The 126,423-nt window shown below is 46.4% G+C and overlaps 2 protein-coding genes, 1 long non-coding RNA gene and 1 other non-coding gene across 7 annotated transcripts in view; 3 read left to right on the plus strand and 1 right to left on the minus strand.

Moving 5' to 3' along the window:
* Nucleotides 1-3,876: 3,876 nt before the first annotated feature.
* On the minus strand, nt 3,877-64,698 carry LOC144669325 (protein kinase C and casein kinase substrate in neurons protein 3). Of its 4 annotated transcripts, none has more exons than XM_078531685.1 (10): nt 63,926-64,698; nt 39,611-39,729; nt 35,548-35,704; nt 32,490-32,725; nt 29,954-30,109; nt 23,789-23,964; nt 15,300-15,420; nt 10,100-10,185; nt 8,083-8,195; nt 3,877-4,834 (listed from the first exon to the last, which is right to left on the minus strand). In XM_078531685.1, the coding sequence occupies exons 2-10, from the start codon at nt 39,668-39,670 to the stop codon at nt 4,722-4,724; spliced, it is 1,218 nt and encodes a 405-aa protein (XP_078387811.1). In that variant the 5' UTR covers nt 39,671-39,729; nt 63,926-64,698; the 3' UTR covers nt 3,877-4,721. The 4 variants fall into 4 exon arrangements, with proteins under 4 accessions (XP_078387811.1, XP_078387812.1, XP_078387814.1 ...); XM_078531686.1 differs by having other exon boundaries at nt 39,611-39,726; nt 63,926-64,159; XM_078531688.1 differs by having other exon boundaries at nt 39,611-39,722; nt 63,917-63,934.
* Nucleotides 64,699-86,197: 21,499 nt separating this feature from the next.
* On the plus strand, nt 86,198-86,289 carry LOC144669876 (small nucleolar RNA SNORD88). The gene has a single exon (XR_013573777.1). It is a non-coding gene; the product is annotated as a small nucleolar RNA SNORD88 (small nucleolar RNA).
* A 636-nt stretch (nt 86,290-86,925) lies between these two features.
* LOC144669508 (uncharacterized) lies at nt 86,926-88,919 on the plus strand. The gene is made up of 2 exons (XR_013573679.1): nt 86,926-86,973; nt 88,372-88,919. It is a non-coding gene; the product is annotated as an uncharacterized LOC144669508 (long non-coding RNA).
* Nucleotides 88,920-112,375: 23,456 nt separating this feature from the next.
* Nucleotides 112,376-126,423, plus strand: part of LOC144669324 (oxysterols receptor LXR-beta-like) — a 25,836-nt gene continuing 11,788 nt past the window's right edge. Inside the window, exons 1-6 of the mRNA XM_078531684.1 lie at nt 112,376-112,514; nt 114,506-114,595; nt 117,271-117,429; nt 119,138-119,407; nt 121,176-121,384; nt 122,919-123,098. Of these exons, the coding sequence (XP_078387810.1) occupies nt 114,556-114,595; nt 117,271-117,429; nt 119,138-119,407; nt 121,176-121,384; nt 122,919-123,098 (858 nt within the window). The 5' untranslated portion in view covers nt 112,376-112,514; nt 114,506-114,555. The remainder of the gene's footprint in view (nt 112,515-114,505; nt 114,596-117,270; nt 117,430-119,137; nt 119,408-121,175; nt 121,385-122,918; nt 123,099-126,423) is intronic.

Raw genomic sequence — 126,423 nt, forward strand, 5'->3', positions numbered from 1 at the left:
TGTCAAGTGCAGAGAGCCAATGGAAACAGACGAGGACTGGCGCTTCCAGCTTCTCCGCTGCCTCCAGACTTCTCCTTGGGGCACTTCCAAAAACATTCAGGGGCACCTTACTCTTACAGATTGCTGAATAGCAATGCAGTCGGAATCCCAAGCAGAAAATGTTGGAAAAAAACTCAGCTGGTCTAACAGCATCTGTGGAGAGAAAGGCAGAATTAACCTTTCGGGTCCATATGACTCTTCAGAGCTCTTAAGAAGAGTCACATGGACTCAAAACGTTAACTCTGCCTTTCTCTCCCCAGATGCTGTTAGACCTCCTGAGTTTTTCCAACGTTTTCTGTTTCAGATTTCCAGCATCTGCAATATTTTGCTTTTATCTTAATGCAATCGGAGTTCCGGATAACCTTATGTTTATCTCTCCTTTTTCTTCCTCTCCCTTCACCCATAGCATTGAAGTCAGTTGTAGTGCCCTAAAAAAAATGGCCTTTAGATATTAGCAAAGGGATTAGATCTCTACCACCACCGCCTCCCCCCAGCCATTTGAGGAGAGAGGAAAGCAAAACAGCAGCCGAAGACTTCTCATTTTATTTAAATCAAGGTGCTTTATTGCCAGAACTTGTACAGTAAAGTCCCACCGTTCGCAACTTTCCTCTTTTGCGAATTCGCCCATCAATGCACCCATTGCGGACCCAAATGTTCACTTATCCGTGGTTTTAAAAAAAAAATAGAAGCCACCTTTAGAAAATGCCGGAAGAAAAGCCGCCTAAATTAAAGTTTTTTTTTGAAAAAAGGAAGGCATCCATAATATATTCCCTGCGGTAGAAAGTGCGCTCTGTGCAGGTGTCTGCGTGTAGCTGTTGCTTTTTTTTTTGCTGTAATTTAATCCCTGGTCACCTCCTCTCTCATGTAAAGTACTGCAAGTGTGACGAATTTTTATTCTTTTTTTTTGGGTCCTCTTGTTAAACAATTTCTCTAGTCGGTTTTTCTTTAAATTTATTAAAAACAGTTTTTCTTGCCTTTGACCCTTCTGCACGTGTAGAATTTTAGGATGGCCGGGACCATCTAATTGACTCCCATTGTGAAGTACGTTCGTCATTTGCGAGGTTTCGCAGGAACATCGTCCCCCGCAAGCGGCGGGACTTAACTGTATTCAACAGCATTCGCAGTGCTGATAAAGAGAGAATTGGTAATGTAACTTCCTATTTGTTACCGTACTTCATCATAATTGAAATATCCTTCGGATGTTTATGTTGTACAAGGGAGGGGACACAACAGAGAGCTGTAACAATAGTATGGTCTTACTTAGCCAGTCTGATAGCTATGAAGCTGAGCTGGGACAGGAAAATAAACCTTTTATAACTGGTTTGTAACTGGCCTTAGATGAATAATTATAGATACAGTATAAATCTGTCCCTGGAATTCCTGGGCAGTTTGGCTATTTTTTTTTTTGAGGGGTGCCAATGCTCTTTTGAGGTTGGTTCAGATCTCATGCATATAAAGCTCCCTTTAGCAGATTGGCCGTGTGACACTGCACTGGCTCTTTGGAAGGAATCATTTTGTCGAGATCTGTCCCTCAATTTTAAAGTGATTTGCAAACGTGACGTGAGAAAAAAAACTTTTCCTCGCAGCGAGTGGTTCGGGTCTGGAATGCACTTCCTGGAAATGTGGTGGAGGCAGGTTCAATCGAGGCATTCAAGAGGGCATTAGATGGTTATTTGAATAGAAACAATGTGCAGGGGTATGGGGAAAAGGCAGGGTCATGGCACTAGGTCATAATGTTCATTTGGAGAGCTGGTGCAGACACGATGGGCTGAATGGCCTCCTTCAGTGCTGTTAAAATTCTGTGATTCTGTGAATTGTCTCCTTCCCTGACTCTAGTTTGGGCGCACAGTTGCATAGACGACAGCAGCTCTCCGGTATCTCATCTAACTGGGCTGCCTTCAATGTCCATGTCTCAACAGCGAGCATTGGCACACTGTTCACCGTGGAGCGCAGTTAATTGATCCTAGTCCCACCCAGTATCTATATGCTTTCAAAGAGAAGGTACTGGAAGGTGACCAGTTTTTTTTTCTCTATCCCCGACTCAGTAGGTCATCAATCTAAGTGTAGCTCCTCTTAATGGCTGCATCTAACCTGGGGGAGTTGAGCCTGGAAGCTTTCTGGTGGGGCGAGTGGCCCTTTTTGTTTAAGGAAAGAGAGTCAAATAGTGGACATCTGAAATAAAATCTGGGAATGGCTGGAAATACCATTAGCTATTGAAAAGAGATGAGCTGAGTTAATATTTGAGTGTCAGAATTGATGATTTTTGATTTTCTTTCAGAAGTTGACTGGGTTGTGCATTCCCAGCATCTTTGGTGAGATTGAGTTTAGATACATTCCATGAAAGAATAAAGATTTAAAAAGAAAGATGCCCAGGCAACTGTGAAGCAAGAGGAGGCAGACCTTGGACTTAGTCCTTCCAGTTCCTCGGTGTTTTGCTTCTCAACTTATAACATCGCAGTGTTAGTTCTGGTCAGATGTACAAAGTGAAACACGTTGACTAATCTGGACTTCACTAGTCCAACCTGTCACTTCCTACAAAGCACTTAAAACAGTGCTTAAAGCTGATCTTTTAGTTGCCTGAATTTCCCGATTTGCCACATTAATTCTTCTTTCTCCAGAGGGCATCTGAGCCATCTCAGGGATATAACCTTGCTTGCTTGTACATGTGTGGAAGCCTGACTTCAAGTGCAATGGGCTGTGGTAAGTCTTGTGGATACTATGTAGATCACTGCCTTTTGTAGTGACTGGTGTTGGTGTTGACAGATTTTTGTGCTTTATTTTAATGACCTGTAAACCATAAATAACAGCATTCTCCTGGTATATCACCTGATTAAGGTAATGAACAACCCAGTGATTCAGGATAGGAAAAGCTCCAGAGGCTATCCGTGATATGTTGAATCACCTGATTTTAGTTGGGGCGGTGATTACAGCCCTATAAAATGGCCTTGGGGTGGAGAGGGAGGGCAAATTGGCGAGGCTTTCTGATCTCTTTTCAATGAGATGTGGGATATACGGGGTAGCGTTAGTGAGGGATGTGGGATATATCAGTGTGTTATAGTGAGGGAGATATGTGGTTTTTTTTTTTATTCATTCATGGATGTGGGCGTCACTAGCTAGGCCAGGCCAGCATTTATTGTCCATCCCTAATTGCCCTTGAGAAGGCGGTGGTGAGCTGCCCTCTTGAACCGCTGCAGTCCGTGTGGCGTAGCTACACCCACAGTGCTGTTAGGAAGGGAGTTCCAGGATTTTGACCCAATGACAGTGAAGGAGAGGCGATATATTTCCAAATCAAGATGGTGAATGACTTGGAGGGGAACTTCCAGGTGGTGGTGTTCCCATGTGCCTGCTGCCCTTGTCCTTCTAGATGGCAATGGTCGTGGGTTTGGAAGGTGCTGACTAAGGAGCCTTGGTGAGTTCCTGCAGTGCACTTTGTAGATGGTACACACTGCTGCTACTGTGCGTTGGTGGTGGAGGGTGTGAATGTTTGTGGATGTGGTGTCAATCAAGCAGGCTGCTTTGTCCTGGGTGGTGTCAAGCTTCTTGAGTGCTGTGGGAGCTGCACTCATCCAGGCAAGAGGGGAGTATTCCATCACGCTCCTGACTTGTGCCTTGTAGATGGTGGACAAGCTTTTGGGAGTCAGGAGGTAAGTTAGTCGCCACAGGATTGCTAGCCTCTGACCTGCTCTTGTAGCCACAGTATTTATATCGGGGAGTTTTACAGTGAAGGGCATAGGGTATATCGGGGAGTGTTACAGTGCAGAATATGGGTTTATTAATGTTACAGCGATACGTATGGATATATTGGGGAGCATTTTAAAAAATGTAGGGTATACCAGAGAGTGTTACAGCATTATATTTATTATATCAAGTGTTTACAAATTTTTGCAAGCAATTTATTTGTGCTTCTGCCCATCCCACTACATGAATTTTCCCTGCTTTCACCTATTTCTTTATATACAAAGTGTGCTCTTTCTTTGAAAATTGCATACAGTATTCAAAATAGCTTAAAATTCACCTTAAATGTAACTGGTCTTTCGAGAGTTGAGGGAGTTCCAACATCAGGGAGCTTTTATATTTTGTATCAAGTCAGTCACAAGAATTCTCCTATCCATTTTTGTCTCTTGTTTCAAACAGTGACTGGTGATTATTTTGCTGGGAAGCTAGCTATGAGTTATTGCTGATATCCTGTCTATGGAATTGAATTGACATCAGTCAGGGATACATTTGTTTAACCCAGGTTTGTCATTCCCATTGAAATTATTAATACAGGTCCCATTTCCTTGCACTGCCAAACTCAAACTCGGTTAAATCACCAACCTGTATTAATGGCCTGTGCCTTTACCGATGATCCAGTTCCTTTGCAAGATCAAACTCGTTAACTCTCCCTGCATCTCAGTGAGCAATCTACCTGTGTGCCTTGGGCTCAGTAACTTCCCCTGTCCAACACTTGAACACCTAGCTCCCTTGAATTTAGCAGACACTGTCCTCCCAGCTAAAAATGCTGTTGACATTTGCAGGCTGAATTTAAAAAAAAAAGTTAGTCATAGTAATGGAAAACAAATTTTAAACTTTTTTTTAAGCAGTGGCGATGGAGAGACGAGGTCTTTAATATAGGTCCTGGTGGTGATGCCTTCATTTTAAATATCCACTTTCTTTTTTAATTAAGCAGTTTAATCTGCTTTCTACTGTATAACTTCTACATAGTTTGCTGGGTACAGTCCAATCCGGCCTCCATCAAGGTAACCTTTGCACCATCCTTGCTCATCCTCATCCTCCACTTTAGTCAGCTCCTGACCTGAAAATCAAACAAAAAAGCATCCAGTCAAAGTGGCATAAAGGACTGGAAAGGCAATCCATAGCAAAGTTTGAAATGTCCCATGTTATTCTTTACAGGATGAACCAGCACAGGAAGGTGGTTGGCCCATTGTGCCACTGCTAACTCTTTGAAAAAGTTATCCGATTAAGTTCCACTCTTTCCACATGGTGAGGCAAATCTTTCCTTTGCAAATATACATCCAATTCCCATTCAAAGTGCATTCCAGATCATAAGATCTCACTGCGTTAAAAGTTCTCATCTTCCCTCTGATTCTTTTGCCAATTACTTTAGATCTGTGTCCTCTGGCTACTGATCCAGTAGAAACTGTTTCTCCTTATTTGCCCTGTCAAAACCCTTCAGAAGTTTCAAGACCTTTAACTCTCCCTGCCTCTCAGTGAGTAATCTACCTCTGTGTCATGGACTCTCTTAACCCCCTCTCTTCTAAGTAGAACAATCACAGCGTCTCTAGTCTCTCTGCAGAGCTGAAGTCCTTTAACCCTGGAATCATTCTGTTAAATCTCTGCTCCCTCTCCAGGGCCTTGACATCTTTCTTGAAGCGCGGTGCCCCAGATTGGACACACTACCCCAGTTGAGGCCAACCAATGTTTTTAAGAACATGGGGAGATTTGTGGTCGAAATAATTTAGCACTGTTCCGACAATCGAGTGGATAAATGTGCCACTAAACAGCACAGACATGAAGGACCCAGGTTCAGTTCCTGATCTGCACTGTCTGCTGATGGTCTCAGCTGGGAGAACTGTGGTTGGGTGGCTCCCATTGACCTCAGCGCACTTGGCGAAATGGAAGGATGGAATCAAGCCAGGGTTCCAATCCACATCACTATTCACTGACTACCCCCTGCCCTCCCTCCCCCCTGCATTGCAGGAAAGTGCACACGTGTGGGGACTACTGGATCGGTGTGATGTGCACCACTGCTGAATAGCCTACCACCAATCCCAAAGCTCACACATAAGATAGTGGGTGTGGTAGCAGAGGGGTATCACCATCTGTACCCCAACAAGTCTGAAGGAGAAAAAGTTTGGGGGGTGCAGGTGGGGGACAGGGAATATAATTTGATTAAAATTTGGAGATTGATCTATCTGGTAACCTAAATGGGATAGGTGCAGACTGACATCAACCACTAGATGTCAGTCTTGGTTGGTAAATATACCCAAGTACTTTTGTGAAGAGCTGAGTCCTGTTCAAGGGTTGCCATAAAATAATTGTTTTTTCTTAAATGTGCTCCTATTTTATTGTTTTTGTCTCTTCCTCCCGTTCTGTCTTCACGACCACCATCAAACTCCAGCTCTGGCAAAAGCTGACAGGCAACTGGAGAGGCAGCGAACTGAGAGAATCCCCACCCCACCATCCACCCAATCTCCCCCAATTTCTTGTCCATATTGTGAGCCCCATTTACTGTCAGTTGAAGGGGTTCACTGAATATGCATCACTGAATATGCAATGAATAAGGCTGGAGCTGAGCTACCTGTGGCTCCTACCTTGAATGTCACCTGTCTCCTTGTATTAAGCTATTTTGTTTTTGGGTGAGAATTATTAGTGCTTGGGAATGGGATGCCCTCCCTCCTCAGCCTCCCTGGGCCAACATTAAGTGCTCCTAGCCAAGGTGTAGCACAGGGGCAGAGTAAAACTTACTTTCTTTTCCCTAGCAACCTGCTTCAGTCCCAACTTAAGTGTGCCCCTTAGTGTGACACCTTTGCCCAGACACATTTAGCAGTTTTTAGTGGCTCATGCCCACGATATTAATGCAGAAGACTTTCTACAGTGCTCGTCAGAAAAAGCATCCCGCCAACAACAATATGCATTTATATGACGCCTTCAGTAATAAAAGTCCCATGCTGCCTTGCATCAGAGAACAAGGACACTAAGCAGTAGAAGACTTCGGAGAGGTGACTGAAAGTACAGTCAAAAGAAAATAAGATCTTAACAAAAGCTTTCAAACGTGGGAATGAATCAGGAAGGCAGAGAGAATTTAAGGTGTCAGTTCCAGGGGAGTAGGGTTGGGTTGACTGAAGATTCTGCCAATGATGTTGAGTGATGAGGCTAAGACTCAGAGAAGCAAAGAACACAGACTGGGATTTGGGGCTGACGGAGGTTATAGAGATTAATGAGTGAGACTCTCTAAAGGGAAATTAAGGCGCTTAATTTGAATTCGGTGTGCTGAGGGGATCAGCGGAGGTTGGTCAGGGCAGGGGTTGAGGGGTGAGCAGAACTTAATGCAGGACATGAGATGGGCTTTCTGCAGGAGTCGGAGCCTCATTAGGGGAAAGCTTCGGAGAAAAGCTTTGGAGGAATTGAATCTTGAAGCAACAAAAAAATCTCTAGAAAGGAAGTAGAGATCAAACTGGGAAGGAAAGGGACTAAAAATGGAACTGACAGAACTACAGTCAAAGAGAGTTTTGAAAGACTTTGACAGTGGATATAGAATATTGGCTGGACCACATTTGGGAGTACTGTCAATAGTTCTGGGTGGTCTTGTTATAGAAAGGGTAGAGAGGCACTGGAAAAGGTGCAAATGATTTACTAGGATGATACCAGAATTGAGAGGTAATAACTATCAGGAAAGATTGAATAGACTTGGGGCTTTTCCCTTTAGAAAAGAGAAGACAGAAAGAGGGTGGCCTGTTAGAAGTCTTTAAGGTTATGAAGGGGTTCGAAAGGATCGATGCGGAGATGTTTCCCCTTGCGGAGGAGATCAGAACTAGGGTGTCATAAGTATAAGGCAGTCACTAATAAATGCAGTGGGGCATTCAGGAGCAACTTCTTAACCCAGAGAATGTTTAGAATGTGTAATTCGCTACCTCATCGAGTAGTAGAGACAAATAGCTTAGAACCATTTAAGGGGAAGCTGGATAAACACATGGGGGAGAAGGGAATAGAAGGATATGGTGATGAGGTTAGATGCAGAAGGACAGGAGGAGGCTCATGTGGGCACTAGCATAGTGTAGTTGGGCTGAATAGCCTGTTCCTATGCTGTAAATACTACATAAGGAGGAAGCAAGACTGGGAGTTTAGAGAGGTGCATAGCAACTGAAAAATCTGCCCTGACAGTGAAGCAGAAAAATATGGGGAATGAAGACTAATTCAGCCATGGAGGGATGTGCAGCGTTCTGTCCTTCTCCTCCCTGTCCCACTTAAGCTACTCTAGGGGACTCCTTGGAGAAACGTCAAGATGGGACGGTTTGCGAAAGTTTATGATGCAGTGCTTACCCGCTTTGAAACTGAGCTCGTCTGATTCCTGGCTGGTGTAATCGTACAGGGCTCGGATTCTGATGCCAGGGATGTTTGTGCCATCCTCACCAAGGGAATACCCTTTACTTAAACTGTGAAACCAAAAAACACAAGAGTGGAGTGGCTTGAAAAGAAAATTTCAGCTGTGAACCAGTGACGACAAAGGAAGCTGAGGTGGTTATAAATAAATACTTCTCCTGCTCACAGCCCCCTCTTCTGGGTCACTGTTCAGATCTAAGGCACTAGAATTGGACATTCAGCATCAAGACGTCCTAAATTGGGTTCAAGTAGCGGTTTTTATTTGGGTTTGTTTATACCTCCCTGCCTCTTTGGTTGAAGGTTCCTTGTGTGATCGTAAGAAACAGGAGCAGGAGTAGGTGATTCAGCCCCTTGAGCCCTCTCTGCCATTCAGTAAGATCGTGGCTGATCTGATTGTGCCCTTAACTCTTATTTTCCTGCCTCCCCACCCACCCCACCCCACCCCAACATAGACTTTGACTCACCTGTCGATCAAGAATCTGTCTAACTCAGCCTTGAATCTATTCAATGACCCAGCCTCCACTACTCTCTGGGGAGGAGAACTCCAAAGACTAACAACCCTCAGAGAAGAAATTCCTCCTCGTCTCCGTGTTAAATGGGAGACCCCTTCTTTCGAACCGTGCCCCCGTGTTCTATAATTCCCCACGAGGGGAAGCCTATCAGCATCTTTTCTATCAAACCTCCTCAAAGCCTTGTTTGTTTCAATAAGATCACCTCTCATTCTTCTCAATTCCAGTGAGTATAGACCCAACCTGCTCAACCTTTCCTCATCAGATGAACCTCTCATCCCAGGAATAAGCTGAGTGAAACTGCCCTGAACTGCTTCCAATGCAAGTATATCCCTCCTGAAGTAGAAAACTGCATACAGTACTCTAGGTGCTTGTAGTGGCTCCAGTACCTCACCTTAATGATGACTCTTCATCAATGAGTGTCGATTGGAGGGTATCACAGCTGAGCCCAATGCTGTCTTCGTCTGAGATCCAGTTGGGAGTCACTAAATGGAATTTTGGATTGGGAGCTTTGGCTGAGTGTTCCAAGTATAATCTCGACTCTCTCGATACTGCTTTCACTCGTTCACTGTTCTTTTTCTCCAAAAAAAAATCCAGTGTCTGATCTTGTGCTTATGGATTTGAGTTTACTTACACTTTTTTTTTTGGAATAGCTGATTTTCGAAGTGCTCGGAGGTAACATCTCCATTTTTTTGGAGGCCAGGAATGATTTAGATTTTACCTCCTGATCTGACCTGATCTGTGCTGAGCTAGCCGCTTTTAGCTGGCAGCAGTGCATACAGACTTGTGTTTGGTGCCTTTCACAACCTAAGGACATCCCAAAATGCTTTATAGGCAATGAAGCAGTTTTTGGAGTGTAGTCACTGTTGCGATGTTGGAAGCATAGCACCAATTTGTACACAGCAAGATCCGACAGGGTCAGCTGACTGCACTACGAGACCTTACATCTCAAAATACCTTTGGAGAGGGTGATGTGAGGGATAATTATCAAGCACATACTGCGTCCACTGAGGGCTTAGCAAGTGGGTAGCTGAACAACCTCAGAGTAGCTGTTGTCACAAACAGCAGAGGGCCAGGGTGCTACAGATGGTCATTCTACTCTGGGGGCGAATTTAGCCGTGGCTCATGTCCCTGATTACTATCCAGCAGCCCCACCCGGAACTGTGAGCACTAGGTCAGACTTGGCTGGGTACCCTACAGTGGAAGAACCTGCTTACATGCACTGACGCTTGCATATAAATACTGGTCATAAGTGTGGAGGTATTGCAAGGGCACCCAGCTTACGCTGGGATGATCCATCAAGAGCCTTGGGAAGGGAGGGGAGAAGATTGGCAGAGAGAGGGAAAAAATGCACCATGTTTGTACTCTGAGTGAAATTGATCATTGGAAGGTCACCCCTTAGCATCAGGAAGTGACATCTCTAACATGTTACAACTCTAATGCTTCACCTTAAGCTCTGAAGAACCACCTTGTCCTCTTCCTTCTTCCCTTTTGCCTTCTTGTCTGTAATCTTTTCTCTCTCTGGGCTCCATTCCTGTGAGGTCAAAAGTCAGTATTAGATGCTGGTAATAAACTTGGAAGAGCCTTGTCTTTATTGAATTAAAGTCAGCCATTAGTCACATTAATTATCGTATTTTCCTTGACGATCTGGAACTGAGATAGGGAATTCAAAGTTAAAGCCTCTCCTAGTACCGAAATATATTAATGTAAACATCTTAACTAGAATAAGAGTTATAGAGTTGTTACAGCACAGAAGGGATGGTTCAAGAAGGCAGCTCACCTTCTCGAGGGCAATTCAGGATGGGCATTAAATGCTGGCCTAACCGGCAATGCCCACATCCCATGAATGAATATTAGAAAAAAAACTCGGCCAATCTCTCTCCAAGAGTTACTTAGCTAGCCCCAACCCTAGACCTTTCCCTGTAGCCCTGGAGATTTATACCCTCCAGTGGCCTTTTGAAACCATGATTGAATCTGCTTCTACCACATTCTCAGGCAGTGCATTCCAAATCATAACCACTTGCTACTTCAAAAAAAAGGTCTTCCTCATTTGATTTTCTTTATTATAATGTGGGCGTTGCTGGCAAAGCCAGCATTTGTTACCTGTCCCTGATTGCCCTTGAACAGAGGGCAGTTGAGAGCCAACCGCATTGCTATGGGTCTGGAGTCACAAGTAGGCCACGCCAGGGAAGAACAGCTGACTTCCTTCCCTAATGGACATTCGTGAACCAGATGAGTTTTTACAACAATCGTCATGGTCACCGTTACTGAGACTCGTTTTATATTCCAGATTTATTAATTGAATTCAGATTCCACTAGCTGAAGTGGTGGGATTTGAGCCCATGTCCCCAAAGCATTAGCCTGGGCCTCCAGATTATCAATTCAGTGATAATACCACTACGCCACCATCTCCCCACAGCCTCATGTTGGCAATGGCCCTTTTGCCAACCACTTTCTATCTGTGTCCTTTGGTTTTCGACCCTTCCATCGATGGGAACAGTTTCTCTTTATCTTCTCTATCCCTTGTGTCTGAAGATTTTATTTTACCTTATGAATCATGGGCTGTGGCAATACTGACAAGGATAGAAAGAACTTGCATTTGTATAATGTCTTTCACATCCTCAACAAGTCCCAAAGCTTTCCAAGCCATCTAATTACCTAAGAGGTGTAGACACTGTTGTTTTGTGGGCAATGGTGGTAGCCAGCTTGCAGTCGTGTATGGAATGAACATTGGCCAGAAAACTGGGAAATTGCCCCCTTCTATGCCACACCAGGTCCAACTGAACAATTGAAACAGGGCAAAAACAGAATTACCTAGAAAATCTCAGCAGGTCTGGCAGCATCGGCGGAGAAGAAAAGAGTTGACGTTTCGAGTCCTCATGACCCTTCAGCAGAACTGAGTAAAGTTAGGAGAGGGGTGAAATATAAGCTGGTTAAAGGTGGGGGGTGGGGTGGGGGGGGAGAGAAGTTGGGGGGGTGGGTGGTTGTAGGGACAAGCAAGCAGTGATAGGAGCAGATAATCAAAATATGTCACAAAGGAACAAAGACGTGTTAAAGGTGGTGATATTATCTAAGAGAATGTGCTAATTAAGAATGGATGGCAGGACACTCAAGGTACAGCTCTAGTGGGGGTGGGGTGGAAAGACTGACAGGGCATTACAGGTATAGATTTAAAAATAATGGAAATAGGTGGGAAAAGAAAAATCTATATAAATTATTGGAAAAAACAAAAGGGAGGGGGAAGAAATAGAAAGGGGTGGGGATGGGGGAGGGAGTTCAAGTTCTAAAGTTGTTGAATTGAATATTCAGCCCGGAAGGCTGTAAAGTGCCTAGTCGGAAGATGAGGTGCTGTTCCTCCAGTTTGCGTTGGGCTTCACTGGAACAATGCAGCAAGCCAAGGACAGACATGTGGGCAAGAGAACAGGGTGGAGTGTTAAAATGGCAAGCGACAGGGAGGTTTGGGTCTTTCTTGCGGACAGACCGCAGGTGTTCTGCAAAGCGGTTGCCCAGTTTGCGTTTGGTCTCTCCAATGTAGAGGAGACCGCATTGGGAGCAACGAATGCAGTAGACTAAGTTAGGGGAAATGCAAGTGAAATGCTGCTTCACTTGAAAGGAGTGTTTGGGCCCTTGGATGGTGAGGAGAGAGGAAGTGAAGGGGCAGGTGTTGCATCTTCTGCGTGGGCATGGGGAGGTGCCATAGGTGGGGGTTGAGGAGTAGGGGGTGATGGAGGAGTGGCCCAGGGTGTCCCGGAGGGGAACGATCCCTACGGAATGCCGCCGGGGTGGGGGGTGAAGGGAAGATGTGTTTGGTGGTGGCATCATGCTGGAGTTGGCGGAAATGGCGGAGGATGATCCTTTGAATGCGGAGGCTGGTGGGGTGATAAGTGAGGACAAGGGGGACCCTATCATGTTTCTGGGAGGGAGGAGAAGACGTGAGGTTGGATGCGCGGGAGATGGACCGGACAAGGTTGAGGGCCCTGTCAATGACTGTGGGTGGAAAACCTCGGTTAAGGAAGAAGGAGGACATGTCAGAGGAACTGTTTTTGAAGGTAGCATCATCAGAACAGATGCGACGGAGGCGAAGGAACTGAGAGAATGGGATGGAGTCCTTACAGGAAGCGGGGTGTGAGGAGCTGTAGTCGAGGTAGCTGTGGGAGTCGGTAGGCTTGTAATGGATATTGGTGGACAGTCTATCACCAGAAATTGAGACAGAGAGGTCAAGGAAGGGAAGGGACGTGTCAGAGATGGACCATGTGAAAATGATGGAGGGGTGGAGATTGGAAGCAAAATTAATAAATTTTTCCAGGTCCCGACGAGAGCATGAAGCAGCACCGAATCCAATCCAATTGCTTCCAATCTCCACCCCTCCATCATTTTCACATGGTCCATCTCTGACACTTCCCTTCCCTTCCCTTCCTTGACCTCTCTCAATTTCTGGTGATAGACTGTCCACCAATATCCATTACAGGCATACCGACTCCCACAGCTACCTCGACTACAGCTCCTCACACCCCGCTTCCTGTAAGGACTCCATCCCATTCTCTCAGTTCCTTCGCCTCTGTCACATCTGTTCTGATGATGCTACCTTCAAAAACAGTTCCTCTGACATGTCCTCCTTCTTCCTTAACCGAGGTTTTCCACCCACGGTCATTGACAGGGCCCTCAACCTTGTCCGGCCCATCTCCCGCACATCCGCCCTCACGCCTTCTCCCTCCCAGAAACATGATAGGGTCCCCCTTGTCCTCACTTATCACCCCACCGGCCTTCACATTCAAAGGATCATCCTCCGCCATTTCCGCCAACTCCAGCATGATGCCACCACCAAACACATCTTCCCTTCACTCCACCCCCGGCGGCATTCCGTAGGGATCGTTCCCTCCGGGACACCCTGGTCCACTCTTCCATCACCCCCTACTCCTCAACCCCCACCTATGGCACCTCCTCATGCCCACGCAGAAGATGCAACACTTGCCCCTTCACTTCCCCTCTCCTCACCGTCCAAGGGCCCAAACACTCCTTTCAAGTGAAGCAGCATTTCCCCTAACTTAGTCTACTGCATTCGTTGCTCCCAACGCGGTCTCCTCTACATTGGAGAGACCAAACGTAAACTGGGCAACCGCTTTGCAGAACACCTGCGGTCTGTCCGCAAGAAAGACCCAAACCTCCCTGTCCCTTGCCATTTTAACACTCCACTCTGCTCTCTTGCCCACATGTCTGTCCTTGGCTTGCTGCATTGTTCCAGTGAAGCCCAACGCAAACTGGATGCACAGCACCTCATCTTCCGACTAGGCACTTTACAGCCTTCCGGACTGAATATTGAATTCAACAACTTTAGATCTTGAACTCCCTCCCCCATCCCCACCCCCTTTCCATTTCTTCCCCCTCCCTTTTGTTTTTTCCAATAATTTATATAGATTTTTCTTTTCCCACCTATTTCCATTATTTTTAAATCTATACCTGTAATGCCCTGTCAGTCTTTCCACCCCACCCCCACTAGAGCTGTACCTTGAGTGTCCTGCCATCCATTCTTAATTAGCACATTCTCTTAGATAATATCACCACCTTTAACACGTCTTTGTTCCTTTGTCTGTGACATCTTTTGATTATCTGCTCCTATCACTGCTTGCTTGTCCCTACAACCAACCACCCCCCCCCCCCCCCCCACCCCACCACCTTAAACCAGCTTATATTTCACCCCTCTCCTAACTTTACTCAGTTCTGCTGAAGGGTCATGAGGACTCAAAACATCAACTCTTTTCTTCTCCGCCAATGCTGCCAGACCTGCTGAGTTTTTCCAGGTAATTCTGTTTTTGTTTTGGATTTCCAGCATCCGCAGTAGTTTTTTGTTTTTATCTCTGTGTTTAATTGAAACAGGGTCTAAGTTTCATGTTGCGTCTGAAAAACGGCAAAGCTGGTAATTTGGCACTGCCTTACTAATGCAATGGAAGGTCAGCCAGCCTATTGGTTGGAGTGGGGCTTGAACCCACAGCCTTTTGACTTGGAAGTGAGAGAGCCAGGTTGAGCTAAAGTCAAATTTGTGATGCCAGCCACGATCCCACTGCATTCTGAACACAACAGGTAAAATACCGCACATGACATAACCAAGTATGTTGGCTGAAAGATGCAAGCCTCAGGTATATTTTCAAACTGAAAGTGCAGCCACTTCTGTAATGTTGGAAACGTGGAAGTCAGTTTTGCATTGTGCACAAACAGCTCCCACAATCAGCAATGTGACAATGACCGGATGATCTGTTTTTGTGATGTTGGTTGAGGGACAAATATTGTCCAGGGCACTGGGGATAACCCCCCTGCTTATCCTTGAAATAATATCATAGGATCTTTTACATTCACCTGAGAGAGCAGGTTTAACATCTCATCTGAAAGACAGCACCTCGGACAGTACAGCACTCCCTTAGTACTGCACTATCAGTCTAGATTGTTCTCTGGAGTGGTACTTGAACCCACAACCTTTTGATTCAGAGGCAAGAATGCTACTCACTTCAGTCATAGCTGAACACTTACTTAATTACAAATAGAGGATTAAAATTCTGACTTGTGGGAGGTAAAACAATGAAAAAGATTGTATTGATTTGGAGATAAACTGACCCATGACGGGATTGTCCAAATGGACAAAGATTATGCACTCACCTGAAAATGTGGCCAGCTGGTTGGCATCCCTGGACCATGTGTGTTGCGCCACCATTTCAAATCATTCTGCTCATTTACTGATAGCACGTTCTGGTGTAGGTCATTAAATATAGACCGGAAGCTGGAGAGAGAGTTGGTGGGGGGGGAGATTGTAAATTTATTAAGAAATTTATATCCCTATCCTTCCCTTGAAATGAGATGCAGCCTTCCTCTAGGAACACCCATGGGCTGTGTGCTAGCCAATGATGCACATACTGCATATATAAGCAGCCTGGAAGTCTAGATGACTTGAGTGCCCCTCTCGTACACCTGGTATGTTTCCAAGGTGAAACTTGCCCAACTTGGAATGGACCCGGAAGTTAACAATTACTAAAGCTCCACAAAGGGCAATGACCCAACTCAATCGGATCCCTCTTTAAGTAAACGACACCCTTGACCTTCAGCCAGCTAAACCACAGGGGTGTTACCAAATTATCTTGACTCTAAAACAGCCAGTTGTTTCCAACCCATGTTTAGCCAAGTTCAGATCTCTTCTGCAGGTACCTTGTGGCCAAACTGTAGAGTGACTTCACAAAATGTAAGTACAGCATCTTTTATCTGATCAAGAAATTGCTGAACGGAAGAAGAAACGAGTTGGCCTGTTGAAACTTTAATGTTGAGCATTACTGCGCCTTCATTTCAGAATTCTCGTCCTTCTTTCCAATTCCCTCCCTATCTCTTTAACCTCCTCCAGTCCTACAATCCTCCAAGATCTGTGTTTCTCCAGTTGCTAAGGAGGCTAATGTAATGCTATCCTTTATTGCGAGGGGGATTGAACATACAAGTAAGGATGTTATGCTTCAGTTATACAGGGCATTGGTGAGACCACATCTCAAATACTGCGTGCAGCTTTGTTCTCCTTATCTCAGGATGTAAATGCATTGGAGGCGGTTCAAAGGAGGTTTACTAGATTGATACCTGGAATGAGCAGGTTGTCTTATGAGGAAAGGTTGGACAGACTGGGCTTGTTTCCACTGGAGTTTAGAAGAGTGAAGGGTGATTTGATTGAAGTATACAAGATCCTGAATGGTCTTGACAAGGTGTACGTGGAAAGGATGTTTCCTCTTGTGGGTGAGTCCAGAACTAAGGGGCACTGTTTTAAAATTAAAGGTTGCCCTTTTAGGACGGAGGTGGGGAGAAATTTTTTCTCTTAGAGGGTTGCGCGACTTTGGAATTCTCTGCCTCAAGAGGTGGGGTCATTTGAATATTTTTAAGGCCGAGGTAGATAGATTCTTGTTAGGCAAGGGAATCAGAGACTATCGGGGTTAGATGGGAATGTGGAAATCAAAACAGAAGATGATCAGCCATGATCTTATTGAATGGCAGGACAGGCTTGAGGGACCGAATGGTCCACTCCTGTTCCTATTTCTTATGTTCTTATCTCTTATTTTAATTGCTCCAACATGGGCTACCCTGCATTCAGCTGCCTCAGCCCTATGTTCTGGCATTCCCTTTCTAAACCTCTCCACCTCATTCTCCTTCCTGAAGACACTCCTTAACACCTACCTCTTTGACTAGGCTTTTGATCACCTGTCCTATCAGCTCCATGTATGGCTTAGCGTCCTATGAAGCACCTTGGAAGGTTTGGCTATGTGAAAAGCACGATACAAACACAAGTTGCTGTCCTCAACTAAAGTCTTCCTAAGTTGTATTTCTGGTGTACTGTATGACTCTCTAGCTCCATGCAAGTTAGTATTGAGAAGGCATCACTGCCTGCTGGATCTTGCTGTTAGCCGATATCCACGTTAATATGCTGTTAACCTATTGATAGTGATCAGGAACAGGGAATGTGCTTGTTTTTTTTTGCCTTTCCTAACCCAAGATTTTTGGAATATAGATAATTGTATTTATATAGTACCTTTGCCCTAAAGGCAAATTGCTATACAACCAATTAAATACTTTTGAAGTCTACTCATTGTCTTATAACAAGTGTGGCAGTCAATTTTCACACAACCAGCTCCCACAACCAGCAATCAAATAAATGACCATCCGTTTTTGGTAAAGTTGATTGAAGGATAAATACTGACCAGGACACTGTTAATTATATTAAGATACACAGGTGAAGGGCATTGTTTAATTAAGTGCTTAGAGCCCTTATAAAGGGGGACTTGCCCCTTTAAGGGGCTGTTAATTTGTTTAAATTAGTTAATTTGATTAACTGTTTTTTAGGTCATGGGTACTCAAAAGAGACACCACCAATGGGCACCGCGGGGAATGGAGTGCATCATCAGCTGTGGCTTGAGGTGTCAGCTGTGGCTCAGTTCATAGCACCCTCGCCTTTGAACCAGAGGGTTGTGGGTTCATGTCCCACTCCCGGAAACCAAGAACTGTGATTGTACTCAAAGAGTTGCAATCTGTGACTGTTGATAACTCGAAAGAGTATCAGCTGTGGCTTGAGGTGTCAGCTGTGGCTCAGTTCATAGCACCCTCGCCTTTGAATCAGAGGGTTGTGGGTTCATGTCCCACTCCCGGAAAACCAAGAACTGTGATTGTACTCGAAAAGAGTTGCAATCTGTGACTGTTGATAACTCGAAAGAGTATCAGCTGTGGCTCAGTTCATAGCACCCTCGCCTTTGAATCAGAGGGTTGTGGGTACATGTCCCACTCCCGGAAAAACCAAGAACTGTGATTGTACTCAAAAGAGTTGCAATCTGTGACTGTTGATAACTCGAAAGAGTATCAGCTGCGGTGGAGGTGTCAGCTGTGGCTCAGTTCATAGCACCCTCGCCTTTGAATCAGAGGGTTGTGGGTTCATGTCCCACTCCCGGCAAACCAAGAACTGTGATTGTACTCTACAGAGTTGCAATCTGTGACTGTTGATAACTCGAAAGAGTATCAACGCAAGCCTTTCTTTGAGGTGTCAGCTGTGGCTCAGCTCATAGCACCCTCGCCTTTGAATCAGAGGGTTGTGGGTTCATGTCCCACTCCCGGAAACCAAGAACTGTGATTGTACTCGAAAAGAGTTGCAATCTGTGACTGTTGGTAACTCGAAAGAGTATCAGCCTTGGGAACAATATTTTAATTTAGTTAGTTAAGCCTCCTTCAAACATTGTCTTTTGTTACAGTGCCCGTTGAAGGGGCTACCGCTTTATTTAACTTGTTAATTAGTCTACTCTAACTTTCTCTTTATACTCTTCTGAGTACAACAGTGACTGCTGGGACACTGGGCTAATAGGAAGTAGATCGGTAGGTAGAAAGGTTTGTTTTTGAAGGCCGAGGTAGATAGCTTCTTGACTACCGAGGGAGTCTAATGTTATCGGGGGCATGTGGGAATGTGGAGTTGAGGCCACAGCAAGATCAGGCATGAACTTACTGGCTGGTGGAGCAGGCTCGAGGGGTCAAATAGCCCACTCCTCTTAATTCATATGTTCGTACATATTTGTAATGTTCCAGTCTGTGAATAAACCCATCAAGAAAAGTATCACTAGCTTGGGATTGGAGTAACATGCCAGAGAGAACTCCCTTGCTCACCTTTGATAGTGCCCTGGGGTCGTTTTGTGTCCAATCCAGAGGACAGACTGGCCCTCAGTTTAATATCTTATCCGTTAAACAGAAAATAAATAATTTTTTTTTTCATTCATTCATGGGATGTGGGTGTTGCTGACTGGGCCAACATTTATTGCCCATCCCTTAGGTGGTGGTGAGCTGCCTTCTTGAACCGTTCCAGTCCATGTGGCGCGGGTACACCCACAGTGCTGTTAGGGAGGGAGTTCCGGGATTTTGACCCAGTGACAGTGAAGGAACGGCGATATATTTCCAGGTCAGGATGGTGAGCGACTTGGAGGGGAACTTCTGGGTGGTGGTGTTCCCATATATCTGCTGCCCCTGTCCTTCTAGATGGTAGTGGTCGAAGGAGCCTTGGTGAATTCCTGCAGTGCATCTTGTAGATGGTACACACTGCTGCTACTGTGTGTTGGTGGTGGAGGGAGTGAATGTTTGTGGATGTGGTGCCAATCAAGTGGGCTGCTTTGTCCTGGATGGTGTCAAGCTTCTTGAGTGTTGTGGGAGCTGCACTCATCCAGGCAAGTGGGGAGTATTCCATCACACTCCTGACTTGTGCCTTGTAGATGGTGGACAAGCTTTGGGGAGTCAGGAGGTGAGTTATTCGTCACAGGATTGCTAGCCTCTGACCTGCTCTTGTAGCCACAGTATTTATATGGCTGGTCCAGTTCAGTTTCTGGTCAATGGTAACCTCCCAGGCTGTTGATAGTGGGAGATTCAGTGATGGTAATGCCATTGAATGTCAAGGGGCAATGGCTGAATTATCTCTTGTTGGAGATTGTCATTGCCTGACACTTGTGTGGTGTGAATGTTACTTGCCACTTGTCAGCCCAAGCCTGGATATTGTCCAGGTCTTGCTGCATTTGGACAAAGACTGCTTCAGTATCTGAGGAGTCGCGAATGGTGCTGAACATTGTGCAATCATCAGCGAACATCCCCACTTCCAACCTTATGATGGAAGGAAGTTCATTGATGAAGCATCTGAAGATGATTGGGCCGAGGACATTACCCTGAGGAACCCCTGCAGTGATGTCCTGGAGCTGAGATGACTGACCTCCAACAACCACGACCATCTTTCTTTGTGCTAGGTATGACTCCAACCAGTGGAGAGTTTTCCCCCTGATTTCCATTGACTCCAGTTTTGCTAGGGCTCCTTGATGCCACACTCAGTCAAATGCTGCCTTGATGTCAAGGGCAGTCACACTCATCTCTGGAGTCCAGCTCTTTTGTCCATGTTTGAACCAAGGCTGTAATGAGGTCAGGAGCTGAGTGGCCCTGGCGGAACCCAAACTGGGTGTCAGTGATAAAAACAAAAAACTGCGGATGCTGGAAATCCAAAACAAAAACAGAAATACCTGGAAAAACTCAGCAGGTCTGGCAGCATCGGCGGAGAAGAGCAAAGTTGACGTTTCGAGTCCTCATGACACTTCAACAGAACTAAGTAGAAATAGGAAAGGGGTGAAATATAAGCTGGTTTAAGGGAGGGGGGGTTGTTGGGACAAGCAAGCAGTGATAGGAGGAGATAACCAAAAGATGTCACAGACAAAAGAACAAAGAGGTGTTGAAGGTGGTGATATTCAGGACAAGCAAGGTAGCTCTAGTGGGGATGGGGTGAAATAAACGATGGTGGAATACATTTAAAAATAATGGAAATAGGTGGGAAAAGAAAAATCTATATAAATTATTCGAAAAAACAAAAGGGAGGGGGAAGAAACGGAAAGGGGGTGGGGATGGAGGAGAGAGTTCAAGATCTAAAGTTGTCGAACTCAATATTCAGTCCGGAAGGCTGTAAAGTGCCTAGTCGGAAGATGAGGTGCTGTTCCTCCAGTTTGCGTTGAGCTTCACTGGAACAATGCAGCAAGCCAAGGACAGACATGTGGGCAAGAGAGCAGGGAGGAGTGTTAAAATGACAAGCGACAGGGATGTCTGGGTAATGCTTGCAGACAGACCGAAGGTGTTCTGCAAAGCGGTCAATTTGCAGAACACCTTCGGTCAGTCCGCAAGCATTACCCAGACCTCCCTGTTGCTTGCCATTTTTACACTCCATCCTGCTCTCTTGCCCACATGTCTGTCCTTGGCTTGCTGCATTGTTCCAGTGAAGCTCAACGCAAACTGGAGGAACAGCACCTCATCTTCCGACTAGGCACTTTACAGCCTTCCGGACTGAATATTGAGTTCGACAACTTTAGATCTTGAACTCTCTCCTCCATCCCCACCCCCTTTCCGTTTCTTCCCCCTCCCTTTTGTTTTTTCGAATAATTTATATAGATTTTTCTTTTCCCACCTATTTCCATTATTTTTAAATGTATTCCACCATCGTTTATTTCACCCCATCCCCACTAGAGCTACCTTGCTTGTCCTGAATATCACCACCTTCAACACCTCTTTGTTCTTTTGTCTTTGACATCTTTTGGTTATCTCCTCCTATCACTGCTTGCTTGTCCCAACAACGCCGCCCCCCCCACAAAAACCAGCTTATATTTCACCCCTTTCCTATTTCTACTTAGTTCTGTTGAAGGGTCATGAGGACTCGAAACGTCAACTTTGCTCTTCTCCGCCAATGCTGCCAGACCTGCTGAGTTTTTCTGGGTGTCAGTGAGCAGGTTGTTGCTAAGCAAGTGCCACTTGATAGCACTGTTGATGACCCAATTACTGATGATCGAGAGTAGACTGATGGGGTGATAATTGGCTGGGTTGGATTTGTCCTGCTTTTTGTGTACAGGACATACCTGGGCAATTTTCCACATAGTCGAGTAGATGCCAGTGTTGTAGCTGCACTGGAACAGCTTGGCTATGGGCATGGCAAGTTCTAGAGCACATGTCTTCAGTACTATTGCCAGAATATTGTCAGGGCCCATAGCCATTGCAGTATCCAGTGCCTTCAGCCATTTCTTGATATCACGTGGAGTGGTGGTGCTCTGACTTCTCTCCTAGCTGAGATCAGCTAATTGAACAAAGGCAGTGATGGAAGACTGGGACTAGGTCAAAGCCAACCATTGTTCATAAACAGTGAACAGTTCAAACCAAAAATCATAGAATAGAATCACAGAAAACTTACAGCACAGAAGGAGATCATTTGACCCATTGTATCCCTATCATGAAGAGCAACCCAGCCTAATCCCACCTTCCTGCAAGTCACTGCTCTATAGTCGGCATCCAAGTACCTTTTAAATGTGATGGGAGTTTCTGCCCTGACCACCCTTTCAGGCAGTGAGTTCCAGGTCCCTAACTCCCTCTGCATGAGAAAATATTTCCTCAATTCCTCTCTCATCCTTCTACCAATTGCTTTAAATCTATGCCCCTTGATTTTTTTTGATCCCTCTGCTAAGGCGAATAGGTGGTCTCTATCTCAACCCTTCATAATTTTATATACTTCAATTAAGCCTCCTCTGTTCAGTGAAAAACAACTTCAGCCTATCCAATCTTTCCTCATAGCTAAAATTTCTCAGTCCTGGCAATGCCCCCGGAAATTTGCAGAACCTGTTGAAGATTGGAGTGGTGAGAGATGGCTCTTAAGAACTGAAGTAAGCGCGGAATGGGAAAATGCCCTTACACTTCATGCACAGCTGATATCCACACAGCAAACCATTCTGCCATGGTCTCGATCCAACTGTTTCATACACAATTCTATCTGCACTTATAGTCTCCAATTTCATAACTCGTCTAATGTCCATCTGGGCCATTTTTTTTTCAAAGGAACTTAATTGGCTCACTGTGTAGTGTTTGCTGTAGCTGGGAATAACATATACCAGGGGAAAATAACTCTCTTAGTCTACTCAAAGCTTAAATCCCAGAACCTCCGTCCATTCTATTAGGTGTTAACTTAGGCAGCTGCGCAGGAGAATGGGAAGTTGGTTTATAAGTAAGACCTGAATTATGTTTTCTTTTGGGGTGGAAAGATCCTGAAAACAATTTTGTTTAAACTTCTCTAGTTTTCTTCCCTGAAGGATCTGACTCTTGTTGGGGTGCGCAGCCACCAATTGTACTATGGGCACCACAACCGAGTGACCATTCTCCCACATGTGGGCTTGGGCAGTAGTATCACTGTGGCCAGAGTTTTTCCGTCGGCGAGTTGGGGGCAGTGCCCACTCGCCGACGCGGGATGACATCGGGGGGAACGCATGCACGAAAGAGCGCACTTTGACAGTTGGGGAATCCCTCCCCTCCCCACTCACAGGAAGCGCATAGCGCTTCCCGTCGGGTGGCCCGTTGGCCAGGCCTTAATTGGCCCACCCACTCAAAATGGCGGTGGGGCCCGTTTTGGCGGCAGCGATCGGCTACCCACCCATCAAGGGCAAAATTCTGCCCCATGTATTTGACTATAGGGAGGCCTGATCTGGCCCTTACTTGACACCCATACATGTTCTTGCTAGTCAAAGTCACTAAGATCCAATTAGGAGTGGGATCAGAAACCAAACTGTAGCTCCCACGGCCCACTTGAGATAAATTATCTCAGCATACACAAGAATGAAACTTGGTCTCTGATGACTTAGCACCGCATTGGGTGGAGATGTTAACCACTCGCCCTGCAAAATGTTTATCTGCATCTTTAAATCAGTCATCAACTTATTGCTCGTCACACACAATCATTATGGTACAGAAGTCCATTCTGCCCATTGAGTCCATGCCAGCTCTCTGTAGAGCACTCCAGTCAATCCAGTTCTCCCACTCTATCTATAACCCTGCAAATTTATTTCTCTCAAATGGCATCCAATTTCCTCTTGAAATCACTGATTATCTCTGCCTCCACCACCTTGGTAGACAGGAGTTCCAAGTCATTGCCACTCTGTGCCTCAGAAGGTTATTCCTCAGATCCTCCCTGTGTCTCTTGCCTAAAGCCTTAAATCTGGGTCCCTTAGTCTTTGCACCATCAGCCCATGGGAACAGCTTTTCTTATACATAATATGGTAGGGATGATATGGAGGATTGGAATGTACCTTTAACCTCACCTTTCATTGTTGGTGACATCAAGGTGCCGGTGAATGGACAAGAAGATCTGTTTGAGAAAGATTATGCGTTTCTGCTCCAACTGCTGGCTCTGGTCAAAGACCATCTCCATCTCCTCCATGTATTTTGGATTGTACTTGTTTAAGTCTTCTACAGTCTTTGTGTAGCGCTGCTTAACCTTGATGTGGGAGAGAATGGAGAGGACAGGAGATGAGTGGACAAAGCGACACACACCCCGCCCCACCCCACACAACACACCCACCCCACACAACACATCCACCCCACTCCACACAACACACCCACCCCACCCCACACAACACCCACCCCACCCCACACAACACACACTCCACCCCACGCAACACACACACTCCACCCCACGCAACACACACACTCCACCCCACACAACACACACACCCACTCCACACAACACATACACCCACTCCACACAACACATACACCCACTCCACACAACACACACACCCACTCCACACAACACACCCGCCCCACCCCACACAACACACACACCCACTCCACACAACACACCCCACCCCACACAACACACACACCCCACCCCACACAACACACACACCCCACCCCACACAACACACACACCCCACCCCACACAACACACACACCCCACCCCACACAACACACACACCCCACCCCACACAACACACCCACCCCACCCCACACAACACACACACCCACTCCACACAACACACACACCCACCCCACACAACACACACACCCACCCCACACAACACACCCACCCCACTCCACAACACACACACCCCACCCCACACAACACACACACCCCACCCCACACAACACACACCCCACCCCACACAACACACACCCCACCCCACACAACACACCCACTCCACCTCACACAACACACCCACTCCACTCCACACAACACACCCACTCCACCCCACACAACACACACACCCACCCCACCCAACACACCTGCCCCACCCCACACACAACACAACACAACACGCCTCGCCCCACACAACACGCCCCGCCTCGCCCCACACGCCCCGCCCCGCCCCACACGCCCCGCCCCGCCCCACACACGCCCCGCCCCACACAACACGCCTCGCCCCGCCCCACACAACACGCCCCGCCCCACACAACACGCCCCGCCCCACACGCCACGCCCCGCCCGGCCCCACACGCCCCACCTCACCCAACACAACACAACACAAAACAACACGCCCGCCCCGCCCCACACAACACACAACACGCCCCAACACAACACAACACGCCCCAACACAACACAACACGCCCCAACACAACACGCCCCAACACAACACGCCCCAACACAACACGCCCCAACACAACACGCCCCAACACAACACGCCCCAACACAACACGCCCCAACACAACACGCCCCAACACAACACGCCCCAACACAACACGCCCCAACACAACACGCCCCAACACAACACGCCCCAACACAACACGCCCCAACACAACACGCCCCAACACAACACGCCCCAACACAACACGCCCCAACACAACACGCCCCAACACAACACGCCCCAACACAACACGCCCCAACACAACACGCCCCAACACAACACGCCCCAACACAACACGCCCCAACACAACACGCCCCAACACAACACGCCCCAACACAACACGCCCCAACACAACACGCCCCAACACAACACGCCCCAACACAACACGCCCCAACACAACACGCCCCAACACAACACGCCCCAACACAACACGCCCCAACACAACACGCCCCAACACAACACGCCCCAACACAACACGCCCCAACACAACACGCCCCAACACAACACGCCCCAACACAACACGCCCCAACACAACACGCCCCAACACAACACGCCCCAACACAACACGCCCCAACACAACACGCCCCAACACAACACGCCCCAACACAACACGCCCCAACACAACACGCCCCAACACAACACGCCCCAACACAACACGCCCCAACACAACACGCCCCAACACAACACGCCCCAACACAACACGCCCCAACACAACACGCCCCAACACAACACGCCCCAACACAACACGCCCCAACACAACACGCCCCGCACAACACGCCCCGCCCCACACGCCCCATACAACACGCCCCGCTCCGCCCCACACAACACAACACGCCCCGCCCCGCCCCACACACAACACAACACGCCTCGCCCCACACGCCCCGCACAACACGCCCCGCCCCACACGCCCCGCACAACACGCCCCGCTCCGCCCCGCTCCGCCCCACACAACACGCCCCGCTCCGCCCCACACAACACAACACGCCCCGCCCCGCCCCACACACAACACAACACGCCTCGCCCCACACGCCCCGCACAACACGCCCCGCCCCACACGCCCCGCACAACACACCCCGCTCCGCCCCGCTCCGCCCCACACAACACAACACGCCCCGCCCCACCCCACCCCACTCCACACAACACAACACGCCCCGCCCCACATGCCCCGCACAACACGCCCCGCCCCGCACACAACGCGCCCCGCCCCGCCCCACCCACAACACAACGTGCCCCGCCCCGCACAACGCGCCCCGCCCCGCCCAACACGCCCCGCCCCGCCCAACACGCCCCGCCCCACACAACACGCACATCCCAGTGGTGTCAGTAGTGGCTCTCTCGCCTCTGATTTCAGAAAGTTGTGGGTTCAAGCCCCCAGTCCAGAGACTTGGTCACATAATTAAGGCTGACATTCCCACTGCAATACTGAGGGAATGCTGCACTGTCACAAATGCCGTCTTTCAGATGTGATGTTAAACTGAGGCCCTGTCTGCCCCCTCAAGTTGGGTAAAGATCTCTGACGCTATTTCAAAGAAGAACAGGGGAGTTCTCCTGGCGAATATTCATCCCTCATCCAAAGTATCACTAAAACAGACTATCTGGTTATTACTATGATGTGGGACGTTTCTAAAGTCCTTCATTTAGCTGTAAAATGTTTTGGGATGTGCTGAGGTTGTGAAAGGGACTATAGAAATGCACGTCTTTAAAGACTTTTATTTTTCAGCAGTGAGTATGATAAAACCCTGAGCAAATCAAGCGCTACATCAATCACCATGCTCAATGTCACCAATTGTGCCATGTGTGATTGGGATGGGTTGTGTGTGAGCAATTGTAAAATTTGTACATTGATCAATTGGAGACACGTTTCCAAGCATTGACAATGTAAGCAACCCAATGATATTGGTGGTATCCTCCTCAGTTAGCCTCCTGTAACTGAACATTGTTATTAGCTAAATTTCAATGTTACGTTGGTGGAGCTGGAAGTGGGACCCCTGCAAGACACTTGCCTGATATAATCGAAATCTGTGCTAACCCTTTGATGACTCAGTAGTGCAGTACGTTGTACATAGAGGGCTTCCAGGTTTGGATACCTGAGGCCAGATTTTCGAAGCCTGTTGTGGACAGACCAGAGGCACACGGGTCCAGAATTACCCCGATCCTGCCCCCAAGCCACTTTGAGAATAGCTGGGTCAGCGACAAGACGCAAGTGGCAGATACCCAGTTGAGGCAATTAAGAGGCCCATTGAGACCCCTCTCCCATGCCAACTGAGGTCAGCAGTCAGGCCCCCAACTGTGGTCGAAACGTGGCTAGGAGATGGAGGCGGCCATGATCACAGCCCAGCAGTTGTGGCCTTTATTCATTTAAATTTTTGTACCTGCTCTACAGAGGACGCCTCCATCTTTCTCAGTCTGTCTCTCTCTCAACTGCAACGACAGCTTACGCCTCTAAGGGTGGGGGTGTTGGTCTTTCATTGCTACAGGGATTCCTATTGGCCCTCCAACTTTGGGAGCCTGTCCGCCATCCTTAATTGGACAGCGAGTCTGCTCGACCCCTATCCACTAATTGGCTCAATGCAGAATCGCGTCAGCTGTATCACACCTACACTGTTTGGTGTCAGGTCCCAGAACTGATCCTCCCATCGGGGTCCTGACTCCAGGCTGAAGGTCTTGCCCCTGGTCTGTGCTGTCCTCTTATTTTTGAGGAGAATCTGTTTCAACCCAGCTGATTGGCTTGTCTTGTCTCCAGGTTTGACTCCAATCACCCACGTTGTGCAGTGGTCCCTTTGGGGAAATAATTCTGGTGATGCAGAATAAATACCTGCAGTGGCTCACTGGGCTGACCTGCCATTCTGCATGTCAGCCATAATCAGTCCTTGATTGGTGCCATACTAGCCAATAGCAGGCAGGGTGGTTGTTGGGTGCTAAAATCAGTTCACCAGTGGGACTGCAAAGGTTCATAAAGTTGGCTCACCACCACCCCCTTAAGGGCAATTAGGGAAGGACGATAAATGCTGGCTTCGCCACTGATGCCAACATTCCAGGAACTGTTGTAAATGTTTGTTTGGTTTCTCACAGAGAGGCCTGGAGGCCTGTTTGGTTGAACACAAACCATTTATCGGTAACCCGTAACTGCATACGTATCCAGGCTGGTTCCATGCCTGGTCCTTCCAGACTCTACTCACACAGTCTACTATCATGTGACCCTCTACACCATACCATGGGTGGTACTGTTCTCCAGCCCCACATTAACCGTTGCTCTGTCGACTATCCTTATACAACAATAGCATGTTGCTGTCTCTCAAAGGCATAAACAACAGGCTTCAGCACCTTTCGGTTAAGGAGATGAAAAATAATTCTAACTCCTGGTGGCAACTGGGAACTGCTTGTGTGTGTGCCTCACAAGTGGATCAAAACTGGGCTGGGGTTTATTACATAGGATATACGGCACAGAGACACATTATTCAGCCCGACCAGTCCATCCCTCTGTTTATGCTCCACTCAAGCCTCTCCCCGTCTTTCCTCACCTAAATCTATCATCATAACCCTCTATCCGATGACCCCTGACCCACCAGTAGTCAACGTTTGCTCAATTATAGAGAATGGTCACTGGGACAACATGCTGGAGGGTTGGCAGTGTCTGCGGTGGTCCACACCTTCAGGAGTGGAGGCAAGGTCACTGCCTGGGGGAGGAAGGTTTGATCACAGGCATTGAGCTGTGGAGGTCAGTCGTGTAAAGTAGTATCAGCCATCGTTGTTGCCTTGCCTCTGAAAGGCTGGAGGTTCAAGCCCCAATCTGGGATTTAAGTGCAGAATCTATGCTGATACTTTAGGGGAATAATATAACAATAGAAGTGCTGTCTTAAGCAGACAACTGGGGATGCGGTTTATGAGGATGTAAAATGGGAATCTTTAAAGAAGAGCAATAGATTTCTCCCACTGCCCTGGCCAACATTTATCCCTCAATTATCACCAACAAATTGATTGAACATTCATTTCAGTAGATTTGTGAGAACTTGCTGTGCAGAAATTGGTTGCTGTGTTTGCTTAGGGTGTCAGCTATGACTCAGTGAATAGCAGTCTTGCCTCAGAATCAGAAAGTCGTGGGTTCAAGTCTCATAATCCGGGCTGACCCTCCCAGGGCAGTACTAAGGCAGTGCTGCAGTGTCAGAGGTGCTGCCTTCCAGTGTTAAACCGAGGCCCCTTCTGTCCTTTCAGGCGGACTTTAAAAAAAAAGCGGATGAATTCTCCCCAGTGTCCTGGCCAATGTTTATCCCTCAGTCAACATCACTGAAACAGGTGGTCTAATCATCACAAAAACAGAATTACCTGGAAAAACTCAGCAGGTCTGGCAGCATCGGCGGAGAAGAAAAGAGTTGACATTTCGAGTCCTCATGACCCTTCAACAGAACTAAGTAAAAATAGGAGAGGGATGAAATATAAGCTGGCCCCCACCCCCCCCCCCACCTTAAACCAGCTTATATTTCACCCCTCTCCTATTTTTACTTAGTTCTGTTGAAGGGTCATGAGGACACGAAACGTCAACTCTTTTCTTCTCCACCGATGCTGCCAGACCTGCTGAGTTTTTCCAGGTAATTCTGTTTTTGTTTTGGATTTCCAGCATCCGCAGTAGTTTTTTTGTTTTTGGGTCTAATCATCATCACATTGCTATTTGTGGGAGCTTGCTGTGTGCAAATTGGCTGCTCCACTTCCTACATTACAGCAGTGGCTGCACTCCTAACGTGCTCCACTGGCTATAAAGCAATTTGAGTCATCCTGAGGATGTGAAAGGTGCTATATTAATGCAAGTTCCGTTTTTCTTTTACGACCCACACACACACACACACAACACTGAATTTGCCTTCTCACCTTTTCTGCTTCCTGGTTGCACTTCTCTCTCTCCCCCTGCAGCTTGTGGTGTTTTGACGCGGATGTCGCCTGATTGGCCCTGGCACTGCTTTCCCGGGCAATGGCCACCCGCTCCTTTTTACGTTTGGCATGGTACAGTTTCTTCAGCTTTTCCGTCTGTTAGAGAGGTTAAAGGGGAATCTAGGTTAGCAGCCCCACTAAGCGACTAAGCGACAGAGCAAAGGAGATTGAGGGGAAATCCAGATAGAGATGTACAAGATTATGACAGTTTGCATAAGGTAGACAAAGACATGCGGACTAGGGGACACAGGTTTAAGGTTTTGGGCAGGAGGTAAGGAGGTGGGGGGGATGTGAGGAAGGACATTTTTTTAATGCAGCGAGCGGTATCGACCTGGAACTTGCTTTCCACGAGGATGGTGAAAAGTAGAGACGATCAGTGATTTCAAAAGGAAATCAGATTTGGCACTTGAAGGAAATAAACTTACAGGGCTACGGGGTAGAGCAGGGGAATGGGACTGACCGGATTGCCACTCCCCTGCACTAACCCGTAGCCCTGTAAGTTTATTCTTGACAGGCCAAATGGCCTCTTTCTGTACCATTAGGACACTGAAACATCTCCTGGCGGTGCGCTGACTCCACAAGCACGTTGAGCTCCGAGGGATGGAGTGGGAGAGATGAATTTTACCAGGGCTGACGCAACCTAGTCTCCATGCCCTGGGAAGGCGATTTTTAAAAAAAAATCAGTCTTGGCTCATGCTCCTCAACACCTAAGCGTCATTTACCAGGATGGTCCCAGGGCAAGGGACTTCAGTTATGTGGAAAGACTGGAGAAGCTGGGACTGTTCCCCTTGGAGTAGAGAATGTTAAGGGGAGATTTTAACAGAGGTGTTCAGAACCCTGAACTGTTTTGATGGAATAAATAAGGTGATGCTGTTCCCACTGTCGGTAGGGCCAGTAACCAGAGGACACAGATTTAAATTGATTGGCAAAATAATCAAATTGTTACAATGTGGAATGCGCAGCCTATAAGGGCGGTGAAAACAGATTCAAAAGTAACTTTCCAAAGGGGGCTAGGTAAACACTTTGAAAATGAATAATTTGAAGAGCATTGAGGGAAAATGCAAGGGAGTGGGACGAATTTGGGTGGCTGCTTTTTTGTTTAAAAAACAAAAACCAGCACAGGCATGATGGGCTGAATGGCCTCCTGCTGTGGTTCTGTGAGTGACTACCCCTGGAAAAAGGGGTGGTCAGCTGAGGATGGGAGTGGGGGTGGGGGTCAGACGTGCAGCCTTGTTTCGCAGCCTCTCACACAACAAGAACTTGTGCTAACCCAGAGGGCGCTCCGCCATGCACCAGCTCCTTTAGCCAGAGCGGGGTGAGAAAAGCTACCTCTAGAGGATGGCCAAAAAAGTGAAAATGCAAGCCTGTAATAACCTGAATTGTCCAATAAGTGGTGCCACAAACTTTAAAACGATCAGGAAAAAGTGGGGAATTTGTTGAAAAGTCAAATCCAGCACCAGGCAGCATCCTGGAATTAAATGAATTTGTCATCGTCACAAGCCACGCAGTTAAGTCTTTTGACACTCCCGGAATGATAAGTCGAGAATGTTGCTGTGCGGCTGCCAGGGTTTCAGCTTCACATATTGTGTGGGTGACAGGTGTGGGGGGGGTGGGGGGCGGAAAGGACTGGATTGAACACGGACATGGTGCCCTCTGACACTGTCATTGACTGGAACGGCGGCAGGTGGGAGGGTCTTCAGTTATGTGGAAAGAGGGGAGAAGCTGGGACTATTCTCCTTGGAGCAGAGAAGGCTAAGGAGAGATTGAACAGAGACATTCGAAATCATGAACTGTTTTGATAGACTATATAAGGAGAAGCTGTTTCCATTGGCAGTGGGGCCAGTAACCAGAGGACACAGATTTAAATTGATTGGCAAAGGAACCAAATTGTTACGATGTGGAATGCGCAGCCTAAAAGGGCGGTGAAAACAGATTCAAAAATAACTTTCAAAAGGGAGTTAGGTCAACACTTTCAAAAGGAATAATTTGAAGGGCGTTCAAAAAAACCAGCACAGGCGTAATGGGCCGAATGGCCTCCTCCCGTGGTTTGTGACAATTCCTGAAGGGCAGCGGTCAGCTGGGTATCCTCCGGACACTCCCTATCTGGGCTCCCATGTGTAGAAGGACCATTTTGCACAAGACGTCAGTGGGTGCCACTGACACAGCTGTTCGCACGCCTTGTATCAGCCACTCAGCAGAGGAGCGGAGAAAATTGCCTTTTTTAAACAAACAGCTCTGGGGTGGCTGTATATTTTTAATGGTGGGAGGCGGGGGGGGTGGGGGTGGGGCTTTTAATTGTGGGAGGGGGGGGTGGGGGGTGCTGAGAATGATGTGTTGTAATGGGTGACGTATCACCAGCGTGTACATCTTATTTTTATTTAATGGTGCGCACACCTCGTTCCTGTTTAAAGTGATGACACAGCCCGTTATGTAACGCGTACCCCACGCGCCCGTTATGATCTCAGCCATGACGTACTTTTTTCAGTTTCTTTGTCCAGGGCTTCTGCGCTTTTCGGAATCCGCTCTTCACCTCGTGGGTCTCCTTGAAGCCTCCGAAGAATTTCTTGTGGTACATCTCCCTCTGCCAGTTCCGAATCTTGGCCGTGTCCTCGGTCACCAGCGATTTCTGGATCCCCACGTGGAGCTCGCTCAGGCGGTCTGCAGAGGTAAGGAAGGCATGCCACGCCTTCAACAGAGTACCGTACATAGGACCTGGTGAGTATGATAGACAGGCTGGGTATACTTGCTGTGCAGTTAGTTCTGCTACAAACTCTGATACAGCCCTTTTACAGGCTCGGTCATTAAATATCCAGTCAGTCTTCTTGCAGATACAGTCATTAAAGAGGGTCAATCCACTCACAAATGGAATCAGAGCTGGGTTCTGCTCCAGAAACAATTACACCTACGGCTGTTGATCATGCAGTAGCCAGTGCCAGTACTTAGACCTATTTGTCTTCACTATTTTTCAAGCAAGGGCCACTTTAGTAAAAAACCTGCAGTGCGAGAGCCACTCCGACTACTAAATTATCATCGCTTACTACTCCAGTAACTCACTTGGGCCAAAAAAATACACGACACCAATGGTTGGACACTCTGCTAGTTCTATGGTGGTTGCTATGGTAATATAACTGTTACTATACAACGCACATACTTAGATAAACTTATTGGCGCACATTGTACCATGTGGTCAATGTGACATGTAAAGAAGGCTGAGGTTTGATAGGCTCGGTGCACATTTTTATTGTTGAAGATAAAATAAACAGGAATATAATACTGGGTTGGGCTCTGGATCACCGTGACCCTCTGAGGATAAAGCGGTTACTGAAAATGGATGGATGGAGTTGGGGAGCCGCACTTAGTGTCGATGGGAACCGCCATTGGCTCAAGGGCCTTGCGATGAAGATCACTGACTTAGGCAATCAGCTCTAGGGTAGACATAAAAGAAAGGACTTGCAGTTGTATAGTGCCATTCACACTCTCAGGTTGCCCCAGAGTGCTTTGCAACTAATGAAGCACTTTTTGAAGTGTAGTCACTGTTATAATGTGGGAAACACAGCAGCCAATTTACACGCAGCAAGCTCCCACAAATAGCAATGTGATAATGACCTGTGCGTTTTTAAATAATGTTGCTTGGGAGATATGATTTGGCCAGAACACCAGCAAGAACTACTCCTGATCCTCCATGGAACAGTGGTGGCATAGTGGTATTGTCACTGGGCTAGTATTCTGGGGACCCGGGTTTGAATCCCACCATGGTAAAATTTGAATCCATGAAACCATTGCTTTTTATTGTAAAAACCCATCTGGTTCACTAATGCCCTTTAGGGAAGGAAATCTGCCATCCTCACCTGGCCTGGCCTACAGCAATGTGGTTGGCTCTTAAATGTCCTCTGAACGAGGGCAATTAGGGGTGGGCAATAAATGTTGGCCTAGCCAGTGATGCCCACATCCCATGAATGAATGAATAATTTTTTAAAATTGGAGCTAGACAATTTGTGAGTGAAATCAGGAAGCACTTTTCACACAAAGGTTACTGGAAATCTGGAAAATTGGATGCTGGGGTGGGGAAGAGTTGGAGCTTCAAGACTTTTGTTGGCTAAGAGTCCAAAGGATATGGAGAAAAGGTTGGTAAATGGAACTGAGGTATCAATCAGCCATGAATGAATTGAATGACGCAGCAGACTCGAGAGGCTGAATGGCCTCCTGTTCCTATGAGAAGCCCCGTGGCTATTTACTCCTGTCAACTATTAATTAGATCAGGTTTTCGCAGGTACAGTAGTTTATTTATAGGCTGTGATGGTGACAGCATTGGTGGAAAAATAGCCTGCACACCAAACTGACAATCTTGGCCTGGCCACCCCCTGATCTCCAGCAGAACTCTCACATACACTCCGTTACTAAGAATCTGGTTTCCGATTTCATGCCAAAACCTTTCCTCTTTAAAGTCCTAGTCCATCTAAGCTCCTGAATCTGAGGGAGATCTTCTAACACATCTCTCCCACTGTTGGACACAAGACAAGGAAACGCTTGATACCTGATCGCGAGTGCCCTCTCTCCCCTCTGGCTTCCAACTTCCTATCTCTCTTCCTGTATCTCTGTATCAGCATTGCTGTGGCCAGTGGTGCTCCGAACTGCTTGTTTCTTCCTGCTGAGCTCCAGACACCCTTTTCCACTTGCTTATCAGCTGTGGCTCGGAGTCAGAAGACTGTGGTTTCAGCTCCCACTCTTGGGAGCTTGAGCACAAAATGCTTCATTGGCTATAAAGCGCTGTGGGGACATCCTGAGGTTGTGAAACATGCGGTAGGAATTCAAGTCTTTCCTTAAGGACAAGTGGGAAAAAGTGGAACAATTCAACGTGGACAGGTAATGTTTGGGGAAGCCTTGAATGGACGGCTACCCCTGCCTACCCTTCACCTAGAATCGGAGAATCTGACAGCACAGAAGGAGGCCATTTGGCCTGTCTTACGTATGCTGGCCCTTTGAGACAGTACCACCACATACCCCTGTGCACTAGTCCTCCTCAAGTACATGCACCTTCTGAAAATTCAGCGGGATCTGATTCTACCACCCTTTCAGGTAGTATTTTTAAAATTCATTTATGGGATGTGGGCGTCACTGGCTAGGCCAGCATTTATTGCCCATCCCTAATTGCCCTTGTTCAGGGGGCATTTTAAGAGTCAACCACATTGCTGTGGATCTGGAGTCACATGCAGGCCAGGACGGGTAAGGGCAGCAGATTTCCTTCCCTAAAGGACATTAGTGCCTAATAACTGTTTGATGAAAAAATATCTCCTCTTAGGTCTTTTCCCAAGTATTTTAGATCTGTGGCCTTTTGTTACCAACACATTTGCCAGAGGAAACGGTTTCTCCCTGCTTGCTCTATCGGCGCCCCTCAATTTTGAATAACCATTAAATCTCCCCTTAATCGTCTCTGCTGCAAGGGGAACAGCCCCAGCTTCTCCAATCTCTCCACGCATTGATTGATCTCCGAGGAAATCTGTGACTCCGTCACTCGCCCTTACGGATGCGCTTACTTGCTTCGACCAGTGGTTTCCACTTCCGTGACCACGCTGAAATCTGCAGGGCGTACTGCCTCTCGATCTTTGCTCTCTCTTGGAAACACAAGATGATGTCGTTGCAGATTTTATAGCCATCGTCCGTGCGCTTGGTCGTGCTTTTATATTTATCTGGCTGGGGAGAGGAAATCGAAACATTGCTACTCGTTCAAGTGGGTGCTCCTGGTATTTCAGTATTACTTATTGTACCTGTCACCCTTCTGCTCACTTACTGACATTGGCTTCCATCCACAAATGACTCCATTTTAATATTGTTATCTTAGCGCTCAAAAGTCTTCGCGCCCGTTCCTGTCTCTGTAACCTCCACCAGCTCTACAACCCTCCTCAAAATTTGAGCTCCTCCAACTCTGGCCTCTTGCACACCCTGCTTTCTTTTCACCCCACCATTGGCGGCCGCGCCTTTAGCCAGCTAGGCCCTAAGCACTGGAATTCCATTGCTAAACCTCTCCGCCTTTCCTCCTTTAAGACTTGGGTTAGAACCCTCCTCCTTTGACCAAGCGTTTTGGTCACCTGCCCTTAAGTCTCTTTTTTGTTTTCTTTGGCTCGCTGTCAATGTTTGCCTGATAACACTCCCATGAAGCACCTTGGGTCATCAGAACATGTTACAGACGCTATTCAAATGCAAATTGTTGCTTTCTGGGATTGACCTTTGGCCCAGAGAAGCGCCACAATGGTTTGATGTGTCAACATCGTGTGTAATTGACCAGTGAATAGATGGCTTTGATTCCTTGGGTAGTGAGTGCTGAGCCTCTGTCATGCCATCTGAGGGAAGTAGCAATTTTGACCCTTTTTCAAAGGGAATGGGGTACATTGGTCAGTCATTCATCCCAGCCCTTTTTGCTTTTACAAATTTAAAAGATTCACAAAACGCGGTTTGAAAAGAATTCTTTACACACAACGTGGTTAAGCTGTAGGGCACAAACCATTGTTCATAAGTTATCTAAGAAAGGGAATCAGGCATTTGTTGAATGAAGAGGAATAGTAAGATAAAAGCAAAATACTGTGGGTGCTGGAAATCTGAAACAAAAACAGAAAATACTGGAAAAACTCAGCAGGTCTGATAACCTGCTGTTTCTCTCTCCACAGATGCTAATGTTTCGAGTCCGTATGACCCTTCTTCAGAGCCGAAGAGAAGTGGAAATGTGATGAAATTTATACTGTTTAAAGGGGGGGTGGAGCTGGATAGAAGGCCAGCGATAGGTGGAGACAAAGGAGAGATTGACAAAGATGTCATGAATTAAAGGACAAAGGGAGTGCTCATGGTAGTGGTTAGTGCTAAAAAAAAGGTGCTGATAGTGGGAAAGGTAAGAAAGCAGAATGTGATAACAGAGAACAAGGGCCAGCACTTTGAAAAAAACATGAACAAGTAACAGGTGGTCCTTTCGGGGATGGGGTGGGGGGGAGGGGGCACAGTGGTGGGGAAAAAAAGAATAGAAAATGGGATAAAACAGGGGATAAAACAATGGATAAGTAAATAGAAATAAAAATAAGCGGATAAAAAATAAAAAATGAATGTAGAAAAAAGGGGATTAAAAAAGGGGTGAGGATAGAGGAGAGAGTTCAGAGTCTGAAGTTGTTGAATTCAGTGTTAAGTCCAGAAGGCTGTAAAGTGCCTAGTCGGAAGATGAGGTGCTGTTCCCCCAGTTTGCGTTGGGTTTCACTGGAACATTGCAGCAAGCCAAGGACGGACATGTGGGCATGAGAGCAGGGTGGAGTGTTGAAATGGCGAGCAACAGGAAGGTCTGGGTCATGCTTGCGGACAGACCGAAGGTGTCCCACAAAGCGGTCACCCAGTCTCCGTTTGGTCTCCCCAACGTAGAGGAGACCACATTGGGAGCAGCGAACGCAGTAGACAAGGTATAAGAGGAATAGTAAAACTGTTTGGGAACTGAACTGGATAGTGGGATTCGACTAGTCGTGGCTAGGCCGAATGGCTGGTCTCTGCGTTCGCGTGGGTAATTTTAACTTCTGCCATCGGGTGAAAATCAGTTAACGGCCTGGAACTCGCAGCGGAAATGAGGGGGGAACTGTCGGTGTTCACCATCATTACTTGGCTAAGATTGGCAGCAACTTCTGGAGTCCACACACGTGCAGAATAACGCAGAAATCCAGAGGTTGGCTGTCAGTGATTCTACACTCCTCCTCAGGATGCACCATTGAGGCACCCCAGACTGCAATCAATGGGAAATCAATTGGATTAACGGGAACTTCCACTTCTGCTGTTCGCCTTGCTGTGAAAACCCTTGGAAAAGTTATACTTTGTTGAATGTGCTGACCTGGGTTTTGTTACCAGCACACTAACTTCAGAGTTAGTGTTAAACACTTTCACTGGCCCTGAAAACCTCATTTAATTTTTGCGTAATGTCAAATTTCTCCACTATTAGAGAAAAAAAATCACAGTTCTTTTTTAAAAAAAAATCAGCTTTTGTTTTAACTTTATATTAATCCAATCATAATCGCTTATTTTGTTCTCGGAAAATTTTACTTAAAAAGAGAGAGTATTTTAAGTGCTTTTAACTTCCTGGTTTGCTGTGAATACTTTGATGTGATTGGCTTACCTGCTCACTGACATCATTGCTGTTGGATACCTGGAAATCCCCCTGACTTGGTGCCTGATTTAAACTAGTGTCGGGAAAAGGGAAAGCTGCGGACAGAAACAAAAAGTGCTGGGAAAACTCAGCAGGTCTGACAGCATCTGTGGAGGGAGAAACAGAGTTAACGTTTCGAGTCCGTGTGACTCCTCTTCAGAGCTAGTTTTTAAATTGAGGGGAGTGCAAGTGAAGTGCTGCTCCACTTGAAAGGAGTGTTTAGGCCCTTGGACGCTGAGGAGGGGGGAGGTAAAGGGGCAGGTGTTGCACCTTCTGCGATTGCATGGGAAGGTGCCGTGGGAGGGGGTTGAGGTGTTGGGGGTGATGGAGAGGGAATGACCCCTACGGAATGCTGGCGGGGGGGGTGAAGGGAAGATGCGTTTGGTGGTGGCATCATGCTGGAGTTGGCGGAAATGGCGGACCTAGCTCTGAGGAAGGGTCGTACGGACTCGAAACGTTAACTCTGACTTTCTCTCCACAGATGCTGTCAGACCTGCTGAGTTTTTCCAGCACTTTCTGTTTTTGTTTCAGATTTTCAGCATCCACAGTATTTTGCCTTTAAGCTGTGAACAGAGATTGCTAGATCTCTGTAGGCAGCTTTCTTGGAGGTCAGGGGTGAGCGGTCTGCGCAGTGACTGCAAAATCCAGGCCTGGGAGGGTGGTGGAGGCGGGTTGCCTCACATCCTTTAAAAACTACCTGGATGAGCACTTGACACGTCATAACATTCAAGGCTATGGGCCAAGTGCTGGTCAATGGGATTAGGTAAGGTAGGTCAGGTGTTTCTCACGTGTCGGTGCAGACTCGATGGGCCGAAGGGCCTCTTCTGCACTGTGTGATTCTGAAAATCAAATCGACCGGCCATTTTACACCTCGCCCGATTTCTCCCTTCCTTTGATTTGAGTAAAAGTCGATCCAACCCCAACTTCTACTCAATTGGATGGATTGATCAATTTAATGGGAACGCATCCAGGTAAAGACTCTTCCACCATGACTGGAAATGCTGTTCCAATATAGGACCTGTACCCCCACGGTTTTGAGGCAGTGACATTCCCCTCACCGAAGGATGTTCAGGGTTTCCAGTCAATCGTGTTTAGATGGCCTGAATCCAGCTCTCAGTAAGCTTGAGTACAATAACTATACCTGACAGAGGAGACCGTTCATGAGCATTCCCGGAGCCCGGGCCTATTTTTGCTGCTTCCTTGGCTGAGGAGGACTGGAGCCAATTACGGTTTCTCAACACCATCCTGGAGCCCTCTGTCTGTCTGGCTTAAGCCTTTTCCCTATTTGGATTTTTTTGGAGGCCTATTTTTTTTTTGTCTCAAATAAAATGATAAACTTGAACCATCCCTCTGAACTAGATATCAGAGGAGTGTTATGTACTAAACACAAGTCACATCGCTTTTAAGGTAACCTTTGATCTTGTGAAACTCACCATCCAGAAACTGTTGCTGGTTGCTTCTGGCCCCGGGGCATCACTGTACTTCAGAGACATGGCAGCACAATCTTCTCTCTCTCTCTCTCACTCTCCCTCTGTCTGACTTCAACTTCCTTCTAGGAGTCAGGATAAAAAGGAATTGCCATGTGAGAAACGCTTGCAGCTTCCATAATGTGACACCTTATGAGTTGAGAGAATGCTGTTGCATATTGATTGATTTACCTGATAGCGTGCGCACTAGAACAATCCAGGAAGGAAACCTCCACAGTCTCCGCTTAATTATCATCACCAGTGATAGCTAGAGAATAGCAGGGTGTGTGTCTAATGCTTCTATGGATGTAACACGGTCGGTGTTTGGTTTGGCTCCATAAAGAAAGACTTGCATTTATATAGCACCTTTCACCGCCTCTGGATGTCACCAAGCGCCTTATAGCCAATGAAGCACTTTTGAAGTGTAATAACTGTTGTAATGCAGGAAACGCACAGCCAATTTGCGCACAGCCAGCTTCCACAGACAGCAATGCGATAACAACCAGGTAGTCTGTTTTAGTGACGTTGGTTGAGGGATAAATATTTCCCAGGACACCGGGGAACAGCAACCCCACCCCCCCCCCCCACCCTTCTTTGAAATAGTGGCTTTTGCATCTACCGGAAAGGAGAGCCAGGGCCTCAGCTTAATGTCTCTTCCAAATGAGGGCACCTTTGACATTGCAGTGCTCCCTCAGCACCGCACTAGGAGTGTCAGCTTAGATTTTGTGTTCTAGTCTTTGGACCCAGTTAAGAAAAAATTTCTCCCCGTCTCTGTCCTAAAAGGGCGACCCCTAATTTTAAAACAGTGCCCCCTAGTTTTGGACTCGCCCACAAGAGGAAACATCCTTTCCACGTCCACCTTGTCAAGACCATTAAGGATCTTGCAGCAACTCGCCAGTGCTCCTCCAACAGCAGCTCCCAAACCCGCGATGTCTAGGACAAAAGCAGCAGGTGCTTGGGGGGCACTGCTGGCTGCAAATTTCCCTGTGCACCACACACACCATCCTGATTTGAAACGATATCGCCGTTCCTTCACTGTTGCTGAGTCAAAAATCCTGGAATTCCCGCCCTAGCACTGTGGGTTTACCTGCACTATGGGAGATGGTGGTGCAGTGGTAACGTAACTGAGCTGGTAATCCAGGGCCCAGGCTAATATCCTAGTATTGCAGCTGGTGGAATTTGAATTATAATTAATAAATTCAATTGATTAGTGAAAAAACAATTGGAACTGAAAGCAAGCTATCACTGATAGCGCCATGAAACTATCTATCATTAATTGTTGTAAAAACCGACCTAGTTCACTAATGAATGCCCAATAGGGAAGGAAATCTGCCATCCTTACCTGGTCTGGCCCACATGTGACTCCAAACCCACAGTAATGTGGTTGCCTCTTAACTGCCCTCTGAAATGCTCCAGCAAGTCACTCAGTTCAAGGACAATTAGGGATGGGCAACAAATGCTGGCCTTACCAGAAAGAATTTTAAAAAAAACAATGGGCTGCAATGGTTCAGGAAGGCAGCTCACCACCACTAGGCAACTAGGGATGGGCGATAAATGCTGGGCCTTGCCATCGACACACGCGTCCCAAATAAAATCCGTCCACAGGCCTTTTTGAAGTGTGGGAATTAGATTAGATTCTATTGGCACTGGCAGCCTGAGCTAAATATGGCTTTGTAATTTAATATAGGTGTGATTCAGAGCAGGTTCCCAGTTTATTATCCTATTTCCAAAGCCCCAAAGCGAGAATAAATGCTGCCAGTAATTGTCTTCTGGCTTCACCTCAGAGGTTATTCACAATGTAGAACCATTCTCCCCTAGATTTTCATGAAATGAGTGCAATCCAGGGGCCGCGATGATCCCTTGGCAGATTAGAAAGAAAAATAAACTTTTTAAAGCACCTTGTCACATCCTCAGGATGTCCTGTAAGGGAAAAAAAAACTGCTTCCACAGGCAGGAGGGTCAGTAACTAGAGGAAACAGATTTAAAATAATGGGCGAAAGAACCAAGAGAGGAGAGCGGGAGAATCATTTTTAAAAAAAAAAATTAAACACAGCAGGTTGTTATCATCTGGAACACACTGCCTGAGAGGCAGACGGAAGCAGATTCAGGAGTGACTTTCAAAAGGAAATTGGGTAAATAGCTGAAAAGGATAAAGTTGCAGGGACACGGGGGTGGGGGGGTGGGGGGGGTGGTTGGTGGTGGGGAGGGTGGTACTGGGTGGGGTGGGGGAAGCTGGGAGGAGGGACACGATGCCAGACAATTGAAGAGCTAAAAACAGCCAAACTCGAACAACACGCCGGTAGCAAGCAGTAGATTCAGCAGATGACTCCAGCTGACTTAGAAATGGCGTAATTTAGTGAGCAATACCTTTATTATTGATGTGGTCCACATATCCACATGATCAACAAGCCAGTGTGTTTTATCATGGTTAGTTTTCATGGGTTAGTTTTTTCAAAATAAGCTGGGCTTTACACTGTCACGTTTCTACCTGTCTTCAGTTCCGAAGAAGAGTCATACGGACTCGAGACGTTAACTCTGTTTCTCTCTCTCCACAGATGCTGCCGGACCCGCTGAGTTTTTCCAGCATTTTCTGTTGTTCTTTCAGATTTCCAGCATCTGCGGCATTTTGCTTTTATTTTAGCGTAACAATGCCCTGCTCCAAAGTAGAATTTTTTTAAAAATTCTTTCATGGGATGAGAGTGTCACTGGCGAGATCATCATTTATTGCCCGTCCCTAATTGCCCTTGAGAAGGTGTTGGTGCTGTAAGTTGAGTAATTGTCACCTTGGCTGATTGTGGAACTCTTGCCCCTCAGTCAGCAAGCTGTGAGTACAAGCAGCACCATCTCCTCCCAAAACCCCTTACTGGACCTCAGCACTTCACTTGGATATAACACTAACCCAAGCCCGCCTGCTTCCACCATTTAAAGGGTAGGAAATTCTCCCAGGTCCTAACCAGCATTCAGGCTTCAACCACTTCTCCTCGAGTTCTCCGCCTGAAAGGCGCAATCCACAGCTTCCACCGCGGGTAAGGCAAGGAGGCAGGTCCCAAATCCACCCCAGCCAGAATGGGGGTCAAACCCCATGCTGTTGGCACTGAACTGATCTACACCAGCCAACTGGCACCCCCCTCCCCAAGTAGTCCGGGTTTGCCCATGACAACATACACGTTTACATACATATTGATGTAGCCTGGAGTTATGGATAGTGATAGTGAAGGCTCCAATTTCTTTCCATGGCTGACCAGGAACCTCTCCCACTCTTATCACCTGCCATTGGTGTGTGTTGAAAGGATTTATAAATTGTTACTCAACCTGTTTGGCCACGTTATGATTGCACCTTCCTTGGCCATCAAGTCCTGGAGTGGGTCTTGAACCCGGAGATTCTGGCTCAGAGGCAGTGACACTGCGCCACAAGACCTCCACGACGCCGCAACTAACACCACAAAAAAGTAGATTGTCTGGTCCATCTCATTTGCTATTTCTGGGACCTTGCTGTGCACACAGGCTGCCATGTTTGCCCACACTACACTTCAAAGATAATTAATTGACGAAGAAGCGCGTTGGGGCGTCCTGAGGATACGAGAGGTGCAAGTCCTTTCTCTCCCTTGACCGTTGACCCCGACGGTTCAGCGAAGGGTGTCGAGGTGCTCAACCTAGTGCGATAATCAACTCTGTCTCACTTTTTAAAACAATTTGTTGCTTTTGGCTAGATAAGTTACAGCAAGTCACTCAAATTTGACCAAAGGGAAATGTATTTCTCTAAACCTAAGGCTCCGAAACATCAATCCGCCACTCTCTCTTCTTGTGTGTTCTAAGGGTCTGAGAAACCCAAAATGGTTTGAGTTGCCCTTGATGTTTAGTCGTGTTTCTCATTAAATAGTTTATATACTCATTATATGCTCAATGTACTCATTTATCCAAACACGCCCCACTTACTGGTTATGGTATCACTGCTGTCGAAGGCTGGACACACCAGATAGGAAGGCTAATGATACATTGGCATTTATTGCTAAAGGGTTGTGGTACAAGAATAAAGAAGACTTTCGCTGCAATTGTACAGGGCTTTGGTGAGACCACAGCCAGGGTACTCTATAGTTTTGGTCTCCATACTTAAGGAAGGATATACTTGGCTTGGAGAGGGTGTAGTGAAGGTTCATTGGATTAATTCCTGGGATGAGAAGATTGTCCTTTGAGGAGAGGTTAAGTTGGCTGGGCCCATACTCTCTGGCGTTTTGAAGAATGAGAGGCGGTCTGATCCTGAGAGGGCTTGGCACGGCAAATGCAGACAGGCCGTCTCCTGGAGAGCCTAGAATTACAGGGCATAGCCTCAGGATAATGGGTTGGCCATTTAGGACTGAGATGAGGAGAAATTTCTTCACTCAGAGGGTTGTGACTCTTTGGAATTCTCTAATCTGATGATCGGTACGTTATTCTACCATTTCTTTTCTTATTTTGCTTGTAATGATTGTAAAGTTTGCCTCAATTCAGCCCTAGGCTGTGCTGGGAGTAAATTTTTAAATTGAATTGAAATACCGCTGAGGGGTGTGGATGCTCAGTCATTGAGTGTATTCACTTGAAGATGGTGGACATTGGCACAAACTACTGGGAGACAGTCACTGACGGCCGTGGACTTTGGAGACTGACTTTTCGGAGGGACGCTGGAAGAAGCGAGGAGAAACGGAAAGCTCAGCTAGCTGAGCCCAGAGGAAACAGGGGCTGCTGAATCGTGCGCCTTCTCAGCCCACTGTCTTCCTCTGCAGCAAATGCGGCAGAGACTGCCCTGCCAGAGCGGGGCCCCTGAGCCATGCCAGGAGATGTTGACCACCAAGAATTGACCACCAAGGCACAAAACACCACCCCACGAGACAGGAGGCTGCCGAAGAAAGAATGAAAATGGGCCAACACAATTAGCCCATGGATTAAGGAAGGGACAAATCGGCCAGGATTCCCGCTCCTTATTAACTATTCAGTAACCTCCCCGCACTACTTCTGGAAAAGTGCCGGTGTGTGAATATTGGATAAGAACAAGATTGGGGTAAGGCTGCGATGATCTCCATTGTTCAATAGGCTGCTGATGCTATGTTGACTGAAACGAAAGATGAGATGGGATGAGCTACTTATTCTAAAGCAACGTAGACAGGCAACTTGATCAAGGTTTATGGAAATAATGAAAAGGTTGGATAACGTGCCTGTTGACAGATTATTCTGACTTGACAGATTGATGAAGATCTAAGGACATGAGTTTAGATTATTTAAGTGTAGGAATAGACTGGATGTTGGGCTGTTCTTATCTTAGAGAGCAGTAAGCTCCTATTGCTGGCTAGAGCAATGGCTGCTGACACTCTGTAACTGATTCCTGACTGGGGTAGAGTTCAGATGGCGAGCGGGGTAGATTTGATCGACTAGTTGATCTTTCCCTGCCAGTTATGTTCATGTTGATAGAGCTACCTCTATCTCAGAGAGCTGCTGCTGAACATGGAACATCATCCTCTTCAGCACATGGGGGCTGGATAGAGGGCGAGAAAGTTGAGGATGGCGGGGGGATAACAGAGTTAGGATTTGAACCACAAATTTGATGCTTCCCACCTTGCAACTTTAATTATGGAGGCGTGTGGGTGACACACCCTTTTTGAGCCATCAACACACCACACAGGAATGCAGAGAAGTATTTAATGTGTTTCGGAATGTCACGTTGATATACTATCCCTATCTTTACTTCAGGCTGATGTTGGCTTTGCGTGTTTAGCAGATAGCTACAAATAGCTGGGGCCTCTTGTCTTTCAACTATCGATAATGAGGGCACAAGCTACTTGTTACCAGCCACAGATCATCATCCCAGCAACACGGCTCCTGCACCATCTTCCCACATTGCCAGTTGAACAGTCAGTAGGAATTCTGCTCTTAAACCCTTTGCTCTGGATACTGAATGACTGAAAGGCTTGTAGAATGACTCTGCTTCTCTGATTGCTCCATGGTGACATGACTGAGGTTGGGCACCTGGTGTGTGAAGGATGGACTTGTAACCCCTGTGCTCTATTTGAGTTCTGTACTCTCCTGTAATCAAGAGGGTTAAGAGTATTAAGGGGTTATGAAACCAAGGTGGGTAGACGGAGCCAAGATATAGATCGACCATAATTGAACTGAATGGCAGAAAGCCTCAAGAGGATGAATGGCCCTCCCCCTGATGGTCTAAGTGGCTAAACGCACCAACCAGTGATGTGCCAAAGCCATAGTGTAGGAAGACCCGCGTGCTGAGTAAGCTAGTCTCATCCGGGTGATGCTCAGGAGGCTGACATACCAGCCTATCTGGGTTGGATCTGAGGAAATAAGCCAGGCATTTCTTCTCATCTTTACCTACCCTGCAACTCCTGCAGGAAAGCACACGGGTGTACGGTGAAGTGGGATCAGTCTCAGGTGAAATGTCCAGTCCCTAACTGCGTGGAACCTGCCAGCACTCGCTGCAGGGTGAAGATTGGCCTCTTGGATGAGATAACAGTAAACTATATACCCAAGGAAATCATACCCTGTACCCTGCACCTCATGCCCCAAAATGAGTCAGCACCTGCACATTTTAAAAATTCTTTCATGAGATGTGGGTGTCGCAGTCTAGGCCAACATTCATTACCCATCCCCAATTGCCCTTGAGAAGGTGATGGTGAGCTGCCTTCTAGAACCTCTGCAGTCCATGTGGTATAGGTACACCCACAGTGCTATTAGATAAGGAGTTCCAGGATATTGACCTAGTGATAGTGAAGGAACGGCGATATAGTTCCAAATCAGAATGGTGTGTGACTTCACAGTATCTTTACAGTGCAGAAGGAGGCCATTCGGCCCATTGAGTCTGCACTGGCTCTCTGAAAGAGCATTCCACCTAGTCCCACTCCCCTGCCTTATCCCCATAATTTTGCACATTCTCTCTTTTCAGGTAACGATCCAATTCCCTTTTGAATACCTCGATCGAACCTGCCTCCCCCACCCTTTCAGGAAGTTTGTTCCAGGCTCCAACCACTCTCTGGGTGAAGAAATTCTTCCTCACATCACATTTACTCCTTTTGCTGATTATTTTGAATCTTGGAGGGGAACTTGCAGGTCGTGGTGTTCCCATGCATCTGCTGCCCTTGTCCTTCTAGGTGGTAGAGGTTGCAGGTTTGGAAGGTGCAGTTGAAGGAGCCTTGATGAGATGCTGTGCTTCGGTGGTGAATACAGTGAAGGTTTAAGCTGGTGGATGGGGTGCCAATCCAGCGGGCTGCTTTGTCCTAGATGGTGTGTACCTTCTTGAATGTTGTTGGAGCTGCACTCATCCAGGCAAGTGGAGAATGTTCCATCACACTCCTAACATGTGCCATGTAGATGGTGGACAGGCTTTGGGGAATCAGGAGGCAAGTTACACACCACAGAGTTCAACCTACGCCCTGTTCTTGTAGTCACAGGAGCTATATGGCTGGGATAGTTAACACCCAGGCAACCCACCCCCCCACCCCCACCCCCACTGACCCCACGGTGTTGCTGGTGGGGAATTCAGCAATGGTAATTCCATTGAATGTCAAGGGGAGATGGTTAGATTCTCTCTTGTTGGAGATGGCCATTGCCTGGCAGTTGTGTCAAGATAGTAACCATAATAAGCATTTCTTTCCCTAGGCATAGAGTTAGCCATGTGTTACTGGGGCAGAATGTACATATGTGATGTCGATTGATCACCAGTAACTTTGCACAGAGCCGATCAGGTATGGTCTTCAACTGAAGTAGGATGTAGGTCAGGGGATAATTGGACCAGAACAGACCAAAATGGAATGATACAGCAGTGGGGGAGGTCACGTAGTTCGTCGTGCCTGGACCAGTGATTTGGAAGAGCTATCCAATTAGTCCCACTGCCCTGCTCCTTCCCACAGCCCTGGGAATTTTTCCTTAATTAATTATCTTCAATGTATTAGAAAGCTCACATCTGTGAGAAGTTCCAGTCGACTGTATCCATCACAAGTTGTTGTGTTATGATGGAAACAATGAGTCACACTGTAATTACACCCTCCCACCCCATTGGAAGCACTGACACTGGTGGACGCTGTAATGTACCCTGAAAATTTCGCTGAGACGAAACAGATAATTGGCTTACTGATAAATCCTCGTGGCAGCAGGTGCTGAGTTGTCATGCCAGTAAAAATAAAATGAGTAATCATAATTTATAACATAGCTATAGACAATCATTAAAATAAAAATAAAGTATCAAATAATAGGCTAGTGCAATTACGAGCATTTCAGTATACAAATGACTACAATATTGTTGCAAAATGCAGGTTAATCTACAAAATAAAAATGGAAGGTCCACTCTGCATTTTGCATTAAAGTCCATAATCATATGTTGTCGGTTGTCGGTTTGTTAAATTCTCAATCGTTTACATCGTGCTTCCATTGTAAACAACAGCTTGCATTTATATAGCGCCTGTAATGTAAAACGTTACTACAAGTGAGGTAGAATTTGAGGGAGGGAGGGAGTGTTGGCGATCAGGAGGGATCGGAAGGAACACTCCTCCTTTCACATTCAGGTGATTAAATGTAAAGTGAAGTGCTGTACGGATTGCAGCAACTGCCGGAGCCCGCTCTCCGAGTGTTGTTCGTGTCGGTTTAATCTGAGATCACTAATCCTACAGTGGGGGCCTCAAACGGCGATAGGCCTTAGTTTTCAGATGCAAAGGCGGCATTTTTCCTAATACAGCGATCGGCGCACTTCCGTCCGGAAATTTGAGACTTAGTAGGCCACGTAGTGCCCAGATAAAGGCCAAATAAAGAGACCAGTAACTTGCGGAAGAAAAGCCTTTGGAACAATTAAACATTCTGAGCAGCCAGCAGGGCTTTGGCACATGTGTAGATTCCAGCAAACAGATCCCAAATACGCAGCCAACTGTCCCGAGCCAAGGAGCTGTTAATGCAACACAGCAGCTGCTCCAGTGCACCCCACCCTGTGACATTGCGTGCTAGGCAACGGGAGAATCTGGCTGGAGACAGCTTGATGGCATCTACCAGCTTAGAGTAGGAATGCCTGAGCACGTCGGCCCTGAACACGTGTTATCCGGGAAATATTCCTGGTAAAACTCTTTAGTCTCAGTGAAATTTTCTGCCTCCTAAACATATTCTACCAAGCAGCAAGGGCGATGTTTCACTTGACTAGCTGTAAATGCTGTAACTCCCATTTTCTGAAGGGAATGACCGTTTCTGGCACTTCACCAAAGGACCCATTTCTCAGGAGCTCTCAAGACATGGAAAGGGCCAGAATCTTTTTCCTCTTCAACACCGGCGTGTTAGAGCTTGGTGGAGCCTGTCCCGAGATCAGACTGCCCTTGATTTTCTGTTTTTTTGGGTTGGACGTTAAGAGCATCCCGGCGCTTGATGTTAAGATGAGGGCTTCTGTCCAGCCCCAAATAACTATACCCTGGCATTGAAGAGGACAATCCATCCCTCGGCATCTCTAGTCCGCAGTCTAATCGCAGGGCCACTTACCACCCTCACCCTAGTGGCCATAGTTCCTTTGAGATGATGAACGGTAAAGGTTCACCTCTCAGACAGCATGGTCAGAATTTTACAGCACTGCCGGGGCTGGGATGGCAGATGGGAGGGACCGTAATATTGGAGCACTATGGCCAGCAGCTCGCCGAGCTGGAACAGTCTTGGATGGCGCAGAAGGCTCACCTGGCAGCCATTAATTGGCAATGGGGCAAGACGGTCAAGTGGAGATGGGCTCTACTCCAACGTTTATGTGGGGGGGTGCATGGACCCCGCCTCTAGTGGGAATGGATAGAATTCGGCACCCATGAATCCGAGAATCTGCATTATAGTATTGTAGGGACCAGCTGGGGCTCAAGTGGTTGGCACTCTCTCTCCTCATTGTGGGTTCAAGTCCCACTCCAGAGACTTGAGCTCATGATCCAGGCCAACACTCCCAGTGCAGTGCTTGGGGAGAGCTGCACTGTTTCAGGTGCCATCTTTTGGATCAAATATTAAACCGAGACCACATCTGCCAGGCGGGCATAAAAGATCCCGCAGCACTCTTTCAAAGAAGAGCAGGGGAGATCTCCCTGATGTCCTGGCCAATATTTATCTCTCAAAAATAACCACCAAATAAAAAGATTTCATGATCATCTCAATTCTGTCGGATCTTGCTGTGCAGCGTTTACTACATTACAACAATGACTACGCTTCAAGAAAGGACTTCATTGGCTGTAGAACGCGATACAAATGCAAGTATCTTTTTCTTTGTATCTCGATTTTGACCCATGCTCCTTTTAAGCACAGCCAGCAACAGTGATAAGACTAGGCAAACGATGGACAGGACCCCAAGAATATCCAGTGACAGGACACTCACGCAAAGATAATAGCTGCTCCCTGGTCATTCTTTTAACTACTTATACATCACCGGTTACAAACACCCATTACAAGATCATACATGTGTGAATTTGACACCAGATTGAATTGGTCTTAGTTATCAGTGTGCAGCAAAAGGTGGGGGGTTCAAACTCCAACTCGGAGGTTCCCCCCACCCCCCTGCCCTGCCACTGTGCTCCTGAGGAAAGCTCCGAGCAGGAGGTGCTTCGACCAGTTCGGTCTATCACCGCCCCAGTGATGAGTTTTGGCACAATGGGCAGCCAGTACTTTCGAAGCAGATTCTCCCAAGGGCTAAACAAGAGGGTGCAACCTCTGGCACGATACAATAAAAAGTATGGTCCATTCCACAGAATGGGCAGGTAGTGAGGAATAATCGCCAGGTGGCTCAGGAATTCTTTGTGTGCCACTGCGCTATGCAGCACTCTCCATGCCCAAGGCCCCAGGACAGCACTGGATGGTCAAGTTGGTGGGAGGCTGCTGTTGCAAGGTTTAACAGCGTTCTGCCCACTGGATACTGAATGAAGTCGATTGTGACGTGGACATTTATGACTGACTGACTGACATTTATCATGCGCCCCCCCCACACCTCCTGAACTTGGAATGGCTTTGCACCATAACCGCTGAGCTACTGAGCTACCGCACTGCATGTGTTTTCAATCAGACACTATTGTATCCTAATGGACCCAGTTAGAGCTTTTCAAAAATGATACTGATTAGAAGCAGACTCTCAAAGCCACAAGAATACCTCCTGAGCCAAGGCAGACAAAGCATGGCTTCAAATTACAACTAACACAAGCCACCCTGCCAAAAACAAACAACCTTTACACTCCTGATGCAGAGATTGGGAAGCAAGGTAACACCAACAACTTACATTAAAAGTGCTAGATAAATGCAATAAAACATCTCAAGGTGTGCCACAGGAACATTATAAAACTACATACCTCCTTTTGCGGTTTGGTACCATGTTAGGTCAGATTGTTCAAAGAGGTAGGATTTAAGGAGTGTCTTTAAAGGAGGAGCAAGAGGGGGAGGTGGCAAAGCACCCTGGCATTCCAAAGCTTAGGGCCCAGGCAACTGAAGGCGTGACCACTAATGGTGGAGCGGTTGAAATCAGGGATGCTCAAGAGGCCAGAATTAGAGAAGTGCAGATAACAAGATAAATACAGATGTTAGGCCATTCAGCTACTCTTCCCATTCAGCTACTCTTGATGGCATCCAACTGTTTCCTTGATAATCCTGGGGCCTTGCCTCCACTAGTCTATCAGAGCGCCCTTTCTATATGTTAATCCTTCATCATGTGCAGAACTTCCTCATATCCATGCTAAATGTGCCACTTACTCGTTTTAGCCCAAGCCCCCACATTCCGCTCTTGTTATTTAGTCTTGTGTCATTTTAAGGATTTACCTCCATCCCACGCCGCTTACTGCCTTCCATACCTTTATAAAATCACACCCCCCATCCCCAGATATCTCCTTGAAAGCTAGAGAATCGTGGAATGCAACTCTCTGCAAAATCAACTCGGCCAGTCCCACTCCCCTTGCCTCGTAGCCTTGCAAATGTTTTCTCTTCAGGTGCTTATCCAATTCCCTTTAGAAACTCCCATTGAACCTGCCTCCAGGCAGTGCATTCTGGGCCTGTAGAATGTGTAGAGAAGTTTTTCCTCTAAGCCTAAGTTTCTCCAGGTTTCCCCTCATTACTCGGACCTTTTGACATCAACCATCATCTTTATGGCTCTTCTCTGTAATGCCTCCAATGTTTGACTTTCTTATCTATGTCCCAGCAACCAGAACCAGACACAACACCTAGTCTGACCAGAAGAACTAATAGATCTGCAGTTACTCAATGGAGGTCTTGTGGAGCAATAACAGTGTCCTTACCTGTGGGGCAGATGCTTGGGGTTCAGGCTCCACTCCAGGCTGCGGAAGGTGTGTTCATAACGTGGCCAAACAGGTTGCTTATCAGCCTGTAAATCCTTCCAATATGCCTAACGGCAGGCGGTAAGAGTGGGAGAGTCTCCTGGTCAGCCATGGAGCAGAAGTAATGGCAAACCACTGCAGTACTTTGCCAAGTGTAATCATGGACCAATCCAATGGAAGTCCATGGTCACCAATGCCCTCTTAGGGCCTGGTACCTGGAGGAGGAGGAGCTACTTAATATGGGCACTGTTGTTCTGTTTCCAAGTGTTCATTGGCTGGATAGAGTAGATAGGGAGTAACTGTTCCCGCTCGTAAAAGGATCGAGAATGAGAGGGGGCAGATTTAAAGTGATTTGCAAAAGAAGCAAATGTGATGCGAAAAAAAACTTTTTCACACAGCGGGCGGTTTGGTTCTGGAATGCACTGCCTGGAGATGTGGCGGAGGCAGGTTCGATCGAGGCATTCAAGAGGGCATTAAATGATTATTTAAATAGAAACAATGTCTAGGGTTATGGGGAAAAGGCAGGAGAATGGCGCTAAGTCATAATGCTCATCTGGTGCAGACACAACAGGCCGAATGGCCTCCTTTTGCATCATAACAATTCAGTGATTTCCTCATAATCATGGTCAATGATTCACAAATCTCCTCCTTAGTCTCTCTTAATAAGCAACAACAGCATTTATCTAGCGCCTCAAAAAGCATAGGGATAGGAATCCAAGCAAAATTCTTTATCCTCCCTAGCCCTGTTTTAGCTAAGGTGGTGTGCACCAGAACTGTTGCACCAGTAAAGTCAGCACCAACTGGAAATCAAGCCTTGGATTCTTTAGCTTTGAACGTTTCAATACTGTGCCAAGCTTATTCACCAAAGCAGAAGGAGAATAGTATTGGGCTTGAATTAATGCATTCATACAGGCTTGTTAGTTGGGTGCAGTTGTGTAACGACTACACTGATTGACTAGCAACTCAGAAGTTGTCTCACAGAATCACACAGTGCGGAAGAGGCCTTTCGGCCCATTGAGTCTGCACCGACACATGAGAAACACTTGACCTACCTAATCCCATTTACCAGCACTTGGCCCATAGCCTTGAATGTTATGACGTGCCAAGTGCTCATCCAGGTACTTTTTAAAGGATGTGAGGCAACCTGCCTCCACCACCCTCCCAGGCAGTGCATTCCAGACCGTCACCACCCTCTAGGTTTTTCCTCACATCCCCCCTAAACCTCCTGCCCCTCACCTTGAACTTATGCCCCCTTGTGACTGACCCTTCAACTAAGGGGAACAGCTGTTCCCTATCCACCCTGTCCATGCCCCTCATAATCTTGTACACCTCGATCAGGTCGCCCCTCAGTCTTCTCTGCTCCAACGAAAACTGTCTGAGTCAGAAGGAGGTTCAAGTTCCACTCTAGAAGTTTGATCACAAAATCCCATACTGAGGGAGTGCTGCACTGTTGGAGGTGCCGTCTTTTGAGTGAGATGTTAAACCGAGACCCCTTTGGCGCTGCTGGCTGGGGGCGGGAGGGGGGTTAAAAATCCCATGGCTCTATTTCGAAAAAGAGCAGGGAAGTTCTCCACCATGTCCTGGCCAACATTTATCCCTCAACCATGCCGCGAAATCAGATTATCTCCTCATTGTCATATTGCCATCTGGGAAGATTGGTGCGCACAAGTTGACTGCCCTGTTTTCATACACGACACAAGTGACAATACGTCAAAAAGTATTTCATTAGTTGTGAAGTGCTTTGGGACCTCCTGAGGTTATGAAAAGTATAGATACAAGTCTTTCTTTATGAGTTTAAGGCCTACCATGACACGTTTATGTAATCGACGTAATGAGTAAAGAGTTGTAATTGAGTTGTAATCATTGATGGCTAACAACAAAAAATTCATGATGATAGCTAGTTGTTGGGATGACTAGAATAGGGAACCTGCCACCCCTACCTGGTCTGGTCTATAATTGACTCTAGTCCGCACTAAGTAATTCACTCTTAATGCTCCCTGAAGTAAGCCATTCAATTGGTTAAAACAAACAGTGCTGAAACCCTTCAACATCTTCTCAAGCCAACTGGGGAGAGACAAAGGTAGTGAACTGGCCAGTGTCACCCACGTCCGGGGAACAGAAATCCTGAAAAAGTGCCAATGACTGACTAGCGTAGAATTGAAGGTTTCGACGATGTTGTGGGGCTTACGGAAGAGCACCTTTAGGCTTTGCACCTGTCACAGTATCTTTGTGCTTGTGTGAAGTTGTTAGCCAGTGGCTGGCCCCTCGACTCCCTAAAGCAAGTGAGCTAGGATAAGCTGTGACCTATTTCAGTGCTTAATTGCTTCTTTCAGATTCCTGACAAACAGCTTCTAGGAAATGCCTCTCTGTTTACATTAGTAAATAGTGTTTCGTAGGTCTGCAGTTCTGCTGCCAGGATAAGGAAGACTGGATTTGTGGTGCAAACACAGTGGGCCACCTTATAAACGCTGGCCTCCCCAATGCCTTTAGTTAACTCCTCAAGTGGTCCTAGCCCTATATGGCTGCATCTGGTAACTGCCCAGCTTGCCCAATATGTACTTGGACAAATTCTGGATTAAAAAGAAGAACTTGTATTTCTATAGTGCCTTTCATGGCCTCAGGAGGTCCCAAAGCACTTTACACCCAATAAGAGTTGATTTCAAGTTAGTCAATGTTGCAAAGTAGGAAACGTGCCACCCAATTTGCACACAGCAAGCTCCCAGAAACTGCAACGGGATAACGACAAGATAATCTCTGGGGTTTTTTTTGTGGTTGGTTTAGGGATAAATAATTGGCCAGGAGATTGGGGAGAACCTCCCTGCTATTCTTCGAAATAGTGCCAGGGGATCTTTTATAACCACCTGAGAGGGTAGATGCAGCATTGGTTTAACATCTCATCCAAAAGGCAGCCCTTCCAGCAGGGAAATAAAGGTTATTTTATGGGCGCAGGGAGTAAGTTCATTCTGCTCATATCCTGTTTTGCAATATCACATTGAAATCATGTCACACAAGATGGATAGGATAAGGAAGGCCATGAGCTCACCCATTCCTAGCGCTGATCCCCCATCACCTCCTGCATTCAATAATTCCAGGGTTTCCACTCTCATTGATCTACCCAGAAGTCTATTCCAAGCGCTTGTCACCCTTCCTCTGAAGAGCTCCCTGACATCAGTCCAAAGCACAATACTTGGCAGCCCAAACAATCCCAGTGTCAGAATCAGGGATTTAGCAGAAAACCTGCTCAGAGGTTTCAAGCAGAGAAAAGAATAAGCCAGTCGATCGTCGATTTCTTACAACCCTCTGGCTTTATTTTGGCCAAGAACAGGAACACAGTATCATCAATCGTCCTATTTCCAATGGCATATTGGAGCTGAATTTTTTCTGTTGATTGAGATTGCTGAGCCCAGCAATTACGCAGCAACCCCCCACCACCTTCAACTTGAACTGATCTCGGATGGATTTTCTCTGATCTTGCTATTTGCCTCTTGTCGTTCAAAGTCTTCATTCTCTCTCTGCACTGGTCTCGCGCTCCTCTAATTTCACATCGATTTTGCTCACGGATTGCCACTTATTCTCTCTGATTGCACTGATTTTGTTTCCAACTCATGCTGATTTCACTCCATTCTTGATTTTACAACACTTTCCGTCAAATGTGACACCAGCGCATTCTGATCCCACCAATTTTTGCTGTTCTCGTTGATTTTGCCACAGTTTTGTTCTGATATTTAGGGTATGGTGGTGTGGTTATGTTATTGCACTAGTAACCCTGAGGCCTGGACTAATGATCTGCAGATGTGGGTTCAAATCCCACCAAAGCAGCTGTGGGAATTTACATTCAATTGATTAAATAAATCTGAAATAAAATGCTACTCTCAGTAATGGTGATTGTGAAGCTACTGAACTGTCATAAAAACCCATCTGGTTCACTAGTGTCCTTTAGGGAAGGAAATCTGCTGGTCTTGCCTAGATGTGACTCCAGACCAATAAGGTTGACTTTAACTGCCCTCTGAAATGGCCTAGCAAACTACTGGGTTGTACAAAGATGCTACACTTGCAGCCACATCCCATGACTGAATAATTTTTTTAAAAAAATTAATGCCACTTTTTAATTCATTCATGGGATGCGGGCATCGCTGGCTAGGCCAGCATTTTTATTGCCTATCCCTAATTGCCCTTGAGAAGGTGGTGGTGAGCCGCCTTCTTGCGTCCATGTGGTGTAGGTACACCCCCAGTGCTGTTAGGGAGGGAATTCCAGGATTTTAACCCAGCAACGGAAGTGCAAAATGTTTTAGTTGACGGGCAATATGATCGGCGCAGGCTTGGAGGGCCGAAGGGCCTGTTCCTGTGCTGTACTTTTTTTTGTTCTTTGTTCAACAATGAAGTAATGGCGATATATTTCCAAGTCAGGATGATATGTGACTTGGAGGGGAACTTGCAGGTGGTGGTGTTCCCATGTATCTGCTGCCCTTGTCCTTCTAGGTGGTAGTGGTCACGGGTTTGGAAAGTGCTGTCTAAGAAGCCTTGATGACTTGCAGCAGTGCATCTTGCAGATGGCACACACTGCTGTTTCTGTGTGTCGGTGGTGGAGGGAGTGAATGTTTGTGGATGTGGTGCCAATCAAGCGGGGTTGCTTTGTCCTGGGTGGCGTTGAGCTTTTTGAGTGTTGTTGGAGCTGCACTCACCCAGGCAAGTGGAGAGTAACTAAGAGTTTAACTCTGGGACATTGTATTGACACAGTCTGGAATCTCGTTGAAGTGAATGGAGGAGAGGGGATGAGAGGAGGGGAAGGTTTAGTGTTTAGCAGAACTCGTATGCTGCTTGATCTGGCATATATCTACATATCAGCTGTTGGAATTACAAAATTGAAGCAGAACGTGCCAGAGATATTTGAGGGAAAAGACTAAATGGACATTTCAGATCTAACCCTGAATCGGTGCTGATGCTTTTTACAGTCAAGTGGTCTGCCAACAATCACTGCACACGCTCACTTATAAACCAACGAAGGATCTCCACCCAAAACAATAACCCATTTTATTTCAGACACCGGCTTGCTGTGGATTTTCTGTTTTCATTTCCTGCTCCCCTTCCAGCCCTGTAATAAGAGGCTGTATATTTTTTGCGCTTACCACAGCCCTGGATGCCAATAAAAACTGGCTTGGAACTAAATCTGCTTTGATGAAGAATATTCCCCCTCACGCACCCCACCCCCCTCCCCCTCGTGTTGCTGCAATGCTACTAATCAGTTCAGGGCAGGGGCTAGAAATTAAACCTTCTAGGAGATTGCTGGGTTAACTCTTGGCCCAAGTTCTAAAAGACAAACACTTAAGATTGAAATGAAGAACTACATTCAAAAGTTTCCAGCATCCAATAAATGCTGCCAAGTGTAATTTTGCGTTGCACCCCAGTTTTCTCCCCTCCCAAGGCTCGATATCACATTGTGAGCCTGAGCCACACTCTGTCCAAACCCATCGCATCATCCAGTGCAGCAGCTAAATTTGGGCAGAGGTGGAGCAACGTAATCTTGGCTTCAAAACTGACAACGTAGACCAGGGGCTGTGGGAGGCTTGGAGACTGACTTATTTTTTTTTTGCTCTTGCCAGTGAAAAGGCCCTGGTTCCACGCTGGCCTACATCTCCAAGCGGCATTGACAGCCTTCCCAATACCTCACCCAGCTGGCCACTGCCTGAGGGTTAAGCAGCAGGCGTCGGATATCTACCCTAGTGGCAAAGGACTTCACAGCAAGACCTGACCCTTTCCTCGCCCATTGTTCACATACTTTCACTGGACAAGTGATCCGCATTGAACAGCAGATGGGGGAATAGAACCTGAGACCCTCTGACCTCGTAGTTGAACACTACCGCGTGCTTTTGTCTCTCTCTCTTTTTGTGATTCTTCCTCACTTCCTTCTTGTTGGGTCTCCCACATTGGCACCGTTCCAACTCTGGAGGACAAAGGTGAGAGGGAGGCAGATGACCGTGCCTCACTGGCTCCTGTGAACGCTACTTCGAAACTGGTTACCAGAAGATTATAGACTCATAGACGTTTACAGCACAGAAGGAGGCCATTCGGCCCATCATGTCTGCGCCAGTCAACAAAGATCTGACTACGCTAATCCCATTTTCCAGCGCTTGGGCCCATAGCCCTGGAGGCTATGGCAACACAAGTGAATATCTCAATACTTCTTAAATGTTATGAGAGTTTCTGACCCAACCACCATTTCAGGTAGGTTCCAGACTCCCACCGCCCTCTGGGTGAAAAAATTCTCCTCAGTTGCCCTCTTAGCCTTCTACTCTTAGCTTAAATCTATGCCCCCTGGTTATTGACCCCTCTACTAATGGAAAAAGTGCCTTCCTATCCACCCTATCTATACCCCTCATAATCTTATACACCACTATCAGGTCCCCTCTCAACCTTCGCTGCTCCAAGGAAAATAACCCCAACCTATCCAATCTTTCCTCATAGCTCAGACCCTCCAGTCCAGGCAGCATCCTGGTAAATCTCCTCTGCACCCTCTCCAGTGCAATCACATCCTTCCTATAAGGTGGTGACCAGGACTGCACATGCAGTCCTCCAGTTTTGGCCGAACTAACATTTTATACAGTTACAGCATAACCTCCCTGCTCTTATATTCTATGCCTCAGCTAATAAAGGCAAGTATCCCATATGCCTTCTTAACCACCTTATCTACCTGCTTCCAATTCCCTCATTCCTCGAGTGGAAGTTGCTAACCTCCTATATTAGCACCTCCCCTATCAGTGATCCTGCAGCACTTTACTCAAATGCTCACTGTATGAGCCTAAATCAGTGATTATCAACATGTCCTCATTGACCATAGAGGACAGGCATCTCAGCCAATCATAGACTCTGTCCCTACCACCCAATGTCCACACATGTACACTGTGACGGAATGATAATCTGGACTGGGAGCAGAAAGAGACTTGAACCAGACCCTCAATCATTTACCACTTGAGAGTGATAGAAGTTAACTGTCATGTGCTAAGGTCAGAGGTCAAAGCACTGACTCTTGCTGTCACATCCAGAGAGTGGGCGAGGTCACATGCTAATGCTCTGGGGACATGGGTTCAAATCCCCACTATGGCAGCTCGTAGACTTTAAATTTAATGAATAAAATTAAATTTTAATTAATAAAACCTGGAATTGAAAGCTAGTCTCAGTAACGGTGACCATGGCACAATCATCGATTGTCATAAAAGCCCATCTGGTTGACGATTACCCTTTAGGGAAGGAAATGGTCCATCCTCACCTTGTCTGACCCCTCTGACCTTACCTGGTCTCTCTCTCTCTCTCTCGCTCTCTCTCCCCTTCCTTTAAGTCACAAGAACACAAGGAATGTCACGACTTAAACTCACTCCTTAAAACCTGCCTCCACCTGTGCCTAGGTGCCCGATTCTAACTGATGAAGCTCCTGCAAAGCACCTTGGAACATTTTACTACATTGAGGGCGCCGGGTAAATGCACGCTGTTGTTGCAGGAGCTACGCAAGGAAATCCTCTTGTTTGTCAAACACGTGGCTCCAGGCCCACAGCAACGTGGCTAACTCTGAAACTGCCCTCTGAAATGGCCGAGCAAGCCACTCAGCTCAGAGGCAATTGCGGGTGGACAACAAATGCTGGTGGGGCCGGTGATGCCCACACCCCATGAAAGGATAAATTTAAATAAAGGTGTGAACCTGGACTCTGCTTTGGTGAATGCTGTGCTCCCAACGTGTTGAATCTTCAGAAGAGGTTGAAGAAAACTTCTAACCACACTCGTGTGCTAGTTTCCATGGGAGATAATCGGACAGTGGGGAGGGGGGAGGAAATTGTGGGGGGCAAAATTAATGTTCTGCCTTGTTACGTCCTTGTTGATCACCTTAGAAAGTGGATGATGCGTAGCACCAAAACTGGAGGCTGAAAGTGCTGGCTCTTTCCATGGCATCACTCAGCAGCTCTATGGTGTTATTTTTTATTTTTTTTAATCATTCACGGGACGTGGGCTTCACTGACTGTGCCAGCATTTATTGCCCATCCCTAATTGCCCCTTGAGAAGGTGGTGGTGAGCCGCCTTCTTGAACCGCTGCAGTCCCTGTGGTGTAGGTACACCCACAGTGCTGTTAGGGAGGGAGTTCCAGGATTTTGACCGCCTCGTCAGTGATACTCACATGAATGAATTGAAAAAAAACCCCAATGATGGTGCACACATTTTTATCCTCTGCACCCTGGGGACACAGAACCCTCTCACCCCCACCACACCCACGGATAAGTTATGGCACTCTTGCCTCAGAGCCAGAGAGCGGTGGGTTCAAGTCCCACTCTGGAGACTTGAACACAAAATCAAGGCTGACGCTCCCTTGCAGTACTGAGGGAATGCTGCACTCTCCGAGGTGCTGTCTTTCGAATGAGACATAACCAAGGCCCTGTCTGCCCTCTCAAATGGACACAAAAGACCCCATGGTACAATTTGAAGAGGTGCACGAAAATTCTCCCCCTCTGTCCTGCCCCAGCACATACTCTCATCGCAAAAACAGACATCACAATGCTGTTCATGGGCGCTTGCTGTATCACACCGGTGTCAACAATTCAAAAATGTAGTATGTTTGAGTGCAGATGCTTTGGGACATCCTGAGGCTATGAGAAGTATGATAGAAATGAAAGTCATTTCTTTTCTACCACCGATGAGAGCAGTCCACAGCACAAATCTGGCACTTTTCTGGCCAGTCTGGCTCAGTTCTATGCCATGTGATGCTTGTACCCGATGAGTCATTGGGGAAACTTCCACGATGTTACAACAGATTGATTGTCCTGCAATGTCAGCCTTGTTACTTCATAAGTCTCCGGGAACATTAAGACTATGAGGAAAGTCAGAGATGAGAATAAGCCATTTGGCCCATCCCAGAACAGAGACAGAAACAGACTCTTAGCATCTTGATGTCCTTTGATGACGAGACAGTGATGCCCTTTGTCAACATTTATAGGCGCTTTGATACAGTGTTAATAGCGTGTGTGAACACGTTAACGTGAAGTATGTTGAGGGCCTGCAGGGAAATGGTTGAGGTTCAGAGAATGAACGTCTGACAGTGATATAAGGATGCCTAAAGGCAAAGGCTATAAATACAGTGATGGTGGTAACCAAAATGAAAGCATAAATTTAACTTGTTGCTTTCCTAATTATTGAAGTTATGATTTCACCTTGACATGAAGTATCTGGAGTTATTTGACTGAATTTCATCCTTATGATGAAGTTGTAAGGCACTTAACTGGTTTCAGCTATAGTTGGAACATAAATACCAAGCAGACACAGGTGTGAGAGCGCATGTATACACAACAGATACTGACTGCGCACTCAGTACAGGCTTGAGCCCACAAAAGCAAACAGGCAAAGTGTCACAGATAATTACTGGATACTACAATGAGGAAAATTATTTTGACGTTCGAAGGGTTAAATCCTGCTCTTCATCAGTGGACTTTGAGTGTTAAATTCTGCTAGTTCACATCCCTTGATGGCCTTGCTCCTCCCTATCTTTGTAACTTCCTCCAGCCCTACAACCCAAGGGATCTCTGGGCTCCTCTGTCTCAGATCTTTTGACCACCCAGATTTCTTTGCTGCACCATTGGCATCATCTGCCAAGGCCCTAAGACCCGGAATTCCCTCCCTAAAACTCTCGGTTCTCTCTCTCTCTCTCTCTCACCTCCATCCTTTAAATCACAAGGACACAAGAAATATCACTCCTTAAACTCACTCCTTAAAACCTGCCTTACGTTCACCTGTGCCTCAGTGTCCGATTCTAACTGATGAAGCTCCTGCAAAGCACCTTGGGACATTTTACTACATTGAGGGCGCTGTGTAAAAGCAAGTTGCTGTTGCAGGAGCTATGCAAGAAATTCTCTTGTCTGTCAAACTTAATGCTTCTTGAACGAGGTTTCGTCATCAATGGCCTTTGAGCGTTACGTTCTGCTGGCCTTGTGTTCAGAATAAATGGAGCAGTTTGGTGCTGCCTCTGGGTCTCAGGAAACTGGAGGGGGCGCAACTCTGTGATATTTCTGCCCGTCGAAATAAATGATTGGGAAAAGTCCGCAGGGAGCCGTTTTCAGGAGGCGCTCCCACCGGGAATGCACAGCTGCCCACTGAGAGTGCTGAGTGGCGGGATGACCCTCAAACACGTATAACTGAGAGGAAGTGTCAGAGCTTCTCCCCCCCACTCCCCCCGCCACGTAACTATTTCACCCAGTCTGAGTATGGTGGAGAGAGGGTGGGGGGTAAGGGGGATTGAGGTGGAGAGGGGGATGGGAAGATGGGAGGGACAGCTAGCTCACTAAAGGCTCCCTTGATGGCATGCTGGGTAGATGCACCATTCGTGCTGGGCCTGAGCAACACTAATCGGGTTCACTTTTTTAAAAAATTCATTCTGAGGATGTGAGCGTTGCTGGCAATTTATTGCCCATCTCTAGTTGACCTTGAGAAGGTGGTGTTGGGCTGCCGTCTTGAACCGCTGCAGTCCATGTGGTGTAGGTACACCCACAGTGCTGTTAGGGAGGGAGTTCCAGGATTTTGACCCAGCGACAGTGAAAGAACGGCGATATATTTCCAAGTCAGGATGGTGTGTGGCATGGAGGGGAACTTGCAGATGGTGGTGTTCCCACATGTCTGCTGCCCATTTCCTTCTAGGTGGTAGAGGTCGTAGGTTTGGAAGGTGCTGTCGAAGGAGCCTTGGTGAGTTGCTGTAGTGCATCTTGTAGATGGTACACACACTGCTGCCACTGTGCGTCAGTGGTGGATAGAGTGAATGTTTAGGGTGGTGGCTGGGGTGTCAATCAAGTGGGCTGCTTTATCCTGGATGGGACCATTTAGGTTAACATGGGAAAAGATTGACCAATACTACCGAGTGACCTTTGTTGGAAAGAGCACATGAATGGACTCAGTATGAGGACAATTAAGCTGAGATGTAATGCGCCACCCCACCCCACCCCCATTGAAAATGGTTGTTGGGCCAAATGGTTGTTGGGCCAAATGGCCTCTGTCTGTGCCATATATTTTCTATTTATATTTTCTATATTTTCTTATACAAGCCAATACTGAATTTAACACTGGCAAGGAGGGCGTCCGATTGGTTTCGAGTTGCTTCTGTAAAGTTCAAACGGGAGATGGTGGTGTAGTGGTAATGTCACTGGACTAGTAATCTGGAGGCCCAGGCTAATGCTCTGGGGGCATGGGTTCAAATCCCACCCACGGCAGCTAGTAGAATTTAAACTCAATTAGTAAAAAATTAATCTGGAATATAAACTTGGCCTCAGGAGTGGAGACCATCAAACTATCATTGATTGGCATTAAAAACCCCTCTGGTTCACTAATATCCTTCAGGGAAACAATAAATCAAAAAAAAAAACAGGATGGCCTGAATGGAAATCCTCCCCGGTTTGGTGGATATCCAGCAGTATTTAAAGTTTATTTTCACACAGAGGGAATGTCCCTTTAAGAAATTGTACTTCACTGTGGAAAAAGAATTTGTTTATTTTCCAACACATCAGATGCAGTCGCCACTAAAAGCTTCTCCAAGATTTATAATATGCTGCACAATTCCTGGGAAAAGAGGGAAGTATTCCCTGCAGACCTGGCTGGCCTCCAGTCTGTAAAAGTCTTTGACAAAGGCTGCAAGCTGATAGCCGAACCATATGCTTGGCAGAGACAGCAGTGGAATTATTGCTAGTCCCGTAATGCCCAATGCAGCCACAGATAAAACCCATTTATTTATAACTGTGCAGCGAGCTGCTTAGATATGTGCTCACGGACACTGACACTGACACAGACACACACACACACACACACACAAACACACAAACAGCGAGCGAGAATTAAATAGGGCCAGTCTGTTTTTTTGGAAGACCAGTTTAAAACTTTTGCTTTCCAAAAAAAAGAGGAATATTTGTCACAAATTTAGAATTGACAGTGACAGAAAGGATCAGCAGCAGACGCAGAAATGTTTAACAAGACTCACCTCAGTCGTTCGCCAACTCTCTCCAAATTAATGTGTTTGCTGTGATTTCTATTTTTAAAAAGCCAATCAATGGGACAAAGTTCTTTCTTTTGGAGTTGAGGATAAAAGTGTCTTCTAAATCCTTGGCGCTGGCTTGAAGACCAGAATGCCTGCACTGTTTGATTGACTCTGTCCTGTCGGTCTCTCTCTCTCTTATTTCTCTCTCAATCTCGTTCTCTCTCTCTCTCTCCCTCTGATCCTTCAGAGGGAAACTTGAGGAGTGTCCCCCTTGCATTGAGCATGTGCAGAGTAGTAGTAGCACTGGAAAAGAAACGTCACTAGCCTGTGAAAGTTTCTGGAGCCGGGAGGGAGGTTACTTCGCAAGGCTTGGTTGTGTTTTTATTTTCAAGGAGCACACACTCAAATATTCTCCCTCTCCTCTTCTGACGGTACTGGCTCACACTTAAGGTGCAACTCTACAGCCCCTTTATATCTCTCCCGAGTGACCCATTTTTCATGTGTGAAATGTCCTGGAATTCCATCCCCCAAATCTCTCTCTCCCTCTCTCCTTTAAGATGTTCCTTAAAATCTACGTCTTGGACCAAACTTTGGTCTCTTCATATTTCCTTATGTGGCTTTTTGTCAAATTTTGTTTCATTACACCCCTGAGGAGTGCCCTGGGGTGATTTATTACATTAAACGCCTTATATAAATGCAAGTTGTTGTTGTTTGAGCCTGGGAAATGCTTGGGGCAGCATGCTATTTGACTGTGTGGGGCATCACATACTGGCTTCACCCAGTATGCATGCTTTCTGATTGGGAAACTTGGACCAGTTCCGCCCTCCCCACTTTGTCGTGGACCTCTGAGTGGTGTCCCCAACAACCAACCCAGCCATTTAACTGACCACAGAACAGCAATACTCCTGTTATTTTTGTGTGTGTGTGTGTGTATGTGTACCATGCCAGGTACATTATAACAGTGAGTACACTTCAAAAGCTCTTCACTGGCTCTGAAGCACTTGGGGCCTTTGAGAGTTTGCGAAAGGCGCAATAAAAATGCAAGTTGTTCGTTCAGGAGGTGCATTTTGTAATAGAGTCATTACGACCGCACAGAGTTAATGTGCATTGCTGGAGCTGGACTCTGGGTCTGTAATTTTGATCTTGTTTATTTTATAGTTTCTACTACTGCCTCCTCACAACTTTTAGTCATCCATTAGTCTTTTGAAATAAGGTTGGTCAAGCCAGATTTTCCCTTTTGAGATCCATACTGACTATTCATTACCTCTGCCACTAAAAGTGGGTGGAGGTAATGTTTTTGCTCCTGTTAGTCTGCTTGTCTGTAAACAATATGCCTCTAAAATCAATGGACGGATTTCAACGAAACTTGGTGCACAGATGGGGTATGGCCCAAGGAAGAACTTATTAGGTTTTGGCAAAGATGCAGATCCAGATCCTGGAATTTTTTTAAAGAATCCGTTAACATTGGGACATAGGGCGAATTGACTTTTTTTTAAGAATGTTGTGGGTTGTTTAATTTAAAATGTTGTTGATTGTTTTAGAATGTCTCAGCTACTGTGCTGCAATTTGTCACCCCTGTCAAAATGTGAGCAGAGTTTTCAGAGCAGGTTGTTGGTTTGCGGGTTGGCCTGAATCCTCCTCAGTGAGATGGAAGCTCTTAATAAAAAAGGTTTCCTTTCTCAGCTTTGTGGCTACAGAGCATCAACCTCAAGGAAGAGCTAGGCGATTGTAATAACGGTGAGTTAACACAGCATGGCGGAGGTATGTGCTCTACTAAGTACGCTCTTCATTTGTTATATTTTTCTTTTCTAGATGTTCTTCTATTCTCTCTTTTAGTAGGGATTCTATTATTTTTCCTACCACCGATGCTAAGCTGAAAAAAAACGGAGGCTAAGGGGTGACCTAACAGACGTCTTTAAAATGACGAAAGGCTTTGATCGAGTGAATACAGAGAGAATGTTTCCTCTTGTGGGGAAGAACATAACGAGAAGCTGTAAATATAAGATAGTCAACAAGAAACCCAATAGGGAATTCAGAAGAAACTTTTTTTTAACCAAGTAGTGGTGAGAATGTGGGACTCACTACCACAGGGGGTGATTGAAGTGAATAGCACAGATGCATTTAAGGGGAAACGAGACAAACATATGAGGGCAGAGATGATAGATGATCGATGTGGATGAGGAAAAATGGGAGGAGGTGTGAGTGGAGCATAAACACTGGCATGGACTGGTTGGGCTGAATGGCCTATATCTGTGCCCTATATCCTATGTAATCCCCCTTCAATCAATAACTGAGCGAGCTGGAAGCTTGGCAGACATCTCCATGCCGACTGTCAGACTGAAGTGCTTTTGGATTGAAGTCAATGCACCCAAAAACACTTGATGCTCCACCTAGTGGTCACATTAACAATCGATGGAGCCGCTTTCCAAAAGCGACAGGTAGCTTCGGAATAGCCGCTGAACTATAGTATGGTGGCAATTGTGGTTATGTTACTGGACTAGTGACCCAGCAACTCACGATCCAGAGAATGAAAGCTCAAGCCCCACTGTAGCAGTTCCAGAACTTGTATTCAGCTTGAAACAAAACTGGGAAATTTAAAAAAAAAAACCACAATTGATTTAAGTGACCACAAATCTGTCAAATTTTCATAAAAGATTGAGGGGGGGGGTCTCATCAAAAGTATTTAAGATGTTAAAAGGATTCAAAAGGGTAGATCTTCTCTGCCCAAAGGCAGTCCAACCCACAGCGCCACAGCCTCCACCACGGGTAGGACAGGGAGGCAGGTCTCAAATCCAGAACGGTGATCGAACGCCTTGCTGTTAGCATCAATCTGATCCACACCAGGCGTCCAGCCAGCTGAGCCAACTCCCCACCCACCCCCTTCCCAAGAACCCTGAGTTGCACTTTTCACATGCACGTTGTAGTCTGGAGTTATGGACAATGATGGTGGATTCTTCAACTTGCTTTCCTTCACATGGCTGACCAGGAATCTCTCACACTCTTCTTTTTCATTGATTTACGGGATGTGGGCGCCATTGACCATGCCGTCATTTATTGCCCATCCCTAACTGCCCTTGAGAAGGTGGTGGTGAGCCGCCTTCTAGAACTGCTGCAGTCCCTATGGTGTAGGTACACCACAGTGCTGTTAGGGAAGAAAGGAACGGCGATATAATTCCAAGTCGGGATGCGGTGTGGATTGGAGGGGAACTTCCAGGTGATGGTGTTCCCATGTGTCTGCTGCCCTTGTCCTTCTAGATGGTAGCGGTCGTGGGTTTGGAAGGTGCTGCCTAAGGAGCATTGGTACCACCTGCCATTGGCATGTGTCAGAAGGATTTGCAGGTTGATACTCAACCTCAGTTCCGAAGAAGAGTCATATTAGACTTGAAACGTTAACTCTATTTTTCTCTCTGCACAGATGTTGCCAGTAGACCAGCTGAATTTTTCAAGCACTTTCTGTTTTTACCTCAGAACTCCAGCAGCCACAGTATTTTGCTTTTGTTGATGCTGAACTTGTTTGGCTGCATTATGAGCACACCTTCAATGGGTCAGATTTGTAGAAACTATTTCCTCTGGTAGTGGAAATCAAGAATGAGAGGGCACAATCTTAAAGTTAGTGCTCAAGCCTTTTCGGTGTGAATCAGGGATCACTTTTGTATACAAAGGGTAGCAGAAATTTGGAATTATCTCTCTTCAAAAGGTTGTGGACATTGGAGGAGCAATCGGAGAGCTCAAGACTGAGATTTATAGGTTTCTGTTAAAGGATATGGAGCAAAGGCAGGTAGTTGAAGCATCATGATCTCCTTGAATGGCAGTACAGGCTCAAGGGCCCAAATGGCCTTCTTCATTTCCTATCTCCCTAGAAACTGTTTTGTTGTGTTGTCAGGGTCTCGACAGGCGTTTGGGGGATTCCCTATTCTCCCAAAGTATGATGCTCATGTTTACAGTTTCTCAAAACCATTACTCTTTATTTACAGCAAGTATTTACACACCTGGATCTCTACACCAGGTTGGAGTTTCTCCTCTTTCCAGATCTCTCTTACTTCTCAGTCATGTGATCTGACATCATTATTCGAGCAGCATCATGTAGACCTCTTTACCCTTTACCATACAGAATCAGGTACTCAGAACAAAATACTGAACCATATGGAAGAGGGAGGTCCCAAGTCCGATATTCAGTTTGTGACAAGTTTCCTAACTTTCAACCAGGGCAACAATTGGTTGCCGTGTCCTTTGGCTAGAGATAAAAATCAGCCTGGGCTCCTGCTCCTGATGTCTATCCACTGGTGAAATACTTTGTCTATAACCACGCTCTGGGTTCAAAAGTGAAGAATGCTCACTTAGCAGTAATAAGAGTGTAAGAGGATTAGAAGTCAACCATTTGGCCCTTTGAGCCTGCTCTGCAAATTCTGTGCAATCATAGCTGATCTGTTACCTCAATCTCACCTTCCTGCATATCACCATATCCCTTACTTTCCTTAGCACCCCAAAAATCTATGACTTTCTCAAACTTTGACTGCAGTTTGCCTGAAATTGTGCCTGCTGAAAAGTGCTGAAAAGCAGCATCAAGGAGGAGCTAAATGGAATTCTGTTTCCCTATGGGTAAGGCAGTGCCACTGATTGGCTGAGGAGAGGTCACGTGACCACTTCATGGGGTTGGAGGTATTTAAAGGGCCACCATAAATTGGGAGGGTAGAACAGGAGCAGGTAGAACAAAGAAAATCAGACAACTTACCCCTTGTGCTCACCACAGGATTGGGTTAATATCCATATTTCACAATTACTGCCTGGTTATTGTAGACAGTAACCACCAACCAAAGCCAGCATTTGATATCGTTTTCATATTAAGACATCTCACCTTTGAAGTCAGGAGTGTGATGGAGTGCTCTCCCCTTGCCTGGATAGCGCAACTCTAGCAACAGTCAAGAAGCTCAATACCATCCAAGACAGAGCAGCCCGCTTTATCGGCACCCCACCCACCACCTCAGAGACTCACTCCCTCCACCATCGACGCACAGTGGCAGCAGTGTGTAACATCTGCAAGATGCACTGCAGCAATTTGCCAAGACTTGTTCAACAGCACCTCCCAAACCCACGACCCCTACCACCTAGAAGGACAAGGGCAGCAGATGCACAGGAACATCACCACCTGGAAGTTCCCCTCCAAGACGTTCACCATCCTGACTTGGAACTATGCCGCTGTTCCTTCACTGTCGCTGGGTGAAAATCCTGGAACACCCTCCCTAGCAGCGCTGTGGGTGTACCTACACCACACGGACTGCAGCGGTTCAAGAAGGCAGCTCACCACCACCTTCTCAAGGGCAGTTGGGGATGGGCAATAAATGCTGGTTTTGCCAGCAACACTCACATGCCAAGAACAAATAAAAAATCCAGTATTGGGCTCTGCTAATCAACTGGGTTTCTTAAGCGAAAAATAGAAGCCTTGCCCTGGTCTAGCGCTGTGTATGAATGGGTCTATTGATGGGATTTTCCAGTCCCAATCGCGGCAGGAATCGGCGCAGGCCGGACGGAAAATTTGACGGACCAGCAAAAGGTCTGTTGACTCCGGGCAGGAATTTTGCAGGACTGGAAAGTCCCACCCTATGTTTTGCACAGTATTCGGCAGCAGCAGCGCTGAACTGTGTTTACCAACACACATCAGTCCTCAGACTCACAGCAAGTCCTTTTTTAAAAAAAAAATTCCTTGTCCCAATCCAATTTGAAACATTACACTCTGCTCCGTCCAGCTTTTTCAAGCCATGCCCAGTGTACTGTATATCTTACATAACAAGCTACGCAGTAAACAGGTCAAGATGCCTCAGGCTTCTGCCTTCTTTGGCTTGTGTTATCATTCTGTGACAGTCCAGCAGATGAACTGATTTGACCGTGTGGGAACAAAGAGGCTTCATGGCTTCAAGAGATGAAAAACATTTACACTGTCTTCAAAGAAAGAAAGATTTGCATTTATATGGCAAGTTTCATGCCCTCAGCCAATTAAGTTGTGGATGCTGCTGTAATGTAGGAAACGGGGCGGCTAATTTGTGCACAGCAAGCTCCCACAAACAGCGATGCGACCAGATCGTCTGTTTCAGTGATGTTGTTGAGCCTCAGTTAGTAAATGCTTCATCTTGTGTGAAACTGAACGCTTCACACCAGGAAGGTCCCAGTCTCAGCAGCCCCCCACCACCCCCCCCACCCCACCCCACCCCCATCCCGGCTTAGAGCAGGTTAGCTGGTCCCAAGAGCATTGGCCATGGCAACTCAGCATCTCTGAGCCAGAAAGAGGGAAGATCAGTTGGAGTTCTTGCTTCTGTTCACTGTCTGACAATTCCCCCCCCCCCTGCCCACCTAGAAAATGTGCATATGTGGACATTGGGCGAAGACAGGGCATGTTTGAGCTCAGCTGTGGCGCTTCCCATGGTAGAATGGCATACTAATCCAGACTGTATAGGCTTACAGTGAGGTATGGGCAGAATTGTAACCCATCACCACCCTCAGGAAAGAAAATTGCTCTGGGAGGAAATAGAGGGGGTTGAGGGTTGAGGGGGGGTGGTATTGGTGGGAGAAAGAGACAAGTAATTGTTGATCAATTTTTCCCTCCAAAACGCTGGATGAAAGCTAAAAATCACCGTCACAGGGCAAGCAAGTGTGGGTTATCATTAAATAAACCCTGCTTAATTGTGGCAGACAGATTGGAGTAAGTGATGGGAGGAACCTATGATGGAGGAACATTACCCCTCCCCCACCACCACGACCCCTGCCATCTCCCCCACCAACCCCCCCCAGCAAGTAACAAGAATAACAACTTGATTTATTAAGGCACCTTAAATGGAATAAAACATCTCCACAGAAATGTTACAAAGCAAAATTCCGAACTGAGACACGTATTAGGACAGGCGACCAAAAGCTTGATGAAAGAGGTTGGACTTAAGGAGGAAAGGGAGGTGGAGAGGTTTACGGAGAGAATCCCAAAGCTTAGGACCTAAGCAGCTGAAGGCACGGCCGCCAATAGTGGCGCGATGAAAGTCCGGGATGCTCAAGGAGCCGGCATTGGAGGAGCGCGGGTACCTCAGAGGGTCGTGGGGCTGGAGGAGGTGACAGAGATATGGAGGGGCGGTGCCATGGAGACTTTAATAAGATAGATTTGCTGTAAAACTGAGTTGATTTCACTCCAGTGTCTGTCAGATTCACTCTAGCCTTGTCGGGTCCATATTTAAGTTTAAGGAGCAGGTCCCTCCCAGCTCCATATAATCTGTGGGCAGTATCTCCAATAATATTCCAAACCAACAGCTGTCAATCTAAAAATAAACAGGCATCTTTCCAGTAACCAAATAGCCACCTCCTTGGATCACTTTTCAAAGAGGGTAGTTGAGAGGAGGGGGTGGGGCCATTAATTTCTCTACCAAATTTGGCAAGTGATCTGTTGCCTTGTTCTCCAGAGTGAAAATGACAAGGGGAGAAATTGGTCTCTGTCACACTCGTTATTTCACAGAATCACAGAATTGTTACAGTGCAGGAGGCCATTCAGCCCCTCCGTGTCTGCGTTGTCTCTCTGAGTGAGCAATGCACCTAGTGCTCTTCCCCCGCCTTCTCCCTGTAACCCTGCACATTCTTCCTTTTCAGGTAATAATCCAATTCCCTCTTGAACGCCCCCTCAGGCAACGCATTCCAGATCCTAACCACTTGCTGTTTGAAAAAGCTTCTCCTCATGTCTCCATTGCTTCTTTTGTCAATGACCTTAAATCTGTGCCCTCTTGTTCTGGATCCTTCCCCCAGTGGGAACAGTTTCTACCTATCGACTCTGTCCAGACCTCTGATGATTTTGAACACTTCTATCAAATGTCCTCTCAACCTTCTCTTTAAGGAGAACAGCCCCAGCTACTCAAATCTACCTACATTAACTGAAGTTTCTCAACCCCGGAACCATTCTGGTGAATCTTTTCTGATGTTGTGAATTTCTCTAATGTTTATTCGCACCAAAAATATAGAGCTGGGTGGGCCAATTATCAGGTAGGACTTCTCACACTGGTTTCTCCCGCAGAATTGCATCAGTTGCCAAAATGGAAAACAGCTACTGCCAAGTGCCCAGGGAACCTGCTTGAAAGCAGCGCTACACCCCTTGAGCATAAGAATGAGAAAGGTCCTCTATGCACCTCTTTTAAGACACTAAATCCCAAATTTGGCATGAACGGGGCCACACAAGCCCAGCTGAGTTTTTCCCAGGACAATATTGGCCAAACCAGTAGTCATCAAAGGGCCGCTGAAGGCTGCTAATGCAAAGATAGGCGCAGTATTATTTTGCTTCCCTGTTTGTGGAGCCAGGAGGTGCAAGAAACATTGTGAGGAGTATAATCAGACAAAATATTGACAAGTTGAACCAAAGAAGGAGACATTAGGACAGGGTGAGGGTCAAAGCAGTAAATTTTAAGGGACACATTAGCACCAATGCTCTCACCTGCAGTCCCATTGAGCAAAGCTCTCCATTGGTGGTGCATTGGCCATACAGGATCACTAAATTAAACCCTTTGATTTCAACAATTGAAGCAGCTTTTTGTCCGACCTTTGTCTGTATATTATGGGCCAACGTAGTCTGAAGCTTGATGGCCTATGGAATCAGGGAGACACTTCTTGAAGTTAGACACAAGGTATTCTTTTCCTTTTTCCATTGCCTCACCCAGGAGTTACCAATATTACACGTTGTGTTGAAGGTTGTGTGAGATTGCACTGTCTAGTGGATGAGGTTGACATTGTTGGGCCTCGTGGCCCTTTCTCATTGTTCCTTTCAACCACTCACATGTCTGTCCCCCTGTCTGTCTTCCTGTATAGGATTGTTCCTTTCACCCACTCACATGTCTGTCCCCTTGTCTGTCTTCCTCTACAGGATAGATCCTGACTGTGAGCAATATTTTAAAACAATTTTAATTATTATTGCAGTCAGTTGAAAGGGATATAACATTCAAACATACAAATTAGGAACACGAGTAGGCCATTTGGCCCCTTGAGAGCCTTCTCTGCCAATCAATCAGATCATGGCTGATCTGATTGTGGCCTCAACTCCACATTCCGCCCGTCCCCAATTGTACAGTAAAGGGTTAATGGTTATGTTAATTAGGCAATGATGTTAATGATGATGTAAGCATGACATCAGATGACCAAGAGGCTCCAAAGGAGCAAGACACAGAACTGTCTGTGTTCAGAGAACAACATACTTACCATGAGGTCTTGGATGTAAATAGATTTAAGAAAAACTTAATACTGATTATCTCCAAGTCACTCATAGAGTAAGGGAAACATCATCCAGCCAGAAGACACCACAAGTAAAGGGCAACAAGTCAAACCATATTTAAGAAAACTGAGACCACAGATTGGTAACCCACGGGTGAAGACCTAGGAACAGTTTGATTTTGCAGAGAAGAAGAACAAAAATTAGAGGTACATAGGTAGTGGACAGTGAGTGAACCACTCACGATGTCTGCGACCACTGAACAGTCACCACCCCTTCCATGGCCCTTCCAACACAACAGGGGTCCACAGCAAAGACAATGATAGGCGCTCTGGAGACGCCAGTTTGAAAGGTACAGAACAGCTATGGACTTACAAGAAAAGGCACAAAAACACCTGGTAAGTACCCTTCTATATGCAGTTGGGTACATAGCTGATAATGTCCTGGCAAGACAAGGGAGTGGAGGAGCCCTCGGTGTCTTATGAGAAGGTTTTGAGGGTCCTCAATAATTATTTTGGCCCCAAGTAAAATCTGGTCATCGAACGGGTGAGATTCAACCAAAGGAGCCATAGGCTGGGTGAATCCATCAATTCATTTGTTAACGTCTTGTATAGGCTGGCCAGTAGTTGCAGCTATGGAGCTTTAAAATGCGAGTTAATCTGTAACCACATTGTAGTCAGTGTGCCTGTTGAGGTGCTATTGGACTTCTTGCAAACCAAGGAGGATTTAACGTTAGAGAAAGCCAAAGAGTTTGCAAGGCAGGCGGAGCTGCGACAGCGGAATCTGGGTATACTTCGGGGAGATGTCAAGGCTTGGGAGGGGTCGATCCAGTGTGTTGTCCCAAAGTTGGGAGCCTCACTCACCGAAAAGCCCACAGAAGAAACCACAAAAACTTCCGAAGGGGTGGGAAGAACACTTCCACCTATTTTGAAATGTTCCAGATATGGTGCCAAAATGAAGCATCGCCACGATAAACGCCCAGCAGGGGGAACCAAATGCTTTCTCTGCGGTAAGACCAGACATTTTAAACAATTCTGCAAGTCTAAAGCACAGTTTAAAGGAAGAAAGCTGGAACAAGCTTCCAACCATTTTACGATCCAGGAAATTGGAATACAGCATTTCAACCAGATGATTTCCTAGGAGAAATAAAAGGTCCTGATAAGCAGCTCTGGTAAGGAGAGCTGGAAGTCAAAGGATACAGAACAGAATTTAAACTGGACACGGAGGCTGGGGTTACACTCTTATCAGACAATTTGGACTGGCTTGATAATGTTGAGATCCAGCCATTTAAAATAAAGCTACAAGGGCCAGGATTCACAGACCTCAAAATGCAGGCCGGATCACTACAACCCTTAGTCATAAAGATAAAGAAATTAACTAAACTTTTTATTTCTTACAGAACAAGCAAATTTCTCTGCTCAGCAGATCAGCGTGTACTAGATGGGTCCTCCGCCTACTCCTGATAACCTTTGACTCCCTTGTTAGCCAAGAATCCATCTACCTCTGCATTAAAAATATTCGATGATGCGTCTAAAGGCAAGAAAATAAACAAAATTGCCGGAGCTACTCAGCAGGTCTGGCAATATCTGTGGAGGGGGAAACAGCGCTAATGTTTCAGGTCATGACCTTTGATCAGAACTGGGGAAAGTTAGAAATGTAATAGTCCTTGAGTAGGTGAAGTGGAGAGGGTGGAAAAAAGAACAAAAGTGAAGGTCTGTAAGAAGACGGAGACATTAAATGCAAAAGAGTTGGTGGTGCAGGGCCAAAGGGAGTGATAATGGGGACAAGTAAAGAAAGAAAAGATGGGTTCCAGAGGAGGTGTGAATGGCAGAATAATGGACAACTGCCATCCAAAAGCAAAAGCAAAGAAAACGAGATAAAAGACCAACGCGTGCAAAGAAAAGGAAATAAAATGGAGGCACACATTATGGTCTGAAATTGTTGAACTCATTGTTGGGTCCAGAAGGCTGAAGTATTGTCCTTCGAGCTTACATTGAGTTTCAGTGGTACAGTGGGGTAGACTGTGGGCAGAGATGTCAGCATGAGAGCAAGGAGGAGAATTAAAATGGCAGGCCATTGAAAGCTCGGGGCCATGCTTGCAGACTGAACAGACATGCCCCATAAAGCAGTCACCCAATCTGTGTTCGGTCTCCCCAAGGTTTACCCCTACCTCTCTTGCTGGAGAGCTGGAAAGAGCCCCGCATTGCCTCTTTTAGGGAAGGTCTGCTAGATTGAGTGCCAATCGGGCACTTAACTGGGCAGCGGCAGGCTTTCCCCAGGACTAAGGGCCCTGGGGACAGATGCCCTGCTCACCAACCAGGGGCCGGCAGATCTTCATTCTTTGGCAGCACCACCGGGGAAACGGTGGCTGCAGCTGGTAGTGCACCCACCTGAGGCCCAGGATTGCCGAGGGATCCGGGCCACAGGTGAGTGCTGGTGGGAGAGGGGATCACGAGGTGGGAGTCATGGGGAGGAGTGGGGGGGGGTCGGCAGCAGGGTCAGGGACGGCTGTCAGAGAGCCCCTCCTTCCCAAAGCTCGGTCCCTCGATCAGGCACTGAGTGCCTAGGAATGAGGGACTCTTCCCCCACTGCTGCCCCACACTCCCAAAAGGCTGCAAGCAACCCCAACATGGTTTGCTTTTCAGGCTTCCAGCATGACGAGTCCCCTGACTGCCGCTGAGTGAATACCTGCAGTGGCGGGGTGAGGCCCCTTATGTCCGCATTAATTGCCCACTTAGGGGCCTCAATTGGCGGCAAGGTGGGACCCTCCCACCACCCTCCCTCCCGATTGAATGCCCCCCCACCCCCCCACCGCCAAATTCGCCACAGGGGTGGGCATTAGATTTTTCCCAGTAGGTCCGCCTGCTTTGTCCCTTTTCATCTGTTAGCAAATCTACACGCGCGTCTCAATCTTGCCTCTGTCAGTCTCCTCTTTTTGTTCCCTGTGTCTCCCGCGGCCTGTTTACTAGAGTCACCGTAAGTCTCGATACGTTTCCGTCTCCCTCTCTCTCTATCTCTCTCTCCCCACCGCCCCCCCCCACCATCGTTGCCTCTTTAAGTCTATCTGTTTGTTTGTCTCATTCCCGCTGTTGCCATCTGCTCTCGTTGCTCTTCTGCCTGTGAGAAGGAATGTCTTGCTATTGCTGAGCTTGTGCCTTGACGCTGTTTCACATGCAGTATGGTTGGAACGCCATCCCTGTTTAGTGTGCAGCTTGTCATAAGCAGTATGGTACATTGGAAATGGATCTAAACAGCTGGAAGAGGTGTGAAATTTCACATTTTATCTGAAGGATTAAAAAAATTTTCCCCAGAAAACACTAAGAATGCATGAAGGTACTGATTAATGTGTTGAAATCAGTGCAGTCTCAGTTGATAAAGGCTCGATTTCAAATCTGGCCCTATAGAATGACACTAGGCTTGAGCCTAACATACCATCAGGACAAATACAACCACAACTGACCCAGTCAAGTGAAAAACACTTCTCAAAATTCATTGTTGGTGTGGGCGTCGCTGGCGAGACCAGCATTTATTGCCCATTCCCTCACTGCCCTTGAGAAGGTGGTGGTGAGCTGCCTTCTTGAACCGCTGCAGTCCACCTGGTGTCGGTACACCCACGGCGCTGTTAGGGAGGGAGTTCCAGGATTTTGACCCAGTGACGATGAAAGAATGACGATTTATGTCCAAGCTGGGATGGAACGTGACCTGGACGGGAATGTTGCAGTGACGATATTCCCATTCAACTGTTGCCCTTGTCCGTCTAGGTAGTGGAGGAGGTTGCAGATTTGGGAGGTGCTGTTGAGGAAGCCTTAGCAGTGCTTTTGGGTTAGTAAAGGCAGTGCTACACAGATCATGAAGGTCCCATATTCAACATCCACCTTGTCCCTGAGCTGGAGAGAGTAAAATCAACCAGGCGGTTGAATGCTCCCTCGTTGGTGATCTCAGCTGGTGGGGACGGAATAGCGCTGACATGTGATGCTGCTATTGGCGAATAGCTTTCTGATATTTATTAGCTAGATTCATGCATACAGGGTGGCAATCTGCATTAAGCTCCAGAAGGTAGCTATCATGAGCTATCAGCCGGACTCAAATGTGTTGAATTGGAGGAGGGAGGTCACTGGTTCCGCTGTATTATCTGACACAGCACACCTTTGTAGTAATAGCTGTTTATGACATCTTATGATACCTCCTGACTGTGATCAGGTAATTCGGCACAGAGCTGTAATGAAACTGAGAATACTTCTGACCCATTTTTACACGCGGTTATGCAGCTATCATGTGAGGCACGGGTGCAGCAGAGAGCACACTTTTTAAACTATGAACACAAGGAAGATAGAAGGGAAACTATTTGGGGAAAAGAAACAAAACGCTGTGCTTACCAGAAATGTCAGGAAAGCCAAAAGCGAGAACTAATTTTACCCATAGCCTTCAGTTGTTCAAACACATAGGAACATACCTTCTAAACATCCTTATTCCTTGCACTGGAACACCCAGCAATACAACTGTATCTTTCACATAATGGTCTGGGGAATCACTGATTGTAACATTAATCTGAAAAGGAACAGAGAGAAAATTTACTGCACAGAAACAGGCCATTTGGCCCAACTGCTCAAGACTGGTGTTTATGTTCCACACAAACCTTATTTGTGGCTGCACCTATCAAATGGGAAACTGGATTAAAAAAAAACCCAGGATATTTCAGGTTCCGAACCTCTCAATATATTCATGTAAAATGGCATAACTCTTATCACAAACTGTTGTATGGTGTTGGACACTGTTTGATAGATCTTAGTGAAGACTTTGTAGTCTTAATTAGGTTAACTGTATATATTTATTAACTACAGGAACTACGTACAGTAGAGGGATGACCTAATGGGTAATGCACTGGCTTCTGAAGCCAGGGATTGTGGATTCAAGTTCCATCTAGGATGGGGCTAGAAGCAAATATCAAAAGACCTTCCCTGATCATTATTCTGTGGCATGGTGGCAGCTTTCTTCCACAGCTACATTCACGGCCAGGTGCTCTTGGAGAGGAAGCACGTGGTGTCCACTAGAATGATTGAGGCCTTCTGTGCCCAGTGGACACCCAGGGACCTTGGGGTGTTTTATCAACCCCTTTAATCACATTTTAATTTGATGTTTATGAGTTTCCTTTAACATTTTGCTCTTCCTTTTGCAGTACCCCTTTAAGGGGCTACCTTTTAATTTGTCCCTCACTTTTATTCATTTAGTTTAATTGGCTGCTGGAAAGAGTATACAGTAAAGAATTCAAGCTGGGAGCTGTCTCCATGCTTGTTTGTGCACAGGGCTCTGTCCGACATTAGACTGACGCCTAGGTTCAGGTCATTTGCTCTCTGACATCACTGTGTGGGCGGTACTGTACTGAGTCCCATGTTAACCCTGTATGTGCCAGACCCTTATTCTACACAGACCAGCACAGGTTTCAAGTGCAGGTACATGGAATAAGTCACTGTCTCGCTACTTGTACTTTCAAACAACCATGTAGCCCAAAAAGAAAGTGGTATACCATTCAAGAGCAAGACTGGGTTACTAATGGCTGCTCATGAATGCCTGTACACCATTATTTAGTACTTATCTTTTCAATGATTTGGGGGAGACTGTAGGATAATGGTAATGCCACTGGACTAGTAATCCAGAGGCCCAGGCTAATGCTCTGGGGATATGGGTTCAAATCCCACCATGGCAGCTAGTGGAATTTGAATTCAATTAATAAATCTGGGATGAAAAGCTGGTCACAGTAATAGTCACCATGAAACCATTGTAGATTGTTGTCAAAACCTATTTGGTTCACTAATGCACTTTAGAGAAGGAAATCTGCCATCCTTACCTGGTCTAGCCTGCGTGTGACTCCAGACCCACAGCAATGTGGTTCACTGTTAAAGCCCTCTGAAATGGTCTAGCAAGCCACTCAGTTGTCAAACTGCTATGAAGTCAGAAAGAAATGAAACTGGATGGACCACCCAGCATTGGTTTAGGCATCGGAAATGATAACAGCACATCCAGCTCTATCGACTCTGCAAAATCCTCCTTACTAACATCTGGGCGCTTGTGCCAAAATTGGGAGAGCTGTTCCAAAGAGTATTCAAGCAACAGCCCGACATAGTCATACTCACGGAATCATACCTTACAGACGATGTCCCAGACACCATCATCATCATCCCTGGGTATGTCCTGGACAGGCCCAGCAGAGGTGGTGGCATAGTAGTATATAGTCAGGAGGGAGTTGCAATGGGAGTCCTCAAAATTGACTCCAGACACCATGAAGTCTCATGGTATCAGATCAAACTTGGGCAAGGAAACCTCCTGCAAGTTATCAACCACCAGCTGCCCTCAGCTGATCAATCAGTGATCCTACATGTTGAACACCACTTGGAAGAGTGGGTGGCAAAGGCACAGTATGTACTCTGGGTGGGGGACTTCAATGTCCATCACCAAGAGTGGCTCGGTAGCACCACTACTGGCCGGGTCCGAAATGACATAGCTGCTATCATCCCAGATTTGCACTAAGTGCGGTAGCAAGCAGGAAAAAGAACATTTTACCCGCCGGCCGCAATGGCGGCTTTTCACACTGTATCATCCAAACCCTGCCATAGTTGGCCTCTAACAGTGCCAATGTGAGAGGGGTGCCAGGCAGCTTGATCTCACTCCAGCTTCCCCTTCTCCTCAGGGAGTCAGCCAGAGGTCCTTGGGCACCGATAGGGAGGAGGGTCAGCAGGTGCACACCCTGGGGCCATCCACCCAGGTGACTCCAGGAGTGTCCGGCCCATAGAACCATAGACAAGTTACAGTGCAGAAAGAAGCCATTCAGCCCATCGTGTCTGCCTATGAGGGAGAAGGGATTAGAGGGTTATGATGATAGATTTAGATGAGAAAAGATGGGAGAAAGCTCGAATGGAGCATAAACGCCAGCATGCAGTGGTTTGGCCAAAGGCCTGTTTCAGTGTCATGTATCCTTTGTAATCCAATGTAAGTCATTCTTCTTTCTGTCATGTTCTGGGAAGCCAAGGATTCAATCTGTCATGGAAATCTTGCTAAAGCTATACAAAGCACTAGTTAGACCACACCTAGAATACTGTGAACAGTTTTGGTCCCCTTGTACAAGGAAAGACATACTGCCATTGGAGGCAGTCCAGAGAAGGTTCACTAGGTTGACCCTGGGGATGGAGGGATTTTCTTATGAGGAGAGGTTGAGTAGGTTGGGCCTGTGCTCACTGGAATTTAGAAGAATGAGAGGCGACCTTATTGAAACACAAGATTCTTAGGGGGCTTGACAGGGTAGATGCTGAGAGGTTTTTTCCCCCTTGTGGGAGAGTCTAGAACCAGAGGGCATAATCTCAGAGTAAGGGGTCGCCCACTTAAAACAGAGATGAGGAGGAGATTCTCCTCTCAGAGGCTAGTTAATCTGTGGAATTCTTTACTGCAGAGGGCTGTAGAGGCTGGGTCGTTAAGTATATTCTAGGCTGCAATAGATCTTTAATCAGTAAGGGAATCAAGGGTTATGGGGAAAAGGCAGGAAAGTGGAGTTGAGGATTATCAGATCAGCCTTGATCTCATTGAATGGCTGCGCAGACTCGATGGGCCGAATGGCCTACTTCTGCTCCTATGTCTTATAGTTTAAGCTCTGCCACTGTGTTCACTGTTTGTTGGAGCTTTTATGTGTTTCGTGCTGAGGTTTGAATTATTTTCCTTTATTCTTTCATGAGATGTGGGCATCACAGACAAGGCCAGCGTTTGTTGCCAATCCCTAATTGCCCTTGAACTTAGCTTGCCAGTTAAGAGCCAACCAAATTGCTGTGGGTCTGGAGTCACGTAGGTCAGACCAGGTAAGAATGACAGATTTCCTTCTCTAAAGGACATAGAGCCATAGAAAAGTAATGGCACAGAAAGGGGCCATTCAGCCCATTGTGTCTGCGCCAGCTGAGAAAACTTAGCCGCCCATTCTAATCCCACCTTCCAGTGCCCGGTCCGTAGACTTGCAGGTTACAGCACTCCGGATGCAGATCCAGGTACCTTTTCAATGAGTCGAGCGTTTCTGACTCCACCACCAATCTGGGCTACGAGTTCCAGACACCCACCACCCTCTGGGTGAAAAAGCTTTTCCCGAATATTAGTGAACCAGATGGGCTTTTAAGGACGATCAGTGGTGGTTTCACGGCCACCGTTACTGAGACTAGCTTTATATTCCAGACTGATTCAGTCAATTAAACTTCAAATTGGACGACAGTTCACATTAGCTGTGGGGGAAGAATAGCCATCAATCAGTCTGATCACGCCAGGGGGGTGGGGGTTTGCTGGAGGGCTGGAGGAAGTTGGGGACTGTTGGAAGGGGTGGCGGGAGGTTGAGGGGGGTGTTGGTGGGGTCGGTGGGGGGAGCTGTTGGACAGGTGGGGGGAGAGTTTGGGAGGAGTTTGGGGGGGGTTTTGGAGGACAGGGGTGGAGTGGGCCACTCCTTTTCTGCCATTGCATTTTCTTATTTATTAATTACAACATGTGGCTCATTCTCATGCACACTGAAAAGTCTCAAGCTCGGCTGTTAATTGGCTGATCCAGGCCGCACCAAAGAAGCTATTCCGACCTGTGTTTACCCAGCACAGGACAAAACTGGGTTAGGTTTGAACAAGGGAAGAGCAGCATTGTCTGTGCTCGTAGAACTGCACCCAATGTGTCAGCATCTTGAGGGGAGCAGGGATAAAGGGAGAAATTGGTGGAAATTTTGGGGGAAGAGTATAAAAACAATGAAAGGGACTTAAAAGAGATCCATTCAACCCTCAGAGATAATTCCAGTCTGTTTTCAATAATCTTCAAGAGACTGGGTGGGGTGGATCTAATTATAAGCCAGGAAAAGCTCTGCAAACATGTAATTATAATAGCAAAACTAAAATTAAGCCACAGGAGTGCCACGTGTTTAAACCCTTCTCATTGACTGCTGAACATAGTATGACCTTCCCCTTAAAGAAAAGATTTATTTTGATGATTTACTCCACCTGTACGTACAGGTGAATTCCATTCATTCTCTTCACCTATAGTGTAACTAATTAAAGAGGCAGTGAGCTTTGTTGAACTGCCATGTGTGAACCTCGCAAGTGGGGGTTGGCAGGCTATTTGACTGTCACAGCCAAATGCATCCGTCACTGCCTGCACAAGCGTACTTCTAGTCGAGGCCTATCGATCAGGAGTGAGAATCCTGGCTGATTTTACCATCCCAAACCGAGAGATAGTGAGGCCAGTTGTAGGTGCCCACCAAATAGCTGCCTACCTTGCTGCAGACTGGGGATCAAGCCTATAATTTTCCTGGTCTCTCTTGCTCAGTTCCTTATTAGATAAGCTATCTGGGGGAATTGGGTTACTGTCCCCTCTGGCAGCAGAGGCATCATGAAAAGACAAAATTACCTACGGTTCTACCTAATATCCTGAATATCCTTAGGTCTAATTTTAAGATTAGGTCCCCATTTACCTCGTTCTGACTTGTCAATACTCACTAGCTCTTGGAGATAGGATGTTGTAGTAGTAATGTCACTTGAACTAGTTAACCCAGAGGCCCAGGTGAATGCCCTGGGGACATGGGTTCAAATCCCACCACAGCAGCTGGTGGGATTTAAATTCAATTAATAAATCCGGAATATAAAACTAGTCTCACAGGGCTGCATTTTCCCCCCCGATGAGGTGGGGGGGGGGGATGTGCAGGAGCAGGCGCGAGCGGGTGGGTTCCCGATTAGCGCCCACAATCACAAAGTGCCACCTCAGGGAGATCGGTTGAAGTTATTATCATTTTTTAAAGGTTGGAAAAAATTTTCCTGACATGTCACATGAGCTGGGACATGTTCCATTATTTTTATTTAAAGATATTCCGAAAATTTTAAATCCCTCATGAAACCTCATCCCGCCTGTGGATGAGGCTTCACGCTTTTTTTGGAAGGCCGCCTGGGCTCTTCGCTTGCCCGCCAACCTTAAGGTTGGACGGGCAGGTCCATTAATCCATTTCAATTACTTTTTTAATGACCTTAATAGGCCGTTGACAGGTCGGCAGGCATGCATCGGAGTCGGTTGTGTGCCCGCCGAACTGAAAATCTAAATGACGCGGGGAGACATCGGGACACACACCTGACTTCATCCCGCGTCATTTTACGCGTCAGCGAGCGGGCCCCGCCCCTGCTCACCAACCAGAAAAAGCTGCCCATGGTGATCATCAAACTATCATTGATTGTCATTAAAAACCCATCTGGTTCACTAATGCCCTTTAGGGAAGGAAATCTGCCGTTCGTACCTGGTCTGGCCCGCATGTGACTCTAGACCCACAACAATGTGGTTGACTCTTCACTGTCCTATGAAATGGCCTAGCAAGTCACTCAGTTCAAGGGCAGTTAAGGATGGGCATCATATGCTGGGCCTTGCCCGTGACACCCACGTCCCAAAAATATCCCTGAAAGGGAAGTAGTGAAGATTGGAGTTTGGCAGCGATCTTGCGAAAGAACAGCAGAGTTGGTCATGTCTGTCCTCAACTGACTCCAATCCATAAATGTGTAAAGAATCTGAGTAACTATAGTAATCAGGGCAAAGAATGACTTTGCAAGCCCTTGACGGAAACACTTTGATTTCCGATGATCTGATCATTATTGCATTACTGTTTGTGGGAGCTTGCTGTGTGCAAATTGGCTGTCACGCTTCCTGCATTACAATAATGGCCACTACTTCATTGGCTGTAAAGCGCTTTTGGACAAGGTGACCAAATGTCCCAGATTTTACAGGATTAACCAGTAATTTGCCTTGCTGTCCCGTTTTCCTGTGCTTGGGATTCCTGGCATACCATGCTCACTGTGCAATCCAGAGCCCACACTCAGCCACGAGGAGCAGGAGCGCTGGCCAACACTCTGCCCTCTGAGAGTTGTTCGGCTTCAGGAGGTGGGTGGTTTGGGTTGCGGGACCGGGCCGAAGATCTGGTGATGGGGGTTCCTCCGGGTCGGGGCAAGGGTGGGGGGTGGGGTTTACGGGTGGTGTCTAGTGAGTCCGGCGGTGGGGGGGCGGTCTGGTGACTGGGGGGGTATCTGGCAGGGGGAGTCCAGCGACCATGGGGGAGGTCCAGCAGCAGCGGCACTCTCAGACCCGAGTCCGGGGGTTGTGTCTGACAGGCCCGAGGGTGGTGGGGTGGTGGTGGTGTGGGGTGGGGGGGTGGTGGTGGTGGCATTCAGCAGGCCTGAGGGTGGTGGGGTGGGATGGAGGGCAGGCCCAAGTGGGGTGATCCAGGCAGGCCTGATGGGGAGTGGAGTCCAGCAGGCCCGAGAGGGAGCGGGGGAGAGGGGCTTCTGAGTGAGTTGGGGAAATCAGAGATTTTGGTGAGAGGGGCTGCTGAGTACCTCTGACCCTGGTGCCTCGGAACAAATCTAATCACTTCGGTCTTTTTTTTCTTAGCAAATTCAGACGATAGGTATTTAAAAAAAATCTTACAACAATAAATCATATGGACCTATTTTTAAAAAAAGCATGAATGGCTATGCCTCGTGAGCGCAGGCGTATTTTTTTACTACCTAACAATTAGGGCCTGGAGGCTGGAGGGGAGTTGGGCAGATGATTGTGTGTTGGGTTGCCACATGGAGAGTCGGGGGGCGGGGCAGTGGGGAGCAGCGCAGAGCTTCGGGGGAGCTGTGTGCTCAGCATCGATGGGGTCGATGGTAAGTAAAGTATTTTTTTATGCAGTGCGCCGTGATGGGCAAAGTCTTTAGTCTGAGCAATTTATTTGGTCCTCCTCAACCCTGTCGATTTTGTGCACATTGTTCCCTAGAAGCTCCTGTCCCTGGGTCCTTAGTTTCACCTTCCCCTGCCCCCCACTTGTCCACTCTCATCAGCACCCACCACCCCTCCCCTCCATCAAAGTGTCCCCAAATTTTCGTCCCCCAGAGTTGGTCACCCTATCCTGAGGCCGTGAAGGAATCTATATAAATGCAAGTTTTTTTTTCTTTTCATGGTTGAAGAATGGACATTTGGGTAGATTGCTGCCCCACGGAAAATTGTGCCTTTGAACCAGCAGCTTCAAGAGAGCAGCGAAGGTCAATGTAAATCTAAAGCTGAGCAGGATGTTAATTGTGAGATTTGGACACTGTCACTTTAAGGCCCATGTTGAGTGGCATCCCCAAGCCCCGAGAGACATGGGTGGCTAACAAAATGCCTCGGAACAAATCTAATCACTTCAGTCTTTTTTTTCTTAGCAAATTCAGACGATAGGTATTTTTAAAAAATCTTACAGCAATAAATCACATGGACCTATTTAAAAAAAAACCATGAATGGCTATGCCTCGTGAGCGCAGGCGTATTATTTTACTGCCTAACACTTAGGGCCTGGAGGCTGGGTTATAAAAAGGGCAGCGGGAGGAGCGGGCGGCCTCTTGGTGCCTGGTAGTTGCTGAAGGTGGTGGGAGTGAGGAAGGGAGTGATGGTTTAGGTGGAGTCCGGGCTGCAGCGAGTTCTGGGCCTGGACATTGGGAATCCCAGGGGGAAGCCGCTCGATACATTGTGGCGGCTGAAATTGCAACATTGTGGCGGCTGCAATTGCAACAAAGTTGCAACGTTCTTCTTTGGAATGTGCCCCTTAAAGGCGCCGCTCGCTGCGGTGATGGTAACCTGATGTAAAAGTGAATGGGTGCCCCTCCTAATAAAGGAGTGAGGGAGGGGGGCGGGGGTTGATTGGAGGGGGGAGAGAGAGGGGGCTGTGGATGATGAATGGGGAACCACGTGGATTGGTGGGGGGGTGGGGGGAAGAGGTTGGGTGCCTGCATTAGGAGGTGCTCACCTCTTGTGTGTCTGTATAAAGGAGAGAAACGTGGTCGGGAGCAGGGCCATGTTGTAAGGGTTCTCGCTGAGGGATGGGTGGGCCCTAAATGCTTCAAGGCTGGGTTGGCCGCAAAGAATTGAATCTTCGGCGGCGCAAATTACTCTGTTGGGTAAGTGTCTACATCACCAACTAGAAATCTATGGATGCATAGACTGGAGATCCAATCAGTAACAGTAATCCCCTGGGACAGTTAACCCCCCCCCCGCCAGCCTTGTTCTCACCATGATGTTAGCACTGGGCTCTGACACTCTGTGAGGGATACATGTGCCACTCGGTGACTTGACACTCCGAGTGCCTGAGTGAGAACCCGGCTTGGAGGCCTGCCCACTTTTTAACATATTTATATTAATATTGTGCCACCTTGGGCTGTCCCTAACAAGATTTGCAAAGTCGGGAGTGTGAATCCTGCACTTAATAGGATGAGGCCATTCAGCCCTTTGGGCTTGTTCTGCTGGTAATAGTCTTGCGCAGCAACAATCCGTTTTGAAAGCTCCAGTTGACCCTCAGCATACACGGCTCTTGAAGAAGGATCTAGATTTCCACTTCCACCGTGCGGGGAAAATGCTCCCTGATTTCACTCCTGGACAGCCTAGCTCTGATGCACCGTTTGATTTGCCCCTTGCTGAGGAAAGTTTCTTCCTATTAAAGACTCTTAACATTTTAAATGCCTCAATTGTGCACTCCAAATTTATGCAACCTGTCCCCAATTTAACCCTTTATAAGACCTAGTAACAATCTCTTCACTACAAGTATTATGGTGAGATGAGCCTTGTTTTGAATTAATACATTTAAAAGGGGCTGTATTGCAAAGTGTGCTAGTTACATGGTATTTATTCAGTTCCAGTGGTTTGCCACATGTGATGTATGTTTTAATGTATGTGTAATGTAGGTTTATAAGATGCTAAATACAACCACTGCTGATTGAAGTTATTTGATTTTCCAGGTTGAAATGAAAACATGGTTTGAGAGATTTGGTGATAATCGCTCACCGTAAGTGTTTAGATTTTCCTTTTAACATTGCCCACCTTCCTTTCCCTGTGCTATTTCTCTCTCTCTCTCTCTCTCTCTCTCTCTCTCTCTCTCTCCCCCCCCCCCCCCCCCCCCAAGTTTTGGGTAAACTGTTTTCTACATCGGTGCCATTTCCAGCACAAGACAAAATGGCCTCTTTGCTGTGCTACATCATTGAGATGAATTAGAGGTGGTAACTTTGCCTCTGATGAAGGTGAGAAGGTCCCATGAGTTATAGTTATTCTTCAAGGGCTGTGTGACCTTGGTGGGGTGGTTGGTATCAGGACTGAGCCAATTTTGTCTACACTGCTTGCAACCCCACCCATGATTTGCAGGTAATTGTCCATAGCTCACAACCATGGACATCTCCCACTCTTGGAGACAATGTTATATACAGCTTGAAGGGCACCACTCTGCAGATGTAGGGCAAGGTGAGGAGACCGGCTGCAAACTATCACAGCCAGCATGGGGATTGAACCCATGCTGTTTTTGTGTCATTCTGCATCACACTAGCCAACTGAGCTACATCCTGATTGCTATCTCACTGTAGTGGAGTTAAATGTTGAGTTCAGGATCTTGCTGTCTGGCTCATGCAAACGTAGAAGCGGTCAGTTGAGGGTGGACCCTGCCCCCTATCACACGTGAGGTCCTAGGAGAGGCAAAACGAGGAAGAGTCCAGAGCTCAAGGTGGGAAGGAATTTCATGTGGAGTGTGCCCGCTGGCATTGACCAGTTGGGCCAAATGGCCTGTTCCTGTTCTGTAAAATCCCATTTGGGGGTACTGGCAGGGGGGGCGGCAGGAGGGAAGAGGAGAGGAATTCCCCTCCAGATTGGGGCTAGTCCTGAAGATCTCGGACTCAGTGATAACAATGGCCTTCTATCTGATCATCCTTTACAGATATATGTAGTACCTTCCTGTGCAAATTTGTGCTCATGGGTCTCAGTCACAATTTTAATAGTGACATTGGGTGGGGCAAGTTACCTTTGCCAGAGGGGGGAGCTGGTCAATTTGTGTTTGGGCAATAGAAGTTGCTTGGGAGGGTTGGGTTAATGAATGAAACCATTTAAGTAGTTTAGTTCCTGTATTTAACATGAAATGTGAGTATTGATAAATCACTGCCTCAGGTTCTTGAGAGTCTCCAGAGCTTTTACCAATGATGATTAGCACTGGGCTATGAGTGTAGCTGATTCAGAAAGTGCACCTGCTGAGTTGACATATCAGCAGAACTGAGGAAAAGCATTGGGAGGCTGCTCATGAGGTTGAGATTGGGACCAGTGTGGCAGATTGTTACTGATTGAAATCCTGTAGCCAATTTTACTGTAGCTTGATTGTTAAATGAATTTGGTCCCCATCACTAACTGACTTTAACTTTTTCACTAGGTATGACTTCAACCCTGAACATCTGAGCAGAGCCTGTTGTCCCCAGATGGAAGTGGACTGACTATCTGTACTGGACTCATGTTTTTTTTGATGGTGGGGTGGGGGTGGAGGGAAAAGTCACATGAGAGCTTAAATTTAATTTTCTTCTAATGAGAATAGACCTCTACACTGACACTCACTGCTTGTATTGCAATGACGAGCAGGGTGAGGTGCTCACCAGTCTGTCCAACAGTGGTTTGTGATAGTTGCTCCTGTAGGATGGGAATGGCAGTCAGCCTGCCGCCCACTACAAACTGGGATGAGCCCTCTTAATAAAGGTCTCGTGCAGAGGTGATTCCTATCCCTTTAACATTGGCCTGGTTCAAACCCAGCCTTGTCATTTGTAGGTGTCATCCTTGTAGGCTGTCACCTGCTTCTTTGACTCCACACAGCTCTGACTACCAGGTGTGTCTGGGTGAGAGCCTCCAGTTTCCCTTGGGTGTCTGTTAATTTTTTTTTTTGCAGTGATATGTCTAAAAGTGCTGTCTGATTAAAAGTAACTTATTTTTATTTTAAAGTGTGGTCTCTCTTTATTGGTAACTAGTATTCACTGAATTGTGACTGATTACACTGAGCTGTGGCAGGAGGAGTTTGGTCAGTTGCAGTGGAATGAATTGTCTGGATGCCTGTGAAAACCAGACAGTTGTCCAAGTATGCAGCTACTCAGAAGGCAGGTGGTACAGCTGTTGTCTGATACCTTGCCCAATTTGCTGATCCCCACTTTGGGATGTAGGAGGACATGGGCATCTTGACCTGCTCCTTGGCAAATCTTGTGCTGATGGAATGTTATGTTCAACAGGGATGCCACTGGCTGCTGGTACAAGTGGCCAATAAAATTGACTGGTGTTTAAATTGTGCCTTTCCAAGGCTGATGCTAGAAATGAGCTTATAACCATCATAGGATCATAAAGTTTACAGCACAATGGCCTCTTGGCCCTTTGAATCTGTGCTTTTCAAAGAATGAGCCACTCAGGAATGATTCAGCAGGTAAAGGCTCTTTTTGAATGATGGTGTTTTGATGGGATATTTCCAATGGGGGTATTAGGAGTCTATAAAACTATCAATAAAAAATGGATGTGTTTTTTTTACCCAGTGGTGAGAATGTGGACCTTGCTTTCACAAATAGCTGAGGTGAACAACGTGGAATTTGTTTTAAGGGAGGTTAGATGAGTAAAACTGAAGTTGGGTGGAAGGGCTTGTGTGGAACAGAAAGGCTGGCATTGCCCTGTTGGGCTGAATGGCCTGTTTCTGTGCTGTCAATGCCATGCAATTCCTGTACTGAGGTCTGAAGCTGTTGAGTGGGACTTGAAGCCACAGCCTTGAGATGAGAATGCTGCTGCTGCTGAAACAAATGCAAAATACTGCAGGTGTTGGAAATTTGACAAAATACAAGATGCTGTATACACTGAGGTGTTGTAGCATCTGTGGGGAGCAAAACATCTCTGGAACTGGGGAAAGGTTAGAAATGATTTTTTTATAAAGTGGTGGAGGATGTGAAGAACAAGGAAGCTCTGATAGAGTGGAAGGGCAGGAGAGGTTTAACAATAGGGCAAAGGGTGAGAATGGGACAAGTAAATGGACAAAAGATGAGTCTAGAGGTGTGAATAATAGAAATAGGAGCAGAAGGTGGCCATTTGGCCCATTGAGCCTGCCCTGACATCTGATTGTGGGCTTAATTACACTTTCCTGTCTACCCCCTATAACCCTTGACTCCCTTGTCGATCAAAACTGTCTAACTCAGCCTTGAATATATTCAATGACCCAGCCTCCACTGCTCTCTGGGGAACAGAATTCCAAAGACTACAGCCCTTGGAAGAATTTCCTCTCCTCCATCTCAGTCTTAAATGGAAACTGTACCAATGTTCTTGATTTTTTTTTCCCCCACCAAGGAGGAACATCCCCACGGTATCTACTCTGTCAAGCCCCCTCAATCTTATGTTTAAATAGGATCATCCCCTCATTCTTCAAAATTCCAATGAGTACAGGCTGAACCTTCTGCGTTAAGACGAGAGCCTTTTCATGTTCTCTAAAGAAGGGTAGCTGTCACCTGAATGCAAAGCGAAGGAAGCAAATAAATGGAGATGTGAGAATTAACCAGACCAGCAAGGAAACCAAACAAAATTGGTGGGGTGGGGGCAGTGTACAGAGGTTATGATCTAAAATTGTTGAACTGTAATTATTGAGTCCAGAAGGCTGCAATTCATTCCTCCAGCCAAAAGAGGGGGCACTGTTCCTCGAGCAGACATTGAGCTCGATTGGAGCACTGCAGCCAGGCAGAGAATTAAAATGACAGCTGGCTGGGAGCTTGGTCATGTTTGTGGACTGAGATGTTCTGCAAAGTGGTCACCTACCCACTCCCTACAAGCTGCCACAAACCTCCCAGGGGCATGGAGCCAATAGAATTTGCTGAGGGTGGGGTTGTATGTGAAGAATGCTCTGATCTGGCAACAGCAGATTTTTTGATGTAAAAGATCAGTGACAAAAACTAGCAGTGTTTGAAATGGCAAGGGAGTGGTACAGAACAGGTTGGCTTTGATCTTACGAACTTAACGGGTTCTGTAGAGCCGACCGCCTTTGTAGAAAAGTACAAATGGTTTTATTCAGCTTGTTGCTTGTGCTCTAGTTACCTTTTCACTGGGGAAGCTGGAGTTAGCACCAGTCCAGGTTTTTCAATGGGCTTTCAGGAATATAAACCTGCAGACCCACTTGGTGTGGTAGTGGTTTGCTTCGATTTTCCAAATGACTTTATATGCAACCTCTGTTGCCATCTACTGCTAATGGCATGCAAGTGCCTGAAGATTTCTAGCATCGGGTGTTTTGCATTTTCCTTGTGTTGCTGGGACCACAATTATTTACAATATATATTAATGACTTGGATGAGGGAAATTAATGTACTATTGCTAAGTTTGCAGATGACACAAAAGTAGGTGGGAAGGCAAGTGGTGAGGATGAAACAGTCTACAGAGGGATATAGACAGGTTTAAGTGAGTGGGAAAAAATGTGGCAGATGGCATATAATGTGGGAATGTGTGAGGTTATGCACTTTAGCAGGAGGAATAGAGGAGCTGAATATTATTTAAATGGAGAAAGACTGAAGAAAGCTGCAGCACAGAGGGATTTGGGGGTCCTTGTGCATAAATCCCAAAAAGCTAACATACAAGTTCAACAAGTAATAGGGAGGCAAATTCCCTTTATTTCAAAGGGAATGGAGTATAAAAATAGGGAAGTCTTGCTAAAACTACACAAGGCACTAGTTAGACCACACTTAGAATACTGAACAGTTTTGGTCCCCTTATCTAAGGAAAGATATACTGGCATTGAAGGCAGTCCAGAGAAGGTTCACTAGGCTGATCCTGGGAATGGAGGGATTTTCTTATGAGGAGAGGTTGGGCCTGTATTCACTGGAGTTTAGAAGAATGAGAGGTGACCTTATTGAAAAATAAAAGATTCTTAGGGGGCTGGACAGAGTAGATGCTGAGAGGTTGTTTCCCCTTGTGGAGAGCCTAGGACCAGAGGGCATAATCTCAGAGTAAGGGGGTGCCCACTTAAAACAGATGAGGAGGAATTTCTTCTCTCAGGAGGTTGTTAATTTGTGGATCTCTTTACCACAGAGGGCTGTAAAGGCTGGGTCGTTAAGCATATTCAGATGGACACAGATTTTTAATCAGTAAGGGAATCAAGGGTTATGGGGAAAAGGCAGGAAAGTGGAGTTGAGGATTATCAGATCAGCCATGATCTCATTGAATGGCAAGGCAGACTCGATGGGCCGAATGGCCTACTTTTGCTCCTACATCTTATGGTAGTGCCCGCCTGCTACTCGGCCCCAGGTAGACTCACTTATTGCAGGTTTTAAGGAGGCTGTACTAGCTTCCCTGATGGTCGTCAATCGGTGTTTTCTAATCATTTAAAAATAAATTCATTCATGGGATGTGGATTTTGCTGTCTGGGCCAGCATTTATTGCCTATCCCTCGTTGCCCTCGAAGGTGGTGGTGAGCTGCCTTCTTGAACCGCTGCAGTCCATGTGGTGTAGGTACACCCACAGTGCTGTTAGGGAGGGAGTTCCAGGATTTTGACCTAGTGACAATGAAGGAACAGTGATATATTTCCAAGTCAGGATGGTGAGTGACTGGAGGAGAACTTGCAAGTGGTGGTGTTCCCATTTATCTGCTGCCCTTGTCCTTCTAGTTGGTAGTAGTCGTGGGTTTGGAAGGTGCTGTTGAAAGAGCCTTGGTGAATTCCTGCAGTGCATCTTGTAGATGGTACACACACTGCTGCTACTGTGCGTCGGTGGCGGAGGAAGTGAGTGTTTGTGGATGTGGTGCCAATTAAGCAGACTGCTTTGTCCTGGATGATGTTGAGCTTCTTGAGTGCTGTGGGAGCTGCACTCATCCGGGCAAGTGGGGACTATTCCATCACACTCCTGACTTGCACCTTGCAGATGGTGGACAGGCTTTGGGGAGTTGGGAGGTGAATTATTCCCCATTTGTTTGGGGACTGGGTTGTTTTTGGCTTTGATGCATCCCCTGCCCAAATAGCTTGCTGATAAGGTCTTATTTCGTAATAGCCACTTGGACAAGATACTGGAGGGCTGTTCATGAGTTTGGAACTACAGACCAGCAAGAGTTGGTGCATTTGGGAGAAGGAGAAAACTGCAGGGAAAATAACTTCGTTTTGGATGGAGCATAGGCAATTTAGTTTGGGGGGGCAGGATGTTGGGGTCTTAGAGGAGTTGACCGGGTAGATGCTAAGACTGTTTCTCCTGGCTGGAGAACAAGGAGCACAGTCTCAGAATAAGGGGTTGACAATTACAACTTGAGTTGAGGTGAAATTTCTTCACCTGGAAGGGTTTTGAATCTTGGAATCTTCGCCGCAGAGAGCTGTGGATGCTCAGTTGTTGAGTATATTCAAGATTGAAATCGATTGTTTTTTTAGATACTAAGGGAATAGAGACCAATGTGGAATTGAAATAGATCAGGGAATCCAAGATCAGACACGACATTAAATGGTGGAGGAGACTTGAGGGACCATATGGCCTCCTCTTGCTCCTATCATACTCAAAACTCTTGAGGGATCTGTTCATTCTTTCATTTCCCAGTGTGTAAAACAGGCATCATATTTCAGGTTTAAGGGAGAAAATGATCTAAGTGCATGATAAACTATGGCCATCGGCAATCCAGGTGGTTGGCATTGGGAACTGAAGTCAATGTAGAATAGCATAAACATGTATGCTTAAATCGAGCTACTTCCTCACACACCAAATTGATTCTTTCATCTGTCGTAAGTCATCCATCTTGACCATAGACTTGATTGTGCAGCAGCATTATTGTGTTTCAGCTGCAATCACTCATTCCACATGCAGCACATTAATTTTAAGTAGCACCTATTGTTGAATAATGGTGATTTTGTTCAAGGCAAGGTCCTGGAATGAACAATGAGATTGGATGATCAATTAACGTATTTTTTTTTGTTGTTGGCATTGGTTAAGGAATTAATTTTAATGAGAATTCCCATGGTTTTAAATAATGCTACAAGATCTTTCGTATCCACATAAATCGTCAGTTTGAGGATGAACTTTAACATCATCAAGTATGGAGGTGTAAGATTGCAGCTGGGGTAGGAAACAGGAAGACTGTTCAGCCGCTTCAGAACTGCAATGACTCTCACTCTGTTAGATTGTAAACCAGGTCACGGTTTTAGTCTCACCTGTCCTTCTCATGTGCTGGAGATAATTCAACATTCACGCTCTCAATGCCCCCAGGCTCCTGGCGCTGTGCATTCTGTCTTCAGTCCTCTGCTTGCTTAGAATGTGCTGCAATAGGTTCAAAGCTGGGGAGGTGCCAAATTTAATTCACACATCGTGATATCGATGCCCTATTGTTTCGTCAGTTCTTGACCTCTTTGCCAGCAGGTGACTACTATTCCTGGGCATGTTTCCAGGAGACATCCTCCACCATAACCAGCTGCCCTGTAAACGTGAACCTGTACAGCAAGAGGCAATTTGTCTGAATCTGGTGTCTCAGCTGAGCCATTCTGGTACCTGATGCAATGTTTACACATGTTATTTTGAACTAGAAAGCCTGATGACAATAACAAATGGAAACTCTGGCTAAACATTTTGTCTTTGATTCTGGTGCTGAGAGGCCAGTTGTAGAATACGTACCTGCTTTCATAGAACTCTCCTGCCTGTCCTGTATCTAATTGCCCTACCCTTCAATTCTCATTCATTGGAACAGGAGGAGGCCATTCAGCCCCTTGAACCTTTTCTGCCAGTCAATGGAAATGGGATGCCTATCTGCAACCTAACTCCATATTTGCCCATATCCCTTGATACCTTTGGATAACAAAAATCTATCCAAAACAAAAACAGAGACAGAAATACCTGGAAAAACTCAGCAGGTCTGGCAGCATCAGCGGAGAAGAGCACAGTTGACGTTTCGAGTCCTCATGACCCTTCAACAGAACTAAGTAAAAATAGGAAAGGGGTGAAATATAAGCTGGTTTGGGGGAGGGGGTGCTGTTGTTAGTAGTAATAGACAGTAATAGGTGGAGATAACCAAAAGATGTCACAGACAAAAGGACAAAGGGGTGTTGAAGGTGGTGATATTATCTAAAGGAATGTGCTAATTAAGAGCAGAAAACAGGATAGACAGGGTACAGATGGCTCTAGTTGGGGTGGGGTGAAATAATACTAAAAGGGGCATAAAAGGTAGAGATAAACAATGGGTGGAAATACATTTAAAAATAATGGAAATAGGTGGGAAAAGAAAAATCCATATAAATTATTGGAAAAAGCAAAATGGAGGGGGAAGAAATGGAAGAGAGAGTTCAAGATCTAAAATTGTTGCACTCAATATTCAGTCCAGAAGGCTGTAAAGTGCCTAGTCGGAAGATGAGGTGCTGTTCCTCCAGTTTGCGTTGAGCTTCATTGGAACAATGCAGCAATCTAAGGACAGACATGTGGGCATGAGAGCAGGGTGGAGTGTTGAAATGGCAAGCGACAGGGAGGTCTGGGTAATGCTTGCGGACAGACTGAAGGTGTTCTGCAAAGCGGTCACCCAGTCTGCGTTTGGTCTCTTCAATGTAGAGGAAACCGCATTGGGAGCAACGAATGCAGTAGACTAAGTTGAGGGAAGTGCAAGTGAAATGCTGCTTCACTTGAAAGGAGTTTGGGCCCTTGGACTATGAGGAGAGAGGAAGTGAAGGGGCAGGTAATGCATCTTCTGCATTTGCATGGGAAGGTGCCGTGGGAGGGGGTTGAGGAGTGGGGGGTGATGGAGGAGTGGACCAGGGTGTCACGGAGGGAACGATCCCTACGGAATGACACCAGGGTGGGTGAAGGGAAGATGTGTTTGGTGGTGGCATCATGCTGGAGTTGGCGGAAATGGCGGAGGATGATCCTTTGAATGCAGAGGCTGGTGGGGTGATAAGTGAGGACAAGGGGGACCCTATCATGTTTCTGGGAGGGAGGAGAAGGTGTGAAGGCAGATGCGCGGGAGATGGGCCGGACACGGTTGAGGGTCCTGTGAACTACCGTGGGTGGAAAACCTCGGTTAAGGAAGGAGGAGGACATATCAGAGGAACTGTTTTTGAAAGTGGCATCATCAGAACAGATGCGACGGAGGTGGAGGAACTGAGAGAATGGGATGGAGTCCTTACAGGAAGCGGGGTGTGAGGAGCTGTAGTCGAGGTAGCTGTGGGAGTCGGTAGGCTTGTAATGGATATTGGTGGACAGTCTATCACCAGAAATTGAGACAGAGAGGTCAAGGAAGGGAAGGGAAGTGTCAGAGATGGACCATGTGAAAATGATGGAGGGGTGGAGATTGGAAGCAAAATTAATAAATTTTTCCAGGTCCCGACGAGAGCATGAAGCAGCACCGAAGTAATCATTGATGTACCGTCTATCCATCTCATTTTTAAAATTTACACTTAATCTAGCATTAATTGCTGTTTATGGAAGTCTCTTTGGCTGGGATTTTCTGTGCCTTCTGGCACTGGGTGTGTTCGGTGACGTGAGTGGACAATATGGCACGATTAGTTTCATGATGGTGTGAAACTAGTTTGCGATCGTCTGTGAAGCCCGCTGATGGCCGGCCGCGTTTCCTGCCATTGGATGTTGGGAACCTCACTGTAATACATCAGCATATCATAAGCCAGCTCGCCGGACTCATCCCTCCACCCTCTATCTGCTGGATTGTCCACCCACGTCAGTGTGAAAACACGCCGATGTGTTTCACAACAGTACATATGCAACGTGCATCTGGTGAGCTGCACTTCACTTGGGACTTCGAAGTTTGTTTGCCTACCTTGCTTCGGTCAGCACTCGCAGTCATCAGCGCCAGGCTTCGCAGACAGCACCACATCACTGTTAGGGGGGCTTACGGGTAGGTTTCTACCTACCAGACCAGCCGTAAGTGGGCGGCTTTTCAATGGCTGCAGGGTTAGGTCTTGCTTGGGGAAGGGGGAGAAGTGGCCTTAGGCAAGGGAAGAGGCTGCAGGGTGAGGCTTGTACTGGGAATGGAGGGTAACCCAGGGTGTGTGTGGGGGGCACATGTTGATCTGTGCGTGTGGCCTCAAGATGGGGATCCCTGAGGAGGCAGTCTCCAGAGGAGATGAGGCCAGATAGACATGTGAGGGTATGTGTGAGAGAGTGGGTGGTGGTGTCCCTTGAGCTGGCAGTGAGTGAGATGCCAGTGAATGTGTGATGGGCTTGAGTGTGTGAGTTTAGAGTGATGAGATGGTTGCCTTACCCCCTGGCTGCACGGCTGAGATCATCCTCTATCTACATTGGATAGCCGACCTCTTCTGTGCAGCATTGGCACTGATCACTGCTGCCACTGCCTGCCATGCTGGATTGGTGATGCCGCTGCCCGTCCCGTGGCCAGAGCTGGGAGCTGGGGTACAGGACATCACGGCAGGTCTCCATGGCGTCCAAATCGCATGCCATCGACACATCATGAAACATGGGGGCTGCAGACCTTTTGCCTTTTGTGGACATCTTCCCTGCAGTAGTCATGAGCCGGAAACACTGAGATGTGTGAGGGTGGCTGGACTTTAAAATATGGCGCCCACCCAGCATGATGAAGTGACGAGGTGATGGCGTGGCAGGAAAATGAGAGCCCATCCACCATGGAAATGGCGTGTTTCCCAGGCATGCATACATAATGCGGCAGGTGAAATGTCGTTTTACCTGCCCGCTATAACACTTAGCGCAAACCTTTGTGTGTGGAAGTGTTCCCTAATTTCTCTTCTGAAAGATCTGGCTCTAATTTGTAGACCAGGGTTGTCCGACATATAGCCCGTGGGTTAGAATCCGGCCGGCCAATCCTTCTTAACATTAAAATTTCACAGCGAAAACTCTTCCAACTGCTCCCAGAGGCGGAGACTTTACACTGCAACCTAGTCTGCTGGCTATCATGCCATCATTGTCTGGAGGGTTGTGGCCATTGGGCCAGTGTCCAGCTGTGCAGTTTCTGATTGGCTCCCTGGCCTGGGAGTCACCGGGCTGATGCTCTATCCGGCTATTGAGTTCGGTTGCGCAGGAGGTGTTGGGTGAACAAAAAGGTGCTAAGTGCCCAGCATCTGCTTATAGATTATTCTCAATCATTTTGTATCAGGGCGCTGGGACTGGATTTCACTGTGCCCTCCCCCTGAATGGCTGCATTTTATTGTGCAATTTTAAAATTAATTTTACCCTGTTTCGTGATCAACAGTTTTCATTCAAGCTTGTGTCCCTTTTTTAACCTATCTGGAATACTCCGCTATCTTGAATACTCCACATCTCTACAGCAAGTGTGCAGGCAAACATTGATGACTTATGCAAGCAAAAAACAATGCCCGATATCTCACTAGATCAGTGTTCAATAGAGTGCCGAGGAAATGAGCTAATAAATTAGTCTGGTCTGACGGAGAGAAACAGAGTTAATGTTTCGAGTTCGTATGACTCTTCCTCAGGGGCTCTGTTTCTCTCTCCACAGACGCTGTCGGACATGCTGAGTTTTTCCAGCATTCTCTGTTTTTATTTCAGATTTCCAGCATCCGCAGTATTTTGCTTTTATAATAAATTAGTCTTCTCGTTTGAAGCCTGTTCATAGAAATGCACATTTTTTGTTTCGATTAATAGTGAGATAAATTTCTAATGCCTTACCTTTTAGTTGTTTGATAGTACAGAACTTGAATATTGTTGAAAAAAGACACATTGTCGAAGCTTTTCATCTTCTATTCATCAGGACAATTTGCAAGAATAACAAATGTAAAGGGAACAACAATTTATACTTCATGAGAAGAGAGTGCTGATTGGTTGGCAAGTGGACTCTGATTGGTAGAGGCATTGCCATGGTTGGCAAGTGGACTCTGATTGGTAGAGGCACTGCCATGGTTGGCAAGTGGACTCTGATTGGTAGAGGCATTGCCATGGAGAATGTATCAGTTAACTGACTGGCTTACCTTTCTGAAATTTGCTCACTGGACCCATGAGTGAGAAAAAAACTGAAACATGGCCTCTCATGTGAAAAGGTTGGAGACCCCCTATTCTAGACTATCCACCCTAGTCCTAGATTTTCCATCCAATGGAAATAGTTTCTGTCTATCTTTTTCCCTTAATGTCTTGAAAACTTAATCAAATCACCGCCTGACTTCCTAAATTCCAGGGAATAGAACCCTGCCCATCTGTCTCAGTACAAGCTGCTCACATCTGATGAGGTTTAAATAAGTTGACCATAATATGAACAGTATCAGAATGAATAATTCCGATACAACCACTTGGGTTGTGTTCTGTGAAACTCAGAATAGACCAGTGAGGAATCTGCTGGTTTTGCGGCAACATAGATTTTTCTAAACCGAAGATATTAAAGGATATGGGGCAAAGGTGGGTGTCTGGAGTTAGGTCACAGGTTAACCACGATCTCATTGAATGGCGGAACAGGCTCGAGGGCTAAACAGTCTTTCTTCCTGTTCTTATGTTTCTGTTCTTATATCTGCCTGCTGGTGAAAGTACAATCATGTGACTGTTAAGAGACAGAGCTGTTACTGTTGGGGGAGAAAGTTGAGTTAGATTTTGAATTTATGATGGACTGCAACACGATCTAAGTATATAGAACCATCTTTATTTTACAGAAAGTAGATCAAAATAAGTAACATATTTCAAACCAAATTGAGTGGCACTTACAAACATACAGCACTGAACAATACTGTGCAATGGCAGTAAAGTAGTTGAAATTTCTAGAGACTGGCTGATATGAAAATGGCCTGTCTGATTCAGAGAACTCAGCAGAAAATGTTGGAAACACAAAGTCAGGCAGCATCTGTGGAGAGAGAAAGAAGATGACCTTTCAGATTGGTCACTTTATGCCGAGTGTCAGGAAGATATAATAATGTTATTGGAATTTATTGTAAAAAAGTGGTATCTGTGTCTATATGTGTGTGTGTGTGTGACACTTAATTGGATTAAAGGCAGCTGGCCTGAAGGCTTTGATGTATTAGAAGATAAGATAGGTTTAAAATGTTAAGTAGGTAAACATGGGGGAAGTTTAGAATATAAGGTGTAAAAGAATATTTTCATTTTTAAATAAATTAGACTACCTTAAATTCAAAAGAGGAAGTGAAATATTACACTTAACCAGAAGTTAAGAAACAGTGTGTTTATTTTTCCCGAAGATTACTGGTAAAGTTGGTACTATGATAATTTTTTATGATCAGGGAGGTAAAGTCCAAAGACATAGTGAAACAATGGGAATTTGCATTCAAAGGGGAAAATATGTATAAAGGAGAGAAGGCTGAGGATAAAGGCAGGCATTTTAAGATCTAACAAGTGTGAAAAGCCTTCAGCATCTACACCTCAAGCTGCTGTCTACAACAAACTGAATTTAAGAAAACTCACTTTGAATTGGGTTGTTCAGGGTATCATGTTTCTTTGCCTGGGTCTTTTAAAATCTATGTGTCTTATTGTTACCTTAACGGCAGTGCATGGGGTTGGGGGCATGGGTTCAAAATCCACCAGGGCAGCTGTGGAATTTAAATTCAATTAATAAAATCTGGAATTGACAAATAGTCTCAGTAATAGTGAACATGACAACTATCTTTGATGGTCATAAAATCCCATCTGGTTTATTAATGCCCTTTAGAGATGGAAATCTGCCATTCTTACCTGGTCTGGCCTATGTGTGATTCCAGACCCATGGCAATCTGGTTGACTCTTAACTGTCCTCTGAAATGGCCTAGCAAGCCACCCAGTTCAAGGGTCAATTTAGGGTGGGCAACGAATAGGCTAGCCTGGTCTTGATTGAAACGTGTAAGATCCTGAGGGGTCTTGACAAGATGTATGTGGAGAGGATGTTCCCTCTTGTGGGAGAATCTAGAACGAGGGGTCACTGTTTAAAAATAAAGAGTCACCCACTTCAGACAGCGATCAGGAGACTTTTTTTTCTCTCTCAGAGTTATCATGAGTCTTTGGGACTCTCTTCCTCAAAAGCGGTGGAAACTAGAGCCTTTGAATATATTTTTAAGGCAGCGGTAGATAGATTATCGATAAGTAAGGGGGGTGGGTGAAAGGTTACTGGGGTAGGCGGGAACGTGGAGTTGAGGTCAGCCGTGATCTTATTGAATGGTCACTTTATGCCGAGTGTCAGGAAGATATAATAATGTTATTGGAATATTGGCTCGAGGGGCCGAGTGACCTACTCCTGCTCCTAATTCGCATGCCCATAGCCCAGGAATTAAAAAAAATATGGAAATAGGCTATTAAACTGAGCCAGGAGGTCAGTGTATGCACAAAAGTAATAATTATTCAACATAATATAGATTACTAATAATAACTGCCTAGACAGCTGTTGACAGGAACCAACTAGGATGAGCTGGAGACCTTGGCACCACCAACCAACCCCATCCCTGCCCATGACACCCCAAACAAAGATGGCGCCCCAATGTCGCAACAGGCAGCGGGGCAAAGATCACAACAAGTCCCAGGCTTAAAAAGAAAAAAAAAATAAATAAAAATAGCTCAGAAACGTCGAACGAACTCTTCGCGCGTCTGACGCAGCGCGATTGCTTTAAATTAAAAAGAAAACAGCGAAAGGGATGACATCATTTCGGCGGGAGGGGGGGAGGAGGCCTCCGACTTCCGCCGGAAGCGGCGTCAAAAAAAAAACCGAGCTTTTTTGATGGCGGGCGGCGCTGATTGACCTGCAGCCCGGCCAATGGGAGGGAGGGACGGGGGACCGGCGGCCCAATGAGGCGGCGAGGAGGGGGGGAGGCGGGAACTCTCGGGGAGGCAGCGCCGAAGTGAGGTTGCGCCTGGGTTTCCCTGAAGTTGTCAAATCTGCTGAAGGGGGAGAGAGAGAGAGAGAGACAGGGAGAGAGAGGGAAAGTTCCAAAGGGACTGGAGATAAGATAATAACTCCACTTAAAATTACACCACAGGCTGGTAAGGACACGGGGTTTATGATCCTAATGGGGCCCTTAAAAAAAACAGTGATGATTGAAGGAGGGGGGGTCGGTTCTGTGTCTTTATTCCTGTTTAAATGCTGCATTATTATTCTAGGTGAGTGGGAGGGGGTTTTGTGTTTACTTCCTGTTTGTCTGAGGCCCAGAGTGGATCCTCTACATCAAACATCAGGGACTTTAAAATCCCAGCCCCTAAAATCTCTTACTTGGCTAAAATCATCCATATATATATATATATATATGTGTGTATTATATAATATATAAAAACAGGCTGCAAAATTGCTTCAAGTCAAGAATCAGAAACTAATCATTTGCCTGGTGCATTGGTTTCAAAAGATCTGATCTCTTTCTTTTGCTGTGAATTGAAAACTTGTCATGTTTTGCCTAAACCGCCCCCCCCACCTCACCACCCTTTAAGTACTGTAATTGTTAATCTGACCTTGTGCTCGCTAACCAGCTTTGTATTTCTAAGTATTTTAAATGATTTGATGTTGTTTATCTTGCATCACTTTAGTCAAACCCATGACACGGGTGCAGGGGCAAATCCACAAAAGAAAATGTTTTGCCGCCTGCTTTAATCTTTGCCAAAGCATCTTGCAGGAGGCGGTGATAGAGATCGCCCTGCCTAACAGCACCATGGGTTTACCTACGCCGTAGGGACCGCAGCTCACCACCACCACCTCCTCAAGGGCAATTAGGGATGGGCGATAAGTGCCGGGTCGGGGGGGGGGACCTGGCCAGTGATGGCCACTTCCCCTGAATGAATTTTAAAAAAGAACAGCCTGCATTCTGTACAGTTGCTGATCTGTCCAGTTTGGTTTCTCCATGTGGTGTGATGCGTTTTGTTCAAGCAGACCTGGGGAAAATAAAATTGAGCTTTGAAGAACAATAAATCAGCTTTTGTATTGCTGAAAAAAGAGACATGCTATCTAAGCTTTTCATCTTGCACTCATCAGGATAGCTCACAAGAAATTACCAATCTGTAATGGGGGGAACAACAATTTATACTGCATGAGAAGAGAGTGCTGATTAGTTGGCAAGTGGACTGAACTTTTCTTCACAGTTACCTTTTCTTAAGAAGAAAAAGTTTCATTTTGCAACAGCTGGAGCCTCGCAGACTTTTAGTAGGATACGGGTAGGTGCTTGTGGCCTGCTGGTTCTCAGCCATGCTGTTGTGGGGGGGGTCTATCAGTGTAGCAAAGACACTTCCCTATACAGTGGGAAGAGGTGGAATGGGAGGTTGAGTGTCATTGGGTGGCTTCTTACAGCCCACCTCAGGAGTGACACTGATGCATGTAACAGCAGTTGATTTCTGATCTTGCTTTCCATGTAAAGGGGTGTGTGGTCATTTTTTAAAAATTCATTCGTGGGATGTTGACACTGCTGGATAAGTCAGCATTTATTGCCCATCCCTAATTTCCCTTGAGAAGGTGGTGGTGAGCTGCCTTCTTGAACTGCTGCAGTCCCTGTGGTGTAGGTACACCCACAGTACTGTTAGGGAGGGAGTTCCAGGATTTTGAACCAGCGACAGTGAAGGAATGGCGATACATTTCAGGATGGTGAGTGACTTGCAGGGGAACTTGCAGGTGGTGGTGTTCCCATGTATCTGCTGCCCTTGTCCTTCTAGATGGTTGTGGTCGTGGGTTTGGAAGGTGCTGCCTAAGGAGCCTTGGTGAATTTCTGCAATGCATTGGATGAATGTGGAAAAAGTACTAAACCCCTCCCAAAAAAATCAATGCAGAATACTGTCATTTGAGAGTGCGGGTGGGGGCACCAAATTAATCCACTTCTTTAAAAAGATCTGACCTCTTTTTTTGGCGTGAATTGAAAACTTTCATGTTTTGACTGACCCACTCCTCAAGGTGGTCTCCCTCTTAAGTAATTGTTAATCTGACCTCCTGCTTGCTAACCAGCTTAGTATTTCTATGCATTTTAAATGATTTGACATTGTTTATCTTGCGTGATTAGCCAAACCCATGACTTTGATGCAACAAAATCCATAAAAGAAAATATTGTGCTCTGTGGGCTAGGAGCCATTGTGCCTATCACTCAAAGCCTTTCTTAAAATTAAAAGCGAAAAGAACACAAGAAGTGTATGTTATATTTGTAGTTCATTTCTCTTCGCTATAGAAGATGACTGTTTCTCGCTTGTGCAGAGTCATCCATTGTGCATTTTAATGTGGTTGTGGAGCTAGTTGCAGACCTGCGTGGCTTTCCACAATGTGGGCGAGGATGAATTGTGTGACCTTGTTGGGACTGCCCAGTCTTCCTAGCTCATGTTTTGTCCTTAGCTGCCTGTATTCTTTGCTGTTTGAAGGAAGCAATGCCACTAGTTGAAATCACCCCCCCAGGTAGTTCTTTCTTGTGTGTTTTTCCCGGTCTGTGGTGGACATGTCCCATTTCCTAAGGAGTCCTTGAACCTTAGTTCAGACCTACCTCGCAGACGGTGTCCAAGTTGAAGTTGTGAATACATGACCACCTTAGGGATTTTATCATTAAGTCATATGTACTACATGCCCACTCCATCTAAGCTGGGCTCCGATGATGAGGGCTTCAATATCAGACATTTCTGCCCATGATGTTCGAAATGCATCTCCTGTCCAACTGCTCAATACGTCTGAAGTAGGTAGTCCATTTTCAGGCCAGCAAGGCAGATATGAAACCTAAAAGCAGCCTGGCGTGTCTGTCTCAGTAACCACACTGCAGAACAATGGAGAGTACCTGTCATGCTGCCATTAGTTCCAGAGCCCCCTCCACTTCCTCAGGTTGGGAGGGTAATTCCCTAACTAATAACAAGAAAAAAAAGACTTGCAACTAAATAGCACTTTTCACAACTACCGGATGTCTCAAAGCACTCTACAGCCAAATCAAGCACTTTCGAAGTGTAGTCGCTGTGGTAATGTAGGAAACATGGCAGCCAATTTGCACATAGCAAGCTCCCACAAACAGCAATGTATTAGTAATCATCTGGCTAACAGGACGCAGAGAGTAGGCTTAAATGGGTCTTTTTCAGGTTGGCAAGGTGTAACTAAGAGCACGAGTGAGACCACATCTTGAATACCGTGTACAGTATTGGTCACCTTAGTTAAGGAAGGATGCAGATGTGTTGGAAGCAGTTCGGAGAACCCACGAGTCAGGTTGGACAGGCTAGACTTGTACTTGCTGAAGTTTAGAAGAGTAAGAGGTGACTTGATTGAAACATATAAGATCCTGAGGGGACTTGACAGGGTGGATGTGGAGAGGATGTTCCCTCTTGTGGGAGAATCTAGAACTAAGCGCCACTGTTTAAAAATAAAGGGGTCGCCCATTTAAAAGGGAGAAGAGGTGACATTTTTTCTGAGGTTCGTGAGTCTTTGGAACGCTCTTCCTGAAAAGGTGGTGGAAGCAGAATCTTTGAATATTTTTAAGGCAGAGGTGGATAGATTCTTGGTAAGCAAGGGGGTGATAGGTTATTGGGAATAGACAGGATGCAGATTTGAGATTTCTATCAGATCAACCATGATCTTATTAAATGGCGGAGCAGGCTTGAGGGCTGAATGGCCTACTCCTGCTCTCTGTTCGTATGTTTGGATAATATGTTTTTTTGTGATTGAGGGATAAATATTTTCCAGGACACTGCGATAGCTCCCCTGCTCGTCTTTGAAGTAGTGCTGTAGGATCTCCTACATTCACCTGAGAGGGTAGACTGGGTCTCAGTTTCATGTCTTACCCAAAAGACCTCCGACAGTATAGCGCTCCCTCCGTGCCGCACTGAAGTGTCAGCCTTGACTCCTAGAAAGTGTTGGTGCAGGAATCGTGGGCGCAACTGGACTGGTCTCTCATATGGGTGCAAATAGAGCGCATGCAGTCTGGTGGGCCCACCTGGGAAAGAGCGTCAACCTGATGTAGTACCAGCGAGCTCCATGTGTAATTGGAAACATATTCCAGCAAGAACTGGGAATTTGGGGAAGGGATAGAGAGCTTACCATATTAATGACGCTTCGAATACTTACAGTTGAATGTTGGTGATGCTCTGAGGAGTAGTATTAATTGTTGAAGTGTTTCACGTTGGGCACTGACTTTTCATCTGCCTCTGGCATCTGATTTTCAATCCGGCCTGTAGTGATAGGATGAAAGTATTTTTCTCTGGTCACTAAAAGTGAGGGTCCCTATTTAAGAAGAGCTCGAGGGAATTACTGAACTGAGCAGGAGTTCGGAATGTAAAATGTTCAGTGTGTAATGCTTTTGAATCTTGTGTTACTTAGGTTCACGAGAACGATCCCAGGAATGAAAGGCTTAACATATGAGGAACGTTTGAGGACTCTGGGTCCATACTCGATGGAGTTTAGAAGGATGAGGGGGGATCTGATTGAAACTTACAGAATACGGAAAGGCCTGGATAGAGTGGACGTGGGGAAGATGTTGCCGTTAGTAGGAGAGACTAGGACCCGAGGGCACAGCCTCAGAGTAAAGGGAAGACCTTTTAGAACAGAGATGAGGGAGAAACTTCTTTAGCCAGAGAGTGGTGAATCTATGGAATTCATTGCCACAGAAGGCTGTGGAGGCCAGGTCATTGAGTGTATTTAAGACCGAGATAGATAGGTTCTTGATTGGTAAGGGGATCAAAGGTTACGGGGAGAAGGCGGGAGAATGGGGTTGAGAAACTTATCAGCCATGATTGAATGGCGGAGCAGACTCGATGGGCCGAATGGCCTAATTTCTGCTCCTATGTCTTATGGTCTTACTTGCTCATCGCCTTTTTGGGTCCCTGGTGTGTGTCGTCAGTTGGACTCAACTGGTGTCCCTAGACATGGAGTCATTCTGACACAGAAGGAAGCCATTTGACCCATTGAGACCATGCTAGCTCTCTGTAGAGCAATCCAGTCAGTGCTATTCCCCCTCTCTATTCCTGTAGCCCTGTGAGTTTAGTTCCCGCAAGTGCCCATCCAATTTCCCTTTGAGTCAAGTTGGGAGAAAAATCAACAATTGTTCCTACTTCAGATCACAATCCAATGTCTCTTACCAAAAAATTATTCAAGTCTTGACATTAATTGAGTGGAGAACATTGTGTGCTCAATTGAGTTGAGCACATAAGGCTACTTAATAATATTTACAATACATAATTAATGACTTAGATGAAGGAAGTGAATGTACAATCACCAAGTTTGCGGATGACACAAAAATAGGAAAGAAGGCAAGTGGTGAGGATGACACAAGGCGCCTACAGAGGGATATAGACAGGTTAAGTGAGTGGGCAAAAACTTGACAGATGGAATATAATCTGGGAAAATGCGAGGTTATGCACTTTGGCAGGAAGAATAGAGGAGCTGAGTATTATTTAAATGGAGAAAGACTGCAGAAGGCTGCAGCACAGAGGGATTTGGAAATCCTTGCATGTGAAACCCAAAAGGCTAACGTACAAGTTCAACGGGTAATAGGGAAGGCAAATGTTGGCCTTTATTTCAGAGGGAATGGAGCATAAAAATAGGGAAGTCTTGCTAAAACTATACAAGCCACTAGTTGGACCACACCTAGAATACTGTGAATAATTTTGGTCCCCTTATCTAAGGAAAGCATTAGAGGTAGTCTAGAGAAGGTTCACTAGGCTGATCCCGGGTATGAAGGGATTTTCTTATGAGGAGAGGTTGAGTAGGCTGGGGCTGTACTCATTAGAGTTTAGAAGAATGAGAGGCGACCTTATTGAAAAATATAAGATTCTTAGGGGGCTCGACAGGGTAGATGATGAGAGGTTGTTTCCCCTTTTGGGAGCGTCTAGGACCAGAGGGCATAATCTCAGAGTAAGGGGGCACCCGTATAAAACAGAGATGAGGAGGAATTTCTTCCCCCAGAGGGTAGTGAATCTGTGGAATTCTTTACCGCAGAGGGCTGTAGAGGCTGGATCATTAAGTATATTCAGCGCCGAGATAGACAGATTTTTAATCAGTAAGAGAATCGAGGATTATGGGGACAAGACAGGAAAGTGGAGTTGAGGATTATCAGATCAGCCATGATCTCATTGAATGGTGGAGCAGACTCGATGGGCTGAATGGCCTATTTCTGCTCCTATGTCTTATGGTCTTATGGTTTTATGGTCTTAGGATCAGGATTGACCATGTTGCTCCCCAGGTTCAAATAATGCTGTTGATATTCACCGTCTAGACTCACACAAGGATGAGGTACCGGGCTGCTAGTTACTGATCATAGGCACTTCGGGGGTGAGGGGATTGTCCTATTGGTAGAATTGAGCCGGCGAGGCTTATACTCACCAGACTTTAAGAGAAGTGAGAGGTGATAGCGTTGCAGTATAAAATTCTTAGAGGGCTTGACAGGATAGTTGTTGCCCATCCCTAATTTCCCTTGAGAAGGTGGTGGTGAGCTGCCCCCTTGACCTGCTGCAGTTTGCGGTGTTGGTACCCCCACAGTGCTGATAGGGAGGGAGTTCCAGGATTTTGACCCAAAGACAGTGAAGGAACGGCGATATATTTCCCAAGTCAGGATGGTGAGTGGCTTGGAGGGGAACTAGCAGGTGGTGGTGGTGCTCAAATGCACCTTCTGCCCTTGTCCTTCTAGGTGTAGAGGTCACGGATTTGGAAGGTGCTGTCGGAGGAGCCTTGATGAGTTGCTGCAGTGCGTCTTGTGAATGGGACACACTGCTGCCACTGTGCGTCGGTGGTGGAGGGAGTGAATGTTGAAGCTAATGGATGGGGTGCTGATCCAGTGAGCTGCTTTGTCCTGGATGGTGCCAAGCTTGTCAAATTCAGGCTTGTTCCGGGGATGGCAGGACTGCCCTACGTAGAGAGATTGGGCAAACTGGGTCTGTATGCTCCTGAGTTTCAAAGAATGAGAGGTGATCACATTGAAACCTACAAAATAATTAAAGGAATAGACAGGTAGATGCAGGCAAGATGTTTCCCCTGGTTGGGGAGTCTAGAATCAGGGGACGCAATTTCAAAATAAGAGAGAAGCCACTTAGGACCGAGAAGAGGAGAAATTTCTTTACTCAGAGGGTTGTGAACCTTTGGAATTCTCTACCCCAGAGGGCCGTGGGAGCTCAGTCATTGACTATGTTTAAGGTAGAGATTGATAGATTTCTGATTGACAATAACGTAAAGGGTTATGGGGATAGTGTGGGTAAAAAGCATTTAAGTTTTCGATCAGCCATGATCGTATTAAATGGCGGAGCAGGCTCGATGGGCTGAATGGCCTTCTCCTGTTCCTGTGTTCCTAAGCTTCTTGAGTGTTGTTGGAGCTGCACTTATCCAGGCAAGTGGAAAGTTTTCCATCACACTCCTGACTTGTGCCTCGTAGATGGTGGACAGGCTTTGGGGAGGCAGGAGGTGAGTTACTCGTTGCAGAATCCCCAGCCTTGACCTGCTCCTGTAGCGGCAGTGTTTATATGGCTGGGATAGGACAGGAAGGTAGAGCTGAGGTAGATGATCAGCCATGATCTTATTGAACGGCACAGCAGGCTCGAGGGGCCGAATGGCCTCGTTCTGCTCCTATCATTTAAGTGAGCATAAGAACAAAAGAAATAGGGGCAGAACCAGGCCATTCGGACATGGGATAAGCTCCAGAGTTGCGGAAGAGGTAAAGCTGGAATTGCAATCGGAGAATCTCTGAAGAATGACCTCAACCTGAGTGTCTGCAGAGCCTGCTCCCGCCCTTGGGGTAGACTTCCCGCATCACTTCCTACCTTCAGGAGAGAAACTGGCAATGGCAACAAAGAGCATAACATTTCATAATGCTTCCGTGATGATGTCGAGATGCTGTAGAAAGTGCTTTCCTGACCTTGCGAGTAAAGCTGTTTGTCTGCACTTAACCTGGGACTCCTCCTGAAGGACGACGTGAGCATTAGATAATTGTCTGACTTGATTCTCCCAGTGCGGAGCCTCACATGCCTGGGAGGTCATTCTGACACATGGGAGCTTGATGCATGTGATTTCCAAACCCCCCCCCCAACCCACCCGGTCCCTGCCACTTAAATAAATCATGAACTCAGGTTTGCGACACTGGACCGTGAAATTGACCACTGGGAGTGTGAAATGGGAAAATGACTCTGGGAATTCCTCGGTTGGAGGATGCTCCTATTGGCAGCTTTCCTTTTTTAAAATTGTCATCGCTGTTTTCCAATCCCTTTGTGACCTCTCCCCTCCCTATCTCTGTAAGCTCCTCCGGCTTCGAGATACCTGCGCTCCTCCGATTCTGGCCTCTGGCCTGTCTATGATTTTAATTGCTGTGCCTTGGTGACCGTCCCTGCAGCTGCCTGGACCCTAAGCTCTGAAATTCCCTTCTAAACCTTCCCTTCTAAACCTCTGGCACCTCCTTTCAGCTGTGCCTTAAATTCTACCTCTTTGTCAAGGCTTTTCGGGCAGCTCCCCTCATAGCTCCTTCTTTGGTTTGGTGGCAGGCCAGGGTCAGAAAGTGATTATAAAGGCAAATGGAATCCTGAGCTTTAATAACTAGAGACATAGAGAACAAAAGCAAGGAACTTGTGGCGGGCCTTTATAAAACATTGGTTTGGCCTCAGCTGGAGTATTGTGTCCAATTCTGGACCCCACACTATAGGAAGGATGTGTAGGCATTGAAGGGCCTGCAGAAAAGATTCACGAGAATGGTTCCAGGGATGAGGGACTTCAGTTACATGGATAGATTGGCTTAGCCGAGGTAGAAGAGAAGGCTGTGAGGAGATTTGATAGAGGTGTTCCAAATCATGAGGGCTCTGGACTGGACAGAGTCGGTAGAGAGAAACTGTTCCCATTGGTCAAGGAGCTAACAGCCAGAGGACCATGGTTTAAAGTGACAGGCAAAAGAACCAAAGGTGGCATGAGGAAAAACATTTTTATGCGGCGAGTGATTAGGATTTGGAATACGCTGCCTGAGAAGCATGGTGGAGGCAGGTTCAATTTGGGCTTTCAAGAGCGAATTGGGTTATTGTCTGAAGAGAAAAAAATCTGCAGGGTTATATGGTGAAAGGGCGGGAAAATGAGACGAGCTGAATTGCTTTTGCAGAGAGGCAGCATGGACTCGACAGGCTAAATGGCCTCCTCCTTTGCTGAAGCCTTTCTACGATTCTGTCCAAAATACCCTTCTGTGAAGTGGCTTGGGCCACTTTACCACAATAAAGCTGCTGTATAAATTGTTATTGTTGCCCTTGTGTGTAGGTGTGGGTGCGTGTGAAATAAGCATATTATTCCTCTGCAGAGTCTATGCCCCTTGCACTATGAGGCAGTTTTAACTTTTTAAGATGATGAAATGATTCCTCTATAAGGGGCAATGATAATCTGGGGAGACAGTACTGGGCTACTACCTTTGAGCTCACAGAACCTCGGTTAGGGAGGGGAAAAATTTGCTTCTGATTGTATTCAGCGACCCCCTACAAGAGAGCGTGTGTATTGTGTTGGGTAAAATGAGGATTGACTTTGACTGTGATGCCCTTTATGGTCAAATAGCTCACTGCCAGCCACAGTCGAGGATCACTTGTGAAGAAGGTTGTTTGAAATAATCAGGAGGAAAGCTCATTTGATTTCTTATTTTTTTCCCAACTCTTTTGGAAGTGCTCCAATCTGATATTTCTCAAGAATCTTTAAACTGTGACAGGGTTTTTTCTTTGAGTTTTGCGTACTGCATTTAAAAAAATTGGTTTTCTTTCTCCTTCTCCTGAACATGCTAACTCAGACTTGCGCCATCACATTGCTGCCCTCCGGTGTTCTTGTGCAGATGATCATCCTTGATGAGCCTGGATAGGATGTGGAGGTGGGCTATTGAACTGGGAAGGGCATCACAGCTGAGCCTGAAAAAACAGAAAATGCTGGAAGCACTCAGCAGGTCAGGCAGAATCTGTGGGGAGAGAAACAAGAGTTAACGTTTCAGGTCAGCGACCTTTCATCGGAACTGGGAAAAGTTAGCGATGGAACAGGATTTGAGCAAGGGGTGGGTGGGATGAGGGCAAAGGAACATCTGTGATGGGGTCTGTGATAAGACAGGAGAGATTGAATGACAGCTGAGCTTGATCCTGGTCTTCATTGGACGTGTGAGCACATGCCATTACTGGCAGGTATTGCTGAACAGTGATCAGGAGCAGGAATTAATTAACTTTTGCCTCCCTATCTTCCTAGCTCATGGGGTGACCTGGGCTGTACAAACCAGCATTTACGCCCAAGCTTTTCACGTTGTCCCAAAGTGCTTTACAGCCAACGAAGTACTTTTGAAGTGCCGACTCTTTGAAAGTTCTAGCCAATTAGTCGCACTTTCCTGCCCTTAGCTCGTAGCCCTGCAGATTTCAAACTTGGAAGTAGAGAGTACATTTCCTGTGTTTGGTTATCATTGTAATTCTTCTGTGAGCTTTGTAAAGTTTATTTCCATGATTCTGAGATCTGTTTATAAGACTTCGCTTAAAGCCACCCCCTCCACTCATTTTTTTCCTACATGTTCGTTGTGGTTTGCAAGCTTCATTAAGGTGAGTTTGTTTCATCCGACTACCTTGTGTTGTTTCAGGGCAGGCAGCGAACACAGACTCTCCAACGTGACCTGAACTCAGGACCTCTCCTCTCGAGCACTTAAGAGAAAGGGAGAACAAGAGCGGGGAAAAGCCCACAAGATTTTGCGCGGCTGGACTGCGTGGAGCTGGAGCCATGTTCTGAAGCTGTGAGCGCTGGCAGCCCAGTGGTGGCAACGTGTGCTAATGCAGGTATGCTACATGGTTGTCCAGGCATTGAATATCGGTTGGTTTGGGGCAGGTCACTCTGTAACAGCCAGATTTCATGGTGTCAGCTGTGGCGCTCTCACCTCTGGGTCAGAGGCTGTGTGTTCAAGCCCGGCCCCGGAGAGATGACGCTCCAGTTCTGAAGTTTCCGTTTCTAAATTGAAAGAGGGGTTTCCTGTGTCTGAAACTATCATTGCAGTTTGCGGCTGGGAATGGGCACTTGGCATTAGCCAAGACTTGTATCCTGAGGTGGTGGGGAGAGGAAAGGGAAAGGGGCATAACTGCCTCTGCTGGTTTTCTATAGAACAGTTTTGATGGAGATTGTCCAAGAGCCTAGAGTTCTTTCTGAAAGGAGAGACATAGAAACATAGGACTTAGGAGCAGGGATAGGCCATTTGGCCCTTTGAGTGTGTTCTGCCATTCAATAAGATCGTGGCTGATCTGGTTGTGGCCTCAACTCCACTTTCCTGTCTGCCCCGCCATTACCCTTGACTCTCTTGCCTATCAAAAATCTGTCTCCTTGAATAAATTCAATGACCCAGCTCCACTGCTCCCTGGGGAAGAGAATTCCACATACTAAGGACCCCCTGAGAGAGAAAAAATTCTCTTCATTTCTGTCTTAAAAGGGAGACCTCTTATTCTTAAACTCTGTCCTCTAGTTCGAGTCTCCCTCACATGGAAATATCCTCCCAGTATCTACCCTGTCAAGTCCTCTCAGGATCTTAGATGTTCCAATAAGATCACCTCTTCTAAACTCCAATGGGTATAGACCCAACCTCTTCAACCTTTCATCATAGGATACGCCCTTTATCCAGAAATAAGTCGAGTGAACCTTCTCTATACTGCTTCTAATGCATTTATATATCTTTTTTTCAAATGAGGGGTACTCCAAATGTGGTCTCACCAAGGCCCTGTAGCTGTAGTAAAACTTTCCTGCTTTTATATTCCATTCCCCTTGCAATAAACACCAACATTCCATTTACCTTCCTAATCACTACCTGCATACGAGCTTTTTGTCATTCATGTACCAGGATACCCAGATCCCTCTGTACCACCCAGTTCTGCCATCTCTCTTCACCTCCTCTTGACAACTTGCTTTCATACCCATCTTGGTGTCATCAGAAAATTTAGCTACCATACGGTGTTGTCGAAGCTTCTTGTCTCGTACTCACCTGGACAAATGCGAGAATGCCACATTTTGAAGGAACACAACAATTTACACTGCAGGAGAAAAGGGTGCTGATTAGTTGGCAAGTTGATTCTGATTGTCTGAGGCATTGCCATGGAGGGAGCAGGAGGGAACTATTAAGTTCCCCAAGCTTCCGGTTAAATCAAAAAATGCACAAGGCTTGAACATTTGCAGAGAACGGGTCCCTGCGAATGAATGTATGTTGCTTCTAGCAAGCGCAAATGAGCCACATTATGAGCTCAACCGATTATCTTAAATTGGTTGTTAGTGTAGCTATTAACACACTCAGGATTGTTCAGCAGGCGCTGCGCAATCGCTTATTAGTGCAAGATGAAAAGCTTTGGCAAATGTCTCTCTTTTCAGCAATATTCAAGTTCTCTACTACCAAGCAACTGTTTGGATAGCCTAGTGTTCAGTCACTTCCACTCCTCTGCAGCAACAGTGGCTGACCGACATGCGTTGGCGCCCTGTAATAGAGTTCAGTTCTCCTGCTTCATTCAGGGTTTTCAGCTTCTGGCTGTTGTACACCAACAAGATTTGGAAGTGTGTGTTTTGGGGGGGGCACGGTTATTGAGTGCTGACGGAAATTCCAACCAGGTATGATACCCTCTAATGCTGAATAGCCTGTTGACTTAAGTGTCTAAATGCAGCTGTGAAAAATGACCACTGGGCAGTCGCACCATTGCTGCGAGTAGAAGCTGAAGCTGAGCAGTTCCAGGCAAGGAAGTGAAAGAATAAAATTAAAGATCAAACTGCACCATTAACGATTTGTACTTTTATTTCTTAGCTTCTCTCTGGGATTGTATTTTCACAATGCAGTGGCGCACGTGATGGAAAATGTCCTTCTCAGCTGTGAATGGCTTGGATGCTGGCCACGGTAGGCCCTTTTATAGAATTGTCCAGCACACATGGAGGTCATTCAGCCCGTCATGGCTGTGCTGGCTCTTGGAAAGACCTATCCAACCCACTCCCTGCTCTCTTTCCCTATAGCCTTGCAAGTTTTTCCTTTTCAACTATATACAGTAGATGTTGGTGTATAAGTCGACCTTGGAAGCCTCTAAAATATCCCTCCCAGAAACGAGGGTTGACTTGTATGGCAAGTGTAAAAGTGAACCGCCGGCATGGGTGTGGGTGGTCGCCATCATTGTCGTTCACCGCGTGTGGTCTGCTCTGTGTGGGCATGTCTTAAACTCCCACACCTATTCGCACAACAGCCCGTATCGCCTGTTTGATCCCTGCACCCAGTTATAAGGGATCGATAAGTAAAATATCCATTTGTGGGATGAAAAATTGAGGCTGACTATATTTGTGAGTATAGCATGTCATGGCTGAAAAGGGGGCCAAGTGATATGGTGAGTATCTGCAAAAACATGATTTTTGGGGCTGAAAACATGGGGTTTTCTTGTACACTGCGTCGACTTATGCGCTACAACCTATGGTATCCAATTCCCTGTTGAAAGTTGCTGCTGAATCTTTTTCCAGTGCTTTTTCAGGCAGTGCATTCCAGATCATCATAACTTATTGCATAAGGAAAAGTTCTCATCTTCCCTCTGGCACTTTTACCAATCATCTTAAATCTTGCCCTCTGGTTACTAATCTAATTGCCAATCAAAGCAGTTTCTCCTCATGTACTCTAACAAGACCCTTCATAATTTTGAACACCTCTGTTAAATCTTGCCCCAGCTTTCTCTGCTCAAAGGAGAACAACGCCAGCTTTTGTACTTGCTCCACATAACTGAGTCCCTGGTATCATCTGGTGAATCTCTTCTGCTCACTCCCCAAGGCTTTAGAAGAACTTGATCTATAAGCACTGTGACACACTGCGTCCGCAAAAACTTGGTTTAAAGTTGGTGGGTTTTGCAACCGCTTGATCACTAAAACAGAGTTACCTGGTCATGATCACATTTCTGCTTGTGGGACCTTGCTGTGTGCAAATTGGCTGCCATGTTCCCTTAATTACAAGTAACTGCACTTCAATTCTCTGTAAAGTGCTTTGGGACTTCCTGAGGTTTATAGAAATGCAAGGTCCTTCTTTCTTTGACCCGGCTACCGCTAACCCCAGTGAGCTGTAGGAGACACAACCTTAAAATAAAATTAGAGCTAGGTGTTCAGTGATGATGTCAGGAATAACTTTTTCACACAAAAGGCTGTGGAAATCTGGAACTTCGACTCCCCCAAAAAGCTGTTGAGTCTAGGGACCAGTTGAAAATGTCAAAATTGGGATTAATTGTTTTTTGTCAGGTGAGTATTAAGGGTTGCGGAACCAAGGTGGGTAGATGGAGTTGAGATACAGATTAATCACGATCTAATTAAATAGCTTATCCTGTTTAGGTTTGAGGGGCTGAATGGCCTACTCCTGTTCCTATGTTAGGTTAATCTGAATATTTCTGATGGGCTTAGAATGGGTTTGTGTTGGTGAGATGATAATGACTGCTGCAGGACCTTAATGGACTCCACATACCTTGGGAAGAGACGCAGCGCAGATTCACCAAAATGGTACAGGGACGCCGAGGGTTAAATTATGTGGACAGCTTGCGTAAAGGTGGCTTGCAGTCCCTCGAGTTTAGGAGATCGAAGGGCCATCCAATCAAGCTGCTTAAAATGTTTAAAGGGTCCATACGGAGAAACCATTTCCTCTGCTGGGGAAATCAAGATCAAGGGAACAGAATCTTAAAGTTTGAGCCAGGAGATTCAGGACCAAAGACAGGAGCAATTTAAACAGGAGTTTAAAGAGCAATCGAACTTTTGGTACTCCTTTCCTCCCAAAGGCTGTGGATGCTGGGGCCATGGAGCTATGAAGATTGATAGATGTTTGTGATGTAAGGGTATTAAGGGATCTGAAGCAAAGGGGAATAAATGGAGCTCAGGTATAGATCAGCCATGATCACTTTGAATGACAGCGTTCAAGGGCCCGAATGGCTTCCTCCTATTCCTTATGTTTATCTTTAGGAAAACTGTGAAGGAATTAGGGAGAGTGCAGAAAAGATTTATAAGAATGGTTCCAGGGATGGACAACTTCAGTTATGTAGCTAGATTGGAGAAATTGGGACTGTTTTGCTTGGAGGAGAGAATGTTGAGAGGAGGTTTGATCGAGGTTTTCAAAATCATGAGGGGTCTAGACGGGGTAAATTTGGAAAAACTGTTCCCACTGTGGAAGGGTCGAGAACAAGAGGGCCCAGATTTAAGGTGATTGGCAAAAGAAGCAATGGAGACATGAGGGAAACTTCTTCACGGGGCAAGTGGTTAGGATCTGGAATGCGCTGCCTGAGAGTGTTGGTGGAGGCAGATTCGTTCGAGGCGTTCGAGAGGGAATTGGAGTATTATCTGAAAAGAAAGAATGTGCAAGGTTACGGGAGAAGGCGAAGGAATGGCACTCGGTGAATTACTCATTGAGAGAGCTGGTGCAGACAGGATGGGTTGAACAGCCCCCCTGTAACAATTCTGTTCCTAAGGTTTTGTTTTCATAGAAATTGTAACAATATGAACATATCATTGTCAAGTTTTGTTGACATTGGTTAATTTTGAATTTTTTTTCACTCTCTCCATTTTCAGAAGATGACAGAAGTGTCACAGAACCTGTCACTGAGGACAGTGCCGACAGCGCCCAGCATCATGTGAAGGAAGAGGAGGTGGAGGAGGGTGGTGACTCTGTCTCCACTCTCCACAATGGTTCATTCTCCACCGACTCAGAATTCTCCCTAAGTATCTGTGGTAAGGTTTCATTTTAAGAAAAAGGAATTCAAAAACTTCAAAAAGATCCTTTGGAAAAGTTCACATGTTCTACCTTGACTGAACTGTGAGATGGGAAAGTACTTGAAGAGCACAGGAACTGGTATATAAGGTGTTTCTTTAGGAACAGGTGTATTTACTCAACTTTCACACAAGTAGTTTTGTGCACAGAGGTTAAATACATGTTATTCAGCTTTCAATCATTTTCTATCTGAATATTGCTGCAAAGAGAGGCATGTTGCTGAATCTTTTTGTCTTGCACTCATCAGGACAAATGCAAGAATGCCAAATTTTAAACGATCAAAACAACTTATGCTACAGGAGAAAAGGGCCAACCCCAAGCCTCGACAACATGTCTCTCAGCAAAATTCAATTTTCTATTCATCATCATAACCCTCGTATTTTACATGGAATTACATCAAAGTTTACAACACAGAAACAGGCCTTTTGGCCCAACAGATCTACATATGTAGGCTTCCTCCCACCTTATTTCATCTAACCCTATCAGCATGTCTATATTCGATCCCTTTCGCTCACATACTTATTAAGCGTCCCCTGAGATGTGTCTACGCTAATTGCCTCTATGTGGTAGTGTGTTCTACACTCTCACAGTAAAGTTCTTCATAATCTTCGCAGTTCCATCGGGGAGAACCACCAATTCTCATGATTTCTGGTCTCGTCTGAATAAATCTTCTTTCTTTTCTTCTCTGTGGGCTTAGCGCCTTCTCTAAAGCAACATGCCCAAAGACCGAACACAAGCAGACAGGCCGAACCAATCATTTGTCTATGTTCAGCATCACCTGTCTGCTTTATTTGTTTGTTTACATCCAATAGTGGCTGAGCAAATATTTCTTCCAATTAATTATCGGGAGGATTGAAACCATTGTTTTCGGCTGCCGCTCCAAACTCATTCCCTTGCTGCTGACTCCATCCCTTTCTCTGCAACAGTCTGAGATTAAGCCAGTCTATTTGCAACCTTAGTGTCACATATGATCCCAAGATGAGACTCTGACCTCATATTTGTGCCATCCCTAAGACTACCTATTTCTATCCCTGTAATATCGCTCAACTTTGCTCCTGTCCCAGCTCATCTCCTGCTGAAACCCTCATATATGCCTTCATTACCTATAGACTTGTCTATTCTAACGCACTCCTGGCTAGTCTCCCTCCCTAAATTTGAGGTCATCCAAAACTTTGCTCATGTCTTGATTTTAAAATTCTCATGCTTGTTTTCAAAACCCTCCATGGCCCCTGACCCTCCCTATCTCTGTAATCTCCTCCAGCTCTACAACCCGGTGAGATAATTGCTCTTCCCTAATTCTGTCTTCGTGTGCCTTGCCAAGTATGTGGCCGTACTTTCAGCTACCTAGGCCCTAAACTCTGGAATACCCTCTATACACCTCTCCACCTCTCTGCCTCCCTTTCCACCTTTAAGATGCTCCTTAAAACCTTGCTCTTTGACCGAGCGTTTGGTCGTTTGACCTAATATTTCCTTATGTGGTTTGGTATCACACTTGGTTTATAATACCCCTGCGAAACACCTTGAGATGTTTTGTTATGTTAAAGGTGATATACAAATATTCATTGTTGTTGTTCATTGTGTTTGTTGGCCTTGTTTATAAAAATCTAGCTGTATAGCAGACCTTTAATTCTGAGCAGTTATGCCTCATTGCCTTGCCCTTCCTTTCAGGGGATGAGCCGATGATAAAGCGCAAGAAGGGCCCGGCCCCAAAAATGCTGGGGAACGAGGTTTGCAGTGTCTGTGGGGACAAGGCGTCGGGTTTCCATTACAACGTGCTAAGCTGCGAAGGCTGTAAGGGCTTCTTCCGCCGCAGTGTCATCAAGAACGCGCAGTACACCTGCAAGAACAGCGGCAAGTGCGAGATGGACATGTACATGCGCAGGAAATGCCAGGAGTGCCGGCTGCGGAAATGCCGGGAGGCAGGAATGAGAGAACATTGTAAGCGAGTTTTAAGCAGTTTCCTTCCCTCTTAAATTATGGGATTTGGAGGGGGGGGGCGGTGAAGAGGGTAGAAAGTGTGGGCTGATGTTATTTAACAGTCCAATGCCCGAATTTATCTTTGGCTGTTCTGATCGAACAATGTGTGTGCCAGTCCAGGATACTGAATGCTCAGGACACTTTGATACTCAATGTGCTGTAACTGGTTGTGATGGTATTCGGAGAGCAAATCTAGGATTTGGAAATGGTTGCACTGTAGCTGTGGAGGCTGGTGAGGATGAGGATGGAGCAAGCCTCAGACTTGCGTCAGGCCATTGAGTTGTTGATGAGCTGGAGTTTGATGCAGGGTGGGGCTTGTGTGTCTTATAGAGAAAGTTAGAGAAATTGAGTTTTGAGGGTACAGGGGATGAATGGACACTGAAGAGCTGAGATAAGAGCGTAGGGCAGAGGGTGATGTTCTGGATTTGGGACATATGCAATCTTCTCAGCGGGTCAGGCGTGGAGCTTGAATCTCCACATGAGAGACTCTCATAATTTGAGCATGCTTATCTTGAAATTCTGCTTGAGCAAGCGGTTGAGAAAGGAGACGGGACAGGTTACCAGGCCACCAAGTTTGGGAGAGAGATGTATAGGATAGTTTCTGTTTTGTTAAACGGAAGAGATTGTTGGCTGACCAGTGTTAATTTGATCCCAAGCCAGTTGGTAAAGTATGAAACTAGGCACTTATACTTTTCTTGATAAGTTTATTTACAGAATGTAGCATTATATATGCCTGCTTCCCACCACATAACCCAATGTCCCAGCAGTCTCTCTTTATAAGTGCTCTAAGTACTTAATTAAACCTGTGTACCTTGACAATATAATTAATATGCCCTTAACAGCCTGGACTTCACTGTTACCGTGCCAGTCATGATAGAGTGGTAAAGTTGAGGTGGTCGCTTTTCTGAAATTGACCGTATGCCTGCAGATGTTGCTGTTCAGGAGAAACAAGGAGTTAAGGATCCTTGGCCCATGATGAAGATAGCCACACAGGCATATAGATGATGCCATTAGAGGTGGTAGGGGGTGGGGGTACTGACTGCATTGGCATAGGTAGGATTGGAGCCATAATTAGAGAAGTGCATGGAGATGGGTAAGAGATGGTACAGGAGGATGGATTGACTGCTTTGACAGGCATGGAGCAACCGAGGGAGTTGAGAAGGAATAGCCTGGCCCAAATACAATTACACGGGATACTGTTGATGGCTTTGACCAAGGCAGGCTTAGTGCTGAAGGTGGGATGGAAACCAGACTGAATGGGTTTGGAGAGAAGGGAATGAAGTGGGATGATGTGTCCGAAGACCTCGCAGAGGAAGCAGAGGTGAGTGACAGGGTAGGAGATAGAGAGGATGAAGAGGCTGGGATTTTCTTTTTAAATCGGGAGGTGATAATAGAAGTTTTGAAGACTTGTGGTTGCGTTACAATTCTTAAGGAAGAGGAGAAGTTGACGATCTGTACAAATTTTGGGTTGATGAGAGGTACTCAAGCGGTCAAGAACTGGATAGAGGGAAGAATAAATGGAAAAAGAGTGTAAGAAAAATTCTCTAATCAACCTGAATATTTATCCATTTTTATTTATTTATAGTGCAAACCTTATTTAAAACAAAACGCATGTCATTGTTGCAGACAGAGTAGATGATGAAGTAAATTACCTGAATGGAGAACTTGTGTCTCCCCACAATCAGCAACTGCTCTGCGACCCCAGAGTGATTAACTTGCTTGTCTCCAGGTGTCCTGTCGGAGGAGCAGATCCGCAACAAGAAGCAGAAGAAACGGGAGGATGACATGGCGCAGACGATGGTGGTGGCGGCAGAGGACTCGCCGGTGACGGTGGAAATAGCCAGGCTTACGGCGGAGCAGGAAGAGATGATCCAGCAGCTGGTGGCCGCACAGCAGCAGTGCAACAAGCGGTCATTCAGTGACCAGCCAAAAGTAACGGTGAGTTTACCGAAGCATGGTCCAGCACGGACACGTTCTCCCTGCCTTGTTCTTTTGTAGTGTTTAACCTTTTGATTTATTTCCTGTTATATTCTTTCCTCTCTCCGCTCCCCACTCCCACCCCCCCTCCCTGCCCCCAGATGTCCTGCAAGTACCGATTGCTGCTGGGGTACAACTCCTTCATGGGTGCCAGTCGTCCACCAGGCAGGAAGAAAGAAATTGTATTTATAGTGCCTTTGGGTCATCCCAAAGTGCTTCACAGCCGATGAAGTACTTTTTGAAGTGTAGTCACTGTTGTATTGTAGGAAATGTGGCGGCTAGTGTGTGTGCACTGAGCTCCGACCAATAGTAATGGGATAATGACCAGAATTATTTTGTTTAAAAATGTGATGTTGAGGGATAATTATCGGTCAGAACGCCCCGCTCTTCTTTGGAATAGTCCCATGGGACCTTTTACATCCATTTGAGAGGGCAGACAGACTCTCTCACTACAGCACTCAAGTGTTAGCCTAGGTTATATCTCTGCAGTGGGATTTGAGCTACAATCTTCTTAAGAGGCAGCTGAGCCACGCCTGGCTGTATAGGATAGTTTGCTTCTGGGGGTTTGAAGGAATACTTAACTGTTCACAAACAGTCACTTGGTAGTACAGAACTTGAATATTCCTGAACAGGGAGACGCGTTGCTGAAGCTTTTCATCATGCACTCAACAGAACAAATGCAAGAATGATAGACTTGGGTTGTTTTCGTTGGAGCAGAGAAGACTGAGGGGGCAACCTAATCGAGGTGTACAAGATTATGAGGGGCATGGAAAGGGTGGATAGGGAGCAGCTGTTCCCCTTAGTTGAAGGGTCAGCCACAAGGGGGTATAAGTTCAAGGTAAGGGGCAGGAGGTTTAGGGGGGATGTGAGGAAAAACTTTTTTACCCAGAGGGTGGTGACGGTCTGGAATGCACTGCTTGGGAGGGTGGTGGAGGCAGGTTGCCTCACATCCTTTAAAAAGTACCTGGATGAGCACTTGGCACGTCATAACATTCAAGGCTATGGGCCAAGTGCTGGTAAATGGGATTAGGTAGGTCAGGTGTTTCTCACGTGTCTGTGCAGACTCGATGGGCCGAAGGGCCTCTTCTGCACTGTGATTCTGTGAATGACAAATTTCAACTGATATTACCGGAGAAAAGGATGCCGATTGGTGGGCAAGTTGACTCTTAATGGCCGTAGTTGCCATGAGAAAGCAATGGGGAACTATCAACACCCCAGGCTCCCGGGTAATTCAAATTCAAGCGCAATGCTTGAACGTATCCCTCTTTTTATTTGCAGAGAACAGGTCCCTGTGTATGAATGTTTGTCACTTCTAGCAAGTATACATGAACCACGTTACCAGTTTGACTGATCATCTTAAATCGGTTGTTAGCCACGCTAACTTGCTATTTACAAAAGGGAGTTAGTTGATTGTTTATGACCGATTTAAAGGTCAGCGTCAAGAGTAATCTCCGAACGTTAATCGTGTTTCGTTTTTCATTTTCTTCGTTCTCAGCCCTGGCCACAGAGTAATGACCCCCATAACCGGGAGACACGACAGCAGCGCTTTGCCCACTTCACAGAGTTGGCGATCATCTCAGTACAAGAGATCGTCGACTTTGCCAAGCAGATCCCGGGCTTCCTTGATCTCTCGCGGGAGGACCAGATCGCACTTTTGAAGGCATCCACCATCGAGGTAAGACAGAGAGTTTTCACCAGCCATCTACTGGATAAAGTAGTGCAGTAAAATTTCTGTTATCCAGCACATATTAACCAGAATTTTCCCTTTTTTTTTTAAATTGGAGAGGTCAAACTCATTGATAATAGTTATTGGTGGCCCATCCTTGCTCTGGTCTCAGCATCTGCAGCACCATCTTCCCTCAGCGCCGTTGATTCGATTCACACGCTCCCCGCGCTTTGAGACCTCAACACCAGCGCGATCATCCTGGAGCTTTCTCGTTGGGTGAAAATGTGGGAGCCATCTTACATCTCAGTTAATCGTCATATTTGATTAAATGGCACCTCCCATTCCCGGAGCGTGCTGGTTAACAGAGATATCCCCGTACAAGTGTTCCAAAGGTCTTTTTCAAAACAGAGAGAAAGCCAGTCACCTTCTGCTGGGTATTCTGGCCTTATCCAAGCTGGAGTTGGGAGATTTACAAGCAGCTGCCAATCCACAGAAATCTGGCTTCTAATAAACCTCAGGGTGTACCTATTTTGACCACTTGCCCCTAAAAAGTAGCCATGGAGTGGCCTTAAAGGGACAGGCCAGATTTTAACAAAGTTCCATCTTAGTAGCCATCACTATGCTCTGGAGCCCAGGCTATCTGATCTCCCATGGCTCTGCTAATGTTATGACATAATTGGCTTGTTGGTCAGTCACAGTGAAAGTTTTGTTATCTCTTCAATCTCCTCCATTGAGAGCTCTGTGCTGCTTCATCTGGCCTCTTGAGCATCCCCAATTTTAAATTGTTCCACCATTGGTGGCCGTGCTATCAGCAGCCAAGGTCCCAAGCTCTGGGATTGTCTCCCTAAACCCCTCCGTCTTTCCCTCCTCCTTTAAGCTCCTTAAAACTCCCTCTCTGACCAAGCTTTTGTTCATCTGCCCTAATACCTCCTCAGGTGGCTCTGTCACATTTTAGCTTTATAAGTGCCTAGGGATGTTTTATTGCATTAAAGTTGCTATATAAATGCAGGTTGTTGCTGTTGGTTTATTGAGAACAGAGTTTCCTCTTTTAGCTAAATTATTTTCAGCTCTCCTCTAGTGAAGGCACTGAGATTTGAAGCCATAGGTGCCAAAGACCCAGTCCCTTGCTTAGGTGGATATTGAGGCACCAAAAACATGCACCTGTGGAACTGAATCACTTAGAGTCTGTGTCTTCAGGGGAGAAGAGGGGGAAAAGGATTTTAAAAACAAAATAACCTGACTTGTATACCACTACATGCTTGGAGAGGAAAAGTGATTGATGAGGCATGAGCTGAACTCCCGAGGTGAGGTGAGAGTGACTGTCCTTGATATCATGGCAGCATTTGACTGAGTGTGGCATCAAGGAGCCCTAGCAAAACTGGAGTCAATGGGAATCGAGGAGAAAACTCTAGACTGGTTGGAGTCATACCTAGCACAAATGAAGATCGTTGTGGTTGTTGGAGGTCAGTCATCTCAGTCCCAGGACATCACTGCAGGAGTTCCCCAGGATAGTGCCCTCAGCCCAACCATCTTCAGATGCTTCATTAATGACCTTCCTTCGATCATAAGGTCAGAATTGGGATGTTCACTGATGATTGCACAATGTTCAGCACCATTCATGACTCCTCAGATACTGAAGCAGTCCATGACCAAATGCAGCATGACCTGGACAATATCCAGGCTTGGGCTGACAAATGGCAAGTAACATTCGCGCCACATAAGTGTCAGGCAAAGACCATCCCCAACAAGAGAGAATCCAACCATCGGCCGTTGATGTTCAATGGCATTACCATCACTGAATCCGCCACTATCAATATCTTGGGGGTTACCATTGACCAGAAACTGAACTGGACTAGCCATATAAATACTGTGGCTACAAGAGCAGGTCAGAGGCTAGGAATCGTGTGACAAGTTACTCACCTCCTGACTCCCCAAAGCCTGTCCAACAACTACAAGGCACAAGTCAGGAGTGTGATGGAATACTCTCCATTTGCCTGGATGAGTGCAGCTCCCACAACACTCAAGAAGCTTGACAACGTCCAGAACAAAGCAGCCCTACTTGATTGACACCACATCTACAAACGTTCACATCCTCTGCCACCGATGCACAGTAGCAGAAGTGCAACTGATGCACAAGATGCACTGCAGGAATTCACCAAGGCTCCTTCAACTGCACCTTCCAAACCCACGACCACTACTATCCAGAGGGACAAGGGCAGCAGATACTTGGGAACACTACTACCTAGAAGTTCCCCTCCAAGTCACTCACCATCCTGACTTGGAAGCATATTGGCGTTTAAAGAACAAAGAAAAGTACAGCACAGGAACAGGCCCTTCGGCCCTCCAAGCCTGCGCCAATCATATTGCCCATCAACTAAAACATTGTGCACTTTCGGGGTCCGTATCCCTCTATCCCCATCCTATTCGTGTATTTGTCAAGCTGCCTCTTAAACACCACTATCGTACCTGCTTCCACCACCTCCTCTGGCAGTGAATTCCAGACACTCACTACCCTCTGCGTAAAAAACTTGCCCCGCACATCTCTTCGCTATAGTTTTCTCCTCTCACCTTAAATCTATGTCCCCTAGTAATTGACTCTTCCACCCTGGGAAAAAGCTTCTGACTGTCTACTCTGTCCATGCCACTCATAATTTTGTAAACTTCTATCAAGTCTCCCCTCAATCTCTGTCGCTCTAGTGAGAACAATCCGAGTTTCTCGAACCTCTCCTTATAGCTAATAACCTCCAGACCAGGCAGCATCCTGGTAAACCTCCTCTGCACCCTCTCCAACACCTCCATATCCTTCTGGTAATGTGGCGACCAGAATTACACACAAAATTCCAAGCATGGCCTAACCAAGGTTCTATACAGCTGCAGCATGACTTCCCAGTTTTTATACTCAATACCCCTGCCAATGAAGGCAAGCATGCCATCTGCCTTCCTGACTACCTTATCCACCTGCGTTGCCACTTTCAGTGACCTGTGGACCTGTACACCCAGATCCCTCTGCCCCTCTGTTCCTTCACTGTCGCTAGGTCAAAATTCTGGAACTCCCTTCCTAACAGCACTGTGGGTGTGCCTACACCACATGGACTGCAGTGGTCAAGAAGGCAGCTCACCACCACCTTCTCAAGGACAACTAGGGATGGGCAATAAATGCTCTCCCAGTCAGTGAACCTAAGTTCCACAGGTGCAGGGTTTTGGTGCCTCAACATCCTGTGCATAAATTTTTTAAAAAGAAAATAGAGAATGTGGAAACAGGGGTAGGCCATTCAGCCCATCTTGTCTGTTCCACCATTCAATCAGATCAAGACCGATCTGAACCTCGAACCCA

The sequence above is a fragment of the Cetorhinus maximus genome, chromosome 29, assembly GCF_964194155.1.
Source record: "Cetorhinus maximus chromosome 29, sCetMax3.hap1.1, whole genome shotgun sequence".
Classification (NCBI taxonomy): Eukaryota; Metazoa; Chordata; class Chondrichthyes; order Lamniformes; family Cetorhinidae; genus Cetorhinus; species Cetorhinus maximus.

What these genes read in the sequence shown, in the direction of transcription:
- LOC144669325 (XM_078531685.1), bottom strand. Translation starts at nt 39,670, where the DNA reads ATGTCTCTGAAGTACAGTGATGCCCCGGGGCCAGAAGCAACCAGCAAC. An exon ending in GAAACCACTGGTCGAAGCAA is followed by an intron (nt 32,726 to 35,547) that starts GTAAGCGCATCC and finishes CATACTCACCAG; the next exon opens with GTCCTATGTACGGTACTCTG. An exon ending in CCAGCTGGCCACATTTTCAG is followed by an intron (nt 10,186 to 15,299) that starts GTGAGTGCATAA and finishes TTGACCTCACAG; the next exon opens with GAATGGAGCCCAGAGAGAGA.